General features: G+C 60.1%; 5 protein-coding genes and 1 long non-coding RNA gene across 19 annotated transcripts; 5 read left to right on the forward strand and 1 right to left on the reverse strand.

The window, feature by feature from the left end:
• The first annotated feature begins 14,113 nt into the window (after window positions 1-14,113).
• Window positions 14,114-18,079, forward strand: LOC113595645 (left-right determination factor 1-like). Its single transcript, XM_027046306.2, has 4 exons — window positions 14,114-14,693; window positions 15,670-15,916; window positions 16,397-16,639; window positions 16,915-18,079. The coding sequence occupies exons 1-4, from the start codon at window positions 14,444-14,446 to the stop codon at window positions 17,276-17,278; spliced, it is 1,104 nt and encodes a 367-aa protein (XP_026902107.1). The 5' UTR covers window positions 14,114-14,443; the 3' UTR covers window positions 17,279-18,079.
• A 5,337-nt stretch (window positions 18,080-23,416) lies between these two features.
• PYCR2 (pyrroline-5-carboxylate reductase 2) lies at window positions 23,417-26,781 on the forward strand. Its single transcript, XM_027046240.2, has 7 exons — window positions 23,417-23,629; window positions 23,710-23,780; window positions 24,529-24,708; window positions 24,806-25,027; window positions 25,203-25,295; window positions 25,487-25,650; window positions 26,151-26,781. Exons 1-7 carry the CDS (start codon window positions 23,563-23,565, stop codon window positions 26,314-26,316), a joined length of 963 nt encoding a protein of 320 aa, XP_026902041.1. The 5' UTR covers window positions 23,417-23,562; the 3' UTR covers window positions 26,317-26,781.
• A 13,822-nt stretch (window positions 26,782-40,603) lies between these two features.
• EPHX1 (epoxide hydrolase 1) lies at window positions 40,604-109,406 on the reverse strand. 5 transcript variants are annotated; one of them, XM_053209743.1, is made up of 9 exons: window positions 96,855-97,042; window positions 94,653-94,833; window positions 88,677-88,904; window positions 88,076-88,205; window positions 87,454-87,659; window positions 86,107-86,215; window positions 82,972-83,088; window positions 82,284-82,527; window positions 40,604-40,615 (listed from the first exon to the last, which is right to left on the reverse strand). In XM_053209743.1, the coding sequence occupies exons 1-8, from the start codon at window positions 97,035-97,037 to the stop codon at window positions 82,326-82,328; spliced, it is 1,356 nt and encodes a 451-aa protein (XP_053065718.1). In that variant the 5' UTR covers window positions 97,038-97,042; the 3' UTR covers window positions 40,604-40,615; window positions 82,284-82,325. The 5 variants fall into 5 exon arrangements, with proteins under 5 accessions (XP_053065718.1, XP_053065720.1, XP_026902154.2 ...); XM_053209745.1 differs by lacking the exon at window positions 40,604-40,615 and adding an exon at window positions 109,297-109,406 and having other exon boundaries at window positions 82,234-82,527; XM_027046353.2 differs by lacking the exon at window positions 40,604-40,615 and adding an exon at window positions 108,630-108,788 and having other exon boundaries at window positions 82,234-82,527.
• Window positions 40,805-47,636, forward strand: LOC106968620 (left-right determination factor 1-like). 4 transcript variants are annotated; one of them, XM_053209747.1, is made up of 6 exons: window positions 40,805-41,033; window positions 42,738-42,934; window positions 43,055-44,279; window positions 45,282-45,528; window positions 46,014-46,256; window positions 46,532-47,636. In XM_053209747.1, the coding sequence occupies exons 3-6, from the start codon at window positions 44,030-44,032 to the stop codon at window positions 46,893-46,895; spliced, it is 1,104 nt and encodes a 367-aa protein (XP_053065722.1). In that variant the 5' UTR covers window positions 40,805-41,033; window positions 42,738-42,934; window positions 43,055-44,029; the 3' UTR covers window positions 46,896-47,636. The 4 variants fall into 4 exon arrangements, with proteins under 4 accessions (XP_053065722.1, XP_053065723.1, XP_053065724.1 ...); XM_053209749.1 differs by lacking the exon at window positions 40,805-41,033 and having other exon boundaries at window positions 41,536-42,934; window positions 43,055-43,274; window positions 43,433-44,279; XM_053209748.1 differs by lacking the exon at window positions 42,738-42,934.
• On the forward strand, window positions 49,376-81,470 carry TMEM63A (transmembrane protein 63A). Of its 7 annotated transcripts, none has more exons than XM_053209736.1 (24): window positions 49,399-49,510; window positions 52,205-52,378; window positions 53,693-53,892; window positions 56,390-56,469; window positions 58,123-58,189; window positions 59,044-59,081; window positions 65,343-65,485; window positions 66,504-66,555; window positions 66,723-66,831; window positions 67,692-67,762; window positions 69,103-69,183; window positions 69,636-69,759; window positions 69,846-69,979; window positions 70,975-71,112; window positions 72,250-72,403; window positions 74,493-74,599; window positions 74,692-74,778; window positions 75,197-75,259; window positions 76,910-77,072; window positions 77,430-77,535; window positions 78,888-79,055; window positions 79,722-79,837; window positions 80,072-80,134; window positions 80,628-81,470. In XM_053209736.1, the coding sequence occupies exons 3-24, from the start codon at window positions 53,707-53,709 to the stop codon at window positions 80,805-80,807; spliced, it is 2,430 nt and encodes an 809-aa protein (XP_053065711.1). In that variant the 5' UTR covers window positions 49,399-49,510; window positions 52,205-52,378; window positions 53,693-53,706; the 3' UTR covers window positions 80,808-81,470. The 7 variants fall into 7 exon arrangements, with proteins under 7 accessions (XP_053065709.1, XP_053065710.1, XP_053065711.1 ...); XM_053209737.1 differs by lacking the exon at window positions 49,399-49,510 and adding an exon at window positions 51,026-51,823; XM_053209739.1 differs by lacking the exon at window positions 49,399-49,510 and adding an exon at window positions 51,026-51,496.
• Window positions 109,407-110,499: 1,093 nt separating the features above from the next.
• On the forward strand, window positions 110,500-117,694 carry LOC113595655 (uncharacterized). The gene is made up of 3 exons (XR_003416205.2): window positions 110,500-110,680; window positions 116,204-116,424; window positions 116,537-117,694. It is a non-coding gene; the product is annotated as an uncharacterized LOC113595655 (long non-coding RNA).
• The last annotated feature ends 4,202 nt before the right edge of the window (window positions 117,695-121,896 follow it).

The following is a 121,896-nucleotide window of genomic DNA, read 5'->3' on the forward strand; positions in this document are numbered from 1 at the left end:
GCCCTTTCCCATCTGCCAATGCTCCTACTAGTTATTTTACTTATCAAATATCCCTCTCCCCCCACGGAGAATCAGCTCCATTCATGGCAGAGATTTTTGCCTGCTTCGTTCATGCCGGGTAATATTTATTGAATGAGGGCACGTACTGTTGGACTAATGTGATGTATCCTATAAGGCGATAATAGAATTCCAAATATTCTTCCCGTTCATCAGTGTATCACCCGGCCCATCACGGGGTGTGTTTGAAACCTGCGCCTGCCGACATGGGATGCCTTGGATGGCTGTTGAGGCAAATGACCGGAACTGAATGGTTTACTGAAAGCAAATCCGAGAGCAGCCCAAGCGCCGGTGTGAGAGGCCGTCCTACATGCAAGGGTTCTCCACCCGGCGAACACGCCGCCCAGCTCTGCGAGGAAGGCAGGCCCTTGTTGCCAGCAGGGGGAGCTGGGCGCCTACAAACGGGATCGGCAAGCGAGGAGGGGCTGGCGGCGGGGAGGGTCCCTCAGACCCTCAGACCCACCGTCCCCCACACAGAATAAGGGACAGCTTACGGTTAGGGGCGGCCGGCCTGGACTGGACCAGACTCAGTCCTTCCTGGCTCTTGGATTCTCCCAGTTCCCCTCTGCCTCCGCGCCGCAGCCGTGAACCCATCATTTCCAGGCGTGCCGAGGGTCCCCGCAAACCTCTGCTTCTCCATAAACGCCTCCTTCCTACTCACTTACTCTTGTTTTCTGCTGGAGGAATTTGCATATTCGACAACTGCTTCCTTTTTGTGTTATAAAACATATTGGGGGGCGGGGCGCCTGGGGGGGGGGCTCAGTGGGTGAAGCTTCCGACTGCGGCTCAGGTCATGATCTCCCGGTTTGTGGGTTGGCACCCTGCGTCGGGGGCTGTGCCGACCGCTCGGAGCCTGGGGCCTGCCTCGGATTCCGTGTCTCCCTCTCTCTCTGCCCCTCCCCACTGGTGCTCCCGCATGCGCAGGCTTGCTCTCAAAAACAAAAGTAAAATATAAAGAAATAGGGTTTGTTGATAAAAACAATTTTGAAAGCATTTGGGCATTCATTCTTTATGGAAACGTGGTTTTTGGAAAAACGGAGAGTCCCAAACTGGGTAAAGGGGAAAGAATGGGTGAAAATGATGGCAAGATGTACGAACGGAATATCACACCTGGGGTACAGGTAAGAGCGGCCAGATATAAAAATCGTGCGCAGAGAATGCAAGATTATTATGCGAAAACAAAGATTATACCTCGGGAAGACGTCCCAGGACATTACAGGGGAAGGTTTGCCGGAATTATCACTGGGGGTGTGAAACGGATTATCTCCCCTCCCCGCCCCGATCTCCCATGTTCCCTACTTAATCTGTGACTTGGGGGTCAAAAGCTACTGTTCCGCCCCCGACACAACATGGCTATCAAGCGGGGGGGGGGAGGTCCACATGCCACCCCGAGGTCTCCTGTACGCAGCTAGTGCCCGGGGCTGAGCGGGGAGGCTTGGCAGCCGCCCTTGACCCTGAAGCCCCCAGCAGACCGCCCCCCACCCCGGGCCTCCCCAGATAAACACAGCATCTGAGCGCCAGCGCTGTGCAAACACCTTCTATCTTGCTTCTCACAACCACCCTTCAAAGCAGGCCCTGTTTCCACCCCGTTTTACAGACAGAACACCGAGGCTGACCAGTACTGACCCAGGCACATGGCGCAGAGAGGCCGAGGACTTGGGGCTCTGAGGCCCTGCTGTTTCCATCACCTTCCGGCCTCCTCGCCCACCCAGCCTCCCCGAGCTTGGCCTGGTCGGCCGGCCTCTCCCTCCGCAGAGCCAGAGCACCCCTCGGGGAGGCCGGGCTCAGCCTCCAGCCCGCGGGGCCCAGCCCACGGCCCAGAGGGGAAGGTGCCAGAGAGGCCTCTGAGGACCTCTGCGTTGCCCTCTGCCCCTGTGGGGCCCCGAGGGTTTCTGGGTGAGGGTCTGAGTGTCTCCCGAGGAGAATCTACCTCATCCCCACCCCGGCCCGGCCGGATGACCATTCGACCTCCGTGAGCCTTACGTCCTCACTTGTGAAATAGGGGCCACAGTCCCTGCCTCCTAGGTGGCCTCAGGATTCAACGAGGCACTTCCCTAAAGCACCCCTCTTGGGCCCGGTGCCTTCTAGTGCTGGGGGGCTGGAGTTACGACCCTGTGCCGTCAGACAAAGCCCAAGAGTCGCGAGTGAGTGGGGCTCTTGGACCAGACCCCGCTGGAATGAGAGCCCTTACGGATGCGAGTTCCAGGCCGGCGTCCTGTGCCCTGACACGTGCCGGGCTTGGAGACTTGCAGTGGCCCGACATGTGGGCTTTTATTGGTTGATTTAAAAAAAATTTTTTTTAATGTTTATTTTTTTTAATGTTTATTTTTTTTTATTTTTTATTTAAAAAAAGTTTTTTTAATGTTTATTTATTTTTGAGACAGAGACAGAGCATGAATGGGGGAGGGTCAGAGAGAGAGGGAGACACAGAATCCGAAACAGGCTCCAGGCTCTGAGCTGTCAGCACAGAGCCTGACGCGGGGCTCGAACTCACGGACTGCGAGATCATGACCTGAGCCGAAGTCGGACGCTTAACCGACTGAGCCACCCAGGCGCCCCTTAATGTTTATTTTTGAGAGAGAGACAGAGCATGAGCAGGGCAGGGGCAGAGAGAGGGAGGCCCAGATTCCGAAGCCGGCCCCAGGCTCCGAGCCGTCAGCACAGAGCCTGACGCGGGGCTCGAACCCACGGGCTGTGAGATCGTGACCGGAGCCGAAGTCGGGCACCCAACCGACTAAGCCACCCAGGCGGCCCACGTGTGACTCTTGATCTCAGGGTCAAAAGTTTGACCCCACGGTGGGGGTAGAGATTACTTAATAGATAAAAGTTTAAAACATAAAATGCAAATCAGATCGTGTCACTTTTCTTGGCCTAGAACTCCTAGCGGCTTCCCAGGGCTCTGAGTCAGAGCCCTCCCATGGCCGGGGACCCCCGCCTCCTCCAGCCCCTGCCCCTTGCCTCTGTCTGCAGCCGCATGGGCCACTTCCTGGAACACACACCTCGCCTTTCCTGGGCCCCACACCCCTGCTGCCTCCCTGGATCGGCCCTCTCCGCCCCCCTTCATGCTGGCCCTTTCCATCCCAGACGACCCCCCCGCCCCTCGGGGAGGCCACCCCTGTCACTCTCTCTTTCATGACCCTGTTTACTTCCTCTCCCTTATCTGGTTTCTCTGGCGTCTTCTTTATTGTCTGTCTCCCCTCCTGGAAGGGGGGGCCGTCCAGGCCCAGGCTGCGTCTGGGTCACAGCTGCCGGGCTCGGGGAGGATGTGCTGATGGGCGCCTGGCTGAACCCGTGGCTTATGACTGTCTTACAAGCTCATCTACAACAACAGCAGTACTGGAGGCGGCGGTTGGCCTGGGAAGGGGCCAACCTAGACCGATCGGGGTCCCGGCTCCCACCCGTCCCCGCGCCCGTACCCCCGGATCACTCAGTGGGACAGGGTCAGGTCCCCCCACCTCACACCGAGGGAGGGGACCCCACCCTAGGCTCTTCCCCTTTCTTTCACAGGATGTAGGAGACAGAGACTCTGACAATATTGGGGAAAAATAAAAAGCTTGAGAAAAGAGCCTGTCGAATCGTTTAACCACAGGGAAGCAAGAAACCCAGGGCAACATAAGAAACTTCTTCGAAAATTTTCCCTAGAGAAGGAGCGCAAGTTCCACTCATCTGCATTCAGAAGTTCGTACTGGGGGGAAATCGATCCAATATACGCAAAAAGGAACTTAGTTTCCAAGCACGCGTGTCTGCAGAAACACGTAAACTTACGTGGTGAGAGAAAGACGACCAGGCCCTGGTTTCGAGGGCAGGCAAGCCTCGGTGATGTTCTAGGGAAGTATTTCTTCCTGCTCTCAACTTGTCCTTCCATTAAGGGGCCTTGCTTTTCTTTTCTTTTCTTTTTTAACGTTTGTTTAGTTTTGAGACAGAGAGGATGAACGGGGGAGGGGTGGAGAGAGAGAGGGAGACACAGAATCCAAAGCAGGCTCCAGGCTCCGAGCTGTCAACACAGAGTCCAACGCGGGGCTCGAACCCACGAACTGTGAGATCGTGACCTGAGCTGAAGTCGGACGCTCAACCGACTGAGCCACCCTGGTGCCCCGAAAACAAATGGAAATGAACAAACCAACTGAGCCACCCAGGCGCCCTAATGGGGCCTTTCAACAAACGTACTGCTGAATGTCACTTACAGAGAACCCGTGACTAAGCCGTAGTGCACAGGGTGGCTTGTTTACAATGCAACTGTGTGACCAGCACGCGCAGCGAGAATCTGATTGTCACCAGCACCGGCAAAGCCCCTTGAGGCCTGCTCCTGGGCCGCGCCTCCCAAGGGCACATGCCATCCTGGCTTCCGGAAACCGAACGCGAAGTCAGTTCTGTTGTGCGCACGTCCGTGTGGGATTCCGCATACCGCTCGGGCTAGTTGTCCATTCACATTTGTTGCCCTGCCGCATCTGTTCTACGACCGACGGACTTTTGCATGGTTTCCGGTGTGGGAGCATCACCGACGGCCGGCTATGAATGTCCTAGCACATGCTTTTGACGAACGCGTGACCCTTTTCTGTCGGGTACACGCCTACGCCCGTCATAGGAACGGATGCGCTCGGCTTTGGGAGACACAGAGGAATGTCAACCCTTTCTGTCCTTCCTGACAGCGGATTGTGGCCCGATGACCAGCGAGGCTGGGGTTTGTCGGCCACGTGGACGTCCCCCTCTAGTCTGGAAGACCATTTCGCAAATGCTCTACATCTGAGGGCTTGGAAGGAAGTTCCTTTGACTTTGTGGGTTAAGGAGTGTAGCTCAGCTTGTGCGGCCAAGAAGCACTTGAACGTTTTCCCAAAGTGTAAGGGCAGCAAACAGCCAATCCGTAAACAGCCTGGTTGAGTCCGATGTCCCTGGGGTGGGCACGACTCTTCCCCCGCGGCATCCCCTCTGGCACAAAGCGTGGCGAAGGGACGAGTCAGGGAATGGGCGCTTTCTGCCAGGCCGCCGGATCTGGCATTCTTTTCGCCCCTCGTTGTGCCTAACCAGACCCAGTGTCAGTGGTTACGTCACTCACCCAAGGTTCTGAGCGGGCAGGTTATTGTAACGCCGTCTGTTGTGACGAGTTATCTGTTGTAACACCAGCATCGGTGCATTCAAAACAGCCACGCCAAAAAACAAAAAACAAAAAACAAACAAACAAACAAAAAAAAACCAAACCAAAAAAACCCCTCATTTTTCTGATTCTGGAACAAAAGCTTGCAAGAATTCTGGAAAACACAGAGAGTATAAAGATGACATTAAGGGGCGCCTGGGTGGCTCCGTCGGTAAAGCGCCCGACCTTGGCTCAGGTCATGGTCTCAAGGTTTGTGGGTTCGAGCCCCGCGTCGGGCTCTGCGCTGACCGTGTGGAGCCTGCTTGGGATTCTCTCTCTGCCCCTCCCCCACTTACACTTTCTCTCTCAAAATAAATAAACTTGGAAAAAAAAAAGGCGGCTCCTGTAAACACACCTGCTGACCGCCAGCTCTTCACAAGGGGTCCTCACTGACCACCTGCCTCTGTGATGCTCCCTTCCCGCCTCCCAGGGCTGCTCCATGGATGGGTCCTGCCCGAGGGCCCTGGGGTCAGTTAAACAGCCTCTGGGATCCTTTCTTTTCCTTTTTTTATCTTATAAAGCACTTACCTGGGGTTTTCCGTGTTTTGGCAACCGTTTTAAGTGCTTCGTAAGTACTGATTTAACAACCCTGCAAAGGCTGGGCCTTCTCCTTGTTCTGAGGATGGGGACGATGGCTCAGGGGCCAGCTAGGTCTGACCAGAGGGTGACACTGCCTGGCAGGAGGCGCTGGGGCCACTCAGAAGCAGGGAGGGGGGGCCTCTGCTGGGGGAAGAGGCCAGCCGGTCTGGCCTGGGTCTCAGGAACACATTTCCTGATTCATCGCTCTTCCTTTCCTTTCCTTCCCTTCCCTTCCCTTCCCTTCCCTTCCCTTCCCTTTTTCCTTTCCTTTTTCCTTTTCTTTAATGTTTAGTTTTGAGAGAGAGAGAGAGACAGAGAGAGAGGGAGCCACAGAACCCAAGCAGGCTCCAGGCTCCGAGCTGTCAGCACAGAGCCCGACGCGGGGCTTGAACTCACGAACCGAGAGATCATGACCTGAGCCGAAGTCGGACACTCAACCGACTGAGCCCCCTACCCAGAAGTGGCCCATCCACTGGGATCAGGGGCTTGTTCCCCACGAGATGAAGGAGCGGTGGGGCAGTCTGGCTGCTCAGGGTCCCCGGGTTCAAATCCCAGTGGGGCCTCTGACAGGCTGCGTGGCCTTGACATGGAATTAGTTTGGGCACTTTGGCCTCGGTTTCCCTTCCCAGCCTCCACTGTTTTGAGGGTAGAGACACGTGAGGGCCCGGAGCCCCGGACAGACACACACCGTGGGCGCCATGCCGTGGGGGTAGGGGCAGGCAGCCACGGGGCCCCGGCCTGCCCCTGCTCTTGGTCTTGCTGAGGAAAGGGGACACGGGACACCATTTGGGGGTCCCTGGCTGGACTTACCTCCTCTCCTCACAAGGGGCTCCCCACAAGGGGCGGCTTCAGCCGCCTCCCCGGGAAGAAACTGACATGAGGGCAAAGGCCACTGGGGGGTCTGCCCAGAGACGTCCCACAGAGGCTGAGGCTGGGGTCTAGAAAGTTCTAAGCTTTCCTCCCACCTTTCCCACATTCGGGAGCAAGCCTGGTGATGTGGCCACAGCGGAGGGGGGCACAGGGAGCCGGAGGGGCGAGGGCCTGTCTCCGCCGAGCCTCCTCCCCTCCTGCCCCCTCCTCATCCCCTCTCCCACGAGGGCTGGGACCAGAGTGGGGTCAGTGACGCACTCACCTTGTACGCGACATTCAGGAGGCTCCGGAAACTCAGGAGTCAAGATAAATACTGTCTTAGTTGAGAATTTCAAAAAATCAAAATGAATGCCAAAGTGTCACATTTGAAACTAAAACCAGAATGGGTCTGAGACATTGGCTTCTGCGACATCCTGTTCTACTTCCATCTAGACAATTCCCAGGTTTCTACTTCCAGCCCCGACCTCCTCCCTCCAGCTGTGTCCTGGAGCTTCTGGAGAGTTCCACCTGGGGTCACTGCCTTGGGTCCACGAGGGGTGAGCGAGCCCAGCTGGAGGCCGCCCCGCGGCCCTGACTGTGGTCCTGACCGCAACCCCCAGGGACCCTGGGCCAGAACCATCTAGCAAAGCCGCTCCTGGCCCTGTGGCCCGGCCTCTGTGAGATGGTACGTGTTTGGTGTTTCGGCCACGAGCCTCGACACCAGGCACCTGCCCCTGGAGAGACTTGGGCAGACCCCTTGTCTTCCCACGTGTCTTCCCGGGTGGCAGCTGTCCCCAGGGCTGATCCCTGCATTTATCTGGCGACACAACAGACCGTCTGCGGCCCCGGGGCCGAGATGCCAGGCTTGCGTGTGCTGTTTACACGTTTGCAAAGTGACAGAGGGACCAAGTCACCCACGGGATTGTTGAAACTCTGAGGGGAGGACGTCCTGCAGAGAGGGGGAGAGGCTGCACCTGGGGTTTCTGAGCAGGGCGTCCACCGGGTCGTGTAAGTTAACACACACACAAACACACACACACACACACACACACCATACACACGCACCCCCCCTTCCCCCCCCCGCACTCATCTCTTTAGAAACCCCACCAGCTCCCACCAGGAACCTCTTGGAGCCAAATGCTCAAGGGGCAGCGAGAGCCGCGCAGGAAGCAACAGGTGTTCCCAGGAGGTGCGGGGGCTGCGCGGTGGCCCCGGGTGTCACACTCCCTAATGAAGAGCCGGGAGTGGGGGAAGCAGGCCGGAGGGGACAAAAGGGCCAAAGCTCGTTTCCTTCCCCAGACAGCTCCTGACAAAAGGCTGCGGCCTCCCGGGGGCCCCCTGTGCCCTTAGCCCACCTGCCCCGTCCCCCTCCCCCCCGGAGAGCGCGCACATCCTTCCTCCCCGCTATCAGCCGCCCTGCAGGGCTCTGGCTCCACGTGACCGCCTGGAATATGTGACTGCCCGTCTAGGGGCGCCTGGGGGGCTCAGTCCGTTAAGCGTCCGACTTCGGCTCAGGTCACGGTCTCGCGGTCTGTGGGTTCAAGCCCCCCATCGGGCTCTGCGCTGACAGCACAGAAACTTCCTGGGATTCTCTCTCCCTCTCTCTGCCCCTCCCCTGCTCATGCTCTCCCTCTCTCTCCCAAAATAAATAAAGATTAAAAAAAAGAACTCGCCCACTCATGTATTCGCTCGTCCCTTCCTCCCTCCCCCCGCCCCCCATCCCCACCCCGCCAACCCTGAGTGCCAACTGTTTGCCGGGCACTGGGCTGGGCAGGATTACTGGTTCCAACCAGAGGCTGTCCGTCCCCGGCCAAGCTGATAACTCTGTCCGGCACCAGATTGCCAAGAGGGAGTGTCACCCGGTGTTCCCATGAAGGGTCAAGGGCATCCAGGGAACAGAGGGAGGACCGGGCAGGGAGAGAGGCGGTGGTCAGAGCACCAGCGAGGGGTTTTCATGAAGGAAGTGAACTTTATGTTACACCTGCCAGTGGAGACTGTCTCCAAGGCAAAGAAGAAACGGAGAGCCAGCCAGTAGCTGACCTTCCCCGGGCTGTTCTGTGAGAGGCCAGGGTGCTGCTGGTGGCAGGGGTGGGGGGGTGCGGGGAGCCGGGCTGGGCCTCGGGAGAGCCTCCAGGGGTGCTCAGGAGGAGGAACCTGGGTCTGTGCCACAGAAGTGACAGGCTGGGGGTCCCCCAGGCAGAGGGGCCGCGGTTCAGACTTAGCACTGGCCTCCTGCTCCTGGGCCAGGGCTCTGGAAAGTGAAGGTATCCAGAAAGACAGAAAAGAGTTTTTTCGCAGGAGAGGGTGGTGGTGGAGAATACTTTTTTATTTATGTTCTAAATGTGTATTCGTTTTTGAGACGGGGGCGGGGGTAGGGGGGACAGAGAGAGGGAGACACAGAATCCGAAGCAGGCTCCAGGCTCCAAGCTGTCAGCCCAGAGCCCGACGTGGGGCTCGAACTCACGAACCGTGAGATCATGACCTGAGCTGAAGTCAGTCACTTAACCGACTGAGCCCCCCCCCCGGCGCCCCGAAAATTAACAGAGATTTAGAGGGAAATGTTGACCCACAGGGTGTGAACTCCAGAGTGTTGAATAGGAACCTCCGTTTGCATAGATCGTGATTGTGTTTGGAGTGTTTAGAGAGAGAAACCCCTTTCTGTCCCTCTCTTCTTACTCTCGAACGCTCAGGGAAAGCCCAGAAAAGACCTCACGACAAAAATTCTTTTCCTTTTTTTTTTTTTTTTTCTGAGCCCTTTCTTTCCTCTCTCAGGCAATCAGAAAGCCAAGGAATTGTCTGGAACGGGCCAGGTTACCATGCCCTTAATGGCAGAACAGATGTCGTCTCCCTCACAGGCCTGCTCTCGCAGTCCCAGCCAGCCTCCCCCCTGCATCTGTCGGATTCCTGGACCGTGTAGCCCAGTGAGGCCCACTCAGGAGGCCTGGGGTCCAGCTGTCCGTGATTTTGCAGCTTCCTGGGTGATTTTGGGCAGAAATCACCGCACCCCGGGGCTCGCCCACGGAATAAACCTGACCTGGGAGGGAAGGTGCCAGAACTGGGCAGGTGCGGGGCGGGGAGCCCTCCTGCAAAGCTCAGGGTGGCCCACGCTGTGGCTCCACCACGGCCAAGCTGTGCAGAAAGACTGAGCCGGGCAGCACCGGGTCAGGAAGAGCCACTGGGAACCGAGGAGTCCCCGACGCAGAGGCCGGAGCCAGCCGGAAGGCTGGGCTGTGCATGGGCCACGCGAGGAGGAGGGAGGGGACTTGGGTCGTGTGCTGAGCCCAAGTGCGCATGCGTAGGGGTGCGGAGTACCGCCTACCCTTGAACGATGTGGGGGTCGGGGCACCAACCCCTGTGCAGTCAAAATCTGCGTGGAACTTTCAACTCCCCCCCAATGTAACCACCAGTAAACAGCCTGCTGTGGACCAGAGCTTACGGACAGCTTAGCTGGTGAACGTGTGGGTTGCATGTTCTGTGTGTTATATGCGGTATTCTTTCAAGGAAGTAAGGTGGAGAAAAGAAAACGTCACCCAGAAAGTCACGAGGAAGGGGCACCGGGATCCTCAGTTGGTTAAGCATCTGTCGTCGGCTCAGGTCATGATCTCATGGTTCGTGGGTTCGAGCCCCGCATCGGGCTCTGTGCTCATAGCTCGGAGCCCGGAGCCTGCTTCCGATTCTGTGCCTCCCTCTCTCTCTGCCCCTCCCCCGCTCAAGCTGGCGCACTCTCTCTCTCACTCTTTCGTAAACAAACACACAAACCTGAAAAAAAAGGTCTTTGCAGAACTGGAAACCTACAGAACAGGGTGGTAAGTGGCTTGGCCTTCTGCCTTACAAAGCCCCGGGGAGCGAGGGCTGATTTCGACAGCTTTGTTAAGTCTTCCTCTCGCGAGGTCAGAAGAGGTGATTTCGTACTTCTCCCCCTTTTCGAGCCCACTCTGACCCAACAGGCTGCCAGACCAGACTGTCCACAGGTCACAGTGTTTGCAGGGTGGGCCTGCTTCCCGGCTCCGCATGACAAAGGCCACCACCCTCCCTCCTGCTGGCTGATGAGTCCCTTGGAAAAAGCATCCCAATCCACATTCGTGTTTTTTCTTTTTGGCCACTGGCTAATTGCCCAATTACTTTATTTCCCCAGCAGAACTTCAGTCGGCCTGGAATCCACATTCAGGACCAAAAGCCTGTGCCCAGGAAACCTCAGGAGTCAGGGGGGCTGCCTGTCTGTCTGCTTCTCCGTGGCCCCCGTCCAGTCCAAGCCCTACCCGGGCTGACCGAGTCCCCAGCTCACTGGGGCTGCCGGGTGCGCCCTGCCGGCCTCAGCGTGAGGCAGGAGCTGAGCCTGGGAACTGGACGGCCTGGCTTCAACTGTCAGCCATCCGTGACTGTGCGAGTTTGGCCAAGCGGTCGCCTCTCTGAGCCTCCGTTTTCTTGGCTTTGAAAACGGGAGGTGGGGGTAGGGGAGAGGGGCGCCTGGGGGGCTGCGTCGGGTAAGCTTGATCTGGGCTCAGGTCAGGATCTCCGGTTCATGAGATCGAACCCTGCGTCGGGCTCTGTGCTGACAGTGCGGAGCCTGCTTGGGATTCTCTCTCTCCGCCTCTCTCTGCCTCTCCCTCTCTCTCTTTCAAAATAATAAACAAGTAAACATAAAAAATAAATAAAGTAAAACTGGGGGGCGGGCAGAATGGCCTGGACGGTGCATTTCAGCTCTCAGATCCCTGAGGCTACAGAGTAGGGGGTGCGGGGGGAGAATTAGGGGCACCTTGCGGGGCAGTCCCTCTGGGGTGGGAGGTGAGGGCCCCCAGGCTCTCCCCCAGGCTACCCCTGAGGTCCCCACAATCCCGGAGAGCCACCTGCCCAGGTGCCCACGGCCCCTGAGCACCCGGGCCCAGAAGCCTGTTCCTCAGTCAGAGGTGCTGGGTGTTGACTTGCGGTCCAGTTCGCACTCAGGACTCGGCTCTAGAGTCTTCTCCATGCTGGGAGGCCAGGCCAGGAGCACGGTGACAGGCCTGGGGGAGGCAGAGATTCCAGCAGAGGAAGGTCTGAGGGTCTTTGTGCTTGACTTTCTTCTTGGGAAAGTGAAGTTTCAGGGTAACCGGTCGGTTGCTCCTGGTGCAAAAGGGGCTTGGGGCACGGGGGGCTCCCAGAGGTGTCGGGGGGGGGGAGCGTCCTGTCCACTAGCAGCAACCTGTGACACCTCTTCCTTGCTGGAACCAGCACAGGCGCCCACCGACCTCACCGCGAGGCTCCAGCCCCAGGGAGCTCCCGGGGCCGGGATGTTGGGGGCCCGGGGAGGGGTCCCTGGCGTGCAAGAGGCAGCCCAGGTGTTACTTCCTTGGCACCTACTGGCCAGTGATAAGCCACCGGGCTTCCGCTCACCCCGCGGCAAGGGTGATGGACCGTTGCATATTTATGGGACACCAGCTCAGAAAAGCTGCCAGGACTAAGGGACACGGTCCCGCTTGCCTGGGAATGTGACACTTCTGCACCTTTTGGCCCAAATGTTTGCATCAAGTAAGTCCCTGCTAATCACTCGCCAAGAAAAGCGACAGCTTCCCTTCTGTGGGAGAACGCACTTGGCCCAGAGCGAGCGGGAGGCCTGTGGGGCCGCTGGAGGGGGCGGGGAGCGAGGGGCGGCGCCTCGCCGTGCAGGGGGGTTCAGACTATGGGAGACGTGAGCTCTGACATGGGCTCCTGCCTGTGAATTGCACTAATTCTGCAGATGCGAGGCGGGTGGGGACGGGCGGGGGCGGTGGGGAAGGAGCTGAGGCCCCGATTCTCCTCTGGTCCAGCTGCTGCCTGGTTTCTGTCTTCCCCTTCCACGTACCGGGAACATATGTGCCAAAACCCGTTTCCTTCCCTTCGGACGACCTCGGGCAAGCCAGGGAGCAGTGTCGTGGCTCAGTTTCTTTCCAAAACGGGGACAATAGGGCACCTGGGTGGCTCAGTCCTTTAAGGGTCCGACTTCAGCTCAGGTCACGATCTCGCAGTTCATGAGTCCAAGCCCTCTGTCGGGCTCTGTGCTGACAGCTCGGAGCCTGGAGCCTGCTTCGGATTCTGGGTCTCCTTCTCTCTCTGTCCCCTCCGTTCACGCTCTGTCTCTCTCTCTCTCTCAAAAGTGAATAATAACCATTAAAATTTTTTTTCGGTACCGTCTTAAAGCTCTCGGCATAAGGAGAACAATTCTGTAACTACGTGTGGTGACCCATGTGAACCGGACTTACTGTGGGGAGCAGGTGGCCCAGTAAACAAATCATTACTTTGTATACGTGAAACTAACATAATGTGACATGTCGATTACACTGGAGTGTAAACAAAAGAGTTAATGTGTGTAAAGCACTCAGAACCGTGTGTAACCCGCAGGCACTATTACCATGAGGTTCACGATCAGTGTTATTATTATTCCTCCAGTTCTAAGCGCTGCCCCCCCCACCGTTATTACAGGTTATTACATATTTCATATGCATACGCCCATGGTGGCAATTTGTGCATGATGTCCCTGGGTTCTGATCCAGAGTATATTCCGCCCTTGAGCACGAGAAGTTTCTCTCCTCCTCTGCCTGGGATGTGTGGGAGCACAGAGGCAGGGGGGTGGCGTGGGAGACCTGTCAGTGATGCAGCGAACTGTGGAGGAGGCGGGGGGCTTCCTGGCTGCGGGGCCCCTTGGCGCTCAGGCACAGGCCGTGTCAGAACACCAGGCTATGAGGCCCACATGTTTCCTGCACCCCCCCCCCCCAAATCTCCTGCGCCACGCGGGGGCTTCTGGGGACAGATTCGGGCACTGGCCTCCTGGCCTCCAACGGCTGAGTGAGCCGGGACACCTTCCTTCCCTGGGCAGAGCTCTGGCTGCGTGTCGGGAGGGTACGCCTGCCGCCTCGGGCTGCTGTGAATCGTGTTCAGAGCTTAGAAGGCTTCCTGGCACACAGGGGGCACTCGAAAAACGATTGTTCTCGTTACTGGCATTTTTAGGAAAGCCGTGCCCTGAAGGTGCACTGGGTGGACAGGTGATCAGGTGTACAGTTTCAACTGTGTGTTTTGTGGCACTGGGGGCTCCCACCCCCGTGGGCGCCATACCTGAGGCTGTGGGCAGGACGGGACTCTGGGCAGCTGTGGCCTCTGTTTTAGGGCATGGAGGGCCCCCAGAATGAAGTTCCTGCCTAAAGAGCTTCGAGTCTGTTGTGTGACAGCAAACACTTGCAAAACTGCTCTTCCTGGGACCCCTGGAGAGCCGGTCCTGACCACAGGGGCCTCCTCTGTCATGGATGGGACACGGTCTTCCCAGGGCCTGTGGAGAGGAGCCGGGACGGGGGGTTGGGGGGCTGGCAAGAGAAAGGGGCAACATGAGTCCAGGGGCTTCTGGGGAAGCTCGCTGCAGGAACCCAGAGTCTTTCCTGCCTGATGACCAAACGGAGACCCACACTAGCCTCCAGGAGAGACTTAAACGGTCTCCTAATAGGACTCTCGTTCTCCCAGAATAGGCCCCCTTTTTCACAGACTAGGACTGGGGCAGGGCCAGGGAAGTTCAACAGACACTAAAGTTGTCACTGAGCTGCCCAGACAGCAATAGCCAGAGGCCCTGGGCTGGTGCGGCATCCAGACGGGCCTCTGTGCCCTTTCCAGACGGCCCCCTCCTCGAGGCCCAGGGACCGTCTGGCTGCTGAGCTCCCAGGAGGTCCGAGGGGTGTGACCTCCCCCCTCCGCCCAGGCCCAGCTCAGGGCTGCCTATAAAGCTGGCCCGGCCCGGCCCTCCGCACACCGGGCTGGGACCCTCGCCGAGCCTCCTCGGGGGACGCGTGCGCTCTGACCCCCGCCCCCCCATCCCCGGGCGGCACCATGAGGCCCCTGTGGCTGTGCTGGGCGCTCTGGGCGCTGTCCCTGACGGGCCCCGGGGCCGCCCTGACCGGGGAGCAGGTGCGGGTCAGCCTGCTGCGGCAGCTGGGCCTGCGCGAGGCGCCCGTCCTGGACCAGCGCGACGTGGAGGGGCTGGTCACCCCGGCCCACGTGAGGGCCCAGTACGTGGCCCTGCTGCGGCGCAGCCACGGCGCCCACTCCCGCGGGAAGAGGTTCAGCCAGAGAGTCCGAGGTGAGGTCCCCCTCCCGCCGCAGCCCGGTGCTCTTGGGAGCGGGGAGGCCGAGGCCGGCGGGCCTGTCCCAGGGCAGCCGTCGTGGGGCGGGGGGCCCGGGCTCCACGGAACCGTGAGCGTGGCTGCGTCCGGGGCCCTGGTCTCCGTCTGCACCAGGGGCCCCACTGGCAGAGGCGAGGCAGGAACGACACCCTCGTGGGTGCAGAAGCCCCGTGGGAGGAGGGGAGACAGAGAAAGGGGACTTGGGGCTAGTGACAGGGAGGATGGCCTTGGCCGGTCAGGCGCCTGGAGGCCTGGGGACGAGGAGGCTGGTCCTGAACGCTCTGCAGAGCTGACCGCTGGCGGCCACGTGGCCCATGGTCAGGTGGTCCCACCGTCGGCCCGGAGCCTCAGGCGTTGGGGACACGGGGCCTGGTGCCTCTGGGGAACAGGAGCTGGTGACAGGCCCCAGGCGCCTCTTCCTCCGGTTGGGGACATTTCACTGGGCAGGAGCCCCTCAGGCAGGGAGAGGAGAGGAAGTCGGGGCTCTTGCCCTCCCTCCTGGAAAGGCCACTCTCAGCTGGTGACCACAGATTTCCACGGTGGCTCTCTGCCTCCCTCTCTCCGCTGGCCCTCCCACTTTAGCTGAGCCCCTTCGCCTAAAGAAGGCTGCGTGTCGGGGCGCCTGGGGGGCTCAGTCGGTGAAGCGTCTGACTCTCGGTTTTGGCTCAGGTCGTGATCTCGGGGTTCGTGGGATCGAGTCCCACGTCAGGCTCTGCGCTGTCAGCACGGAGACTGCTTGGGATTCCCTGTCTCCCTCGCTCTCTGCCCCTCTCCCTCTTGCACTTGCTCAACTTTAAAAAAAAAAAAAGGCTGTGCAGGTGAGGCCCCGCCCCCACCTCTCCCTGCCTTCCTGGGGGATTCTGCTCACTGGCTCTGGGCCCCGCGCCCTCCCAGCTGGCCTGACCTGCCTCCTGACCCTGCTCCCGTCCCCAGAGGTGGCGGGCAGGTTGCTGGCGGCCGAGGCCTCCACGCACGTGCTGGTGTTCGGCATGGAGGGGCGCCTGCCCCCGAACAGCGAGCTGGTGCAGGCCGTGCTGCGCCTCTTCCAGGAGCCGGTCCCCAAGGCCGCGCTGCGCAGGCTCGAGCGGCTGTCCCCGCACGGCGCCCGCGCCCGCGTCACCGTCGAGTGGCTGCGCATCCACGAGGACAGCTCCAACCGCACCTACTTGGTGGACTCCAGGTGGGGAGGCCGTGGCCGGGCTGCCAGTGGGGAGGGGAGGGGATGGGGGTGCAGGTGGGCCCAGCAAGGCAGGGTGGGTGGGGGTTGGCGGGGAGTGGGGGGGGAGGGGGGCTGTTGGAGGGGGGACGGGGTGGGTGGGCCCCGAGGGGGGGAAGGGGGAGGTGGAGGGAGCTGGAGGGGCAGAAGGGGAGGGTGGCAAGTGGGCTAGTGGGGGGGGGAGAAGAGGGGGAGGGGAGGGGAGCAGAGCCCAGGTGGGCCCAGGACGGTGGGGGGGGAGGCGAGGGCTGTTGGGGGGGGAGGGTGGGCCCCAAGGGGGGGAAGGGGGAGGTGGAGGGGGCTGGAGGGGGAGAAGGGGAGGGTGGCATGTGGGCCTAGTGTGGGGGGGGAGAGAAGAAAGGGAGGGGAGGGGGAGGGGGGCAGGCTCCCCCCAGGGGGTGTCCCCAGCCCCAGCTCAGGCCCCCGTCTCCACGGGTGTCGCAGGCTGGTGTCCCTCCAGGGGAGTGGCTGGAAGGCCTTCGACGTGACCGAGGCCGTGAACTTCTGGCGCCAGCTGGGCCGGTCTGGGCAGCCGCTGCTGCTGCAGGTGTCCGTGCAGAGGGCGCACCTGGGCCCGCGGGCCTCGGGCGCCCACACGCTGCTCCGCTTCGCGTCCCAGGGCCAGGAGGGCACGGGGCAGGGCGAGCCCCAGCTGGAGCTGCACACCCTGGACCTCGGGGCCTACGGGTAGGCGCCTGGGCCCTCGGGGGCCCCCACGAACGGGCGGGTTGGCGTGGGGTCTCCCAGGGCCGCCGTGGGAATCAACGGACGCGGGGTTTCCCCCCCACCTCCCGGGACTAAGGTCACGTACTGCGCAGGGTCTGGTTATTGGTGGTTCCCCGTCCCCGGCGCAAACCCCAGCCTGTGCAACGTGACGAGAGCTGGCGGTAAATCTCCCTCCAGGGTGCCCCCACCCCCACCCCCGTGACCTCAGCTGACCTGCGCCCCTCCCGTCCCCGCAGAGCTCAGGGCGACTGTGACCCCGAGGCGCCGGCGGCGGAGGGCGCCCGCTGCTGCCGCCAGGAGACCTACGTTGACCTGCGGGGCATGCGGTGGGCCGAGAACTGGGTCCTGGAGCCCCCGGGCTTCCTGGCCTACGAGTGTGTGGGCGCGTGCCAGCAGCCCCCGGAGCCCCCGACCTTCAGGCGGCCGTTCCCGGGGCCGCGACAGTGCGTCGCCTCGGAGACGACCTCGCTGCCCCTGATCGTGGGCGTCAAGGAGGGCGGCAGGCCCAGGCCCCAGGTGGTCAGCCTGCCCAACATGAGGGTGGAGGAGTGCAGCTGCGCGTGGGACGGGGCGCCCGTGCCCAGGAGGCTGGGGCCTTAGGGCTGGCCGTGGCCTCCGAGGTCTCCGATGGACGGGTGCACCGCCCGGGGCCTTGGTGCAGATCTTCCAACTTAGCACCATAGCCCTGGCCCCTGCGGTAACTTTCCTGCCTACGTGCCCCTCCCCCTGTCCTCCTGTCCCTCCGTCACCCCAAGCACTTACAGGAGTAACTAATGCAGCGGGATTGCCGAGTTCCAGAAGGAATCCCAGACTGCTCCGTAGAGGATGTAGCCAAGCACGGACAGATGGTCAGCCGGGACCTTCTCTGGCAAATTCGCAATGAAGCTTGGGGACAACACACCCCAATGATGAGAATGGGAGAAACAGACTGATTTACTCTATGGCAGGAGGGATTAAAACACAACCAAAAACTTCCTGTTTCCCCAACAACCGTTTCCCCAACACGTTGACCCATTCTCGACTTTTGTAAACGCCCTTCGGTCCCCCACTCCCTGGGAGATGGCTGGGAGGGAGGACGAGGGGTGTCCGGCTGGGGGCAGTGGGCAGGGACCCAGGACACCTGGTTTCTGGAGCCAGCAGGGCCACACCTGTGACCTCAGGCAGATGGGGCAGCCTTTGGGCCACCGGGTTCCTCTGAAAAAGGAGGAGGTGGGAATCAGCTGTAAGAGTCATTACCCTCGGGGGCAGAGAGCCCTGCCCTCACCCCCACCTCCCCGGGCCGGCTTTGCCTGTGCGAAGTTAGCTTCTTCCCCACCCCCCCCACCCCCGTTTTGGAGAATTTACCACCAGAACCCACACGTGTTTCCTTTTTTAAAACAAATGTAGCAAAAACAATGGATTGCCAATCATCCGCCCAAAGAAAATAAAGTGATGTTTCACTGGGTCTCTGCAGTTGTTTCTAGCACTCTTTTTTTTTTTTTCAACGTTTATTTATTTTTGGGACAGAGAGAGACACAGCATGAACGGGGGAGGGGCAGAGAGAGAGAGGGAGACACAGAATCAGAAACAGGCTCCGAGCCATCAGCCCAGAGCCTGACGCGGGGCTCGAACTCACGGACCGTGAGATGGTGACCTGGCTGAAGTCGGATGCTTAACCGACTGCGCCACCCAGGCACCCCTCCGTTTCTAGCACTCTTTACACAAGACGAAGGGGGGCAGTAACAGGGAACCGGGTCACGTGATGACGTGAAGAGAGGGGGTGACAGACCCCCAACCTCTGGGGTGCCGAAGACCGAAATCGCCAAGTTTGGACTACATTTCGTTTGTGTGTCCTCCCCGGAGTCTCATTCCAATACTAGTAAACTAGATCCCTCACATGTGCCGCCGCTTTAGAAAGCACGTCTGGGGGGCTCAGTCGGTTAAGCGTCCGACTTCAGCTCAGGTCACGATCTCGTGGTTCGTGGGTTCGAGCCCCGTGTCGGGCTCGCTGCTGTCAGAGCAGAGCCCGCTTGGGATCCTCTGTTCCCCTCGGTCTCTGCCCCTCCCCACTTGTGCGCTCTCTCTCTCTCTCTCTCTCAAAAACAAATAAACATAAAAAAAAGAAAGAATTTAACTCTTATGGGGACAGGGCACGGGGTGACAGTGGTGGGGCAGGCAAGCTAACATGTCCTGAGCGCTCTCCATAAACCAGGCCACCTTGTATACGTGACAGCACTTAATTCCTGCAACGGATTCCTTGAGGTAGGTATTATTAGTCCCATTTTTCAGGTGAAGAGATCAAGATCGAGGCGATGCAGATCTGTGGAGAATGCGTTATAAAGCTCCTTCCCGCTGCAAGCCCCAGGAAGCGTGCTGGGCTGACAACACGGGCATTAGTCACCGGGTCATTTGGAAGCCGCCACATCGGGGCAGTCCCCCTGCATTCACCTTTCCCAGTCAGCTGGAGTCCCTTCTGCATGGCTGTTGAAGATCTGGGACTCAGTTTACCCGCAGAGCTAACAGAGAACAACTGGACGGTGGAGGGGAAGGTGGCGTTAGTCTCTGGACAGCCAGGGTCTGAGGACGTGTTCATCAGCGCAGGGAGACAGTGCGGGAGACAGAATATTCTCCCCGAGTACATCCAACCCCCCAGTCCTTGGAGCCCGTTAGGTTACATGTCAAATGGGATTTTGAAGATGGGATTAAGGTTACAGACCTCACAATGAGGAGGTGATCTTGGATGACCCAAGTATATCCGATCTTATCACATGAGTCCTTCAAAGCAGAGAACTTTCTCTGGCTGGAGGCACAGAGATGAGGCTACTTGGGAAGGTCAATGAGAGGACGTGACTGCCAGTTGACCTGTGAGCTGGACCCGGGCAATGGAGGCGCCTCACCTCCTCTCCTGTCCTTGGAATGTGGCCCCGGGAGCCCTCTCCGGGAAGCTGCCCCAAGGACGGCCTTGAGACAGAGATGGGGCGCCGGGACCATCTGGAGGGTATGGGTGACCGAACCCCGTTGCGGCCGCTCTGTGAACTGTTAGGACGTGGCGGGCAGGTGCGGGGGTCCAGCATCCTGCAGCCTCGTAGGTCAGTTCCTTGTGTTCACTGCACCTGCCCCCTGCCCACCTGGAGCGGCCTCTTTCCTCTGTCCCTCCCTGTCCTCCGTGTTGGGGGGCCGGACTCAGATCGCAGCCGGGAGCTGCCAGCAGGGTGGGAACCAACAGAGGCAGAAGACGAAGTCCCAAAGACTTGAAGCGGGGAGCCTGGGTGGCACCCGATTCCTAATTTCGGCTCGGGTCACGATCCCACGTCTCACGGGATCAAGCCCTGCATCGGGGTCTGCGCAGACAGCATGGAGCCTGCCTGGGACTCTCTCTCTCTCTCTCTCTCTCTCTCTCTCTTTCTGTGCCCCTCTCCCGCTCACACCCCCACGCTCTCTCAAAATAAATAAACACTAAAACAATAAAGAAATCAGACGCAGATGTAACACGTGCCCGATTTGGAAGCCAAAGAGGCGTCGAGCTATATTCCGAAGAGTCACGTTGGATCTCTTTAGGTGGTGGGATTAAAAGCAATGATCGCTTTTCCCTTTGATCACACCACATTTTTCTTTCTACAGCCAACACAAATTGCTGCAAGAAGTGCACGCAAAGTGTGCTTTCCTGGAGAGCCTCCTCAGTCGGGAAGGGTTGGGGGCAAGGGCTCTGCCACAGGGTTAGCGGGAAGCAGTTCAGAATCCTCCCTGGGTCATGTGTGGGTCACGTCCGTTCCTAGAACATGTGAGCCTGCTCACGAGGCCAGGAAGGAGGGCCCCTGGGAGAAGCACCTGGACAAGTGGGGGCACTTTGTCGGGGAAGGGGGGGCGGGCACTGTGGGGAGGGAGGAGGGGGGAGGGGCCTCAGCAGCTGAACCCCCCGGAGTGGAGGAGGAGGTAGGGGTGAGGGAGGGAGGGAGGAGGGGGAGGGTGGCCGTCATGGGGAGCCTTTAAAGCCACTACCATGTTAGGGTGCCTGGGTGGCTCAGTCGGTTAAGCGTCCGACTTGGGCTCAGGTCATGATCTTACGGTTCGTGGGTTCGAGCCCCGTGTCAGGTTCTGTGCTGACAGCTCGGAGGCTGGAGCCTGCTTGGGATTCTGTGTCTCCCTCTCTCTGCCCCTCCCCTGCCCATGCTCTGTCTCTCTCTCAAAAATAAATATTAAAAAAACATGGGGCGCCGGGGTGGCTCAGTCGGTGGAGCGTCCGACTTGGGCTCAGGTCATGATCTTGCAGCTTGTGAGTTTGAGCCCCGCGTCGGGCTCTGTGCTGACCGCTCAGAGCCTGGAGCCTGTTTCAGATTCTGTATCTCCCTCTCTCTCTGCCCCTACCCTGTTCATGCTCTGTCTCTCTCGGTCTCAAAAATAAATAAATGTTAAAATAAAAAAAAATTTTTAAAATATTAAAAAACAAAAGCCACTAACCACATGTAACTAAGGAAATAACCAAAGAGTTAGGCAAAGGTTTCCTCACAGTAGTGTGAATAATTTTAAAAACTGATGTAAGTTTGTGAGGACAGGGACTTTGCTTTGCCAATGGCTGTTCCCCAGAACCTGGCTTGGTAGGCATCTGTGCAATGAATGGACCTCACTCTGACCTTTGGGACAGCAGTTACATCTGTGTGGCGCGTCTACATAATGGAATGCCAAGTAGTCACCAAGATCTTGTTTCAAATAACTTTTCAGTGGCCTTGGGAAATGCTTACTACGTATCTAGTATAGAAATTTCAAGACTGTTACGTTTATCATTTATTTCCAAAGATGGAAAAGTCTATACGCCTGTAAAATAAAATGTTAAGGAAATACACCAACAATGTTTCCAAACAACTATCCCTAGGAGGTGTGATTGTAGGTGATTTTGACCCTTTTTAACTTTTACTGTTTTTGTATTTCCCGTATTTTCCTCAATATGCATTTATTCCTGTCTTTCTTTTTTGAGAGAGAGAGACAGAGAGAGAGAGAGAGAGAGAGAGCAAGCCGGAGCAGGAGAGGCACAGAAGGAGAGAGAGAAAATCTTGAGGTTTCAGGCCCAGCGAGGAGCTCCGTCTCAAGAGGTGGTGAGATCATGACCAGAGTGGAAATCAAGAGTCTGATTGACCTGAACCCCCCAGGCGCCCCTGCCTGTATTCCTTTTCTAATCAGAAAAACTTATGGGGCACCTGGGGGCACTCAGTCTGGTTAAGCATCCGACATCACTCAGGTCATGATCTCACCGTTCTGGGTTCAAGCCCCAACTTGGGCTCTGTGCTGACAGCTCAGAGCCTGAAGCCTGCTTCAGATTCTGTGTCTCCCTCTCCCTCTGCCCCTCCCCTGCCCAGGCTCTGTCCCTCTCAACCTCAAAAATAAGTAAACATTAAAAAAAATAAAAACAAATAAAAACTTTTAATATAAAAAGTGAACATTTGGCCTGCACCTTGAAGGGTGCAAGAACTGAGAGGGTGGGGCCTGCTCAGGGGGAGCAGGTAGAGGAAGCTCGCAGCCCAGGGAGGGGTGCAGGGAGGGGGCAGGGGCGGGGCTGCAAAACCGCAGGCAGACAGGGGCTGGGGAGGCCACAGTCTCTCCCGCTCCTGCCAATCCTTCAGGGATGCTGCGTTCTTCCTCCGTATTTTTTGTCACCCGGTCCCCGAGGCCCCTTACTTACACCTTTACTGCGGATGGAAGTGGAAACCGCCCGTGTGTGGGGCGTATACACCGAGTGGTGGGGTGGCGAAGGCATAGACCTCCCGGTACTTGGCGGGGCCCTACCTGTGCCCGGGGCGCAGGGGGCGAGAGCACCCGGCCCTGGGGGTCCCCGACAGACCAGATTCGGCTGCTGGCCACGCACAAAATCAAAGGCAGAGAGACGGATGGTGGGGAAACAGGAAAGGAATTTATTTCGGTGAGACCACCACCCGGAGACCGCAGACTAGGGTCTCAAAGACCGTCTCCAAAGTGCTCAAAGCACGTCCAGGTTCATATAAAGAAAGTGTGGGACACAGGTCGTGGGTCCGAGCAGGTGGGCAGCGAAGGTCAGGTCACCACGGTCTTGGGGTCGGGCACCAGGCTCAGGGCGGTCCCTGCGCTCCAGGGGGAAGTCTCGGTTCCCACGGGGGACGCTCTGCCCGCAGGTGTGTGTCTGGGTGGAGAGATCAGCCGGGAAGGGCGAATTAGGAAGCACAGACGGCGGTCGACCGTCAAGGGGGCTGGCCGCCTCCCTACTTCAGGAGTCCATCCTCCCAAGCACCGGAAAGGAGCCTATCCGACACGCCTCGGGACCAGTTCCCGGGAGCCCTGCAGGTTCCAGCCGAGGACCGGCTGCTCGGCCACCACGCCCGCGGGCCGGGAGCGAGTGGGCAGCTGGGGCTTCCAGCGGCAGCCCCGCTCAGCCGGGGGCGCGCCGCCGCTAGCCGGCCCGATCCCCGCCCCGTTCATCCCTGCAACCCGGTGACGCCTCCTGCCCGCCGTCGGCGGCGGCCGGTCCGCCCCAGGCACAACTCTGGCCACACTTCCGCCTGACCCGCGCCCGGAACCCCCGGACGTCTGGAGGAGCCCCCAGACGAACACGCCAGCTGAGGACACGACTTCCGGCCTCCGCTCCGGAGGCTCCGACCGCCCAATCCCGGACGCAAGGGGCGGGCACACGGCCCGAGCTCCCGGTCGCGGACTGGTCCGCCCGAGCTTCTGGCCGCGGATTGGTCCGTCGAGCTTCTGGCCGCGGATTGGCCGCCCTCGCGTGGCGCGCGGCGCCGTCTGCCGCGGAGGCAGTGGGGAGGGGTCCCGAAGCCGCCGGAAGCTCCGCGGGTCCGGCTTCCGGGGCGCGCGCGGGTCTCTGGGGGCTCTGTCGGCCCGGCCTCGTGCAGCTCCCGGGCGGCGCCGAGCCCCTTCCCGCGGTCATGAGCGTGGGCTTCATCGGCGCGGGCCAGCTCGCCTGTGCGCTGGCGCGGGGCTTCACGGCCGCAGGTGAGCGCGCGGGGGCGGACGGGCCGCAGCCGCGTCCGGGACTCCCGGGGGCGCCGGCTGACGGGTCCCGTCCTCCGCAGGCATCCTGTCGGCCCACAGGATCATAGCCAGCTCCCCGGAAATGGACCTGCCCACCGTGTCCTCGCTCCGGGTAGGCGGGGCCGGGGAGGCCGGGGCCGAGGGGCGGGCGAGGGGGCGGACGGCGCGGGGTGGGCCCGACACTGATGGAGGCCGAGGTGTGCTAAGCGCCCGGCACACTGATGCGCGGCGAACAACTGCCTAATTCACCTGCTGGCAGTGCGACCCTAAGGTGCTCAACCACGGTGAGCCTCAGTTTCCTCTTTTGCAAAGCGGAGCCCACGGTAGCCCCTTTTCGGAGTTATTGTGAGGCACGAGTGATCGCTGGGAAAGCTGGCTGAGTTAGTTCTTCACCCTAAATCTGGGCAGCTCCCAGAACTGGAGGGCCCCGCTTTTCAGTTTGGAGTCCAAAGCGGAGGGGTGACCTCCGGGTCGCCCCTGGACCACGCGGAGACCGCGCGGCCCGGCGAACAGGTGTCCAGCCATGGTCCAAGGCTGGACCCAACTCCTCTGCCTCCCACTGGGCGCTCCCGGTTCACCTTTCCCTTTGCCTGCGCCTTTTTCTATGCGAACCCCTGGATGGGAGACAGCTGTTTCCTGGCTGCCTCGGAGAAGCTGGTCCGTGTCCGGCATTTAGCTCACCCGCCTAGTAGTGGGACCAGGGACTTTGGGCCCCTGGGGGGAGGGGCAGGCTCCCCAAGGGACAGGAATTCCAGGCTACAGGGGCAGAGTGGGTTTGGCAGGGGCTCGCTTGCTCCCCGAGAGGACCTGGGCCCAGCGAGGCCTCCCCGCGCCCTGAGCTGGACCATCTCCTCCTGCAGAAGATGGGCGTGAACCTGACCCGGAGCAACAAGGAGACGGTGAGGCACAGTGACGTCCTGTTCCTGGCCGTGAAGCCGCACATCATCCCCTTCATCCTGGACGAGATCGGGGCGGACGTGCAGGCCAGGCACATCGTGGTCTCCTGTGCTGCCGGTGTCACCATCAGCTCTGTGGAGAAGGTGCCCCTTTTCTTCCCCGGGTGCTCCTGTGGGAGGGGGCGGGGTGCCGGTGAAGGCTGCACCGCAGGGACTCACTTGGGCCTCTTCCGTGTCCCAGAAGCTGGTGGCGTTCCAGCCGGCCCCCAAGGTGATCCGCTGCATGACCAACACGCCCGTGGTGGTGCGGGAGGGTGCCACGGTATATGCCATGGGCACCCATGCCCTGGTGGAGGACGGGCAGCTTCTGGAACAGCTCATGAGCAGCGTGGGCTTCTGCACTGAGGTGGAGGAGGACCTGATCGACGCCGTCACCGGGCTCAGCGGCAGCGGGCCTGCCTACGTGAGGCCCTCTGGGGACGAGGGCGGCAGGGGGGCTGTAGGCAGACTGGGGCTGGGGGCGTGGCTAGCTAGCGGAGGAGGTCAGCCTCTGCGGCCAGTTCCGATCACCGGGAGAGCGGGCCCTAGGGAATGCCGCGAGTGCCTGCTGCCCTGGGGCTCAGAGAGTGTCCCCGCAGGCATTCATGGCCCTGGACGCGCTGGCTGATGGCGGGGTGAAGATGGGCCTGCCCCGGCGCCTGGCCGTCCGACTGGGGGCCCAGGCCCTGCTGGTTGGTATCTACACGCTGCACCTTCTGGACCGGGGTGTGGGATGGGGGTTCCGTGGGTCCCTGAACTGGGAGTGGGGCATGGTGGGGAAGCCGGGGTAAGGCTGGGGAAGGGCGCCGGGCGTGGGGAGGCTGGTCAAAGTTAGGAAGGCCCACCGGCCGCTCCCGCATCCCCTCCTTCCCTCCCGCCCCAGGGCGCTGCCAAGATGCTGCTGGCGTCAGAGCAGCACCCTGGCCAGCTCAAGGACGACGTGTGCTCGCCCGGGGGTGCCACCATCCACGCCCTGCACTTCCTAGAGAGCGGGGGCTTCCGCTCCCTGCTCATCAACGCCGTGGAGGCCTCCTGTATCCGAACACAGTGGGTCACTCTCCCCGTGGCCCGTGGGCCAGCCCCGTCAGGCAGATCCTGCCGTCCCTGGTCCGTTAGCGGTGTCAGAGTCTGTGCTCTGCTCAGAGCCACGGTTCATTTGACTTTATTCAGCTGAGAGTTTGCAGGCCTTACTTCGCTAATGCCCACCGTGGCCGGGGTGGCGGGGTGGCTGTGATCTATCGGGGTGAGGAAGGTGGGGCTCAGAGACAACGTCCCCAAGCTGAGGCGGCCAGTACGCGGTGGAGGCAGGGCCGGGGAAGCATTGACTCCAAACCTGGGGCTTTTCCATGCCGACTCCTGCGACCGCAGGCACCGTGGGGAGCTGCACACCCGGTGGTGACTCACACGTAGCTAAAGAGTGCTTCTGAGAAGCTTCCGGGGGCTTGTGGTTTGGGGCGGGCTCGGGTTCTCGGGGGCCCGGGGTCGTGCGCACCGGGCCGCCTCGTGAAGCTCAGGCTCCCGTAACCCCCGCGGGGCTCTGTCCGCAGGGAGCTGCAGTCCATGGCCGACCAAGAGAAGATCTCCCCGGCCGCACTCAAGAAGACCCTCCTGGACAGAGTGAAGCTGGAGTCCCCCACGGTGTCCACGCTGACCCATTCCAACTCCGGGAAGCTCCTGACGAGAAACCTGGCCCCCGGAGGCAAGAAGGAGTGAGGCCACCAGGCCTCCGATCCCCGAGGGGCTGTGCAGGGCCGGGTTCGGCTCCCTAGTGTGTAGGGCCTTGTGACGAATCCTCAGATGTGTTCAGGCCGGGCCACGCTGGTTTCCCATCCCGTCTGTGGGACGCTGCTCTGGGGGTTGATGCCGGCGGTGGGTGGGGGCGGTCCCGAGTCCCGCTCGGCAAGAAGGTCTGCAGACCTGCAGCCGGCGGCTCCTTCGGTCACGTCCTCCAGCCGGAGCCCGAGGCAGGGTCGGCCTGCTGCTGGGTTGAGGATAGAGAAGTACAAACGTGAGCGGGGCTGTTCGCTTTGAGTTACAGACGGGAAAGGTACGAGCAACTTAAAATTGTTCCAATTAGAAAGGTGCGCAGATAATTTAACTCGCCTGTCCTAGGTGTCCCATGGAACAAAGTGTTCTCTGGTTTGCTGTTTAGTTGCTTCAATAAAGTTTCATTTTGTATTTTCCCGCCTTTTTTTTTTTTTTTTTTTTAACACGAGCTCTACCCTCCACGTGGGGCTTGAACTCTCGACCCCAAAGTCAGTAGTTGTGCACGTCCTAGCAGCTGGGCCAGCCAGGCGCCCCTATTCCCTCGCTTTTTTATGCTTAATCTTAATATCTTCTAGAGAACTCCAGGACCTTACCGGGGGCCCCCCCCTTCTGTGGGGAGCACTGTCTAAAGACAAGAAATTGTGGGCTAGACCCTGAGAGCTGGAAAGATACTCTGCTCCGTCCCGGCCCCCGGGAGCAGGTCAGGAGATTGTTCTAGAATGGACCAGAGCTCATGGCAGAGAAGAGCCTAGTGGCTGGGGTGCAGGAAGGGAGGGCAGCAGCCCGGACACAAAGGTGGAAGCTGCCAGCTCTGTCGGGCCTCTTACCTGCTGAACGCTGGGTCCAGACCAGCGCTCTCTGGGGGGGGGGATGATTTTCCTCTCACTTTACACAAGATGCTGAGGCCCAGGGGCAGCTCTCCTCATGGAGCCGCTGGTCGCTGGTGGGGCCGACCGAGGCTGGGTGTGCCGTCCACACGGCCGGACTGAGCTGCGGTTTCCCCGTGCAGGCCAGTGTCCCTCGCGCGTGTCCCCAGGGGCTGGCCGCCTGTGGCATTGGCATCAGCGTCGCTGGGTTCAAGTCTTGGTTTTTGCCAATCCCCCCCCCCCCCCCGCCCCACCAATTTGCTGGCAGTTTATTTTTACTTTAATTCCATCTAGTTGACCTACAGTCGTATTCGTTTCAAGTGTACGACATAGGGATTTGGCACGTCCATCCGTCGCCGGGTGCCCATCGCGACAAGGGCTTCGACTCCAGACCCGAGAGCCTGTGGGCCAGGTTCGTCCCTGTGGGGCCAGAGTGACAGGCTCAACCCTGCTAAAAACCTGGGGTACCTGGGGGGCTCAGTCGATAAAGTGTCCAACTTGGGCTCAGGTCACGATCTCACAGTTCGTAGGTTCGAGCCCCGCGTCGGGCTCTGTGCCGACCGCTCAGAGCCTGGAGCCTGTTTCACATCCTGTGTCTCCCTCTCTCTTTGCCCCTTCCCCCACTCACACTCTGTCTCTCTCTTTCTCTCTCTCTCAGAAATAAATGTTAGAAAAATTCTTTTTAAATTAAAAAAATGTGAAGTGAGTCGCCCGAGTGTAATTGGCTGGAGAGTAGGCCCAGGACTCACACCCACGTCTGACACTCGATCCCGTCCTCTGGGCGCTGTGCCCGCTGGCGAACTGGCCTAGGTGACGGGTGACCCTCATCTTTCCTTCACCCCCCCCCGCCCCCACGGCCACCCCCTCCCGGGCCTAAATCCACCAACAGGCACTTACCCAGCACCTGCAACTGCCGGGCCCTGGCTCGTCCCTGGTGCACGGGGCCCACCCGGCACAGGGGGACCTCACCTGCTAAGGGCGCCTGCCCTTCGCTTCGGCCCTTCGACCTGGTCAGGGCAGGGCTGGATTCGACCTCCAGGGAGAGGGAGGAGGGCGTCACCCCCCGGAGGACACTTGCGTCCAGCTTCCCACAGAGCTGAGTGGCCCTGGGCTGGGGGGGGGCCGGAGCTGCAGGCAGACAGGGCCAGAGGCTGGGAGCTCCCGGGGGGGGGTCACAGGGCCCCCCGAGAGTCAGGCCTGTGCAGGTGTCGAGCTCGGGCCCGAGTGCAAGGCTTTCAGGAGTAAGAGTTGGTGCTGGAGGCTCGCGCAGCCTCGCCAGGAAGTGCGTGCTGAGGACTCCCCTTCCCGGCGCCTGTGCGGCCTGGCCGCACCCGGTCCCTGGTCAGTAAGACTGTCCTTGTTCGGAGTGGCCCGGGGGCCAGGGACGCGTGTGGACACGGGACGTGGAGAACGTGGCACGCAGAGGAAAAGGCGGTGCGGAGAGGGCTGGGGGTGTAAGGAAGGCGTGTGTGTAACTGCCTGCCCTGCCCCCCTCCCCCCCTCCCCACTGCCCCCTGACCTCTGTCACCTGCCCCCTGCTCTCTGCCCTCTGCCCCCTGCCTCCAGCACCCCACCCCCACCCCAGCCCCTGCCCCCTGCCCTTCCCCACCCCCGTCCCCTGCCCCCGCCTCCATCAGGACCAGAGCAGGCCTCAATCCCCATTCCACAGCTGGCTTCTCTCCGGACCCCCGAAACTTCCTTCTCTGCTGCCCCAGTTTTGCTCTCCTGGGAAACGGTACAAATCTCGGCCCCATTGTTACCAGTAGTTACTTCCGGAAAGTGGCATCGAGGCTGTCTTCTCACCTGATTTTCTTTCTCTCTTTCCCTTGAGGTCGTGGCGGCCAGCGTGCAGACCCAGCATCCCCAGTTAGAAGGGGGGAGAGGGGGGGAGTGTCTGCGCCGCTCTCCGCCGGCCGCCTGGGGACACGTCCCTGTGCCCAGGTAGCCCTTACCAGGCGGCACACCCTGTCGCTGTTCCTGGTCAACAGCACCTCCCGTGTGACCTAAAACACACGAAGTGCCTGAACCGACCGAGCGCCAGGCGCGATGTTACATGTGCGAGATGCACGACCTCATTTCATCTTTAAGTTGAGAATTATTATTATTATTTTGAGAGAGAGAGAGACAGAGAGAGAGAGAGAGAGAGAGAATGAGTGGGGGAGGGGCAGAGAGAGAGGGAGGCAGACCGAATCCCCAAGCAGGCTCCCCGCTGTCAGCGCAGAGCCCGACGTGGGACTCGAGTCCACAAACCGTGAGATCATGACCTGAGCCGAAACCCAGAGTCGGACACTTACCCGACTGAGCCCCCAGGCGCCCCTAATTTGAGAATTATGGTGGAATTAGTATTTCCCTATTTTACTGGAGCTGGGAGAAGTTAGGAACGCAGCCAGTGAGGAGGAAAGCCCGTGGCCTAAACCTAAGACCCATTTTCTGAAGCCCTGAGCTGTCCTCGCCCCTCCGATGGGCCCTCCGTGGGAGGAAGGGCGGGAAGGCCCAGCTGGTGAGGAGCTGGGGTGGAGGCAGGGGTCCCTGAGAGGGGCCTGGGAAGGAGACCCAGAAAGCCGAGGGGGTCAGGACTGGCCTCCTCACAGCCTACTCTGGAGGGTGGGAACCTTGTTCTGACGGTATTAAGCCTCTGGGAAACGTGCTTCAGGAAGTAGACGTTTTAGTTTTTTCTGTTTCATAGAAGCAAATATTCCTACTTCCCCTTTTTTTTTTTAATGGGAAAAACTTCAAATTCCTAGTTGCTGACATTCTGAGTCAGTACAGTCTTTTATTGATTTTTGAGAGAGAGAAAGACACAGCAGAAGCAGGGGAGGGGCAGAGGGAGGGAGACACAGAATCCGAAGCAGGCTCCAGGTTCCGAGCTGTCGGCACAGAGCCCGACGCGGGCTCGAACCCACGAACTGCGAGATCATGAGCTGAAGTCGGATACGCAACCGACTGAGCCATCCCGGCGCCCTAAATTATACTTAAAAAAAAAAAAAAATATACAAGTTATTCAATTCATTTATCTTTTTTTTTTAAATTTTTTTTTTAACGTTTATTTGTTTTTGAGACAGAGAGAGACAGAGCATGAACAGGGGAGGGGCAGAGAGAGAGGGAGACACAGAATCTGAAACAGGCTCCAGGCTCCGAGCTGTCAGCACAGAGCCCGACGCGGGGCTCGAACTCACGGACCGTGAGATCGTGACCTGAGCTGAAGTCGGCCGCTTAACCGACTGCGCCACCCAGGTGCCCCTATTCAATTCATTTAAACTAAACAAGAAAAACACTTCACCCATCTCATCTACCCCACAGCCACTGCCTCTGGCAACTACCAATCAATCTATCCTCTGTATCTAGGATCCTGGTTTTGGTTTTTGGTTTTTGGTTTTTTAAGATTCCACAGGTAAGAGAGATCGTATCATATAGTATTTGTCTTTCTCTATCTGACGAATTTCACTTAGGATAATGCCCTTGAGATGCGTCCTTGTTGCAAATGGCGAAGTTTCACTCTTTTTTATGGCCTAGTAATATTCCCTTATATTTACGCCGCATTTTCTTCGTCCGTTCACCTGTCGATGGCTGGCTGTTCCCGTGTCTTGGCGATTGTAAATAACGCTGCAGCGAACGTGGGAGGACAGACACCCTTCCGAGTTAGCGTTTTCGTTTCCTTCAGATGAAAACCCAGAAGTGGCGTAATATTTGTTTTTCATTTTTGGGGGAACCCCCGCGCCGTTTTCCGCGGTGGCTGCACCAGTCTGCATTCCCACCAACAGTGCCCAAGGGTTCCCCTTTCTCCGCATCCTCGCTCTCGTTTTCTTGTCTTTACGATTTTAGCCATTCTGACAGGCGTAAGGTGGTATCTCATTGTTTCGATTTGCCTTTTCCTGATGGTGAGTGATGTTCAGCATCTTTCCACGTGTCTGTTGGCTGTTGTCTGTCTTCTTTGGAGAAACGCCTCTTCCGATCTTCTGCCCATTTTCTGATGAAATGATTGTTACTGTTGTTGAGCTGTGTGGGTTCTTTATCTATTTCTGCTATAACCCCCTAATCGGATATGCTGTCTTCCCCTAGTCAGTAGGCCACCTTCTCATTTTGTTGATTGCTTCCTGAGCTGTGCAGAAGCTTTTTCGTACGATGTGGTCCTACTTGTCGATTTTCACTTCTGTGCCTTCTCCTTTTGGTGTCAAATTAAAAAAATCATCAGGGGGCGCCTGGGTAGCTCAGTCATTTAAGCGTCCGACTTCGGCTCAGGTCACGATCTCAAGGTCTGTGAGTTCAAGCCCCGCGTCGGGCTCTGTGGTGACAGCTCAGAGCCTGGAGCCTGCTTCGGATTCTGTGTCTCCCCCTCTCTCTGCCCCTCCACTACGCTCTCTGTCTCTTAAAAATAAATAAACATTTAAAAAATTAAAAAAAAAATCATCACCAAGACCAATGTCTAGTAGTTTACCACGTATGTTTTCTTCTGGGAGTTTTATGGTTTCAGGCCTTAACCTTCAGATCTTTAATCCATTTTGAGTTAGTTCCTGTGTGTGGTGTGAGAAAACGGTCCAGTTTTATTCTGTTGCATGCAGCTGTCCAGTTTTCCTGCGATTTATTGAAGAGACTGTCTTTCCCCGGTTGTATACTCTTGCCTCCTTTGTCGTAATTACCTGCCCGTATGCGTGTGGGTTTATCTAGGGGCTCTCTGTTCTGTTCCCTCGATCAACGTGTCTGTCTTCCCGTGGACACGATACTGTTTGTGTTACCGTAACTTTGTAACATAGTTTGGTGCCTCCAGCTTTGCTTCGGCCGTGCAGGATCTTTTGGGCGTCCACACGAATTTCAGGATGGTTTGTTCTATTTCGGTGAAAAAATGCCCCTGGAATTTTGATAGGCAGAGCATCGAGTCTGTAGATCGGGTTGGGCAGTACGGACCTACCTGCCTTTTGGATTAAGAGAAAGGGTCGGGAAGTGAGCATTTCCAACCCCATGGCCTGGCTCTCCCCGGGAGGCTCACTTCGCCCTGCACGGACGTGTCTGTCTCTGCTGACGCCCTTCCCTGCCGCCCTCCCTGGCCGCACTTACACCGTCGCCTCTGCGGGGGACGCCTTCTCCTCCTTGGCTCCCCTGCCCCAGCCCCTTCCCCCACACCAGCCCTCCATCCGTCCTTGGCATCCGGGACCTGCGCTGTCACTTGTTTTCTCATGAGCGCAATAGTTTGCTCTTCAGCAATGCTTTTGACCTGGCGAGGAGCTGTCACCTGTCTCTCCAGGGTCCCCGAGGCAGGCAGGGGGGCGGGGGGCGGGGGGCGGTGGGCATCCCTTCGCTCACATGAAGAACCCAAGGCACTTATTTAAGGCAGCTGGGGCCGGAATCCCAGCCTTCAGACCCCACTTCCTCTTTCCAGTGTCCCCCATTGTCCCCCAGAGAGCGCTCAGGGACAGCAGGTGGCTCCCATAGGTGCCCCTGACAAAGGGACAGGCCCGGGAGGACGTTGTGCTCTGGCTGCCGGTGCCCCACTGCCCAGCTGTGCCACTAGAGGGCACCAGGCGCTAACCGCTGAGGCCCCAGGTCGCCGGACACTTGAGGAGACCCTGCAGGGACACCGGAGCCATCTCATTGCCTTTGCCAGCTGTGACAGGTGATTTCACGTATTCCCCGCGACACAGTGACAAAGTGGCTTAGTATCCCTTAGAAGGAAGCTCTTGAATCTTCCTCCTCCGAGCCTCTGCCCCTGCCCCCAGCATCACCGTCCCCGGTGTGCAGGCAGGTGACCTCTCGGCCACCCGCACCCCTCGCTGCCTCCTGGGTGGCCCGGCTGAGGGAAGGCCTTGTGGAGCGGCCCCCCCCCCCCCCCCCCCCCCGTGTCCAGGCTTCTCCTTGGTCTCAGCAAGAGGTCTGGAGAGTCACATCCCTTGGTAGCCATGTGACCTGAGGCAAGTTGCTTTGTCCTCCGGGGACTCACCTGCTGGGCTCGGTCCGACAGGACGCTGCTCCAATGATCAGGAGTTGCTCTTGTTCTCATGGGGATCGGAAAGGAATCTGGGGCTCAGGGAACATAACAGCTAGGAAGGCAGGTCCCAGATCCAGAGCTCTGGTCGGGGGCGGGGTGGGGGGGAGGGGGTGGCCACGGCCCCTGTTCCCGGCACCACTGGCTCCAGACTGGTTCTCAAACCCAGTGATCGCCTGCCCTTATTTTTAAAGTCATCTCTACGCTCAGCGTGGAGCTCACCCTCACGACCTGGAGATCAAGAGTCACGCTACACCGAGTAAGCCAGCCGGTGCCCCTGGTCGCCTGCCTTTCTTTTTTCTTAAGTTTGTTTACTTATTTCGAGAGGAGAGAGAGCAAGCGAGCAGGGGAGGGGCAGAGAGAGGGAGAGAGAATCCCAAGCAGGCTCCGTGCTGTCAGCACAAAGCCTGATGCAGGGGCTCGAACCCATGAACCGTGAGATCGTGACCTGAGCCGACACCGAGAGTCGGACGCTGAACCGGCCGAGCCCCCCGGGCGCCCCAATCACCTGCCTTTTTTAATGGAGGTCAGTGGAGAGGAAAACAGCCTTGAGTCCCGTTTCCACTCTTACTGCCCTCTGCTCTCCAAGATGCTCCCTGAGCCCAGACCCCAGACCCAGCCTCGCCCGCAGGCGCCCGGCCTCGTCTTGGTCGCCTGTCTGAATTGGCGGGTCCTCGTCTCCCATCCCAAACCTCAGAGTCCTCGGGTGGTCGGGGGGGCCGCCTCCTGGCACGTCCTGTGAGTCTGAGAGATGCTGTTGGACGGAGTCGAGCTGTGGCCACAGCCAACACGCCTGGGCCCCGGAGGAGACACGCCAGAAAGGAGCCGAAGACGGAGAAAAGACGTGGCCATTACCGTCAGGAGGCGTTTATTTACGGCTTATCTGGAATGAGCTACAAAGTATTCGCGAACCGAGACCCTCGCCGAGCTGCTGTCAGTATCCTGAGATGTCCAGGGCAGCCCTGGGGGTCCGACACCCCGGGGACCGCGGGGTCAGGGGACAGGAAAGGCAGAGACGGAAGGTGGCCTTGAAGCCACCTTGTCCTTCCCCGGCCGTGGGAGGTGACGCGGGCGGAGGCGGAGGCAGGGCCCGGTTCGGTGGGAGACTCGCGTGAGGTCACCGGTCAGTGATTTACTCGATCTGCACGCCCGGAGCCCCACAGTGTGCGGGACACCAGAGCGGCGGATGTGACCCAGTCTCTTCCTCCCTGAAGGGCCTTCCGATCTGGTGGGGGAAGGAGACGTGGAAGGACGGCCGTAAGGCCGTCCCTCCGGGCGGTTAACGCTCGACAGGCGGTAAGAGTGCCGGGAGCTGATGGCAGGTGCTCGCGAGGAGCCCGCAGAGGCGGTGACGCTGCGGATTGGGCCTGAAAGATAAGGGGACCTTCCAGAGGGAAGAGGTGCCTGTGCCAGGCGGGGGCTGCCCGCCGGCACTCGGCGTCGGTAGCGTCTTCCACGTGGCAGGCGTCCAGAGCCGGCGTGGCACAGCTGTGGGACCCCACGATCGAAGGTGGGAGCACCCACGGGGATTTTAAGCAGGGGGTGGAGGGCGGGCCTATTTCCACTTAAGAAAGGAGACTGCAGGGGCACCTGGGGGACTCCGTCGGTTGGATGTCCGACTTCGGCTCAGGTCACGATCTCACGGTTCGTGGGTTCGGGCCCCGCGTCGCGCTCTGTGCTGACAGCTCGGAGCCCGGAGCCTGCTCTGGATTCTGTTGTCTCCCTCTCTCTCTGCCCCTCCCCCACGCTCGCTCGCTCTCTCTCCCTCTCAAAAAATAAATAAGCATAAAAAAACTGTAAAAACTGAATTTAAGAGGCGCCTGGGTGGCTCAGTCGGTTATGCATCTGACTCTTGATTGCAGCCCGGGTCTTGATCTCGAGGTCATGAGTTCAAGCCCTGTGTTGGGCTCCGCACTGGACGTGAAACCTACTTTAAAAAAAAGAGTTTGTGTGATCACTGTGCACATAAGCTGCCCCCACCCCCCCACAGGCTTCACCCTGTGTGCTCAATAAACACCCTGGCACTCGCTGAGAAGGGGCTCGGTGGGGACCGGGAGCAGGTGAGGGAAAGCAGGGGCTGAGGCCTCCCGCTCGGCGACTCCCTTCACTGACCTGCCAGATCCTGCAAGGAGGTCAGGCTTGTGAGAAACGACCGAACAGCGGCCGCCGTCCTTGAGTGCCGAGTACAGGTCGCAGCCCGGCCCGGGCCCTTCACGCCGGCCGCCCCGAGCCCCACAAGCCTGGCCTCGTCTTGGTCGCCCGTCTGCATTGGTCGCCCCGTCAAGTGGGCGTCTCGATCCCCACTTATACAAGCCAGGAGAACGAGGCTCCGGGTCGCCCAGGGCTGTGGTGAGCCGCAGTAACTTAGAGCCGTGAGCACCCCACTCTGCTGGGGGACCCCACCTCCGAACACCACGTGGGGGCAGAGGCCGAGGCCCCAGGTGTGGACGCACTAGCCTCAGTGTAACTTAGAGCCGGGTAGTTAGGACTCTGTGCATCCGAGTGAGAACACCAGAATATCCGTTTCCTCGGACTGTATAGAGAAGTCCCCCAGCCCGGGGGGTTTCAGCAACGAAAATCTCCTGTGGGCACCTACGCGACCTCGTTTTGCCTCAGTCACCTCCTTAGAGGCCGTACCTCTGAGTACAGTCACGTTCTGAGATCTGAGGCTTAGAGCTTCCGCCCATGAGTTCTGGGGACACCATTCAGCCCATAACACGCAGAGTCTGGGTGACAGGGACGTCACAGGGAGAAGGGGAAGAGAAGGACCAGAGAGCAAAGGGCAGGCAGTCTGGGGAGGGGCGTGGGGGTGCGGGGAGCTCGCAGGACGAGGCGGAGGAGAGGCCTGGCCAGCGACAGAGGCCACAAGTGATCCGGGTGGAGGGGACTGGGCTCCGGAACCAGAACCCAGGGGAGTGGGGAGGCGTGCGGCAGGTGAAGGTCGTGGCTGGAGCGGCTGCCTCCACCTTGCAGAGTCAGTCATCTGTCCCACCAGTGCGGTCATGGGGGTCACCTCCGGCCGCCGCCGGTCGGGGCTGTGGTGTCTCCCGTTCTGTTTCTTTGCTGTCCCCAGGCTCCCCGTGTCTGGAGTCTCCCTATAGCTGTCCCCGCTCTGGCGACACCAGAACATCTCCTGGGACCACCGCTAGCCTGCTCATGTCCTCTCGGTCCCCAGTGCTGCAGGGAAGGGATTGCACCATCACGCACACGCGCACACACACGCACATGCACGCACCCCAGCGGATGCTTCTGTTTCACTCAACTGCTGCTCACACAGAGCGGATGCTTCTCGCTGTAAAAATGGACTCAAAATGAAACAGAGACACGTCTTGGATGATTCCCGACCAGGGAAGACGGCCGTGGTCTCGAACCGGCGTCGCTGGAGGGACGTGAGCACACGCAGGTCGAATCCCTCTTGTCCCGAGAGGGCCCTGGGCTGCCCAAGGTCACACAGTTCACTGGTCCTGCCCGTGCCCCCGCGCAGGCTCCCTCAGCCACCCCGGGGGGCTGTGGTCACACCGGCCCGCAGGTGCCCGAGACTGCTCCCCCAGCCTCCCACCTCCCTCGCAGCCTCCTTCCCTTCCAGCGCTCAGGGCAGGACACTGGAGCCCCGCACGGGGAACACGGAGCCCTGGGGACCGGCCCTCCCTCACTTTCCGTGTTACTCCAGTTTTAACTGCAGGGCTGAGGCTTTCTAACTGGAGTTTTGTTCTCCCGCAGGAAAGCCCCGTGGGCCCACTGCACAGAGCGTGGGGGGCGCGTGGGGCTCCGGGGGCCTGGGGTTGGAGACGTGGGGGGGGGTGTGTCGCATGACCGAGACATTTGACTCCAGCCTTGCCGCTCCATTAGCAAGGACCTCAGCAGGCCTCAGTTTCCCCGTCTGTAGAACAAGGAAGCTTGCCCTCAGAGCCTTTCTGGCGGCTCTGAGCCTTTCCATACCTGCCTGCCCGTGACCGTGACCACAGCCCCGGCCTGTGGCGCTCTGCACTGTGCCGGGCTGGGGTGTGGGTGTCTCCGCTGTTCTGATTCTGCCCTGTCCTGTGGGGCTTCCCTCTCCCCACCCCGTCCCCGCCAGTGAGGCCCCCACTCGATGCACAAGGTGCCCTCCTGTTAGGAGATGCCCTGGGATGGGGCAGGGGAGGGCCCCTGTGGGCTCCCGGGAGGTGGGGGCAGAGCCTCTCTTGGGCCTGGGGAGACTGCACACCTCAGAGCTATTTTCCGGAGAAGGAAATGAAGTCGGGCTCACTTCCTCAGTAAGGCTCAGGGTCAGCCCCGCAGCACAGAACCAACTGGGGCCCCTGTGCGGACCTGGGGCTCCGCTCCTTGCTGGCACCGGGGTCCCAGGCGGGTGCAGAGACTTCCCGGTCCACAGCAGGGCTCGCTGCACGAGGAACGGCCCTGCCCACATGAGCCTGGTGCTCCCGGGGCTCTGGGGCAGGTGGGCCACAGCTGGGGAGCTGACGACCCTTCCCGGTCCCCGGGAGGCCATCCTTGGCGGGAACCTGCAGCCTCTCAGGCAGACGAGGGTTTGTCCAGGGAGAAGCCCCCCACCCTTCGCTCTCTCCTAGTGCTTTGGAGCTGGGTGGAAAATCGAGTTTACGAAGAGACGGAGATCCTGAGACGTTCACCAAGTTCGCACAGAGCTAAGACTCCATCTTGCCATTCGTTACTTCATTTATGCAATCAACAAATATTGATCGACTCTCCAGCACAAGGGGCTGGCGGCCACTCTCCCGCAGGGACACAGCCGTGAATGGGCCGGACAAAGTCACCGAGCCGTGGTGTCTACATTCTAATGGGGAGTCGGTCCACAAGCAGTTAAACAAACAGACAAAGAAGGTGATTTCAGATAGCACCAAGCAGCAGGAAGAAAATAAAGCTGGATGATAAGAGAGACCCTGATGGGTGGGGGCAGGAAGGGACGCACAGATTTTATGCATGGGCAAGAGAGGGCTTTCTGAGGACGTGACGTCTGATCTGAGTTCTGGATGATAGGAATTAGCTAACCCTGCCAAGGTCAGGGCGCAGCACCTTGCAGGCAGAGGGGACGGCTAGTGCGAAGGCCCTGGGGTAGGACCAGCGTGGCAGGTGTGCGGACGGTAAGAAGGCCCACGTGACCGGCTGTTGGGGAGCAAGTGAGGAACCGCGGGCTTGGAGGCAGGGAGTGAGCCTGGCCCAGGTCAGCCTGGGCTTTAAGATATTTGAGTTCCATCCAAAAGTACAGCAGGAAGTCATTGGAGGGTTTTTGCTTGGTGGTTGTTGTGTTTTAATCGACTTGATTTTTTTTTTTATTTTTTTTTTTTAACGTTTATTTATTTTTGAGACAGAGAGAGACAGAGCATGAATGGGGGAGGGTCAGAGAGAGAGAAGGAAACACAGAATCCGAAACGGGCTCCAGGCTCTGAGCTGTCAGCACACAGCCCGATGGGGGGCTCGAACTCATGAACTGTGAGATCATGACCCGAGTCGAAATCAAGAGTCGGATGCTTGGACCTCCCAGGCGCCCGCATATATTTTTAAAAGTAAACTCTACCCCCGACGTGGGGCTCTTACGACTCCCCAGATCAAGAATCACTTGCTCTACTGATGGAGCCAGCCAGGCACCTCTGCGGCTTTGCATTTTGGACTTAGATCTGTGATCCGTTTTGAGTTAATTCGGGAGGGTTTTAATTAATAGAGTACCTCTGATTAAAGTTTGTCTGGGATTCCTGTGGACTGTGGGGGCGGGGAAGGCAGAGGGAGGCGGCAGTCACAGCCTCCAGGACGAGGGATGGATGGTTGGTCCCAGATGGTCACCCCTCAGTGTGGGGGGTCGGGCCAGACGCCCCCGCAGCCAGGAGGAAAGAGAAGCCGGTTCATTCCCCGGCCTCCTGCCGTGTGCAGCTGAAGGGGGCCCTTCTGGCCTGGGGTCAGAGACACGGTGAGTTGCCTTCAATACAGCAGGCTGAGTGTGGACCCAGCGCGGGGACCAGTGGAGACAGACAGAGGGCCACTCTCCCAGACCTGTTAGCCCTCTGCAAACACAGCCCTTCTCCCAGATGTGGATTCCACTTGGGTTCAAGAGTTTTGCTGGGGACGTAAAACAACGGGGCAATCAAACAGAAGAAAGCCACTGTGGACAGGGACATTGGTCACGGGGGGGTCGGCCCCCATGTTTGTCATACACGGAGAGGGGCTCTGCCCCCCAGGCTGTGGGTCTGGGCAGAGCCGGGCCTTCTGTGGGGTCTGCTGGGCGGGGAAGTCATCTCAAAGCCAGACCTGCTGTCCCCGAGGGGAGGAGGGGGCATTGGGGTGGGGAGAACGAGGAGACCCTCGACAGCTCTGACCGAGGGCCTGCAGTTGAGGACATTTGGGGACTCGGGGCGGTGAAGGCTGGAGCCCAGGAGCGGCTTCACGTCGGCATCACCCTGTCCCCTCCTGTTCAGGGCCGGCACCGCTGTGGGTGCCCCAGAGATGGCCCGAGGCCCGGCCCCAGGTGCCCTGGGCTGTCCCAACCCTGCCGCCCTCAGCCTCCCAGACCCCGGGCCTGGGGCCCACGTGGCCCCTTGGGGTCCTTCCAGGATGGCCGGGGTCCACGGGGCCGCCCTTGCCTGGGGCTCCCTCCGCAGGAATGGGGACCCACGTTTCAGTTCGTCCAGCTCCTTCCCGGCAGGAGTGAGTCCTGGGCTCTCCTCGCTGTGCCGCCCACGAGCTGCGTGTCGTCCAGCGAGTTTTCTACCCTCTTCAATATGTCTTCACCTGTAAACTAGGAATTATGTACTTTTTTTGGCAAGGAACGTCTTGGGGTTAATCGACATGTCACCAGAGTGCCCGCCATATACGTACAGTAGGTGCTTAATAAACAGGAGGAGTCTTTCACAGTGCTAATGTTTACAATGTTTTTCTTTAAGAAAGTTAAGTTCGGGGCGCTTGGGTGGCTCAGCCAGATGAGATGAGAGAGGCAGAGCCCCACAACTATGGGGTGGGGTGGCCCCCCGAGTCTGGAGGCTTCCTCGGGCCAGAAGCTGTCTCGGAGGGGGCACCGCGATCTGGGGGGCACGTCTGGGGACAGGGGTGGGGTGGCCCGGGTCGTGCCCGAGAGCGGTGGCTGGAGGAAGGAGGCCTCCCGCAGCTGCGGAGCCCCCTTTGGCCCTTTTCTCTCCCTGGGGACAGTTTGGGACAGTGTCACTTAGTTGTCTGAGGCTGGAAGTACCTGAGGGGATGGGGGGGAGGAGGGACCGGACTGGAGGTGGGGGCCATCAGGTCAATGTGGGGGCCCCCATGTCCCCATATTCAGAGCCCACCAGAGTCCCAGGGAGGCTGGCTTTCCTGTCCCTGAGCTGTCCCACCCACACTGTCCTCCTGCCCGTGTGACCCAGGCAGGCTCGGGGCTCCCACGCCACCAATGCGGCCGGCGGCTGACCTCTGGCGGGTGACACGGGGCCTGCAGGGCTCCCGGCGCCCTGGACTGGGACTGCTGGTGTGTGGGGAGGACCCCCCCCCCCCCCCGGGGTGCTTGTCCTCTGTGCCTCCCAGGAGGGCCGCATGGGGACCCGCACCAGCCTCTGCGCAGCGATGCATGGTGGGCGCGTGCGTGGTTGCACGGGGACCTCCCTCCCCACCCCTGCATATTCCTCTGGCGCTGGGGCAGGGGGAGCCGCTGGAGGGGGCAGGGCGGCTGGGCCCCAGAGGGCTTGGAGCTGGATCCCCGCCTGGTCTGTGGGGCCCTCTTCCCCGCAACTTCCACGATGTATCTGTCTTTTGCTCTCTGTGTCGCTGGTCTCACTCCGCCCAGAACAAAAGCACGGAAGCTCTGGTAGGACCTGGGATCGGTGACACAGGTAGGACAGTACGGTCACCAGCGAAGGAGCCCCGGGACAGGCAGCGATCCCAGCGGGTGGATGGGCTCCCTCCCCGTCGGTGAACCACGGCCCGGGTGGAGAAAACACCCAGATGTTCGTCTGGAGGACGAGCATCGGTTCCGGCCCATCTCCAGGCTGTGCTCCCCATGGCGGCTGTCGCCTGCCGCCTGTTGGTCTCTGTCCACAGCGCTCTGGCCCGCCCTCCTCCCCATCCACCCCTCCTCAGTCCAGATGCCGCCCTCCCTCTCCCTTCTAATGACCCAGAGGCCCAGCGCTCAGAAACTCCAAACAGAACAATCACTGTTAGGTGGTAAGCCAGCGCAGATGGCTCCCTTCCTTCCCTCCCTCCCTCCCTCCTTCCTTCCTTCCTTCCTTCCTTTCCTTGTTTCCTTCCTTCCTTCCTTCCTTTCCTTGTTTCCTTCCTTCCTTCCTTCCTTTCCTTGTTTCCTTCCTTCCTTCCTTCCTTCCTTCCTTCCCTTGTTTCCTTCCTTCCTTCCTTCCTTCCTTCCTTCCTTCCTTCTCTCTTTCTTTCTCTCTTGGGGAGAGTTGTCAGCAATAATACTCTCTTTTTTGACTACCCAGTAAAAAACGTTCAAAAACAAAAATGCCCACAGAAGCCAGTCTCTTTCCCCAAATCTTGCCCTGAAGAAGGATCTTCTGGAAGCCATGCATCTCCATAACCCCCTCTTCCTCCCTCCCTTTCTCTTCAGTTAATTAAGCAAATATTTATTGAGGACTTGGCTCCTTCTCCGTGTCCTGGGGACACCTGTGGGGACAGAGAGGCAGCTGACAGGAAAGGAAGCCCAAGTACAGCGTGGGGGCCCAGGGGACGGGAGGCACTCCCTGCAAAGCTGTGCTTAGGAGCCAAAGGGTGCCCCACTGCCCATTTTGGGGGATGCACAGTGGGCACTCTCACCCCCGCACAGCCTGGTGCCTCCCTTCCCTTTGGGGACCTCATGGTTCTCCTTCGCCCTCCCCACACCCTGGGTGGAAAACAATGTGGACATTTCACAGAGACTCAGAGCAGTTGAGGCCCTTGGCCAAGGTCGAAGACTGTTAATGAGAGCACTGAGGGGTGCCCGGCCTGGCCCCTGACCTTGGACAAGTTCATCACCTGCCTGTGTGTGCTCTCCTTATCTGTCAGATGGGGGCATTAACAATGTGTATCCTGTGAGCTCATGGGGAGGGGCTTAGGAGCCCAGATCCACATCAGCTCTCCTTGTCTGAATGCAAAGGCGTCCTTCCAGAAAGGCTCTCCTGGCCTCACCCAGCTGACTAGCAGATAGCTGTCAGGAGGGAGGTTCAGTGACTCAAGAGGCCACACAGCTCGTGGGTGGCACAGTGAGGAGAGCCCAGGACTCACTCCTGCTGGGAAGGGGCTGGACGAACTGAAACGTGGGTCCCCATTCCTGTGGAGGGAGCCCCGGGCAAGGGCAGCCCCATGGACCCCGGCCGTCCTGGGAGGGCCCCACGGGGCCACGTGGGCCCCAGGCCCGGGGTCTGGGAGGCTGAGGGTGGCAGGGTTGGGACAGCCCAGGGCACCTGGGGCCGGGCCTCGGGCCATCTCTGGGACACCCACAGCAGAGTCGGCCCTGAACAGGAGGGGACAGGGTGATGCTGACATGAAGCTGATCCTGGGCTCCAGCCTTCACTGCCCCGAGTCCCCTCTGCTTCTGAGCCCAGGTCCGGTCGGGCTCGTCCCCCAGCATGGAGGCCGAAGGTGACCTCCGAGCCCACGTTTTCCCGTGGCCCTCACGTGGCAGCCTGGACTCTGGCTGGGGTCAAATCCTGGCCCGAAGGGGCAGAGGGAGGTGGTGGCTCCCACTGCCTGCCCAGCCCGGCCCCCACCACCCATCTCTCCGGGACGAGCTGGGTGCCAGGTTCGCTGCCCACACCTCAGGCCGGTCCGGTGTTCCCCACGGTGCCCTTGGCTGGGTCCAAACAGGCCCTCAGGCAGTGGCACTGATCCCTCATTCCCTCACCCCCCTCTCCTCCCTCAGGACACAGGATCTGGCCCCAGGGCTGTTGAGCATCTCTGGCCCAAGGGACCCTGTGCAGGTGGAAGCCAGACTCCCGCCTCCGCATCACCATGGATGGGGCTGCCACGGCCCATTGTAACAAATGTCCCAATCCACACTGGCTTTCTGACTGCCAGATTTAGCAAATCAAAGTATAGGACTCCCACTGAAATCCGGATTTCAGATAAACGGCAACTAATTAGTGAGTCTGAGTATGTCCCCCCTCGGTTTCTGGCTCAGAAGTCGGAAGGGGCCATGGATTGGTTTCCCCCCTCTAATGTCTGAATCCATGAACAGCCAAGAAGAGGGGGAGGGAGGGTCCTTATTGGACACCCACCCATCGGTGCTAAATTATCATAGGTTCCCTGGCCTGGGAAGGGTCCCCGGAGCAGGGGTTTCCCACCGGGGACAGCCCAGGATCTCAGCAGCCCCCACCGCCCTGCGAGCACCAGGCCGGAGGCTCATCCCTGCACCAGAACTGGTCCTTAATCCAAGAGCCCTGGTGGCGGGCAGGCACTCTACCTGCAGCCAGCAACTGGACGCCAGGGCCACACTCCGGTCGGTTCTGTGACCGGGGAGACTGGGAACGTGGCACAGAGGAGACGCCTGCTTCTTCTCCAGGAGACACATCTGTGAGGTTAACAAGGCAGGCGGCGCGAAGCAAGGCAGGGGCTCCCGGCCACTGTGTAGATAGCAACAGCCAGCTGTCCACAGTCCACACAGGCCTCTGTGCCCTTTCCAGACGGCCCCCTCCTCGAGGCCCAAGGACCGTCTGGCTGCTGAGCTCCCAGGAGGTCCGAGGGGTGTGACCTCCCCCCTCCGCCCAGGCCCAGCTCAGGGCTGCCTATAAAGCTGGCCCGGCCCGGCCCTCCTCGCACACCGGGCTGGGACCCTCGCCGAGCCTCCTCGGGGGACGCGTGCGCTCTGACCCCCGCCCCCCCATCCCCGGGCGGCACCATGAGGCCCCTGTGGCTGTGCTGGGCGCTCTGGGCGCTGTCCCTGACGGGCCCCGGGGCCGCCCTGACCGGGGAGCAGGTGCGGGTCAGCCTGCTGCGGCAGCTGGGCCTGCGCGAGGCGCCCGTCCTGGACCAGCGCGACGTGGAGGGGCTGGTCACCCCGGCCCACGTGAGGGCCCAGTACGTGGCCCTGCTGCGGCGCAGCCACGGCGCCCACTCCCGCGGGAAGAGGTTCAGCCAGAGAGTCCGAGGTGAGGTCCCCTTCCCGCCGCAGCCCGGTGCTCTTGGGAGCGGGGAGGCCGAGGCCGGCGGGCCTGTCCCAGGGCCCCAGCCGTCGTGGCGTGGGGCCCAGCCGTCGTGGGGCGGGGGGCCCGGGCTCCACGGAACCGTGAGCGTGGCTGCGTCCGGGGCCCTGGTCTCCGTCTGCACCAGGGGCCCCACTGGCAGAGGCGAGGCAGGAACGACACCCTCGTGGGTGCAGAAGCCCCGTGGGAGGAGGGGAGACAGAGAAAGGGGACTTGGGGCTAGTGACAGGGAGGATGGCCTTGGCCGGTCAGGCGCCTGGAGGCCTGGGGACGAGGAGGCTGGTCCTGAACGCTCTGCAGAGCTGACCGCTGGCGGCCACGTGGCCCATGGTCAGGTGGTCCCACCGTCGGCCCGGAGCCTCAGGCGTTGGGGACACGGGGCCTGGTGCCTCTGGGGAACAGGAGCTGGTGACAGGCCCCAGGCGCCTCTTCCTCCGGTTGGGGACATTTCACTGGGCAGGAGCCCCTCAGGCAGGGAGAGGAGAGGAAGTCGGGGCTCTTGCCCTCCCTCCTGGAAAGGCCACTCTCAGCTGGTGACCACAGATTTCCACGGTGGCTCTCTGCCTCCCTCTCTCCGCTGGCCCTCCCACTTTAGCTGAGCCCCTTCGCCTAAAGAAGGCTGCGTGTCGGGGCGCCTGGGGGGCTCAGTCGGTGAAGCGTCTGACTCTCGGTTTTGGCTCAGGTCGTGATCTCGGGGTTCGTGGGATCGAGTCCCACGTCAGGCTCTGCGCTGTCAGCACGGAGACTGCTTGGGATTCCCTGTCTCCCTCGCTCTCTGCCCCTCTCCCTCTTGCACTTGCTCAACTTTAAAAAAAAAAAAAAAGGCTGTGCAGGTGAGGCCCCGCCCCCACCTCTCCCTGCCTTCCTGGGGGATTCTGCTCACTGGCTCTGGGCCCCGCGCCCTCCCAGCTGGCCTGACCTGCCTCCTGACCCTGCTCCCGTCCCCAGAGGTGGCGGGCAGGTTGCTGGCGGCCGAGGCCTCCACGCACGTGCTGGTGTTCGGCATGGAGGGGCGCCTGCCCCCGAACAGCGAGCTGGTGCAGGCCGTGCTGCGCCTCTTCCAGGAGCCGGTCCCCAAGGCCGCGCTGCGCAGGCTCGAGCGGCTGTCCCCGCACGGCGCCCGCGCCCGCGTCACCGTCGAGTGGCTGCGCATCCACGAGGACAGCTCCAACCGCACCTACTTGGTGGACTCCAGGTGGGGAGGCCGTGGCCGGGCTGCCAGTGGGGAGGGGAGGGGATGGGGGTGCAGGTGGGCCCAGCAAGGCAGGGTGGGTGGGGGTTGGCGGGGAGTGGGGGGGGAGGGGGGCTGTTGGAGGGGGGACGGGGTGGTGGGCCCCGAGGGGGGGAAGGGGGAGGTGGAGGGGGCTGGAGGGGCAGAAGGGGAGGGTGGCAAGTGGGCTAGTGGGGGGGGGGAGAAGAGGGGGAGGGGAGGGGAGCAGAGCCCAGGTGGGCCCAGGACGGTGGGGGGGGAGGCGAGGGCTGTTGGGGGGGAGGGTGGGCCCCAAGGGGGGGAAGGGGGAGGTGGAGGGCGCTGGAGGGGGAGAAGGGGAGGGTGGCATGTGGGCCTAGTGTGGGGGGGGAGAGAAGAAAGGGAGGGGAGGGGGAGGGGGAGGGGGGCAGGCTCCCCCCAGGGGGTGTCCCCAGCCCCAGCTCAGGCCCCCGTCTCCACGGTTGTCGCAGGCTGGTGTCCCTCCAGGGGAGTGGCTGGAAGGCCTTCGACGTGACCGAGGCCGTGAACTTCTGGCGCCAGCTGGGCCGGTCTGGGCAGCCGCTGCTGCTGCAGGTGTCCGTGCAGAGGGCGCACCTGGGCCCGCGGGCCTCGGGCGCCCACACGCTGCTCCGCTTCGCGTCCCAGGGCCAGGAGGGCACGGGGCAGGGCGAGCCCCAGCTGGAGCTGCACACCCTGGACCTCGGGGCCTACGGGTAGGCGCCTGGGCCCTCGGGGGCCCCCACGAACGGGCGGGTTGGCGTGGGGTCTCCCAGGGCCGCCGTGGGAATCAACGGACGCGGGGTTTCCCCCCCACCTCCCGGGACTAAGGTCACGTACTGCGCAGGGTCTGGTTATTGGTGGTTCCCCGTCCCCGGCGCAAACCCCAGCCTGTGCAACGTGACGAGAGCTGGCGGTAAATCTCCCTCCCGGGTGCCCCCACCCCCACCCCCGTGACCTCAGCTGACCTGCGCCCCTCCCGTCCCCGCAGAGCTCAGGGCGACTGTGACCCCGAGGCGCCGGCGGCGGAGGGCGCCCGCTGCTGCCGCCAGGAGACCTACGTTGACCTGCGGGGCATGCGGTGGGCCGAGAACTGGGTCCTGGAGCCCCCGGGCTTCCTGGCCTACGAGTGTGTGGGCGCGTGCCAGCAGCCCCCGGAGCCCCCGACCTTCAGGCGGCCGTTCCCGGGGCCGCGACAGTGCGTCGCCTCGGAGACGACCTCGCTGCCCCTGATCGTGGGCGTCAAGGAGGGCGGCAGGCCCAGGCCCCAGGTGGTCAGCCTGCCCAACATGAGGGTGGAGGAGTGCAGCTGCGCGTGGGACGGGGCGCCCGTGCCCAGGAGGCTGGGGCCTTAGGGCTGGCCGTGGCCTCCGATGGACTTGCCTCTGTGTGCATCCGGGCATCGGGACAGCTGGGGACTAAGGACTGCTGATGGCCAACGCCGGGCCATCTACTGAGCTCAGAATTCGCTTCCTGTGTCCATCCAGCTCATCTCCTAATTTTTCTGCCCAGGGTCACAACTCCCGTGCTTTGCTCTGGTCATTCACTGCACATCCCAAGCACTTACCTCTGTCAGTTCCCAAACTGTCACTGTCTCCTCGTCCCCTCGCTGGGTCTGGGCTCAGCTCTGGGGAAAGGGCCTACGTGGTCCGGTCAAGTACGGGTTATGCATTTCCAACCCGGATTGTAAGGGCATTATCTAATAAACAAATGAAACACGTTTTATTCTGTATTTCTCTATTTTCCCCGGAACCCCAAGGGAACAGAAAGTTCTATAGAGATTAGGTCAACCTGCTTAGAAAATCAAGGAAGGAGCGGAGCAACACAGGAAGCTAGGATTGAAACACATTGAGCCCTGTGTGTCTGTCCTCTTACAATCGAAACAGACATCTTTTTGTCGTGGTGGACGCCCTACAGTTCTGGGCACAGCAAGCCGGCTTTGTTTCAATTCTACTTGGTACAAAATAAAAAAGTCTGATGAAAATCATCAGTGGCACAAGCCTGTAGGTCACTCCTTTAGATTTAGGGGCACATGAGGGGAGCAACTGTGGAAAACGTTGGCTATGACAATTTATTTTTTATTATTTTTTAATGTTTATTTTTCACAAAGAGAGACAGAGACAGAGCGTGAGCAGGGGAGGGGCAGAGAGAGAGGGAGACCCAGAATCCGAAGCAGGCTCCGGGCTCTGAGCTGTCCGCACAGAGCCCTAAGCAGGGCTGGAACTCAAGGACTGTGAGATCGTGACCTGAGCCAAAGTCGGATGCTTCACGGACTGAGCCACCTGGGGGACCCAGACAATTTAGAATGCCCAGATTATAGGGGCTGTTAAGCTGTGACTTTGTCGCAGGATCCCAGCCAGGACACCTTAATTCCTAGCCGGTCTGCACAGCACTAATTAGCTCTGAATTCCACACTCTGCAAACCCCTATTTCTTTCCCCATCAAACAGAACGATTCCTGACTCCCATATACTTACTGGAGATTTAAGCACCCCCTACACTGATCCATAACAGGGGCTGTGGTTAGTTACCTCAACACACCATCTCACCCATTTGGCCTTCTCTTGATTTTGAAATAAACTTAACCTACTGAAAATAAAATTTAGAAATCCCTTCGCTGTGAAGTCAAAGACCCTGACGTTTCTTCTTCTCTTTTTTTGGTCAGTGGGTGGCTTCACCATTCTAATTACAGAGATTAGTTAGAACCAGGCACTTGCTGGGGCGCCTGGGGGGCTCAGTGGGTTAAGCATCGGGTTCTTGATCTCAGCTCAGCTCATGACCTCACAGTTCTTGAGTTTGAGCCCGGCCTGGGGCTCTGCGCTGACAGTGCAGGGCCTGCTTGGGATTCTCTCTTGGTCTTTCTCTGCCCCTCCCTGTCTTGTGCACATGTGCCCTCTCTCTCTCTCTCTCTCTCAAAATAGATAAACTTAGAACCAGGCATTTCCCTGGACCCTTCAGCACAGACCAGGCAGGTGCTGGTGGCATTAACTGAGGCAGGGAGGCAGTGGGGACATGCAGGAGAGGGGTGTGAGAGGAGGTCTGATAAGTCTGGGGAGGTGGGGGGGGCAGACATCCAGCCAACACCCCCCACCCCCATCACCTTGGGGGGGGGGATCAAGTGTGAGGCTCTGGGCAGCGGAGGTAAGAGCAGGGAAGGATAGATGTTTACGCACTTGCAGGGCGGAGCACAGGGGCTGAACGGACCGGGGCTGAGCGCAGAGGCTGAGCGGGCCAGGGTTGAGCGCAGGAGCGAGTGGACGGGCGGAGGGGACCAGGGCCCAGCGGACCGGGGCCAAGCGCAGGGGTGAGTGGACTGGGCCGAGCAGACTAGGGCCGAGAGGGCCAGGGCCGAGAGCAGGGGCCGAGCGCAGGGGCTAAGTCGACCGGGGTTGAGTGGACCGGGGCCGAGCTCAGGGGCCCTCTGCAAACTCCAGGAAATAACTAGTGGGGGCGGGAGCGGAGTGGGGAGAAGGAGGAGGCCAGATAGGGCGGAAAAGACCCCTCAGGAAAGCAGCAGGAGACACCCGGACCCCAGCCCAGCGCAGGGAGTCACAGGCCGGGGCTCAGGTCAGGGTCACAGTGATGGGTAGGGAGATAAGATACAGCCTTTATCGCTGCAACCACAGAGGCCCGGAGGCGGAGGAGGCCGGGGCTGCAAGGGCACACACCATCCAGGTCTCCCTCCCCAGCGGGACCCCTAGAAGGGCCCCAGGAGCAGCCACCCCCGCTCCCCGGGACCCCTGGACCTGCACCCCCTCCCCCCGCGGGGTGGCCCCGAGGGCGCAGGGGCGGGGTCAGGTTCCGGGCGTAAGTCCCCGGGCGGCGCGCGGTCGGGCGGGGGCGGGGGCGGGGGCGGGATCCGAAAACTGGGCCCGCTGTGCGCATGTGCGGGAGGCGCCCGGAGTTTCACTTTGAAACTTTTCGGGGGCGGGACCCGCCGGTCAGGTGCAGCCGCCGCGCGGGCGCCGCAGGTACGGTGGGCAGGGGCGCCGGGTCGGGGTCGCCCGCAGCCCTCCCGGGGCCGAGTCCAGGGTCCCGGCCCGCGCGGACCCCCTCTCCGGGCAGGGCGGGGACGTGCTTCTCTAGCTTCCCCGCAGCGGTCTTGGACCGCCCCGCCCCCCGGGCCTTCGCTGGGGGGCTGACCCGGCCGGACGGGGAGCAGGAGCGCAGCCGGGGAGGGGGTGGCTCTTCCTTCTCGGACGCCCCCCCCCCGGGGGGTCAGGTGGGAGCCACTGGGCGCGTCCCTCGGTGACCCCTGCCCGCAGCCCTGCTGGAGTCCAGGGAGGCCGGGGTGTGGGGGGAGGGGGCCTTGCAGGGAGGGGAGGAGGAGGAGATCTCCACCTGGAAACCCAAACCGCCGGGTTCGGGGACCTGATAAGACGACGGGCTACCTGAGACTCCGGGGCGGCCTGCACGTCCCAGCCCCGGGTGGGGCGGCCGCTGGCGCAAGACTTGCCCGGGGTGATTGACCAGACGACCTCGAGCTTCCTTCCAGGCCCAGGAGTGCCTGCGCGCCACCCCCGCGGTGTCCAGGCTTCTCGGTTAAGCCAGGGGGCTGTGCCCACCAGTGCAGCCCGGGGCACAAGGGGGCAGGGGAGGGAGACCCGCCTTTCTGAGGCCCTGGCTCCTGCTCCGACAGGGCTGAGGCCGTGGGGGATGGGGACAGACTCCAGATCATCCCGAACTCGAGAAACAACCCGTATTGTTTCTCCTTTCCCTTCCGGCCCCGCATCACTGTCTTCCTCCCTCCTCCCCTCCCGGGACACCTGTCACAGCCCTGAGTCGCTTCTGCCTCCACGTGGACGTGAGTAGAAGCAGAAACCTCTCTTCACACCACCTCTTTGTTCAGTGTTGGGGCAAAGGTCTCCCTGGCTGTTCCCTGGGCCATAACAGGGGAAAAACCTGGACCTGGTGCTGACCTTGTGTTTCCCATTGGCTGGAGGAGTGACTTAAAATAAAAGCCAGGAGCCTTTGGGTGCTCACGGACCAGGCGCTGGGCTGAGTGCTTCATGCACACGGTCTCAGGCGTGTGCCTCCCAACAGCCCGGGTTAAGAGAAATACCACTGCCCTGTTTCACAGGGATGGAAGGCACTGAGCTTGTAAACCGCTGTCTGAGCCCAAACTCCAGGGCTGCTCAGGTATCTGCTGGGCGCGCTGCCTCCCACTGTAGCCAAGGCTGGGCCGTTTTCTTGACGCTCCAGGGCTGACATCTCTGGAGGTGGACAGCTGTCCAGGTTCCTGGGTACCCCCCCCCCGCCCCCCATTGTGTTTCCTTCACAACTTTCTTCTGCGTCTGGGAGCTCCAAGTCCGCCCCTCCCGTGGTGGAGGGACCCGGGCTGTTTGTGGTCTTGTTATTGTAACAAAACCGGAAGATCTGCGATGATAAAAATACCCTGAATTTGTGTGGGGCCTTTTTGTAAGAACTGATGATGCTCACGCACCTGGTGCTACGTTCTGGCGTATCCGGAAGGAAGGAGGAGGTGTGCTGTGTGGGCCGGTCCTTGCTGGACACACGTGGGCCGTGGGTTAGCACTGTGGCAAGTGGGAGACCAGCTGCTGGACCCAGCCCTCCCTCCCAACGGCCACGGCCAGGCTCTGGGGTGCACCTGGGCTGAACTTCGAGCTGGGGACCCGAGTCACCTGCTGCTCCAGGGGCTGCGGGGCCTCCACAGTGACTGTGGCTTTCCTGCCCTCACGTTGGTGGTGGGAACCCTCTGGAAGGCATAGATACGTGCTAGGCACTCACATAGGTCTGTCTATGCACACAGGGAGGACTGCACATCCATGAAGGAGGGCCTCCTCCCCAGCCCGCGAGGCTGCCCTGTGCTGGCTGTGTCCCCAGCGTCCTGTTGGGGAAAGTGCAGGGGAGCTGGCCCTGGAGGGAGCGCGACCTTTCAGCAGAGTTTGGACGCCATGTGTGTCCAATGCAGGGACAATCCACGATCGAGCTGAAAGGTCTGAGAGAGACCACCACCCTCCAAAGCTGTGCCCTCCCCCAGAAGGGGGCTGGCTCTGGGGAGCCCGGAGGCCCCCCCGACCAGGCTGGCAGTCCTTGCTGGCCGACCTGGCCAGTTCTTATCGGACTGTGTAAAACCAGCCAGGGAGCCAGTTTGGCAGGAGGGAAGGGACCCAGAGGTGTGCCCAGGGTGGAAGGGGGTACAAGGAAGACGAGCCTCGGGGGGCTTCCTCCCAGGGGACCTCTGCTCTGCTCAGCCTCAAGCAGCATCGGCCAGGGCCGCCCACCCCCAGTAGCCACTCCTTTCCAGGGACAGTGCTCCCTCTGTGAGCATTTTATGGGCGTGATTTTTCCTTTCCACTTTACCTTTCAAGCCTTCCCTGTTCTGCTGTGTCCCTTTTCCTGATTCTGGCCCTCGGGGAGGCCCTTACCGGGGGCCCACAGCCACCCATGCTTCTGTGGAGTGGACCTTCCCTGGGCCCAGCGGGGCCTCGAGCCAGAGGACAGGCTGCTGATGCTGGAGGAGGAGAGAGGGGCAGGCAGCACAGAGGAGCGCCCAGAACCAGTTTGGGTGGTGGTGGGGGACTGGGCGGGGGAAGCAGTGTGGAAACACCAAAGGCGGCATGTGAGGCCCTGAGTTCAGAGGCTTGGGGCGGGCGTGAGCCAAAGCGGAAAAGGCAGCTCCTGGTGACTCTGCGTTCCTTCAGGGAGGCCTGGAAAGGCCGTGCAGCCCGGTCCTGGGGTCGGGAGAGCCCAGCAGGAAGTGAGTGGCAGGCCTGAGGCAGCTTGGGAGGCGGCCGGGACTGTTCCTGTCTCTGCCGGCACTGGCTGAGGACCTCGCCCAGGGACTTGCCCGCAGTCCTTCCTTCCCTGGGCGTCTGGTATGTGTGAGGCAGGACAGGGGTTTTGGGGGGGGGGCAGGCGCTGGCCTCACAGTGTCAGGCCGGGCGCTCTGTCGGGGGTGGTGCCGCTGGGCGACCCTTAAAGCAGGGAAACCAAGATCTGCCTCCCAGAGGTAGTCTTTGTGAGTCTGTCGAGGGCCACCAGCCCCGTGGCTCTGGCGTCACATCGTCCGGCCATTGCCAAACCTCTCATAAGGGGTGAGAGAGTGACTCAGGCTCCTGGGTCATCCTCCCATGCCCTTGGAGCTGCCTCTACCCGCTTCCTGCAGTCCATCCTGTGGGTGTGTGTGTGTGCGTGTGTGTGTGTGTGCGTGTGAGTGTGTGTGCGTGTGAGTGTGTGACATTGTCCCCAGCCAGCCCGTCCCGGGGGTCGAAGTGGCAGTCACCACCCCAGCCGCATCGCCAGGTAGTCCAAATATCTCCGTCCCTTTTCTTCTGGTCCCCAAGATTTTTGTCCCCGTGGCAGGTTAGAGACAGCAGACCTCGCAGAAGTCCCCTGACAGACGAGTCGGAGCTTGAGGAAGGGTTGCTGAGTTATCGCTCCCGGCTCTCCAGCCACAGACGGTGTGAGGGGGTGCTAATTCGGGGGCCTTCGGGGGGGCCTTCGATGGCAGGGACAGACACTGGTGGTTTCCTAGCTTCCCCGGGCTCCCAGAAGCCTCAGAAAGGAAAGGTCTACGAGCAGCCTGGAGTAACCTGGAGTCGTATTTGCTTTGAAAAGGCCGGGCCTTCCTGTTAGACTGGGGAGGTGGGGGGGGGGGGTTCCCCGGGAGGGCGGGGGTGTGCCCCTCCTTCCCACCTGCTTCCACCACCCCCCTTGCCCTTTCTGGCTGCCCCTTCAGGGCCTTCCTGGAGCTGACATGTGTATGCGTATTTGGATGGACGTCCCTTCCTCCTGTTTTGTTTCTTCCTACGTTTTCGTCTTTCCCACCTTTATCTCCCTCGTTTCTGTCCCCTGACTGTCCCCCGAGCCCCCAGGGGCTCCCCGGGGAGGACTTTCCTGGCAGGAGCTCAGGCACCTCTTAGGAGGCAGGCCCCTGTCCCCCCCCCCTTCCCTGCTGTGTCCTGATGAGCTGTCCACCGGGCCATCTGACCCTTGGGACTGTTCCCACAATGGGGCTATTCTCCTGGGCTCTGCCAGGCACGCGGGGCCCGGTGCCCGCCTCTCCCTGATTGCTTGCTGCTGGCTCCCAGCGCCCAGCGGCCCCTGTGCCCACCTCGGGCCCTGCCAGCGCGGGTGGGGGACCCTCCGGGGACCCCTGGCCCTGACCATCTGCCCGGTTTGCTCTCCAGGGAGGGGGGGCACGATGAACAACTCCCTGATCCTGGAGCTGTGGCGGTCCAAGGCGGTGTCCGTGCGTGAGCGGCTGGGCATCGGGGACCAGCCCAATGACTCGTACTGCTACAACACGGCCAAAAACAGCACCGTGCTCCAGGGGGTCACCTTCGGGGGCGTCCCCACCGTCCTGCTCATAGACGTCAGTTGCTTCCTGGTAAGTCCCCTCCTGAATCGTGTCCCCCCCCTCTCTTTCCGGGCCTTCTGGAAAACTCTATGGGATCAGGCATGCCCGAGTTCACACATCACCTCTGCCCCTCGCCTGCTGTACCCCGGGGAGCCTCGCTCTGTGGGTGGAGAACACGCAGCTGTCCCTCTGGTCACAGAGTCAGCCTGTTGTGTGGTGAGGCCCGTGGAAGGGGTCAGTCCACAGGGACCAGAGGCATGGGCTGGAATAGAGTGGCCGCACCTCCCAGCTTAGAAATGTCACCTCCTGTCCCCCGCTGGGTCCTGGGCCTTTTAGGGGATCAGTCGCGGAGCAGAGGACACAGCTGGGGAAAGGCCCACCTTCGCGACCTTCAGTGGCCCAGACCTGCCTGTTCCCAGGGGGTCCCCCGGTTTGCAGTATGCTGTTCTTCTCCCCCGCGGGTGGTTGGGTGGGATTCCCGGGGACCACGGGGCCCCTTCTTGTGTTCCTGCCTGTGGGGTGGCCATACCTCCCGCTGAGGGTATAAATGTGAGTAGCTCGTGCCGGGGAGGGGGTGTCCCCAGGACTCAGATCCGCCCTGTTGCCCCAGGGTTTGCCTCACAGTGGCACCTTAGAGGCTGGCATGGGAACCCACCTGCCACTCACGTCGCTTTCACGAGAAAGGGCTCTGTGGGGCACCCAGGGGGTTCAGTCGGTCAACCGTCCGACGCCTGATCTCGGCTCAGGTCCTGATCTCACGGTTCGTGGGTTCGAGCCCCACAGTGGGTTCTGTGCTGATGGGGAGGAGCCTGCCTGGGATTCTGTCTCCCTTTCTCTCTGTTCCTCCCTGGCTCGTGCGCTGTCTCTCTCTCTCTCTCTCACTCTCAAATAAATAAACTTTAAAAACATTTATGAGAAGGGCTTTTAGGTGCCAGACAACCTGTTTCTTGGAGTCCACGTGTAGCTTGAGAACACCAGCCTCGGGTGACAGGGGTGGGGGGCCCGGGGGTGCGCCAGTGACGTTGAGGGCTGGTGGGAGTAACGAGAAGGGACGCTGGAGAGTGAGGGTGGACACGGCTGCAGGGGCGCCGGCGAGGGGAGCTGGGTGTTTATCAGGGGACGTGATGGGTGCACACGTGAGCCAGAGCGGCCAGGAGAACATGGGCGCATGAGACACACACCCCAAGAAGGCAGCAGAGGGGGCGGCGGGGTGGGGGGGGGCGCTTGCCGGACCGCCTTCAGCTTTGTCCTGAGACGTGACTCACCTGCCTCTGGGAATAGTCACCAGCTTCCCCGCCCACCTGGAGACGGTCCCGAAAGGGACGCGGCCCCTGTGGGGTTCTGGCCTCTGGATTCCCTTTAGGGAGACAAAACCACATTTAAAAGGTCAGTTCTGGGCACCTGAGTGGCCCAGTCGGTTAAGCATCTGACTCCTGATTTCGGCTCAGGTCATGATCTCTGAGTTCGTGGGTTTGGGCCCCACACTGGGGAGCCTGTTTGGGATTCTCTCTCTCTCTCTCTCTCTCTCTCTCTCTCTCTCTGCCCCCTCCCCTGGTTGCTCTCTCTGTCTCTCTTTCAAAATAAATAAATAAACCTTAAAAAAAAAAAAGCTTAGTTCCTAACAAAATAAGTCAATAAAATAAAATGAAAATAAAAAATAAAATGAAATAAAATAGAATGAAATGAAATAAAATAGAATAAAATGAAATAAAATAAAATAAAATAAAATAAAATAAAATAAAATAAAATAAAATAAAAATAAAAATAAAAATAAAAGCCTGGTTTGTGACCGAGGCCGGCAGGGGTAGGCAAATTGAAAACGGCTCTGTGTCACCCTCCCTGACCCTTGAAGGGCGGGGGTCTGTCCAGGCAAGACCGGGTCTGAGGACGGCCAAGGTGAACGCAGAGGAGGTGGTGTGGAGCTTACAGACTTTACAGCTGGACGGGGTTTAGAGCGATCTGCTGAGGGCCCCAGGCTGTGGAGACCGAGCTGCCAGAGTCCAGGCTCCTCGGTGGGCACTGTCCCCCCTCCAGGCTCCATGCTGGCGTCCTCGGGGCTTGCCTGGGGGAGCACCCGGCTCAGCCTGGGGGAGCTCTGCTTCCTCGCTCTGTAATGAAGTGCAGTTCTGTGTAAGAGGAAGGAAGCGGGTCCTGGGCGGCTGTGAGGCCTGGTCTCGCCTTCCTGCTCGGGAGCACTGAGTGCTGATCAGCGCAGGGTCGGGGGGGGGGGGGTGGGGGTCCTGGCTGTTGCTGCCCTGAGAGCGAAGAGCGGGGCCGATGCTCGTGGTGAGGAGGGTGCCGGGGCCAGCTCAGGGCCGGGCTCGTGGCCTCTGTGCCCTGGCATCGGCGACAGGCACTCGTGAAGACGGTGGGCAAAGCGTCGGATGGTTGGGCTGTGTGGCCTCGGGCGGCTCGGTGCCCTCTCTGGGCCCTTGTAGCCCCGCTGGGTTCAGGCTGGTGGGCTTTGCCCCTAAGGCGGGCGTCTCTAATGAGAAGTCACTTTACTTAGTTTCTTTTCTCCTGTCAGTGTTTGATCTTGGTGTTTTCCATCATAAGAAGGAGATTCTGGGATTATGGCCGTATCGCCCTGGTGTCAGAAGCAGACAGGTAACCAGGACGTGTCACCTCGAGAGCGTGAGTGTGCGTGTGAGAGTCACTGGGACGGAGCTGGGGGCCCACGCGTGATGCTGGCACTACGTTGTCTTCACTGAGCACATCCGTCCGCCGGGCCTGGGTCAGAAGCCGTCTCTCCTCACCACAGGGTCCTCTCCCACGGCCGTGGCCGTGAACCTTGTTGGAGGAAGTCTAGTTGCTTTACACACTCGGGGCTTTCGTTATCAGCTGCGAGGGATGCCACTCTTCTTGCTCACCCTGAATGTTGAAAGAGTGTCCCTTCTCTGATATGAGTTAGCTGGGGGCTGGGGGCGAGGCGAGCCCCCGGGGAGCTGCTCCTGTCCCCGCTCAGGGTCAGCGTGGGCTGGTGGCCCTCACTCAGCCAGCGTCGGGTGAGTCTGGTGCAGCAGGGACCCCCTTGGCTGGACGTCACCTGGGCTCCGCTGGCTGCTCACGACTCCTCAAGGGGGGACCGTACTCTAGGTCCACACCCTGGCGTCTCCAGCCCCGGCTGGCTGTCACACGGCCTGGGACCTGGTGTCAGATGCAGGACAGGAAGCAGTGGGGGGGAGACACCCCTGTGGCCAGGCTCCCCCCACCGGGCCGCTCGGCTTCCCCAGGCCGACCTCCACCCTCGCTGCACAGGCGTTGGACTGTGGTCTCTGTGCGAGGCACGGGCCACGTTGCCGCGAAAGCTCCCTGCCGCCTCCTGCCTCCTGGGTCCTGGCGTTTGCAAAAGCCCGAGGGTGTTCACCTTGCCCCGAGGGCTTCTTGGGAGCCTTAGACAGTTTTGGGGGGACTCTGGGGACATGATGTGTTTGTGGCACCCCGAGTCCCAGGAGGGGCCGTGCACTGGAAAGGTACTGAGCCTGTGAACCCCAGGAGGCCCCGCTTCCTCCCTGGCTGCAAGGCCGGGGTCAAGTCCCCACCTTCTGGGGTTTTTCTCCTCCTGTGCCCTGTCCCCCACAGGGCACCCGGAAGGTCAAATGAGAGAGCTGCCTGTGAAGGCTTTGAAAGTCAAGGTTCTTCCTGTCTTCTGCCCCTGCGAGTGAGGTTTGGGAATCGGTTCTAGAAAACCGGAAGTGAAAATGAACATAATTCACACACCGCAACCAACCCCCCGCACACAGGGCAGGAGAGGGGAGCCCCCCCCCCAGCATTCAGATGCCCGCGCTCCCATTTTCTTGTCCCTGAAAGTGGGGTGCAGCTTACCATCAATGGCGGTCACACTTCAGTCTTTCTCATCGGTTCATAAGATTATTATGTCCCTTGCAGCCAGTGGTGGTGTCGATTTGATAAAACGAGGTTAATCTGACGTGCCGGGAGACGTGTCGCAAACGTCAACAGTCTGAAGTCCCCTTGGGTGGGCCCGGCGCCGAGGCCCCAGGGTCCGGGGCGCGGGGACGGCCTGCCAGTGCCCTGACCCCTTGTCACCCGGCCCACGTAATGCGGGGTTTTGCGTCTTGCACGCCCAGGTGCGGTCGCCGCCCTGGTGGGTGTGTTTCACGGGCTGAGTTAGATCTTGTCCCAGACTTGGAGGAAGGCCGCAGCTTTGGTCCCGGGCCCTAAGGGATGGCGGAATACCGGACGGAGGTTTTCAGACTTCGAAAAAGGATTTCCTGGCATTTTTCCCTTTTGTGTTCCCAGCGACTCCAGGTTCCAGAGACTGTCATCGTCGTCCTCTTTTGGGCAACAAGATTTTGAAAGCGAGCTGGTTGGTATCGACCGGACAGGCGTGGCTGTGGCCGTGGTGGGGGCGGGGCAGGGCAGCCGGGTACCGGTTCGGGGGCCGACTTGGCCCCCCGCGTCCTGAGTGGCAGGTGCTGGTGGTGAGCCCCCTGGAGTTGGGACGGACCGCAGGGAGGATGCAGCGGGGAGGCCCAGGGGGTGACACGGGGTTAACTCTGAGGCAGGGGCTCCCGAGTCCCCTGCGGTCCCAGTGCTCGGCTCTGATCACACGCAGGGATCTGTGTGACGGTTCATTGCTGACGTGCCTGCTGGCGGCGAGTCAGAGGTGGGCGCCCCAGCTGGGTTCCCCGGCACCTGACCCTGAGGAGGTGCCCAGCGGGCCGGGGTCCAGCCCAGCTTTGGGGGCGGAGGGGTTACGATCAAGAGACGCGATGGACAGTCAGCCGACAGACCCTCTTCCCTCCAGAGTCCCACCTGGGGGGGGGGGGGGGCTGTCCCATCCGTGAGGCTTGTTTCCTTGTGTCCGTCCTGCGTCTCGGTCAGCACTGCGGGCGATCCAGCAGAACAGAACAGTTCCAGAACCGCTCTGAGCTCTCACCGGCTCTCGGTTCAAGTTCAGGCCTCGGCCCTGGAGCAAACTGTCAAAACTTGAGAGGTTTTTACGAGCATTCCAGGCACAGGGTGCGTGTCCCAGAGGACTGGGGGCCGGTGGACTCTGTCGCCTTGGGGACAAGCTGTAGCCTTTGCTGGATTTGGGACAAAAGCGCTGCTTTTATATAACGGGGGGTTAGATGGTTAGTGACCGTCAGAGGAGGTGATTCTGTCCGCCTCCCGGGGACAGAGATGCTCAAAGCTAATCCCTGATCTCTCCGTTCCCAGGGATGCTGTCCCTGGCTGACTGCCATCTTCCGCCTGCAGTGAGTACAGCGGGTGTGTGCGTGAGTGTGGGTGGGTGTGTTAGCGGGTGGGCGCGCGTGTCTGCCTGTCTTTCCTCGGGTGGCTTTGCCTCTGCGCTTGGCCAGTGAGGAGGAAAGGAGCCGGAATGCCTGACGCCGAGATGGGTCCCTAGATGCTTCTGGGTTCGAGGCGGAGCCTCATGTCGGGGCCGGGCACGCAGGTGGCCCACACGGCCTGCACAAGCCACTTTCCCCTCGCTTTGGGCAGGGACGACCGCTCTTAGTGTCCAACACTAGCACAGCTGGAAGGAGGCTCTTCCGGGTCTTTGAGCGCAAAGCAGAGGAATGACGGTGGCTTTGCGCCTTCAACTCCTCCGGTTCCAAGTTTCCTTGTTGCTAACGTTTGGGGCCCGTGGGGAGAAATCCTGTGAAGCTGGGAGCGGCTGGGAGCAGAGGAGGCGCGGTTTCGGAGGTGGTGAAAGAGGAGGGCCTCTTAGAATTGATGAGATGCGGTGGTTGCAGGACGTCGGGTACGTCCCCCTCCCCGGGCCTCAGTTTCCACGACTGTAAGAGGGGCCCAGGCGACACAGCGGGAGAGGTGGGTCGGCCGGCCCCTGCCTGCCCGCCACCGCGAAATCACGTCACTGGGACGCGTTTCCTCCTGACGCGGCAGGTCACTCCGAGCGCGGGTCCGTCGCACACAGAGAGGATTTTAGGTCTCCTAGACCCTCCCCTGACACGTGCCCACGGCGGGTGCCCCTTGGGGGGCTGCGGCCTGTGGCCACTGCTGGGTGGGGCTCAGGAGGCTCCCCTGTCCCGGCGGTGGGGACCCCACTCAGCCTGGGTTGGGTGGGGCGGCGTGAGGCACGCTGCGTCGTCATTTCATGGTAACCCGCAAAGGCTGTTGGCAGATCTGCTCTGTACCCCTCCTCCCCCACAACCCCCCTCCTCCCATAGACCCTCCTCCCCATACCCCTCTTCCCCTCCCCCAACCCCCTTCTCCCCATACCCCCTTCCCCTCCCCATACCCCCTCTCCTCCCCATACCCCCTTCCCCTCCCCATACCACCCTCCCCTCACCCCTTCCCCTCCCCCAACCTCCCTTCCCCTCCCCATGCCCCCCTTCCCCTCCCCATACCCCCTCTCCTCCCCATACACCCCTCCCCTCCCCATACCCCCTTCCCCTCCTCCCAACCCCCCCTTACCCCTTCCCTGCCCCTACCCCCTCCCTCTCCCCACAACCCCCCTCCTCCCCATAGACCCTCCTCCCCATACCCCTCTTCCCCTCCCCCAACCCCCCTTCTCCCCCCCATACCCCCCCCCTCCCCCATACACCCCTCCCCTCCCCATACCCCCTTCCCCTCCCCATACCACCCTCCCCTCACCCCTTCCCCTCCCCCAACCTCCCTTCCCCTCCCCATGCCCCCCTTCCCCTCCCCATACCCCCTCTCCTCCCCCCCCCCTCCCCCTCCCCCTCCCCCTCCCCTCCCCCCCCCCCTCCCCCTCCCCTCCTCCCCCCTCCCCTCCCCCCCCTCTCCTCCTCCCCCCTCCCTCCCCCCCTCCCCCCTCCTCCCCCCCCCTCCCCCTCCCCTCCCTCCCCTCCCCCCCTCCCCCTCCCCCCCCCTCCCCCCCCTCCCCTCCCCCCCCCTCCCCCTCCCCTCCCTCCCCCCCCCCTCCTCCCCTCCCCCCCCCCTCCCCCCCCTCCCCCCCCCCCTCCCCCTCTCCCCCCCCCCCCTCCCTCCCCCCCCCCTCCCCTCCCCCTCCCCCCCCCCTCCCCTCCCTCCCCTCCCCCCCTCCCCCCTCCCCCCCCTCCCCCCTCCCCCCCCCCCCCCCTCCTCCCCTCCCTCCCTCCCCCCTCCCCCCTCCCCCCCCTCCCCCTCCCCCCCCCTCCCCCCTCCCCCCTCCCCTCCCCTCCCCCTCCCCTCCCCCCCTCCCCCCCCCCCTCCCCCTCCCCCTCCCCTCCCCCCCTCCCCCCCTCCCCCCCTCCTCCCCCCTCCCCCCTCCCCCTCTCCCCCCCTCCCTCCCCCCCCTCCCTCCCCCCCCCCCTCCTCCTCCCCCTCCCCCCTCCCCCTCCCCTCCCTCCCCCCCCCCCCTCCCCCCCCCCTCTCCCCCCCCCTCCTCCCCCCCCTCCCTCCCCCTCCCCCCCCTCTCCCCCCTCCCCCTCCCCCCCTCCCCCCTCCTCCCCCTCCCCCCCCCCTCCCCCCCCCCCCCTCCCCCTCCCCTCTCCCCCCCCCCCCTCCCTCCCCCTCCCCCTCCCCCCCTCCCCCTCTCCTCCCCCCCCTCCTCCCCCTCCCTCCCCCCCCTCCCCTCCCCCTCCCCCCCCCTCCCCCCTCCCTCCCCCCTCCCCCTCTCCCCCCTCCCCCCCTCCCCTCCCCCACCCCCCTCCCTCCCCCTCCCCTCTCCCCCTCCCCCCCCCCCCCTCTCCCCCCCTCCCCCTCCCCCCCCCTCCCCTCCCCCTCCCCCCTCCTCCCCTCCCCCTCCCCCTCCCCCCCCCCTCCCCCTCCCTCCCCCCCTCCCCCTCCCCTCCCCCCCCCCCTCCCCCCCTCCCCTCCCCCCTCCCCCCCTCTCCCTCCCCCCCCCCCTCCCCTCCCCTCCCCCCTCCCCCCCCTCCCCCCCCCCTCCCCCTCCCCCCCCTCCCCCTCCCCCCCCCTCCCCCTCCCCCCCTCCCCCCCTCCTCCTCCCCCACCCCCCCCCCTCCCCCCCCCCCTCCCCCCCCCCCCCTCCCCCCCTCCCCTCCCCCCCCTCCCCCCCCCCTCCCCTCCCCCCCTCCTCCCCCCTCCCCCCCTCCTCCCTCTCCCCCCCCCTCCCCTCCCCTCCCCCCTCCCCTCCCCCACCCCCCTCCTCCCTCCCTCCCCCCCTCCCCCTCCCCTCCCCCCTCCCCCTCCCCCCCCCTCCCTCCCCCCCTCCCTCTCCCCCTCCCCCCTTCTCCCCCCCTCCCCCCCTCCTCCCCCTCCCCCCTCCCTCCCCTCCCCCCCTCCTCCCCCTCCCCCCCCCTCCCCTCCCCCCCTCCCCTCCCCCTCCCCCTCCCCCCCCCTCCCCCCTCCCCCCTTCCCCCCCCCCTCCCCCCCTCCTCCCCCTCCCCCTCCCTCCCTCATCCCCCCCTCCCCTCCCTCCCCCCTCCCCCCTCCCCCCTCCCTCCCCCTCCCCCCTCTCCCCCTCCCCCCTCCCCTCCCCTCCCCCCCCTCCCCCCCCCCTCCCCCTCCCCCTCCTCCCCCCCCCCTTCCCCCTCCCCTCCCCCTCCCCCCTCCTCCCCCCCTCACCCCCCTCCCCCCCCTCCCCCCCCTCTCCCCTCCCCCACCCCCCCTTCTCCCCCCTCCCCCCCTCCCCCTCCCCCTCCCCCCCCTCCCCTCCCCCCCCCCCCTTCCCCTCCTCCCACCCCCCCTTCCCCCTCCCTCTCCCCCACCCCTCTCTCCCCCCTACCCCCCTCCCCCTCCCCCTTCCCCTCCCCTCCCCCCCCTCCTCCCCATCCCCCCTCCCCTCCCCTCCACCCTCCCCCTCCCCCTTCCCCTCCCCCCCCCTCCCTCCCCTCCCCATCCCCCCTCCCCTCCCCTCCCCCTCTCCTCCCCCACCCCCCTCTCCCCTCATCCCCCTTCCCCTCCCCTCCCCCCCTCCCTCCCCCACCCCCCTTCCTCCCTCCCCTCCCCCCCCTCCCCTCCCCCTCCCCCCCTCCCCTCCCCCCCCCCCTTCCCCCCTCCCTCTCCCCTCCCCCTCTCCCCCCCATCCCCCCTCTCCCCCATCCCCCTTCTCCTCCCCATCCCCCTTCCCCTCCCCTCCACCCTCCCCTCACCCCTTCCCCTCCCCCCCCCTCCCTCCCCTCCCCTCCCCCCCCTCCTCCCTCCCCCCCCCTCCCTCCCCCATCCCCCTCTCTCCCTCATACCCCCTCCCCTCCCTTCCCCCCCTCCCTCCCCCACCCCCCTTCCCTCCCCCACCCCCCTCTCCTCCCTCCCCCCCTTCCCCTCCCCATACCCCCCTCCCCTCCCCATCCCCCCTTCCCCTCCTCCCACCCCCCCTTACCCCTCCCTCTCCCCTACCCCCCTTCTCCCCCCATCCCCCTCCCCCTCCCCCTCCCCCCTCCCCTCCTCCCACCCCCCTCTCCCCCCCTCCCCCCTCCCCTCCCTACCTCCTTCCCCTCCCCCCACCCCCTTCTCCCCCCATGCCCCCCTTCCCCCTCCCTCTCCTCCTCCCCTCCCCCCAACCCCCCTTCCCCTCCCCATACCCCTCCTCCCCCCCACCCCCCCTCCTCCCCTTAGACCCTCCTCCCCATCCCCTCCTCCCCTCCCCCACCCCCCTTCTCCCTCCCTCCCCCCTTCCCCTCCCCCTACCCCCCTCCCCTCCCCTACCCCCTTCCCCTCCTCCCCACCCCCCCTTACCCCTTCCCTCTCCCCATACCCCCTCCCTCTCCCCATACCCCCCTTCTCCCCCCTACCCCCTCCCTCTCCCCCTACCCCCCCTCTCCCCCTACCCCCCTTCCCCCCCCCATACCCCCTTCCCCTCCTCCCACCCTCCCTTCCCCTCCCCATCCCCCCCTCCCCTCCCCATCCCCCCCTCTCCTCCCCCCTACCCCTTCTCTCACCCCATCCCCCCTTCCCCTCCCTCTACCCCCCTTCCCTCCCCCCACCCCCCCTTCTCCTCCCATACCCCCCTTCCCCTCCCCATACCCCCTTCCCCCCTCCCCCCCCCCCTTCCCCCCTCCCTCTCCCCCTACGCCCTTCTCCCCCCATACCCCCCTTCTCCCCCATACCCCCTTCTCCTCCCCATACCCCCTCTCCTCCCCATACCCCCTTCCCCTCCCCATACCACCCTCCCCTCACCCCTTCCCCTCCCCCCAACCTCCCTTCCCCTCCCCATGCCCCCCCTTCTCCTCCCATACCCCCTCTCCTCCCCCATACCCCCTCTCTTCCCTCATACCCCCTTCCCCTCCCTATACCCCCCTTCCCTCCCCCCAACCCCCCTTCCCTCCCCCAACCCCCCTTCTCCTCCCATACCCCCCTTCCCCTCCCCATACCCCCCTTCCCCTCCCCATACCCCCTTCCCCTCCTCCCAACCCCCTTCTCCCCCCATGCCCCCCTTCCCCTCCCTGTACCTCCTTCCCCCTCCCCCCAACCCCCCTTCCCCTCCCCATACCCCCTTCTCCCCTCCATACCCCACCCTGTTCCGTGCCCCAACCCCCCAGTTCCCTCTGCTGGCACAGGCATTTCTCTGGAGGGGGGCTGTCACTGGTACTCAGAGTGTCCCCACTTTGTCCCTGTAACACTGTATCAGACACTGGGACTCCGCGTGTCTCTGTAACACTGTATTAGATATGTTTTCAGTGTCCACTCCTTCCTGTTGCAGAAAGGATACTTTGACTGTTTTAAGGCCACAGTTGCGTTCTAACAGCTGCTCGCGGCCAGTGTCGCAGGTGACATTCAAAGCATCCCCTCAGTTTCCTTGGCTTTGCCTTCCTGGCAAGACAGGGAGTCTGTCAGAGGTGTGTGTTCAGAAAACCTGTTGACGAAAGAAAGTCGGAAGTCGCTGGGTTAGGTTTGGGCCCCCATCCTGTTTGTTTAGTGCGCACGGTTGGGGGCAGGGCAGGTACTTTCTGGCAGGTGATTGGGAAGAGCAGCCGGTGTGGTCAGGTGCAAAGCTCTGTCTTCCAGGTAAACAGCACGCAGGGTAACGTCCGTCAGCAGGCTGGCTTCTGAGCATCCGCCCGGTGCCCGGCCGGCCTGGCGTGCCCCCCTCACTGCCTCCCGTGTGGCCCGTGGCTCCCGCCGGTCTCCCACCTCTCGGATCTGCTTTGGTGCCGTGACACCCGCTTCTCTTACCACTGCCCGCGCAGAATTTTCCTGCTTTTCTGGAAGCCGGACCCTCAGGGAGACCCCCCCCTTTTCCCTCTGTGGCATTCTGGCTGTCAGCGCCTGGAATTTTCCAGGTCCCCAAGGGGGCCGGAGCGTCCAAATAGGGCAAGGAGGAAAGGGTGGAGCCCCCGTGAGGCCAGCAGGACACAGGGAGGGGGCCGGGCGGCAGGGTGGGGAGCCCGGAACGATTGACGTGTTGACAGAAGCAGGAGGGGCTGTGGGACCTCCCCCTGCACACGTGTCTGCAGGGATGCGGGCAGCAGGTGCCCGGGGGTGTGGTGTGGGGGGTGTGGTGCAGGGCGCCGGGAAGGAGGCTCCGGGCTTGCCCTGCCTCTGCCCTCCTGAGCTGCGAACCCGAGCTCCGCGTCCTGGGATGTGAGGAGACGGGACGGCCCGGCCCGGCCCTGCCGCTCACCTGGGTCCCCTGTGCGTGTCTTGGGCAGCGATGACCAGATTCTGGAGCGGTGTGGGGAGGACGCCATCCACTACCTGTCCTTCCAGAGACACGTCATCTTCCTGCTGGTGGTCGTCAGCTGCTTGTCCCTGTGCGTCATCCTGCCCGTCAACCTCTCGGGTGATTTGCTGGGTAATGTCCCCTCGTCTTGTGTGACTCACGGCCCGGGGTGGGGTTGGGGGGGGCTCGTGGGGCTGGGGTGGGCCCAGGTGTCAGTAGGCCTCGGGGTGACTCCGGGAACGTTCCCCTCTGCCTGGCCGTGCCTCTCAAGAGGCCCCCCCACCCCCGGACCTGAGCCTGGGCCAGGAGCTGGGCCCCCGGTGTGAGCTTCGGTTCTAAGTAAGGGGAATAAAACCCCAAGACTTGTAGGATCGGGGGCCTTCGGAGAGCGTTTCATACTTTCCTGCCCCCACGCGATCACAATCGGGAGGCCTCGGTGAGTGGGTGTGGGAGATGTTCGTGACACTCAGAGTCACAGCCTGGAACCGTGTGTCCTGCCAGTGCGGGAGGCCGGCTTCCAAAATGCCAAAGAATCCGCTTCCTCCTCCCTCCCTCCCTTCCTTCTTCTCTCCCTCCTCCCTTCCCTCCTCCCTCCCTCTCCACCTTCCTCCCTCCCTCTCTTCTCTTCCTCCCTCTCCTCCCTTTCCTCCCTCCTCCCTCCCTCCCTCTCCTCCCTCCTTCCTTCCTTCCTTCCTTCCTTCCTTCCTTCCTTCCTTCCCCTCTCTTTCTCCTTTCTCTCTTTCTCTCCACCCAACACGGGGCTGGAGCTCACGACCCCGAGATCCAGAGTCACACACTCTGCTGACTGAGCCAGCCAGGGGCCCCACGAATTCACTTCTCATGCCCAGGGATTCCCAGCTCGGTTTTGGGACCCGTTCAGGAGGATTTCAGATTCTCAAGGAATGTCACAAGAATCTCAAAGCAAGAGAAATTCCGATTGTGACTTACCCACGCGGCGGGTCGGGAAGAGGTTGTCGGGTAAAGCGGGGCCTTGGGTTGGTGCAGCTCTGAAAACACTGGACAGCCGGTCCCTGCCCTCTGACGGGCCTGGCCGTCTCGTGCTTCCTCAGAGACCCATGGACCGAGGTGGGCTGCCCCCGTCCCCCTTCCCTAGTGTGACCCTAGGACTAAGTGTCTTGCTTGTCTGCAGACAAAGACCCTTACAGCTTTGGGAGGACGACCATTGCAAACCTGCAGACGGAGTGAGTACGGGGCGGGGGCCAGGGCTTCGCGGGCACTGCCCGCCCCGGGCAGTACTGCTGTGCGGGGTGGGGGTGGGGGGTGGTTAGGAGACGTGGAGGGCCCGGCCCCCCCCCCAAACCCCACCCTGTGTGGGAGCCGGGCCCTGATGGCAGGTGTCCCCGCTCAGCGATGACCTCCTTTGGCTGCACACCGTCTTTGCCGTCATTTATCTCCTCCTCACCGTGGGCTTCATGAGACACCACACCCGGTCCATCCAGTACCAGGAGGAGAACTCGGTGAGCAAGGCGGGAAGGGTCACGGGTGGGGCCAGAGCGGAGCCTTGACCCGGCCTGTTGCCAGGACACGGGAGCCGTGCACTTAAAGAGGCCTCTGTGGGACCTGGCTGGCCTGTTTGTGCTCACGGTTGACTTCAGCTTTTCGTTCATTCGTTTAATTTTTTTTTTATTTCATAAATTTCTTTTTGTTTAATGTTTACTTGTTTTTGAGAGAGACAGAGACAGAATGCGAGTGGGTTAGGGGCAGAGAGAGGGGGAGACACGGAATCCGAGGCAGGCTCCAGGCTCTGAGCTGTCGGCACAGAGCCCGACATGGGGCTCGAACCCACGAACGGTGAGATCGTGACCCGAGCTGAAGTCGGACGCTCAACCGGCTGAGCCACCCAGGCGCCCCAATTCATTTGTTATTTTTAAGGTTTTTATGTGTTTATCTTTTGAGAGAGAGAGAGGGAGAGATAGCACGAGCAGGGGAGGAGCAAAGAGAGAGGGAGAGAGGACCCCAAGCAGGCCTTGCCCTGTCAGCACAGAGCCCGATACGGGGCTCGATCCCACGAACCGTGAGATCGTGACCTGAGCCGAAATCAGTGGTCGGACGCTTAACTGACTGAGCCACCCAGGTGCCTGACATTAGCTTCTAAAATTTTTCTGATTAGGGGCATCTGGGGGGGGTCAGTTGGTTAAGCATGTGAAGGACCCCCTCCGGGCTCTGCCAGGGGAGCACCCGCCCCTCCGAGCTCTCACTGTGTTCCGCGGGGAGGGGCGGGGCTGGGTGGGCTTGAACAGGGCAGAAACCCTGGGCCCACCTGGGGACTGGCGTGCCCTGGGGTGACATCCCCCTCCCCCATGTGTGTCTCTGGCAGGTGAGGCGGACCTTGTTCATCACGGGACTCCCCCGAGACAGCAAGAAGGAGACGGTGGAGACCCACTTCCGGTGAGCAGGGCTGTGGCCCCTCCAGGCGGGGCAGGTGCCTCAGGCGGGCGCTCTGTCTTCTCTTTGGGCGCCCAGAGACTTGGCGAAGGGCCCGGCCCTGCCATGCGAGCATCCCATGGCCGCCGTGTGCCAGCTCTGCTGTGGAAGGCTTCTAGAAGGCTGGGGTCTAGAAGGCCTGTCCGCTGCAGGCTGCCCCGGGGGACCACAGCAGCTGGAGCACAGGCCAGGGTGTAGGTGCAGAGAAACAGCTCGAGGGCACGAGTGGGTCTCCGAGGGGGGGGGGCCTGCGCTGGCACAGGCGTCTGCCCACGGGTGTCTCTGGAGGGAGCACCTGCACCAAGGAGTCCTGCGGTGGAGGCGGAGGCAGGGCTCCCCTGGGGGAGGCCGTGTGTGTGTGTGGCGGGGGGGGGTACCAGGGATGCAGGGGAGGGGGTGTGGAGCAGGAGAGGGGAGGGCAGGTGCAGAGGCCCCGGGACCCCGGCTGGAGGGCTTGCCCCGGGTGGCGAGCCGAGGCTTCAGTCCGAACGCGCCCCTCCCAGTCCCGCAGCCACTAACTTGCAGCGGGGACTCGGGGTGACCACGGTGTAACTCAGCACTATTTGCGGACGACGGCGATTCGTAGAAACAGAGCGAGTGCCTGATTTTGCGTGTCTGGTGGGCAGGGAGCATCGTTTAGCGGCCACTGGTGCCCGGCTGCCTGGATTCACATCTGGGCTCCGACAGCCACTCGCGGTGTGACCTTGGGCACAAGTCGCTTAACATCTCCGGCCCTTATTTTCCTCATCTGTAAAATGGGGACAGGACCTCCCAGGCTATGGTGAGGACGGCATAGTGAATACCGTGGGAGCACCCAGCCGGTGTGAGTCCACACACAGCACACTTGTGAGGAGGGTCTTACTACGGTTGTTAACGCGGGTGTAGACGTTTGCTGGGCTGCGAGCCCCCTGCGTTCATTGAACCTGAAAGGTCTGTGATCTTCAAAAAGGGGCCTACGCTGGGTAGGATTTTCGCACGGCCCAAGGTAGGCGTGAGCCAGAGCAGATAGTGCTCTTCCTCCGGGTGGGTGAAGGAGGTCACGAACCGGATTCATCTGGCCCCACACGTGCCCGCTGACGTACAGCCGAGCGGGCACGAGCCTGTCAGTTTAAGGCGATTGCTTTCCTGCTGTTAAAAAAAAAAAAAAGCCTCTTTGTGTTGAATTTCAAAATTTCTCCCTTTGTAAAAAGATGAAAGGAAAGAGGTTTCTGTGGGCACCGAAAAATACTCTCGGGGACTTGGGGGGGATCTCTCCTTCCGGGGGCGGGGGGGTTCTCTTCTCCAGTGGCCTGCCTTGTGCACAGGGACGCGTATCCCACGTGTGAAGTGGTGGACGTACAGTTGTGCTACGACGTGGCCAGGCTGATTCACCTGTGCAGGGAGAGGTGAGCGGGGCTGGTCAGCGGCCGGAAGCCTGGCCCTCCCTCCTGGGCCGCCCACCCTGCTGCCTCGCTGCTGGCGGGGGGCCTGGGCGGAGCCCCCAGGGGGAAGGCAGGAGGGGGGCTCTGCCCCTTTCTTGTTTGGAAAGCTGACCCCCTGGGGCGCCGGGGGGGGCTCAGTCGGTTAAGCGTCCGACCCTTGGTTTCGGATTGGTTCGTGAGTTCGAGACCCGCGTCGGGCTCCGCTTGGGCAGCGCGGATCCTGCTTGGGATTCTCTCTCCCCTGCTCTCCGCCCCTCCCTGGCTTGCACTCTCTCTCTCTCTCTCTCTCTCTCTCAAAATAAACTTAAAAAAAGAAAGCTGAGCTCCTGGGCCTGGCGGTTGGACAGTGGGCGTGGGGTCTGTGCCGCAGGGTTATGGTGACTCTGACGTGTGCCCCCCTACCCCCACCCCTGCAGGAAGAAGACAGAAAAGAGCCTGACCTATTACACGAACCTGCGGGCGAAGACAGGCCAGTGGACCCTCATCAACCCCAGGCCCTGCGGCCAGTTCTGCTGTTGCAAAGTGCCGGGGTGCGAGTGGGTGAGGGCCTGGCCCCCCGCGGGAGTGCCACGGGGTCCCCGCCGCCCGTGCAGGGCCCGTGGTCATGAGGGGGTGCGTGTCCTCAGGAGGATGCCGTCTCCTACTACGCGCGCATGAGGGACAGGCTGCTGGAGAGGATCGCGGACGAGGAGCACCGGGTGCAGGAGCAGCCCCTGGGCATGGCCTTCGTCACCTTCCAGGAGAAGTCCATGGCCACCTAGTGAGTGGGGCGCGTCCGGGGCCCTTTGTCCCCTCCAGGTGACTTGGGACCCGCCCCTGGGACGGGCTGGGGCTGGGGCAGGCCACACTCCCCCCATCATCCCAGCCCGGGTGCGTGTGACACACGCGGGGTGATGCTCGCGCGAGGTGAGTCCCTCGTGGGTTGACGTGGCCTCACCCCCGGTCCGAGCTCCCACCAGCCGTGCCAGGGAAGGCATCCAGCATTCTGCCGCCCCCCTTCAGATGTCCACTCTGGACCGCAGATGATTTTCTGTGCTGGGCTTTCCGTCGCACAGATGCACAGACCCCAGGCACTGGGGGTCTCCCTGCTGCAGAGCTGGGGGCCCCGGGGCCAGGCTGCGGAGTGCACGTGGGCCCCAGCACGGGGCTCTGGCTCCTGGAGTGGCGTCACGCCTGGGGTGGGGGACGCAGGCGGCCTCACAAGTGCCCCTTCCCTGCCCTCTCTGTGGGCACCGCACACCTGGGAAAAGTCCCCTGCAGCCAGGCCAGAGCCAGGAGGGGCTCGTGGAAAGGGGGGCGTGCTGAGGCAGGAGTGAGGGGCGTGGAGACGGCGGGGGTCCAGGTGGCAGTCCGGGGGGGGCCCTGGGCGTCAGGGTGGGAAGAAGTGAGGACAGCGAGGCCCTGGCCCGGCCACGCGGTGCGTCCGTGGCCCCGGCTTCCTGGGCGGCCGGGGGTGATGATGGCGCAGGGAGCAGCCGTGGTCCAGGGGTGCAGCGGCCAGACGGGGTGCGCACCTGAGCCGGAGAGCCTCGGGATCCTGACGTGGAGGCAGGAGTGACCCCCGGCTTGCCGCGTGGTCCTGAGGATGAGACCAAGTCCTCCCCGTGAGCCGTAGCAACGGCTAACCTAGCAACCCGCTGATAGAGCAACAGCCTGGGGCCCCGCGGCGCCCGCCGTCACTGGGTCCTCTCTGCGCGTGTGCGCGGTGCCCCTGGTGCCTGGGCCACGGCCACGTCTGCTCTTCCTTCCTGGCAGCATCCTCAAAGACTTCAACGCCTGCAAGTGTCAGAGCCTCCGGTGCAAAGGCGAGCCCCAGCCGTCCTCCTGCAGCGCGGAGCTCCGTATCTCCAAGTGGACGGTCTCCTTTGCCTCGTACCCCGAGGACATCTGCTGGTGAGGCCCCGGCCCTGGACCGGGGAGCGGGGAGGGGCCCCAGGCCGGGCATCACAGGTGCGAGCTGGCCTTCAGGGCCCCCCACCATAGCTCCTGGCTCCCCTCTGGGCCTGGGGCGGGCGTGGGGGGGATGCGTCAGGTGGGGGGGGGGGGCGTCCACACCTGGCACTGCCATCCAGTGATGCCCCCCGGCATCCAGGGTGTCCGGGAGCCACGTCTATAATTTCCAGATTGCTTTCGGCCGCGTTGAAAAAGTAAAAGGAAACTGTTCAACTTAATTTTCATAATCTCTCTCTCCCTATATATCCGAAATATTATCGCTCTAACGTGATCAGTTACCTTCTAGTGGAGACGCGTCTCTTTTTCATACTTAGTAGCTCTGAAGTCCGGCGTGTATGTTCTCTTGAGTCGGACCAGCCCCGGTTCAGGGCTCGGTAGCCCCTGGCTGCTGTATCGTGTGGTGTTAGGTCTAGCCCGGGGACACGCTGCTGAGCTCGGCCGCGTCCACGGGGGCCGTTGGTGAGCCTTGAGCACAGTGCCAGGGGTGAGGGCAGCCCCAGCAGAGCCCCCAGCGTGGCTGGCCTCAGCTCCCCACCCAGAGCAAGCTTTGGGAGCATCTCCATGGCTCCGAGCTGGCCTCTGATGGTTCACAGGGCTTCCCAAACGTGGGGGCAGCGTGCTGCTGTGTTCTCGGTGGGGTGAGAGGCCAGCATGGCCGCCGTGGGGCCTGGGCACTGCTGTCCCCTCCCTCCCTCCCCCTGCGTGCACCCAGCCCCCGGCCCCGTGTCGCTGGTCACCAGTCCTTGCGGACATGGCCGTGTCGTAGCCTCGTTCTGTCTGTCTGGGTGACCGTGGAGTCCCTTTGGTGGGTTCTGGCCCCCGGGCTGTGGCCGGGGAGCCGTGTGAGCGGTGGATAACCTGTTTTCCCTCTGAACTCAAGGGGACCCCGCATTTGACCTTGCTGGAGCTGAAGGTCGGTGCAGAGGGCTCACCTGTACTCCTGGGGTCCAAGTGCCTCAGTCTGGTCTCTTGCCGGGCCTTGATGTGACCCGCTGACCCACCTGGGGGCACCGGGGGCGTGGTCGGCAGCCCCGCCTGGGGCGGTCTCAGCCTCCAAGCCTGTGTCCCTTCCTGCAGGAAGAACCTCTCCGTCCAGGGCTTCCGCTGGTGGCTCCAGTGGCTGGGCATCAACTTCACTCTGTTCGTGGGGCTCTTCTTCCTGACCACCCCCGCCATCATCCTGTCCACCATTGACAAGTTCAATGTCACCAAACCCATCCGTGAGCTCAACGTGAGTGACCACGCTACAAGCCCGTCCTGCAGGGCTGGGGACGAGAAGGCGTGGGGGGGGGGGCGGTGGCTGGAGCCCAGGGACGTGGGGGCTGAACCAGGAGCCGTGCCTCTCAGCTCACGTCCGTGCCTTTAGGCCTTGAGCAGGTGTGGCCACATTTATGACACTGGTTTACGACACGCATGCGCCCGTGTGTGTTTGCGAAATCAATCTGAACGTTCAACGGTAGGGTCATGTGAGCTGAACGGCACATACTGATGGAAAGTTAAGTATCTGTTACATAATCGTCGACTCGTTGATTCTAGATAGGCAACAAATGATTATTTAAAATCTTAGACGAATCGAGACAACGAAACGCTTCCTGAACTGGGCTCTGCTTGAAAACAATATTGGTTTCCCCAGGGCACCTGGGGACTCAGGCGGTTAAGCGTCCGACTCTTGGTTTTGGCTCAGGTCGTGATCTCACATTTCGTGAGATCGAGCCCCTGTGTCGGGCTCTGAGCTGATAGCGTGCAGCCTGCTTAGGATTCTCTCTCTCCTGCTCTCTCTCTCTGTCCCTCCCCTGCTCGCTCTTTCAAAATAAATAAATAAACGTAAAAAAATTAAAAAGATACTGATTTCCCATAATTGGCTCTGTTGAAATATCCCCCTAAATCTTTCTCTTTTTTCTCCAGTTCCACTTGGCATTCATTCAGTCACGCTCAGGGCAAGCACGCGGGGCTAGAAGGCGTGAGGGCCTCGCTGTGCCGTTCCCCAGCTGACGAATTCCGAACCCTTGGTTTTCATCCCAAAGCTGGGGCAGAGGCACCTGCCGGATGATCCTTGTGGGGTTCTGGTGATGGTGACCACATAAGCTGCTGTGTGGCCCAGGCCTTCCTACCCGACTACGTGTATAACAATAATAACCCCTTGTGCACATTAAGAATTTTGTTTATCTTTAAAAGCGTGTCAGTGTTCACGCCTTTGCGCATCTTTGGATGTATGGCCAAGTCTGTTCTTTTGAGGGTGGAATCGGCCGAGTGGAACCCTCTTTGCTGATTCTCTCTAAATCAGTTTCGGTTTCTTATGGTAAAGCAAGAATCTACAGATATTTGCAACACTGTTCTAAGAACAGGACCCTCCTGGATCTCATTCCGTCCGTTTTCTACAGTTCATTTACTCTAGTCTCATTCAATAGCATTAAAAAAATTTTTTTATGTTTATTTTGTTTTTGAGAGAGAGAGAGAGAGAGAGAGACAGAGTGCGAGCAGGGGAGGGGCAGAGAGAGAGGGAGACACAGAGTCTGAAGCAGGCCCCAGGCCCTGAGCTGTCCGCACAGAGCCTGACGCAGGGCTCAAACCCACAAACCGCGAGATCGTGACAAAGTCGGATGTTTAACCAACTGAACAACCCAGGCGCCCCTCAATAGCACTTTTTAAATTTTTTCTTCGAGAGCGTGCACGGGTGGGGGTGGGGGAGGGGCAGAGGGCAAGAGAGAGAGAGAGAGAGAGAGAGACAGAGAATCTCAGGGAGACTCCAGGCTTAGTGCAGAGCCTGACATGGGGCTCGATCCCACGACCCTGGGATCATGACCTGAGCCGAAGTCGGACGCCCAACCGACTGAGCCGCCCAGGCGCCCCAGTACGCAGCTTTTTAAAAATGCCCGTTTTATCAGGGAAAGTAGGCACCTCGTGTGATTGCAATAGTGAGCATATCAGGCACAGGCGGAGTTAGGTCACTGCTGGGCGGGAGGGAGCTGAGCGGGCAGGCCTCCTGGGTTCCGTGTTCCCACTTGCCCTTGGTTGCGCAGAGGGCAGCCGGCGGTGGGGGTGGGGGGGCACGGTCGCTCTGGGCAGTCAGACAGGTGGAGATCGGTTGTATGTGAAGTTACTTTCTCGGCTCAACCAGCCCTACTAACACCGAGCGCCGTTCTGGTCTGTTCGGCCAACGGCACGGGACACCTGCTCTGTATGGGGCACAGTGTTGGCTCCGGGGGGCAAGGCAAGGGCCATCGGGAGTTCCCGGAGTCGCTGTGACAGCAGGTCGTGGCCTCCAAGCCCCCATGGCCACAGCCCCTCCACCTGTGTCTTCTGTGGGCCGTGTTTTGCAGGACCCGGTCATCAGTCAGTTTTTCCCGACCCTCCTCCTGTGGTCCTTCTCGGCCCTGCTCCCCACCATCGTCTACTACTCCACGCTGCTGGAGTCTCACTGGACCAAGTGAGTGAGGACGCTTGCCCGACGGCGTCCGTGGGCGCCCAGCGGGGGTCTTGGGGGGGCACCGGGCAGGGCTCACCTCTGACTTCCTGCAGGTCAGGAGAAAATGAGATCATGATGTCCAAGGTCTATATATTCTTGATCTTCATGGTGTTGATCCTGCCGTCCCTCGGCCTCACCAGGTACGCGTCGTCACCTCCTGCCCTGAGTTCACAGTCAGGGTCTGGACGGCTCCGTCCCCAAGTGGTTTTAGAGGATGCAGATCCCTGACGACACTTAAGCTGGTCCCTCCCACTTGGGGTGCCGTTGGGCGGCAGGCTCACGGATTGTTCTGGAGATCCAATCTCTCTTCTTTAAAAAGAAGCTTGAAGACAACATTTCCGCCCAGGGGGAGGGTCGAGTCACGGCTGTGTTGATTTTAAGGGAGGGGGCCGCCGTTGGAGCAGCCCCTCATTGGCTGCTCTGGAGTGGGGGGCACCTTAAGACGACAGATGGGGTCCTGATGTCCCGCCTGCTGGTGAGAGCAGGGAAGAATGAAAACGGGTTGCGATCACCTGGAGGGCTGGACATAAATTCTTACGGGATTCATTTTTCTTCTAGTCTGGATTTTTTCTTCCGGTGGCTCTTTGACAAAACTTCCTCCGAAGCCTCTATCAGGTTGGAGTAAGTATGGGCCACGTTGCGTTTTGGAGCCGCGGTCCCGGGGAGAGGTCCCCCGGGGGCTCGGCCGTGGCTGCGCTGGGGCTGGGGGCGCGGCGGCCTGTGCCCGGCACAGACGTCTCCTCCTGAGGCCATCGGGGCCGGGGAAGCCCCGGGCGCCTGGCAGGGCTGAGGCCGCCCTGTGGGAGCTGACCCGCTTTGTGCCATGTGTGCAGAAGTGTGGTTAATCTTTTAGGCTGAAACTCAATCAGGGGCAGTCTTGTTCATTCTTGGAAACTCACTTACTTACTGACAACGGAGCCGCTTGGGGAGAGGGAACCCGTGGGTCCCAGTGGTGCCGGGGAGGCGGGGGTGGGGACGGCCGCGCAGCTGTGTGGTTGGGCCTGGGCCCTGTTTACCCCGGAGAACAGAATTAAACCTGTCTCTGGGATGTGTCCCCCTGAGAGGGCGTTGCGGGCTAAATGCTTTATTCTTTTTCTCGTTGAACCTTTACGACAAGCTGTGGGGGTAGGTGCCATTGTTTCTCCATTTTATGGATGGGGAGACTGAGGCTCAGAGATGTGGGAATAGCTTGCCCTGGGCTACCCAGCCCGTTAACTTGGCCTGAGCCCCGACTGCCCTACCCTTTGGGCCCTAATACCGGCCCCCAGCCTTGGCATTGACTCGTCCAACCCAGGGTTGGTAGGAAGGTTGGCCGAGTTTCCTGGGAAGATTAGGCCGAATTATTCCACGTGGGTTCTTGCTGGTCAGGCTGAGGGCTCGGGGGCTGGCGGCCACAGGCGGGCACCCACACACCCGGCCAGCTCCCGTCTGGGTGGACCGTGGCTTCCGGATGGCCAGATCCGGCACTCAGGGCTCGGCCCTCACTTTCATGAACCGTCAGCCACGTCTGACACATCGTCACGCCTTCGTCCGCGAAGGCTCCAGGATGGCCCTGTCCCGGTTCTCTCCCCCTCGCGGGTTCTCCTGCATCTCCCCGACGCCAGTGGCCCTGCTCTCAGTGACCTCAGCTGGACCCCAGCCTTCGTGCCCCCGTGCCCCCGAGTTGGAGCCTGCAGGCCCCGTGCACCCGCGGCCCCGCGCCCAGGGCTGCCCACGAGTGTCTGGCTGCTCCAGCCGAGGGGCCCTGGGGCCCTCCGTGCCCTCCCCCGCTGCACCTGGTCCACCAGCCTCTCCGGTCGCCCCGCCTCACCGATGCCAGCGGCCACTCCTGTGCAGCCCCAGCCCTCCCTGCACGCGTGCCCTGCCTCTCCCTGGCCCGCGGCCCCCCTGCCCTGTCGGTGCGCGCGAGAGCCACTCTCTGCCCGGTTCCTGGACTCTTGTCCCTGCCCTCCTGCTCCATGAGCACGGGTCTCACCTCCTTAGGCCTCTCTGGCGGCCCGTGTAACAGGGGGAACGTCGTCCCTCCTCTGCTCCGGTTCCTCCGAGCACACGTCACATCTGGCACGCTGTGTGTCCCCTTCGCTGGGATGCAGGCTCCCACAGAGCAGGGCAGCGGCGGGGGTAGGGCAGAGGCAGGGGCAGGGCCCCCCTTCCATCTCTGAGCCCGGAACACGGAGCGAGCGTCTGCACCAAATGCAGGGGCTCCGCTCCCGCCCCGCCAAGCTCCCCTCCCGGGGCGGGAAAGAGGCTCACAGCCCGGCCGCCCCCCAGGTGCGTCTTCCTGCCCGACCAGGGCGCCTTCTTTGTGAACTACGTCATCGCCTCGGCCTTCATTGGCAACGGCATGGAGCTGCTGCGGCTGCCGGGCCTGGTCCTCTACACCTGCCGCATGGTCGTGGCCAAGACGGCCGCCGACCGCAGGAACATCAAGCAGGTACACCCTGCCCCCCTCCACGGGGCCGGTGATCACCCAGGAGGCGCGTCCTGGCGGGGGGGAACGCACTCTGCACCTGTCCTCTGCGTAGACGCGGGACTCTCGGGCCTGCTGCGTAGACCCGATTGGAGCAAGGGAAACACTGAGAGAACGAGACTCCTTTACCCCCGGCGGCCTGGGTGTGAGGCGAGCAGGGCCGGAGAGGTCCGTGCAGACGGCACCCGGGGCGGGCCGGAGAGGTCCATGGGGCAGGGGGCAGCCATGAGCCTCCCATCTCCAAAGTCCTCCCCTTAAGGCCCCTGTGGCGTGGGCGGGTGGCGTCTGGAGCAAACCCTGCGCTCTGCCCTCTCGGCACAGAACCAGGCCTTCCAGTACGAGTTCGGAGCCATGTACGCGTGGATGCTGTGCGTCTTCACCGTCATCATGGCCTACAGCATCACTTGCCCCATCATCGCGCCGTTCGGTGAGTGTGGCCCCCGGGGGCGGTGGCTGACCCCTCGGGGCACCCTAGGGGTGCCCCCCGCACACTGAGGACTTCTGCAGCGCCCGGGAGCCACAGGGACATCCCTGGTCCTGCTGGCCATCCCTGGTGGCGCCCTGATCCCAGGGTCCGGGAGCTACTGCCTGGCTCGCGGGTGACTGCGCCGCGGGGCAGACACGCTCTGAATGTGTGTGCTCCGCGGGTTGTCACTTGTACCGCTTGACGCATCTCGTTTGTGGCCCCTTTCACACTCAGCGTGACACGAGTGAGGAGTAGACCCAGGATCTGAGCTGAGGACTGTTTGACTTTAAAGACCGAGGTCTTGCAGCTAAAATAAACGTGAGGAACTGCAGACGGGTGGAAGATTCTAGAAGGAAGTAGAACACCCAGCACACTGTTGGCACTGCAGCTGAGGTTTAGGGGCGGGAGGAGGTTTTAGTTTTCCGTTTACTCTTGAACTATTTAAAAAATCAACAGGTTTACTTTTTTTTTTTTTTTTAGTGTCTGTTTTTTAGAGAGACAGAGTGCAGGTGGGGCCGGGGGGGAGAGAGAGGGAGACACAGAATCTGAAGCAGCTCCAGGTTCTGAGCTGTCAGCACAGAGCCTGACGCGGGTCTCGAACTCACGAACCGTGAGATCATGACGTGAGCTGAAATCGGACGCTCAACCGACTGAACCCCCAGGTGCCCCAAAAGTATTACTCTTTGAAAACAAAACAGGGACACCCGGCTGGCTCTGTTGGTGGAATGTGTGACTCTTGGATCTCAGGTTGTGAGTTCAAGCCCTGCGTTGGGTATAAAGATTACTTAACAATAAAACCTTTAAAAAAAATAAAAAACAAAACAAATTTTTAAAGATCCTGACATAACAGAAGCACATCCACCTTGTGTGCCGCCCCTGGGGCAGGACCCTCCGGCATCTGCTGACTGAGGAGTGCGGAGGGTCAGCTGGAGCCGGGAAGGGAGGGAGAGAGGGAGCCTGGCGGGACGGTGGGGGGCTCGCGGGGGAGGGCCCGGGCAGAGGTCGGGCCAGGCATCCGGTACAAAGTAACTTCTTTCTGCCAAATGATCCTAGAATTTCTGTTTTCCCTAGGGCCAGAATGACAGCTGCCTTTTACTCCTTGGGGTCAGGGAGAAGCTGGGAGAGGGCGGGGGAGAGAGCGAGCGAGCGAGCGCGAGAGCACGCCCGAGCTGCCGGGATCTGCTTTGAGCCCCACTTTGCCTTCGTGTAGTCAGATGGCGGACCAGCCCGGCCCCGTGGACAGATCGATGCCCCGGGAGGGAGGGGGCACGGGGGCCCCGCCAGGCTTGCTGCTCACGGCCCCGTGTCCGCAGGCCTCACCTACATCCTGCTCAAGCACCTGGTGGACCGTCACAACCTGTACTTTGCCTACCTCCCGGCCAAGCTGGAGAAAAGGATCCACTTAGCGGCCGTCAACCAGGCCTTGGCCGCCCCCATCTTGTGCCTCTTCTGGCTCTATTTCTTCTCCTTTCTGCGCCTGGGTGAGGGGCCCTCTGATCAGGGCGGGGTGGGGGCGGGTGGTGGCCCTCGGCCTTCTCTTTCCGCATCCACGCCAGCCCAACAGCATCCAACCCGGTGTCCTGCCGGAACGCGGTACCCGGGCTGAGGGCTGGCTGGGGACGGTGCCGACGCCCGGGTTCCTGAGCTGGCCTGAGCCCGGGGAACCCTGGAGGAGGCCGCGTCGCTCGAGAAGCCTTAGAAGGCAGTCCCTCTGGGAGCTCCGCAGGGGCTGAACCAGAGGGGACGGGCAAGTGGGCCCAGATTGCTCTTTGGGGGGTGGGTGTGGAGGAGGGAAAATGGACACTCTTCGGGAAAAGAAAAAGGCAGACAGGATGTGACCTAGCCCCGGCCAGTTGGGGGAGCCTCCGTCCCGCCTGGCCCAGGACGCTGGAGCCTGGAGGGGGCTGACCGTTGGCACAGGCCATTGACTCGGTGTCCCAGTTCCTGCAATCCAACCGGGGGCGATGCCAGCGGGTCCCTCTGTCTGTCCCAGCTATGAAGACACCACCCCAGCTGCTGGAGGGCGGGGGGCAGGGGGGGAGGCTCTTTTCTTTCCCTTCTGCCCGAGGGAGAGGTCACGCACGGCTCCTGCCCCAGACGTGGCCCCTCTCCCCCCCCCACCGAGGCTGGCGTCCCTGTGCCCCCAGGTCTGAAGGCCCCCCTCACCCTGTTCACCTTCCTGGCCGTCCTGCTCACCATCCTGGTCTGCCTGGCCTACACCTGCTTCGGATGCTTCAAGCACCTCAGCCCTCTGAACTACAGGGTAAGGGGCACCTTGTCCCAGTGCGTGCTTCTCCGTGGGGCAGGCCTGGGGCTGGGGTGCGCCCTGCGCTCCCCGCCCCTGCCCTGCCCTGCGCCGCCTGCCCCGGCCCCTGCTGCCGGGAGCCTGGTACCAGCTGGTGCTCTTATCCCGAGCGGTGCCGGTCTGTGTGCTGGGAGGGTGATCGTCCGGGAAGGGCCTTTGGTCTCTCATCGCGAGTTTCTGCTGTGTCTGCAGACGGAAGAATCGGCCAGCGACAAAGGGAGCGAGGCCGAGGCCCACAGGCCACCGCCGTTCACGGTGAGTGTCCCCGGGCGACGTGCCGAGCATCTCCTGTCCAGACAGAAGGGCCCTGACCGCGTGGCAGCCACGTTCCTACGTTGAGGTCACGGGAGAGGGCATCCCGGTCCCACGGGCTGAATGTTTCACTGGGTGCCCTCCTCCCTTCCCGGCGTGGCTAATGCCCGCTGCGGCCTGCTGCGTGAAGCCCCCGGGGTCCTGCTCCGGGTCCCTGACAAGAGCCAGGGCTGGGACAGAGACCCTGTCAGCAGCGGCCTTCTCTCCAGCCGCTTCAGGCACTCTGATGGGTGTCAGTCCTTGGACCAGCCCCAGGGAGACGGTTCTCAGATTCACTACCCAGGGGTGCACCTGCCTCCGTGGACGAGGAGACGGGAGGCGGGTGGCGGAAATGCCTTTCTCAGCCAGGCTCTCGGGGAGGGGCCGGCGGGGGGAGTGGGGAGGACTCTCGTGCCCAGCCCCCACTCCAGGTGCTCATGCCCCCGTATGTCGGCAGCCCTACGTGCCCCGGATTCTGAGCGGCTTGTCCTCGGAGAGAACGGCCCTGTCCCCACAGCATCAGCAGACTTATGGCGCCGTCTGTGACATCAGTGGAACCGTCCTGGGGCAGTGTCCCGCCCAGGGCCCTGCAGACAGCGACAGTGACAGCAGGCCGGCTGCCTACCAGGAGGCCTGAGGGCGGCCGGGCCAGGCTCCGAGGACGTAGAGGAGGAGACCCAGGTGGAAAAGCGGCTTGACTCGGGCCCCAACCAGGCCCAGGACTACTTTGACCTGTGTGAAGCACACCTGCTCTGGGAAGACGGACCCAGAGAGGTTCCCCGGGCCCTTGGCCGAGGAAGACAGGGTGGGGCCGCCACGCAGGGAACGGCGGCCTTTCTGGTCACAGCAGCGGGGAGGGGGGCCGGTGCGTGCGGGGGACTCTGTGCGTCTCCGGGTCCCCCTTCTGCATAAATGTCCCGGCTCTGTAGCTGGGACACATCCCTGGTGACTCCGCAGGACCACATGTGGGAACGGTGCCCCAGCAGCCCCTGCAGCTGTCCCAGGTACCCGGGAGGACACAGCGAAGGACTGCTCCTCTGTGAGGACGGACTGCCCACCACTTCTGGGCACACACCCAGCTGATAACCAAAGAGCCTGCGCGCAGCTCCGGGCGGGTTCCTTCCGGACCCCCCCATCACCGCATCCAGCCGTCTCCCACCCATCGGGGCTGCACCGCGGGAGCAGGAAGGGACCAGGCTCCATGTTTCTGTATCACACTGCCAGTGACAGTGGCTGGGTCAGGTCACCCTGCAGCAGGCAAGGGCAGGAGGACCACGAATAAAGCGCTCATTCGGCCAGACTGGTGAGGTCAGGGCCCCATCTACCTGCTCCCTCGCAGGCTGGGGCTAGTGCTCCCAGTGCCCTGGAGCCAGGGGGAAACCTGAGCAGGGCAGGGGGGAGGAGGAGAGGGTGTCTGCCCCTAGCTGGGCCAGGCACCACCCTTAAGCTGTGAGGACAGGTGGCCCCTTGCCTTTTTTCTCCCCGTGGGACAGGGACTCCGCTCTGGGCACCTGCCAGAGAAGCAGCCTCTGACTGCTATCAGGGGGCGCCAGAGGCCCAGGGGGCCCTTGTGCACAGGGTGGGTGGGTGGGGGCGGGGGGTGGCTCCATCCTGCAGGGGCGAGGCTGGGGCTCCATCCGGCAGGGGTGGGGTGGGGCTGGGGGGGGGTGGGCTCCATCCTTCAGGGAAGGGGGGAGGGGTGGGGCTCCATCCTGCAGGGGCAGGGCGTGGCCCAGGCCTCCTGAGACCCCACCCCTGCACCGCCCAGCCTCAGGCCCTGCTGGGTGTTCTAGGTGCCCAGGACACCCGGTGGGGGGGTCGAGTGGGGGCTCCTTCCCCAGCCCAGACCGTACGCCTGCCAGCTCTCCTGGGAGGGGACCCCATGTGGGGCCGGGACAAGCAGAGGTCACCTGGTTCCAGCCGCTCTGAGGACTAAAATCATTTATCGGCATCCACCTGCATGTGGGAGGGTGCGTGCAGCGCGCGCGGGGCTCAGGACGGGCAGGGGAGGGGGCGGGGGGGGATACACCTTCGCCAAGAGAAGACGGGGGAGGGGGGAGGGAGGGGGGGGAGGGAGGGGGCGGGGGGGGGGGCTGCACTGGGAGGCGGCGGCTGACGGGAGGGAGACTCAGCCCCGGGGGCCACCCCCGCGGCATCAGGGCAGCTCGAGCAGCCCCACGAACTTGCGGATGTCCCGGGCCAGCAGCTCTGGCTCCTCGAGGGCAGCAAAGTGGCCCCCGCGGGGCATGTAGGAGTAGGACACGAGCCTCGGGTACTTGCCCTTCACCCACCTCTCCGGTACGTGCATCAGCTCACACGGGAAGGCGGCCAGGCCGGTGGGCACCGACACCTTGACCCTGGAAGGGACAGAGATCCTCTGAGAGGTGACGTCGCATCCTGGTCCCCTTCTGTCCCCACAGCGGGGGCTCAGGGACGGGGCGGAGGGGACAGGAGGTCAGAGCCAGGGTTGTGACCGCGCCCTCAACTCCAACCCACCCAGGGCCTTTCTGGAAGGGCTGGCCAGGCTGGGGAACAGGGCCAGGTGGGACAGGTGTCCCCTGTCCCTCCGCTGCCACCTGAGGGTCTCCGTGTGAGGTTCCAAGGGGCCCCAGAAGCAGGGGTGGCACAGTGGGCTGGCCCCGCGTTCCCTTCCTGAGCTAACTCTAGACGCGCGAGATTTCTCCCAGCACCTCCAGCCTGCCCACAAATTCGTTCTCATGCTGGGCGTCTGCCCTTGGGTTCAAGGCCGGCTTGTCTTGCGGCTCCCTGCCCTGGAGGCCTCTGGGCTGGGCCAGGCTTACCGATCCTGCTTGAAGAGCTGCCCCCTGTTCTCCTTGTAGAAGCGCTGGGAGGAGGTGATGGCACCAGTTGTCCAGTAGAGCATGACGTTGGTCAGCAGGTCGTCCAGGGAGAACTTTCTGCAGAAGCAGAACCAGACGGCCGCTGAGCCCCGGGTGCACCAGAGGGCAGCCTCCGGGCCCGCCTGGTTTCTCCCCTCAGACCTCACTGCGACCGGGGCACAGACAGGCTCCGCCCAGGGTCACCAGCCACCGTGACCGCAGGTGACGTGGCATGCAGACCGTGCATGAGGCAGGTTCTGCTGGCCCTCACGGCCACCCGCACCCCCGACCACCCCCAGAGTGGTCCCACCTGGGCAGGAAACAGCAGGTGAGGACAACCGAACCCAGGAGCTTTGGGCTGGTCACCACCGGGTGCCCGGAGGTGGGTGCCCACCTCTGGCCCTCGTGGACCATCCCCAGGTGGGCTCGCCCTGCCGGGGCCTGGGCAGGACGGGGTTTCCAGGCAGCGTTTGGAGCCCCTGGACGCGCCTGGCATTACCCACAAGCTTCCCACCAAGTGAGTCACCCTAGGAGTTGTGGGGCCCTGTGCAGACCCCCCCCCCAACACACACTCAGGCTGGGACTGCTGAGCAGGGGGACCCCACACAGGCTGCAGGGCTCCACCCTTGGGGAGGAAAGAGCCATTTGGTCCTCTTGACCCTAGAAACCCCACATCCACTGCGCACAGACCCGCCAGCTTCCCACCCTGTCCCCTCTCATTCCCACAACGCCCTGCCAGTGCCCTCGGCCACCCAGACCCACCTGCTGGTCTGCAGACCCCAGGGGACTCCAGCTCTGGGGACGGGTCCCAACCCTCGGTGCGTCCCGATGGCCACGTGCCACCCACAGCCCCCACCCCGCCAGCCTCCCTGAGGGAACCCAAGTCCGCACAGAGCTCCCCTCGGGCCTTCCCTGCTCCATTCCAGTCCTGGGGGCTTAGGAGATCTAAGCCTCCTTGTCGGGGGGCCCGATCCCTCCATCCGCCTCCAAGTCTCCCTCCCCTGCCCACGGTCTGCCATCCGATGCCACCCGGGCCTGCCTTCTGCCTCCCCTCCCCTCCCCGCCCCCGCCCTCCCCCATGCCTCGGCACCCCCCCCCCCCCCACGCTGCAACTCTTCATCCACACTCGCCCTTCTCACTACGTTCTGTCTTCCCAGACCTCCCTCCGTCCCCCTCCCGCAGCCAGTAAGCCAGGGGTCCCCGCAGCACCCCCCGATGCTGTCCCACTTGCACTGATGCCAACCGCTAATCTCCCCAAGCACAGAGAGGGTCATTTCCTCCCATTGGACCCCTCCCCAGGCTCAGATGTCAGTCCCGTTCCCCAGTGGGCACCCGGCACCCAGCACGTCCGGGACAGAAGTGTGCTCTGTGCCCAGCCCCTCTCGGACACACGCGCACGTGCACACTTTGAGGCACCCCTCCTCTGCCTCCCCTGCCACCTCCCTCACACCGACCCCATGACGCCCTGGCTGTCCCCCTCTGGGGGGGAGGCCCCGCAGTGTCACTGCGCCTGCCCAGCTCTCCGCCTCCAGGGAAGTGACTTCAGTTGAACCGAAGCCGATCTGCCGAATTTACTTGTTTGTGTCGGCTCTTTGGAGGCGGTCGGCCAAGTATGTTTTTATCCTCGGCACCACGTTTTAAGGAATGTTCGATTCACCCCCTGCCCTGCTCCCCACCGGTGCAGCTTGAGACAGTGACGGGGGAAGGGAGAGCATTAACGTTAATATGAAAATACGAAGGATTTGGGAGAAAAGAGGCTTCTCCGGAATGATGAACACGTTCATCAGGCACCTTCGTTTCCACATTCTTAGTCTCCAGCAACAGCGGCCCAGAGCGGGAACAGAGATGAGGGAACCTCCAAATGGAGAGCGGTCGATGGGAACAGAATGGTTAGAATCAACTCTCAAACCCTGTGAACTGGGCTTTTAGCGAGGTGGCTAAGGGCTCCCGTACTCCCTCGGCTCCGGTCCCGGCTTGGAAACTACCACCACACCCGTCTCTGGCCTACCGCAGTCAGTGATCTTTCTAGAACACAGAGCTGATGGCACCTGCCCCCTGCTCCAGGCTCTGGTGCCCCCGGGGGCCAGGCGGCAGCTACAGTGGGTGGTCAGCCTGGGGCGGGGGGCGGTCTGGTGGGGCCCCTCACCTGGCTGCAGGTACTGTTGGGCAAGGAACAGGGCCAGCCCTGCCTAAGAGCTCCTGGTGGAGGCCCATCCCCCTGGGGTCCTCTCCAATGTGGGGTAGGGAACAGACCCCAGGGTGAGGGCTGTGCATGGGTTCATGGCCCGGCCCCTGCATCCTTGCCCGAGGCCTCCGCCGAGCCAGCCTTTCCAGGAGCACCTGGTGTTTCCTCTTCGCCTAAATTCCCTTCTTCCACCCTGTCTGCCGGCAAACTCCTACTCGTCCCTCAAAGCCTAAATCCAGTAGATTCTCCCAGTCATTTCCGCCCCGCCCCTCAGATAAGGCAAAGCCTCCTTTCTCTGGACCGTCTCTCAGAGCTCATCCGTCCACTACAGATTTGTCGATTGCGTGCCCGGCATGGCCTAGACACGGTCCCCGCGCCCGAGGAGGGAGCCAGCCCCCTCTCCCTCTGCTCCCACACCGGCACAGAGTCTGGCGCTCTGTGTGCCCCCGAAGTAACGAAGATAGGGACGGATGCTGCAGAAGCCGGGTCAGGGCTGGCCGGGTAGCAGAGGCTGCAGCCTCTGAAGCTTCCCCAGTCTTTCTGAGGCAGCGTCCAGGGTTGCCTTCCCCGGGGCACACGGTCAGGTGGCCATGATGCCAGGCTCTCCTGGGTTCAGAGCAGGGGGACCCTGGGTGATCGCTGCCCTCTGGACCCCCTGATCCTGGGGGACGGGGGTGCTATTTAGCAAATGGAGCATAGACATTCTCAAGGGCTCGACCCTGGTCTTGACCCCTCCGCGGCGAGGCCCGGAGCCAGTCGCCAGACCTCTGTCCGCTTCCCCATCCGGAGGACCTGAGGTGAGGGTCTGAGGAGCATCTGGCAGTGAGTGGAAGGTGCTGGCCGTCGGCCGGAGGGACGCTGGCTGCCGGGACGCGGGCCCATGGCTGGCGGGGCGGGGGTGGGGGGCTCACCTCTCCAGGCCCCCGTCCTCCAGCTCTTGGAACTCAGAATCGGTCCAGGTCGAAAACTTCTCCAGGATGTAGGCAGCCAGGCCCGCGGGAGAGTCGTTCAGAGCGCAGCCTGGCAAGGGGAGAGGCGGGGAGTGACACAGGCCTGGGACCCGCGAGCTGGCCGTCAGGACACGGGGTGCTGCGGGCCCCACAGGGCAGCGCCCAGGTCGGAGCACGGCTCTGCCCTAACTCTTGGGGTGCTCTGCACCCCGTCTACTTAACCCTCGGCCTTGGAATCCTGATCTGAGTAAAAGGGGGACACCCTCACGGCTTCCTGGGAGCCCACCCACTACGCGGGCAGCGTCCTGTGTTTGGGGAGGTCCACAAGCGAGATCTGTATGAATGCTGTTTTTTAAAAGGTGGGGTCTCGGGGGCACCCGGTCGGCTCATTTGGTGGAGCGTGCGACTCCGGATTTCAGGGTCACGAGCTGGAGCCCCTTTTGGGTGTAGAGATTACTTGCATACATAAATAGACCCGGGGCGCCTGGGTGACTCAGCTGGTCAAGCGTCAGACTCTTGATCTTAGCCCGGGTCATGATCTCAGGGTTTGTGGTTTGAGCTCCGCCTCAGGCTCTGTGCGAACACCGTGGAGCCGGCTTGGAATTCGCTCTCTCTCCCTCTTTCGCTCTCTGCCCCTCCCCTCTCAAAAATAAACATTAAAATAAATGAATAAACTAACTAAAAAAAAAAAAAAAAAAAGGTGGGGTTGGGGCTCCTGGGTGGCTCAGTCGGTTAAGCGTCCGACTTGACTTCTCAGGTCCTGATCTTGTGGTTTGCGAGTTTGAGCCCCACATCAGGCTGTGTGCTGATGGTGCAGAGCCTGCTTAGGAATCTGTCTCCCCCTCTCTCTGCCCTTCCCCTGCTCACTCTCTCTCACGATAAATAAACATTTAAAAAGAAAAGGTGGGGCTTTTGGTTTCTACACTCTGATCAGTGAAAAGTAAGAAGCAGCCTAAATGTCCAAAACAGGGGATCCGTTACAAATGGACACGACCCCCTCCACCCCCCATGGTCCTGGGGCTGCCGGGCCCCCAGGCTTCCTGCTCCATTCAGGCTCATAGAGTCTGGGGGTCAGGGGTCAAAGCCAGTGCACACGGCATCAGCTCAAGCTGTCATCTGGGACAACTGACCTCAAATGACCTCAGTGGAGACACGCAGCCTAAGAAAGAGCTCAGGTCCCTCCCAGGAGGTGTGCGTCCCTGGAGTGCGGCTTCTGGGGCGGGTGAGCCCCTCCCCCCCCACAGCGCCCGGCTGGATAGAAGGGGCGTGACCCCCGCCCTGGCCGCCGTGTCCCGAGCGCGGGCTCACCCACGGTGTCGGGCTTGGTGCTCTGGATGTGCATGTAGCCGCTCTCCCGCAGCGGTCTGTAGAAAATCTTCTCCTCGAAGGGCAACATCAGCTCCATATCCCTCTGGGTGAAACCGAAGAGCCTCGGGCAATGCCGAACCAGGAAGAGGGTCAGGACGCGGCCATTTAAAATGAAAGCCATGTTCAAGTGCAGGCCTTTCACGTGGCTGTGAGGGCAGAGAGCGGGCCCCGGTGAGGCTGGTGTCAGGGCCAGGGCCAGGGCAAGGGTGGGGGGAGGCCGGCAGGAGGAGGGAGGCGTTGGGGCGGGGGGGGGGGAATACAGAGTTTCCAGAAAGTTCTGGCTTCTTCCAGGGCTCAGGCCACCAGAAGGGTCCACTCTGACGTTCCCCTCCTCTATCTGTCCCTCTCTGCCTGGGCACCTGGCCCAGCGTCACCAACCCCGTGTGATACCGAACGGAGAGGATCCACACCAAAGAGCTCCGGGCGCGGCTGGGTGACAGGGGACCCTCCGTGCTGTCCGCCTGGGCCCACAGACACCCCGCCCGGTGGCCCCCCCGCAGGCAGATCCCGCCGCGCCCGCGCACACGGCAACCTCACGGGGGCTGTGCACATGCACACTCACCTGGGCACCATCTGGGCCATGTGGGTGCAGATCAGGGCCCCCCAGTCCCCGCCCTGAATGTAGAACTCCCGGAAGCCCAGCCGCAGCATCAGTTTGTAAAAGATCCTGGCGGTGGCCACTGAATTCAAGCCTGGTTGGGAGGGAAGGAGAACAGAGTCACAGGAAGTCACTCGTGGGGTCCTCTTGGGCTCCTGTGAAATTCCTCACACCCCTCTCGCCCCCTGCTGGGGTGACAGCAGCTCACAGGAGGGGAGGAGGCGTCCCGGGCCCCAACGGTGGTGGCGAGGCCGCGGCCAGTGCCCCGCAGGGAGCGAGCCTGGCGTCCGCGTGGCAGGGAGGGACAGCGAGGGGACAGCCAAGCAGCGAGGGCGCGATGGGCTCAGGCCAGCCACCAGTGTGCTCCTGTGGGGCTTGGTCAGCCTCGCTGGCCCGGGACAGCCCGGGGCCCAGATGCGGGGAGCTCCCGAGGGCACGGGAGTCGGGGCCCCGGGGCCAGCGTCGGTCACCACCGCCCGTCGCCCACCTCAGAGCCCGAGAGGGTGTGCTGGCTCCCCGCCTGGCGGGCAGGCCTGGTCCACGCCACCCCCCGCAGCCCCCGTACCCTTTTTGGAGGCTGCCTCCGAGAAGGCGTAGCCAGGAATGGAAGGGCAGATGACTTCGAACACGTGCTCCTCGCTCAGGCCGTGGTTCGCAGGGTCAGTCAGGAGGGGGATGATCTTATAAAACTCGTAGAAGGAGCCGGGCCAGCCGTGTACCATGAGCAGGGGCTTGGGGGTGCGGCCGGGCGGCAGGTGGGGCGGCTTCACATGGACGAAGTGGATGTCCAGCCCTGGGGAGACGAGCACAGTCAGGCCGGCGGGCATCAGAGATATTGTCTGTCTTTATTTTTTAAAGTTTATTTATTTTCGAGAGGCAGAGACAGCGTGCGAGCCTGGGAGGGGCAGGGAGGGAGGGAGACACAGAATCCGAACCCGGTTCCAGGCTCCTAGCTGTCAGCACAGAGCCTGACGCGGGGCTTGAACTCACGGACTGCGAGGTCATGACTTGAGCTGAAGTCGGATGCTTAACCGACTGAGCCACCCAGACGCCCCAAGATTTTATTTTTGTAAGTCATCTCTATGTGTCTCCCTCTCTCTGCCTCTCTCCTGCTCACACTCTTTCTCAAAATGAATAAATGAACTTAAAAAAAAGGTGAAGGGGTGCCTGGATGTTCAAAAACCCAGAGGCGAGAGCTATTAAAGGGCTGTTCCCTTCCCGGAAACCGCCTGACCCCGGGACCACCTCGGGGTTCCCCAGGACGTCACAGCACAGAAACACCGTAAGCGCCACAAGGTGGGGTGACTCCCGGCACTGAGTCGTCCGGACAGCGGCCTGCGGTGGCTGCACCCAGGTGCCGTCAGCCTCGTCCCCACGCTGGTGGCCTGGCCCGGGCCCAGAGAGCCTTCGAGAGTCTTCCCCTGGCTCCCCGGCCCGGGTGGTCTCAGAGGGCCTCCCTCCTCTCCATTGCCTGCCGTCCTCAACCCTCACGCCCCGAACTTTCCGGGGTCCTCTCTGCCCCTACCCCTGGGCTCCAGCCTCTGTGGTGGCTTCCCTGTTCGGCAAGGAGGCCTGGGCCTCCCTCGGGGGGTGAGGCAGGGCCTCCAGAGACAACAGCATTGCTGATCACAGGGAGGCTGAGGTTCAGGGCCCTTGTCCCTTCACTTCCAGCCTCTGTCCCGGCGGCCGCTGGACCAGGACACCCCCCTCCAGGCCCCTCGCCACCCGCCAGGCCCGGGCCCAGCTCTGCTCCCGGGTTCTGAGCCCGCAGCCTGGGTCTGGGGTGCCTGGGGCTCCACAGACCTGCCGGGAAACAAGGAGGGCTTCCTCTTTGATTTTTTTTTTTTTAATTTTTTTTTTTCAACGTTTATTTATTTTTGGGACAGAGAGAGACAGAGCATGAACAGGGGAGGGGCAGAGAGAGAGGGAGACACAGAATCGGAAACAGGCTCCAGGCTCTGAGCCGTCAGCCCAGAGCCCGACGCGGGGCTCGAACTCCCGGACCGCGAGATCGTGACCTGGCTGAAGTCGGACGCTTAACCGACTGCGCCACCCAGGCGCCCCTCCTCTTTGATTTTTAACGTCTGTCTTCATTTTTTTTTTTTAAAGTTCATTTATTTATTTTTGAGAGATAGCACGTGTGAGCAGGGGAGAGACAGGGAGAGGGAGAGAGAGAATCCCAAGCAGGCTCTGCGTCGTCAGCACAGAGCCCGACTCGGGGCTCAAACCCACAAACCGTGAGATCGTGACCTAGAGTTGAACACTCAACCCACTGAGCCGCCCAGGCACCCCTTCGCTTTTAAAATTCAAACATTTAGGGGCGCTGGGGCGGCTCATTCAGTTAAGCGTCCAACTTCGGCTCAGGTCATGATCTTGCGGTCTGTGGGCTCGAGCCCCACGTCCGGCTCTGTGCTGACAGCTCGGAGCCTGGAGCCTGCTTCGGATTCTGGGTCTCCCTCTCTCTTTGTCCCTCCCCTGCTCGTGCTCTGTCTCTCTCAAAACTAAAATAAACATAAAAAGCAATACAATAAAACTCAAATATTTAAAATTCAAAAAGGATACGAGGGAACAGTGAACAGTCAGCCTTGGCCTCGGCCCTTCCCCCAGCCACCAGTCCCCTCCCGGAGGACAGCTTCCAAGGACCGCCGTGCGCACGCCAGCACGGGCGCGAATGAGTGGGTGTTCCCTAACTTTACACTCAGATGAAAAGGTGACAATCTGAATTCGAAATAACTGCACGCCGTGCAGTGTGTTCCAAAGGAGGTAAGGTCTCCTATGAATAGGAGTGCATTCATTTTTTTTTCTTTAAAAAAAAAAAATTTTTTTTTTTAACGTTTATTTATTTTTGAGACAGAGAGAGACAGAGCATGAACGGGGGAGGGTCAGAGAGAGAGGGAGACACAGAATCTGAAACAGGCTCCAGGCTCTGAGCTGTCAGCACAGAGCCCGACGCGACGCGGGGCTTGAACTCACGGGCCGTGAGATCATGACCTGAGCCGAAGTCGGCCGCTTAACCGACTGAGCCACCCAGGCGCCCCCGAATAGGAGTGCATTCAGCAACGCGGAAGGACCCCGGGATATGTTGTCAAGTGGAAAACCACGTTCCAAAATAGAATGTACGTAGGGTTCTATTTTTGCTCAAGGCAAGTTAGGATCTGTGAGCCTTTTGTAAAAAGTCTGCACTGTCACAGCCCAGAGGTGCCTAGGAAGACATGGAAACAAAGCGTAATGGGGTGTCTGGGACGGGGTCCCGGGACAGAAATACAACATTAGGTGAAGACTGAGGAAATCTGAGCCATATCCCATTGTCTGTGGGCACTGTATTGTTCAGTCTTTATTTTATTATTATTATTTTTTAATGTTTATTTATTTTTGAGAGACAGAGGGACAGAGCATGAGCAGGGAGGGGCAGAGAGACAGGGAGACACAGAATCCCAAGCGGGCTCCAGGCTCCGAGCTGTCAGCACAGAGCCCGGCGCGGGGCTCGAACCCACAGACCGTGAGATCATGACCTGAACCAAAGCTGGACGCCCAACCGACTGAGCCACCCAGGTGCCCACAACCATAGAATTTAAAAAATAAAGATGTTTTTGAGGCACCTGGGTGGCTCAGTCGGTTGAGCATCCGACTTCGGCTCAGGTTATGATCTCGCGGTCCGTGAGTTCGAGCCCTGTGCCGGGCTCTGTGCTGACAGCCCGGAGCCTGGAGCCTGCTTCGGATTCTGTGTCTCCCTCTCTCTCTGCACCCCCCCCCCCCAAATAAATTAACATAAAATTTTTTTTAAAAAGTAAAGATGTTTTTAACACTAAGGGAATCTGAATAAAGTATGGACTTTAGTGGAGGTATTAACATATCAGTACTGGTTCATTCCTTGTAACAAATGTACCAGACTAAGGTTAACGGTAAGGGGAAACTGGGAGTGGGTACAGGGGAACTTCCCGTACTGTCCTCACGATTTTTCTGTAAATTTGAAATTGTTCCAAGGAGCGCCTGGGGGGCTCAGTTAGCTGAGTGTCTGACTCTTGATTTTGGCTCAGGTCGTGATCTCACGGTTCATGGGTTAGAGCTCCATGTCAGGCTCCCCACTGAGTGTGGAGCCTGCTTGGGATTCTCTCTCTTCCTCTCTCTCTGCCCCTCCCCTGCTTGCTCTCTTCTTCTCTCAACGTAAGTAGATAAGCATTCTAAATCAATCAATCAATTAATCAATCAATCGTTCTGGGGTTAAAATAAGTGTTTCCAACAGATGAACGGAACAGAATCCCAATAAACCTGGGCATATGCAGTCAACTAAGCTTTGACAAGGGAGCCAAGAACACTCGATGGAGAGGAGATGGTCTCTTCAGTAAATGGCGCTGAGATAACTGGATGGTCACATGGAAAATAATGAGACTGGACCCCTACCTCACACCACTCACAAAGATGAAATTGAAAATGGATCAAAGACTTAAATGTAAGGCCTGAAACCATGAAACTTCCAGAAGGAAACAGACACAGAGCTCTCTGACGTGGGTCTTGATGACAGTTTCTTGGAGGCTACATCCAATTAAAAGTCTTCTGCACAGCAAAGAAAACCATCAACAAAGCGAAAAGACCATCTGGGGAACGGGAGAAACTAATTGCAGACCATACATTTGATAAGGGATTAGTATCTAATATACATAAAGAACTCCTAATGACTCAATAGTAGAAAAACAAATAACTCAATTAAAACAATGGGCAAAGGACCTGAATAGACATTTCTCCAAAGAAGACAGACAACAACTAACAGACACATGAAAAGATGCTCACCATCACTCATCATCAGGGAAATGCAAATTAAAACCACAATGAGATACCACTTCACACCTGTCTAACGGCCATGATCAAAAAAGGGGCACCCCTGCTCTCTCTCAAAATAAATAAATAAGCTTTTTTTTTAAAGTGCCCCTCTCCCTCACTCACAGGTTCCCTCTCTCTCTAAAAATAATGATGATGATGATGATAATGCACCCCCGTTCACTGTAGCGTTATTTACAGTAGTCGAGACAAGGAAGCCACCTAAGTATCCATCAGTAGATGAACAGATAACGAAGATGTGGTCTTTCTCTATAAATATAAATGGAATACTATTCAGCCTTTAAAAACGAAGAAGCCTTGGGGGCGCCTGGGTGGCTCAGCGAGTTAGTGTCTGACTCTTGATTTCAGGTTCAGGTCCTGACCTTGAGTTTCATGAGTTCGAGCCCTGAGTCAGGCTCTGTGCTGACAGCATGGAGCCTGCTTGGGATTTTCTCTCTCCCTCTCAAGCAAATAAAATAAATAAAGTTAAAAAAAAAAATGAGGAAGCCTTACCATTTATTTATTTTTATTTATTTTTAATTTTTTTTTAACATTTATTTATTTTTGAGACAGAGACAGAGCATGAACAGGGGAGGGTCAGAGAAAGAGGGAGACACAGAATCCGAAACAGGCTCCAGGCTCCAAGCTGTTGGCACAGAGCCCGACGCGGGGCTCAAACCCATGGACTGTGAGATCGTCACCTGAGCCGAAGTCGGACGCCCAACCGACTGAGCCACCCAGGCGCCCCAAGGAGGCCTTACCATTTATGACAACATGAGTGGACCTTGAAGGCACTGAGTTAAGTGAAATACGCCAGAGACAGAAAAAAGACAAATACCGCGTGATCTCATTTATATGTGGGATCTAAAACGAAACGAAAGCCGAAATCGTAGAAAAAAGAGACCAGAGGAGGGGTGGGGGCGGGGGAGCCGGAGGGAGGGGTCAGAAGGTGCACACCCCAGGTCGAGGTGAGCCCTGGGGGGGCGTCCGTCCAGCCTGGTGACAGGAGCTGGCGCTGCTGTGGGTACGTAGGGAGGTTCAGAGTAAGTCCTGAGAGCTCAGCACAGGGAGAGGAGTTTGTTCTCTCCTTGTATCGTCTCTACAGGAGAAGCTGGATGTGAGCTGAACCCCCCCCACACCTCCTCTCCCCCCACCCAGGCGATCACTTCACAGCAGATGTCAATCAAGCCATCACGCCCCACACCTCACGCTTACCCGCTGACGGGCGTCAGTTACTTCTCAGCACAGCAGAACTGGGGGAAAATGCTTTTCCACCCAGGAAACTATTCCCTCACCCCAAATGATCTTGAGGTCACCTTGCCAAGACAGTTTTGGGCGGGAAGGGACCTCCCAGGTGATGCCGAGGGACAGGGGCGTCCCACAGCGGCAGGACGCCAGGTCTCGAGCCGCAGACAGGGAGGGCAATCGTTCTCAGGACCTTGACCGCCGGGCTGTCACGGCGTCACGGACTCCAAACCCTCACGGAGCGGCGGACCAGATTCTGCATATCTCTGGCTTTCAAATTACTGACGTGTCTTCCTGTCTCGCTCTAAAGCCCGCTGGATTTGTGGGGACTCTGCATTCTTTTTGCCCCAGTGAGGTCAGCCTGTAAATACACCCCAAGGACCAGTAACTGGATCCTAAGTTGGGTCCGGGTCCCCTCCGGCAGCTACAAGGCCGCTGCTGAGACACACACCCCTCTCCCGCTGGCGTCTGGGGAACGTACCTTCGATCCTGGTCTTGAAGTGAGGGTACCTGTTGAGCATCTCCACCTGCTTCCTCCAGTCAAATTCATTCCGCCAGTAGGAGAGGATCTTCTTCAGGTAGTTGGAGTTGAAGCCATAATGGAAGCGGCTGTCCTCCAAAGGTGGGGTTAAACGGGTCCCGTCGATCCTGCGGTGTAAGTCCTGGAGCGAAATGCAGGACCCCAGGGAGAGAGGGGTGGGTGGGGCAGAGCACAGAAGGTTTGTTTCCAGAAGGCGAGCACACCCGCAGCGGCCAGATACTGTGACAGGGGAGGCGAAGCCAAGTCCCTCGGGGAGGGTGAGGTCCCCCGGGTCCGCACAGGTGCCCTCGGGGTCGTCCGCTTTCCCCAGAAGGCACCTCGTTTCCCATGACCGCAGCTGTTCCCAAAGCTGTGTCCTTCACCGTCGACGTCACCCGTATATCTCCTCTTTTATTTTATTTTATTTTTTTATAAAATGTTTTAACATCTATTCATTTTTGAGACAGAGAGAGAGAGAGAGCATGAACGGGGGAGGGTCAGAGAGAGGGAGACACAGAATCTGAAACAGGTTCCAGGCTCTGAGCTGTCAGCGCAGAGCCCGACGCGGGGCTCGAACTCACGGACCGCGAGCTCATGACCTGAGCTGAAGTCGGCCGCTCAACCGATTGAGCCACCCAGGTGCCCCAATCTCCTCTTTGTTTTTAAATGCATCACCGCTACATGCATCTTTAATGGACCTAGGCTGACCTCTGGCGGGGACCGGCACACTTTTTTGTGAGACCAGGCACTATGAACGTTCTAGGCCCTTTCCAGCTGCAGCTGGCCCACTCTGTCCTCGCGGTGCGTACGCAGCCACAGACACAGCGCGGACCAATGCACACGGCTGTGTTCCCGTAAAACTTTATTCGCAGACACTGACGTCTGAAGGCCAGGTGATTCTTACGGGTCACAAGACATTATTCTTGTCATGTCCTCAGCCATTTTAAAGATGTAAAGGCTATTCTTAACACGGGGGCTGTATAACCCGGGGGGCAGACAGATCTGTCCCAGGGCTGTGGTTTGCGGACGCGGGTACACAGCACTGAACGATACGCCGTAACTCGGCTGGGATAAAATGACAGACCGGGAGAGAAGGAAGGTGTGAGCCTAGCAGGCGAGGCCAGGGGACCAGCCCGGGCCCCCTCGGTGTCCTCCATAGCGCCCCGGGCTCCCAGATGCCGGACATTTTAGACTCCAAGTCTCGGAACCCACGAAAGGCCTTATCCTCAGCCTGGTTTCTCTTGGGCGCAGCCCAGTTTCTGCTCTGTACTCTTTTCCTCCTCGGAAATCTCACGACTTGGGCACTTGTGAAAGCACGTACCCCCTGTTCATCTCTCAGCTACCTTTTCTCTGTGCACCTTCCTTTCTCAGCCACGGGACTAGGAGCTATTGGAGGGAGGGCCCCTCTCTTCTCCGAGCACCCAGCCCGCGCCTGCACGCACACGTGCTCCGACGAGCTCAGAACGGGAGGGGACGTCCGGGTCACCCTCCTGGCCCAGCTCCCACGGCAGCACACCCCCCTGGTCACGTCCCAGCTGCCTCCAGCGTGCGGGGTGGGGGCTGGGCTCTGGAGCTGACGGACCTGGGTTCAAATCCTGCTCATCCCTCGGTCACCTCGGGTAAAAAGCTTCAATTCCTGCACCTGCAGAGGGAATGACAGTCCTGCCTCCTACGGGGACTGAATGGGGCCTCGAACAGCTGTCACAGAGCAGGCGCGTCACCAATGCCGGCCCTGCGGCGGCCTCTCTGGACCCCAGCACCTGACGTCACCACGGCCCTGCGTCTCACTCAGGACCCCCGCCTAGGCCCTGATGACAACCTGCTCGCTTTCTCTGGCTAAACTCACCCCCAAGGTGGCAGGAAGGTGCGGAGGAGGGGAGAGCAGCTGCTGTCTGTGACCCGCGATGCCCGCGCCCAGGGCCAGCTGGCACCCCCTGCCCATCACCTGGTGCTGCTGGGCTCTGGGCAGGGGAGGGAGGAACAGAGGGGCGGGTGGGCAGAGGGGGACAGGGTGGGCACGGGGCGGGCTGGGCACGTCTGTAGGATCTGCCCCTGGCCGGTGTGAGGACAGCAGAGGGCACCCCACTCCCAGCCTCCCAGGGAACACAGCCGGGCGTCCCCGCCCTCCCCTCGGCTCAGCCCCGCCTGGGGAAGGGGCCTCACCTTGATCTCCTCGTCTGCCGTCTCTACCTTGAAAGGGCGGATGCTCTCGTCCTCTGGGGCCGTGGGCCTCGCCCCGGGGCCCCACCACCCATCTTCAAGTGGCAGCGTTTCCTCCTTGTCCCGGGAAACAAACCAGTAGACGACAAAGGCCAGCACTGAGGCGAGGAGAATTTCCAGCCACATGATTCCTGCAGGAGCGAGGAGGGCCCGTCAGTGCAGAGACCCCCCCCCCCCCACCCCCGGCCGAGACCCCGACCCCCACCCTCCCTCCCACCCAGCCCCCGACTGCGGGAACTTGTGAAAGAAGAGTCTGAGCACGTGGAAAAAACAGAAATCAGCAGGAAAAAGACAAGAGCTGTGAAATTCATCCACCGAATTGGGAAAACACCAACACAGGATGGCCTCTCGCGGCCCTGGATGCGGGGGCTGCACTTCTGAGGCCTCTTGTTTTTCTAAGGGGCCTTCTGCTCCATGCTTCTGGAAGCTTCTCTCCACCCTCGTGTGTGTGTGTGTGTGTGTGTGTGTGTGTGTGTGTGTGTGTGCCCCCACCCCCAGGAATGCTGGGCTCCCGAGGCCCCGCCCCTGGCTGTCTCTGGGAGGGGCCTGTCCCCAGGGTGCCCATCAGGGGCCGGGCACACCCGGTTTGGGCCCGGCGAGTGTTGGGGGCCCGAACATGGCCACGCGGTTCAGCTGTATTTTTTTAAAGCAGGCTCCACGCCCCTGAGATCATGCCCTGAGCGGACCCTTAACCCACTGAGCCCCCCAGGAGCCCTCAGCTTTTTTTTTAAAACAGCTCTATCGAGGCATAATTCGCGGGCCATATAATTCGCCCACTTAGAGTGTTCGATCTGGTGATTTTTTGTGTATGACAGACAGTGCGGCCATCACCCCAGCTTGACGCGGGGAGGCGGGGAGGCTGGGGAGGCCTCAGCCCTGCCACCAGGGGACTCAAGTGAGACCTTTCCCTTTAAGGAGGCGAGGGCACGTGGAGGGCACCGTCGGAACCATAGTGGCGGTCACTCCTAGAAAGAAGCTAGGAGAAGTCAACATCTAGCAGCAGACTTTCCCACCACCTCTCCGGAGCACTGGCGGAATCTACTAGAACTGGACGTTCACAAACGCGAGGACTCCGCGATTCGCCCCGAGGCGCAGACCCAGCCCGAAGGTGCCCGTGGGTGCGCCACACCGAGCAGCTGTAGGTGGGGAGCCCCACACCTAGAAACGTCCCCGACGCCATCCGTCCACGCAGGGGGGGTCCCCAACGGTCCGCACCGAACGGGCCAGACACAAAACTGCATGTCCCGCAGACCGTTCCTAAAGGAAGACCACTGTCAGGGCCACGGGACGGCGGTGTGGAGTTTCCTCTGGTGGTGGGGCCCGGGCCCGGCACTCACCGCGATGACAGTGTGCAGGGGGCACAGGCCCGTGTGTCGCCTGGGCCAGAGACACCCGAGGAGCCAGGCTCGGGCAGGTGCGGGACACAACTCAGGGGTGCACGGGGTCACCGCCGCGGGGACACCCCGTGGGGAGCCTGGGGTGGCCATGGTCACGGGCCTCCCGAGCCTGCACGCCGGCCCTCGACTGCGGCCCCCCGCCCGGGTTCTGACTCTTTACTCGGCGAGATCTGAGGATTCGGAGCCTGACTCCTGCAAGGTTAACGGCTCTAAACGCAGGAGGTCAAGCCAGGCAGGTGCTTCCCGTAGCCGGTAAACGGAACGTCGGCCTCGGAGTTTCACCGAAGGCGGTGTTTCTGTTAGGCTCGGGGCAAAAATACAAGCTTCAAAACCGTACATACAACTCATCTGAGGCTTGGTCCTAAAAGCCGAAGTCAACTCTTGTAAGTTGAATGCGGTCTGGAAGGCACCAGAAGTCACTCGTTCTTTTCAGGTAAGAGATTCGGATCGGGGCCCCGGGAGGGGAAACGCAAGCTGGCTCGTGGGACCACAGGCGGGTTCGGCGGTCACCGCGTGGCTGTGACCGTGAGCCCGGCCCTTTGCAGGCACAGGAGGTGGGTCACAGCCCTGTGCCGCCGGAGCTCATGCTCTGGTAGGACAGGCAGACAGATGAACAAGTGATGACAGCCGTCTACACAGATGAGGAGAAGCATGCAAACGCAGCAGTGGTTAAGTCGGCCACAAAGGCTGCACGGACGAGGGGGGAGCGGAGCAGAGGTTTGAAGGATAAACAGGAATTTACGAGGCCGAGAGACAGTGCGCCGTGTAAGCAAGGAGCCTCTAGGATCTACATCCGGGTTCGGCGCAGGTGTGGACACTTGGGACCTCCGGGGCGCACTCTTTCCATTTCTACCTGCACCGGCCGAGACGGGTCTCTACCTCGCCTCCTGTGTACGCGGTTCATTTTCCATGATGAAGCCCGGAGTTTTAACGCAGAAATCGGGTTTGCCATTCGGATGGCCCTCCTGTAAATTACAAGCCAAGACTCCGGAGCGAGGCAAGGACGGGCACTTGGGGAGGGGAGCACGGCATGGTTGTGTGAGAAAACGGGGGCCTGGGCAAGTTCCTCAAAACTCGGCACCCTAACCCCGGCCGCTCCGCAAACGCGCCCGCGGGTTGAGACACGGGGTGGCTGAGCCTGGCGGCTAAATTCGCCCCTTCCTTCCTCGCGATGGAATCGAATTGAGGGAATCGTTGTTGTTGGCAAAGCCCAGCTAAACTGCATTTCCTGGTGCTCCCTGCAGCTTAGCAGCGAGCTGAGGATTTAAAGGAGCGATTAGGTGCTGACAAAGAGCTGTAGGTGCATTTGGGGCGGAGCCCCCCCTCCTCCCCGCTTGTGGCCCAGACAGTACCTCCGTGTGAATTAGGAAAAGACCCCATTCTTCAAAACGCTGCCAGAAAATTAACCTAATCTGCTGCTTTTGTCATAGGACGCCTCATTGCCATCTGCCAGAAAGCACTTGTACGTAAGATCTACATACATCTAGAGGATGACGTGCGTGGCACCCTCTAAGATTGTGCAGTGCACAACGTGCACAACGGTGCATGAGTCCTGCCCGTGTGTGGAAGACTGCAAAGAGCCTGGACTCGGCTGGGAAGCACGCACCTTTTGCCCTTCCCCCTTCACGCTTCCTGGGGCATAGATGTGATGCCTGGACTCTGGTAGCCATTTTGGGCCATGAGGTTTTGAGGAAAGAGGTCAGCACCAGGACAATGACAGAAAATGGGTTCCTGCTAACCGCGGGACTACTTACTCCTAAACTTCCTCTGTGTGACAGGGAAACACATTTCTACATTGTTTAAGCCACTGCTGCTTTGAGTTTTCTATTATATAAACCTTAACATCATCCTCACTAACTGAAAAAAGTCAGGGGGGGAATAATATATCCAGTTCCCCGTGGACAAACTCTCAACAACAAATGCTCAGCCTTCAAAGTTGTCCTTTCGGTTCTTACAGATTTTATTTTTAAGTAACCAACGTGGGGCTCGACCTCACAACCCTGGGATCCAGAGTTGCACGCTCCACCCACTGAGCCCCCCAGGCGCCCCTCAGGCTGCTTCTGGGGGCAGGGAGGGGGGCCTCTCTCTGCGGAACATTGACCTCTGTTTACATACAATGTGGCCTCCCTGTTCTCTCGGTAGAAGGGTAAGACTGGCCGCCACCCGAGGGTCCACCAGTTGGGGATGAAATGCGAAATGCACTGTGACTGAGTCACAGAACGAATCTGTGCCCCTTCGGCAGAGTGATTATTTTATGGTTTTTTTTTTTTTAATTTTATTTTTTAAAGGGGAAAGACCAGAAGGGTGACGGCCTTCCTGCGGCCCCACCTCCACAGTGCGTCAGACGCCCTCTCCACACAAGACCAATTGAGCAGCTGTGGCTGGGATCCTGCTGGGTGACTTTCTAGCGGCCAAGGACCCGTCGGGGGGGGGGGGGGGGGTAAAAAGGACGATCTGGAAACCCACAGGCCTCCGGAAACCAGTGGGTCAACAACGAAGCTGGCTGGGGCGCCAGAGAACCTGTGTCCGAATGGGGCCACCCTTTCCACGAACGTGGCTCCCGCCGTCACCCCTGCACAGACAGACAGGTGCGTGTTTCCCACCAAGATCCCAGCAGCCCCCTGCTCGTGAGCATCTGAACATCCCCTCCTCGCGCGTCTGCGGTCGCACCGTGACCTTGTGCCCCTGAATTTGTCTCCTTCGGGGTTCCCTCGCTGTCGCGGGCACTACCCACCCCCCGAATGGCAAGCCAAGAGCCCAGGCGACGTCTTTGAAACCCCCTCCTTCGTCCCACCCCCGTGGATCCAATCAATCGGCAAGTTCCAAGGTCGATCTCAATCCACCTGCACGGCCGCCTCCCCTGGAGCAGAGCAAAGGCCCTGTCCGGTCCCCTCACACGTGCTCTGCCTCCCTGTCCCCCCGCCCCCAGCATGCCCTGCGGCGGCCAGAGTGACTTTCTGCAGATACAAACCTGACCTTGCACATCCCTGGTGTAAATCCCGGGACAGCTTCCTGCTGTCCTTGCAACAGCGAGATGCTGGCTAACCCTTCAGGGCCTGTGCTCTCTGACCCGCCCGCCCCTCCCCTCCTCGCCCTCCTGCGGTGGGGGAGCACCCTCTCCCCTCAGCTCCTGAACCCCTGCTCATCCTTCAGATTTCAAATCCAGCATCCCTCCTCCCAGCCGCCTCCCGTGACCTAGTTCAGCTCTGTGCGCCTCCCACCCCTAGCTCGAGTCACGGTCACATCTGTTCAAGGTCCTGCGGCAATATCGCCCCCACCCTCCCACCGCACCCCGGAAGTAAGCTCCCCAAGGGTAGAGGCCATGTCTTCTCTGGCTCCCCGCTGGTCCCCAGCACCTGGCACGTATTGGATGCTCAGAAAATCCCTGCTGAATGAATGAATTTAAAAATTCTTCGAGGGGCGCCTGGGGTGGCTCAGTGGCTTGAGCGTCTCAACTCTTCATCTCAGCTCAGGTCACGATCTTGCGGTTCGTGAGTTCGATCCCCGCGTCCTCTGTGCTGACGGCGCGGGGGCTGCTTGGGATTCTCTGTCTCCCTCTCTCTCTGCCTCTCCCCTGGCCACACATCCGCACCTGCCCGCGCTCTCTCTCAAAATAAATAAACATCAAAAAATAAATCAAAATAAAAAATTTTTCACTGACAATGTCGAAAATTTCCAGAGCTCGTGCCCAGAAAGATGGCTGAATTCTCCTTGAGGAGTTATATATATCATCTGCTTCTTAGACTATTCTGAGACACGGGCTGTGGGATGCAGGGAGAAGGCTGAGTAGGTGGGAGGTGGTGTTCTGGCAAATTCCCCCTGAAGGAAGACTGGAGAGCCAGGGTGCCTGGTGGCCTGCAGATATCAGGATTTGGGATCCAGAAGACGAGGCTCAGACTCTGGACCTTGCTGAACACTAGTGGGGAGTCCTGCCAGCCTGTCCTCAGAGACCCCCCCCTCCCCCGGCCTCACACCCAGGCCGGTGCGAGAACCCTCAGAGCAGCTAAGCCCAGCTCTGAGCGCACCCGTACGGGCCGGGGTGGGGGCCGGGCATCCCGGGCTCTTCTTCGAGAAAAGAGGCCGGGAGGGCCCAGCTCTGTGCACAGGAGGCCTCCGCCCTCTGCCCTGTTTCCTGAGGGTTTTCTGCCAGTGACTCAGACTGACATGAGAGCGAGGGCCTCGGCTCCTTCTGGGGGAGGTCTGTCTGGACGGCACACCGCGGGGCAGAGCGAGAACGGAGCAGGTGAGCCAGACAGGAAGTGGGGCGCAGGGGTGTGCGTGCCTCCCCGGGCCCCGCGCCGCCCTCCCCACACCTCTCTGGAGGAAGGCAAAGGAACATCCGGCGGAAAGGGAAAAGCAGCTGGTTTCCCTTCGGAGCCAGGGCGGGCCTGCCAAGGCGGCGGAGCAGGGAGCCTCCCGCCCTCCTGCCGCCAACGCACGGCTCCCAGGGGCTCCCCGACGCCATCCCTGCTCGCTGTCGGGTCTGGTGGCAGCTGGCCCAGACAGAGCGGGAAAGCCTGGGGAGTGGGGGAGGGGGAGGGATGGGGGGAAGAGGAGAGAGAGGAGGGGGAGAGGACGTCCGGACTGCGCCCCCTGTGCCCCCACAGCCTTTTCCCCGGAACCCCAGTGGCCAGACGAGGATGGGGACTCAAGATGGGCGAGGCGGGATGGGCCCTGCACCCCTGCCCGTGACAAGGGCCTTCTTTACCTCCTCTAGGCCGGGAGCCAAGCCCTGGGAGAAAGAACAGCCCAGAGCCAAGCCCCTAGGGAAGGGAAAATGCAGTTTGCAGGCAACCACAAAGCAGAATAATAGAGAAGTAAAAACGGGTGGGGGGGGTGGGGGGGGGGTGGGGGGTGCAGGCTTCCTGGTGGGGGGGGCCCTGCTCTGGGCAGCAGTGAAGGGACATCCAGCTGCCTTGGAGGGGACGCTCCGGGGTGGACCCCTCGCCCCCCAACCCGACTCTCCGATTGCGCCTGCGTGGACAGATAGACAGACAGGACTTGTGTTGCTGGTGTTACAGGGGCGTCCAGGGAGTCAGGGGTCAGCCGGCCGGTGTTTAGGCACCAACCTCTGGCCTCCAGTCGTGCTCCTGCCACTCGCCAGCCACGTGACTTCAGGCTGGTGGCCCCACTTGTCCAGGCCTTGCTGAGCTGGGGATTCAAGGAGTTACCTCGGTCAAGGGGTGGTGTCCCCACACGGGCACTCGCTAAAAATGGTTTTTTTTTTAATATTTATTTTTGAGAGAGAGAGTGCCAGCAGGGGAGGGACAGAGGGAGAAGGAGACAGCATCCGAAGCAGGCTCCGGGCTCCCAGCTGTCAGCACGGAGCCTGACGCGGGGCTTCAACCCACGAGCCATGAGATCATGACCTGAGCCGAAGTCGGACGCCCAACTGACTGAGCACCCCCGCCCCGGGCGCCCTGGGCATTCACTTTTGCACTTCAATCCCGAGAACGCGACAGGTGGGCGAGAGGGGGCGGAGGAGGCCGAGGGAACCTTCCCTGGAGACATGTGCTGCTGGGACCGCGACAGGAAGCTTGGTGGTCTCTGTAGAGGAAAGAGCAGGCGGGACCCGGGGAACATGAGCCCCAAAGCCCAGGGTGGCGGAAGGCAGAAAGCGAGGGGCGCCCAGCACCTGCCCCAGGGGCCTCGGTGGGAGGAGGGAGGCCACCCGGCTGGGCTAGAGGCCCCCGGCACCTCTGGGGGGACTCGGCCGGCCCGAGTCGAGCCCTCCCCAGGCTCGTCTACACAGCCTTCCACGCAGGCCCGAAGCTGAACGATGCGAGGAGGGGCTTGGGGGCTCGCGCCCAGGGAGAGTCACTTGAGACCCTGTTCTGTCTCCTGGCTCAGTTTTCCATCGGTTTTAAGTGACAAGAGAAGGAGCCCGAGCGGACCACAGCTCGCCGCCTCGAGGAAAGCGCTGTGCTCCGTGGGGTTTCGGCACTTGGCATCTCTGAGCAGAGAAAAGACTCCGATTCCCGAGGATAAAGGTAGCGGGCCAGGTGGCGCCCGGCCGAGCACCCCGGATCTCCTTCCCAGCGCTGACCTAGCTCTGCCGCCCTCGCCCCCCAGCTCAGCCAGCCCTCGACCAATGTGCTCCGGGCTCAGGACGCCTCCTCAGGGCTGTGTAACCGGAGAGCGCCGCTGGCTGGGCCCTGGCTGAGGAACCTAAGCCGCCTTCCCGTCTGGACGGCAGCGAAAGGGACTCTGTGCTTCCCGTAGGGCGGCCCCTCGGGCCCGGGGTCCGGTGTCCGGGAATGTTCTGGGCCTGGGGTTCGTTTGCTTGCGGCAAAGTCTGGGCAGCAAAAAGGAATAAAAGTCCCAGAAGCCAAAAACGACTTCTGGAACTCCATCGAAGGTCCTGGTGGACAGAACAGCCCTGCCTCCGTGGGAGGGCGGGGACCGGAGCCGGGTGAGGGGGACCCGGGTGAGGGTCACCCTCCCTCACCTGGTGGCGGGGCCCATCAGCTCCTGCGGGGACAATGCGGCCCAGCAAGCAGGTCCTCCCACGGGCAAAAAAACCCTGGAAAGCCGGAAAGTACATCTGTTTGCCCCCCCAACCCCCCAAAAACCTGGTAAGAGACTCAGACTTCCCCGAGCTGTGCTGGACACTGGCCGGACTGATCCTGGCCCCGGAACCAAAGCACTTCTCTTACTTTCCAGAAGGCCCCGTCTGTCCAGTCCCAAGAAGAAGGGGAACACACGGGAGGATCACCACTCAGTGAGGCCAAGGGCGCCCGTCCCCTAGGGAAAAGCCAAGTCCCCTGGTTTCCTGCGCCCTCCTGGGCTCCGGGGGCAGGACACAGCCGGCTGAAGGCCGCCCGTGGGCCCCTGGTGGGGACGGTCCATCTGGGCACCACGGCCTTCTGTGAGGAGGCGGGGAGAAGCCCTGGGAGGGAAGGCTCTTCAAACACCCACTAACCCCGACAAGTGAGGGCTGGTTCCTTCTGTTTTAAAGAGACTTACAAAAACGAAGCTCGGGCGAAGCTGTTCTCTTGAGCCCACCGGCTCAGAAGCCCCAAGAAGACCCCTGAACACAGTTTACCCGGCCTCCCCAAAGGCAGCAGAAACCCCTGTGCCTGACCTGACCTCCTGTTCCTCCTATGGAATCTTCTGGAACATCTCTGAGCTCCTCAGACAGAAGAGCCCTTTTGTTCCCGAAACGCAAGCACCTCCAGTGAGGCCTCAGAGGGGGAGGCTTAGCTGCAGCGGGACACGGACGATGTCCCCAGCCGCCGGACACGGACGATGGGGGGGCCACTTCAGGTCTGTGAGCCCCGCTGGGGGGAGGGGCCTCGGCCAGGCCTTCAGGAGTCAAGGAACGATGAACCAGGACCTCCCTTGGCAAGGTAAACACACCTCAGCGAAAGCAAAAACACCAGTTTGAACTTGGCTGGCTCAGCTGTGTTACGTTATGTAAGCAGGGATGGGATTGCGAGGTCCTCTCCCGGGCGCCAGGGAGGATTTCCTGGAGCACCAACCACTCCTCCCTCCTCAGGGCAGCGGGTGGCTGGGTGCTCTGGGGGATCTGTGCGGGGGGAGGCCTTCTCCCTGCTGCACCCCTTCTTGTCCCCATGGCACCCGGGAGCGTCTGCTCCTAAAGGGCCAGGCCCAGGCCAAGAACACCCACCGGCAGTCCCCCGCTGTCCCCAGGAGGCCCGCCGGGCTGGGCAGTGACACTTCTGCGTCGATCTGAAGTCCCTGCCCTCTGTCCCAGGGTTTGCCCCGCACCCTGGGGCCGGAGCCCTCACTGTCCTTGAAGCTGCCCTCAGCGGGCCTGGCACGGGCTTCAAGCCCACCCTGGCCCCTTCTGAAGCGACCGCACCCTGCCTACGAATTTCCTTCCCTGAAGATCAGTTTGGACTTAACCACACAGTCACCACCCGCTGGAGCCACGAGGAGCCTTGCAGATAGACTGGCCCGGCCTCCTGTGTCCCCGGACCAGGCCTGGGCAGGGGACGTCTTGGCCCGGCCAGTGCATGACCCCGCTCTTCTCTCCACACCAGTTCTCTGTCCACATCGCTGCGTTCCCTCCAATCACTAGTGATGGGCTCTAGGGCCCTTGCAGAGGTGGGCTTTGAGCATGAGATCCAGGGGGGGCCCCCCCGAACCAACACGCACCTTCTCTTTCTGCACACCCAGCCCCGGGTGGGTATCTTCTGGGCTCCTCCCTCAGCGGTGGCAACCCGCTCACGCTTAGATCTCCCTTGTTCATTTATTTTTAAGATTTTATTTGTAAGTAACCTCCACACCCAACTTGGGGCTCAAACTCACAGCTCCGAGATCAACACTCACACGCTCTACGGACTGAGCCGGCTGGGTGCCCCCGGCCCTCGCTTCTCCCCTAAGCCCAGCTCTGTGTCATCCGCTCAAGGGTGGAGAAGTGGGGCCTGGGCCTGGGCCTGGGCCAGGGGCCCGGGAGGGAAGTCAAAGCTGTCGGGTGAGCGATTACCAAGCCTGTGCAAGCTGGGCTCTCGGATCAACGGCAGGGGCTCCCTGCGAACTCCAGCTGATGCCCGGACGTGAGCGGGAGGCTCCTGGGGGAGGTGCTCTGCTTCCTGCAATGGCCAGTGCTCCCTCTCGAAAGGCCCCCCTGCCCAAGGGCATCCGGTCACTTCCGGCAGGCACCCCGCTCCCCAAAGCCGGTCTGGCCAGAGTGCCTAAGGCACAGGGGACCACGCGGGTCGGAGCAGACGGTGTCGAGGTTCACCTCGGCCGCCCTGCTGAGCAGTTACTGGCCGTGGAGCTCCTCCCGTTCCTGGAACTGGGGGGTCGGGGAGAGGCAGCATAGGTTCAGAAGTTCTGAGTCCTCTCGCTGTCAAGCTGGTTCAGTTTATGCAAGAGGTCATTCACACCAAAGGACACTGCTGGCAGCCAGGCCCGCCCGCACGCAGCAAACAGATCTAAAGCTCATCCATGCCAGGGCTGCTCCTGCCACGGGGCCTTTGCTCCTGCTCTTCCCTCAGCCTGGTGCACTGTCACCCCCGAGGGCAACCGGCCACTCCCAACTCCTCGGGGTCATTCAACCACCATCTCTCAGACGAGGCATCCCTTTCATTGGACACCCCCCTTCCCTCTTCCAGGGCTCTACACCCGAGGGCACACATACTCTACATTTTACAAGTTTATTTTATTGTCCACCTCTCCCCAGCAAACCTGGGAGCCCAGTGAGTCCACGTTCCCTGCTGAGCCCGAGCCCCCCCCCCCCCCCCCCCCCCCCCCGCCCAGGGCAGAAGGCGCCCCTGAGCACAGTCCACACTTCCTCAGGGAAACAAGAGTGTCCTCACATGGCCCTCCAAGTGCGGACTTTTGGGAAAAATGCTGAACAATCCCAGAACTTCTTACTAAGCCAGGCCCAGTGGGGCTCTGCCCTCCAGCCCCTACTCGCTCAGGCAACAACCTCCAGCCATCGGGGCAGAGGCCAGTGTTACTTTCTGGAGCCCCCAAGGCCTCCTGAGAACGGTTGCTCTTGGCGATGCCGCGGAGGGGCACAGAAACAGCGTTTGCCAGTGTCCTCAGCAATTTCCCACCAGAGCTCACAAATCCGAGCAAAGGCGCTGAACAGACAGCAGGGACCCCGAATGCACAGGGCTCCCCGCCCCCCAGCCGGGGTGCTGCCCGGGCAGGGAGAGGGAAGTCTAGAAAGGGGGAGGGGTGTCTGCCCACGCGGGCGCAGGGCACATCCAGGCTTTGCGGACCCCGAGGCTTATGGGGTGGGGGGTGGGGGGCGGGAGGGAGCAGGTGGAGAAAAAAGTCAAACTGGGCCTGACCACTGCTAGAGCCGCTGCCCCCACGATCCCGCCTCGCCTAGGCTTCAGAAAGGGGCGGGTGCAACTCAGGGCCACACGGCGAACTGGGACCCAGGCCCGGGTCCCCTCAGGTGGCTGTAGGCACCCCTTTCCCCCCGGGGGCGGGGGCGGCGGACAGCGAAGGCAAGAAAGCGCCTTCCAAACTCAAGATCCGAGCAGGGTTTAGGGGTCCAGAGACAAACACGTGCTTTTCACCGCGGGGCGCGACGCACCCTGTTAGCAGAACTCTCGGGGAGAGAGTGCGGGGCGGGGGGGGGGGGCGCCGCCGCGCCCCTTCAGCCCCGGGGGCACCGAGGGGGCAGGCATGGGCGCGCCAGGCCCTCCGTCGGGTGCAGACGCGGGTCCCCGAAGCGAGAGTAAGTCACACTGCCCCCCCCACCCCGAGCCCGCCCCCCGCGGAACCGCGCCCCCACACCCACTCTTCCCCCCGGGACCACGCCCCGACACCCGTCCCCCCAGCGCGCGCCCCCAGTCGCCCCCCGACGCGTCCGCCCCCAGCCCGCGCCCCTTACGGTCGTCGGCTCCAGGCCCCAGGCTCCGGCGCGCGCTCGCTGGGACTGTGGCTCCGCCGCCCCGGGCGCCCCCGCGCTGATCCCGCCCAGGCTCGGCCCCGAGGGGCGGTCGGGGGCGGGGCCCAGGGCCTAGGGACGACCCGGCCGGGTTACCCGGGCGACCCGGGAAGGGCGCGTCACCTGCGCGCCGCCGCGCACCTGCTCGCGCACAGGCGCGTCCGAGCGCGGCCCCTCGGCGGACTGTCACGGGGCGGGAGGGGGGGGGGTGTGGCTCGCACGCCGCGTGTCCTTCCCGCTTCTTCCCCGCAGACCTCGCAGCCCCTGCACCTCGCCCACGCGCGCGGCCACGCGCTGGCACACTTCCACGCGGTGTGCACGAAAGCGGGGCCCGTTCGCGGCCCTCCCGGTGAGGACCCGGGTCTGCGGCGCCGACTCGGGAGCGGCGGGTGCTGGGCTGAGTGCTCCCGCGGGCACCGATCCCCGGACCTTGGCCCTGGGACGGCCCAGGGTCGGTAACCTGCTCACGCCCCCGCGGCGCCTCGCTCCCGCGCTCCACAGGCCACTGTCCCCACGCCGGGCACCCTCAAGCCTCAGCCGGCGGATGGCCTGTCGCGGGGGGGGGGTGCCGCGGACTGACTTACCCTCGGCCTCCTGCCTGGCCGCTCACCTCCGCCCCGGACTCTCCCCTGCAGCCAGAGAGGCTGCTTCTGGCCAGCGGACACACGGGACCGTCGCTGCCTCCAGGCCTTTGCTCGCGCCGCACCCGGAAGTGGTGCCCTCCTGCAGGAGCCTTCTGTCACCCTGCGGGCCCTGGCATCTCTGTACTCTTCCAAGACTTGTTACACACACACACACACACACACACACACACACACACACACACGCCAACCTTCCCCCAAATCTTTCACATAGAAGTTCTGGCCGCTTCACCAAGGGACTCAAATTTGCTGTAACAAATCACGTACAAGTGGGGTGAGGATGGCAATGGCCTTCTAACCCTTCTAACCCTTCTAACCCTGGTGATGGCTGCACGCCCCATTGAACGGTACACTTTAGGAGGGTGGATTTCATAGTGTGTGAATTACATTTCAGTAACTTTTTATACGAACTACAGTGGGGGCGCCTGGGGGGGCTCAGTGGGTTAAGCATCTGACTCTTGATCTCAGCTCAGGTCAGGATCTCAAGGTTCTTCAGTTCCAACCCCCGCATCAGGCTCTGGGCTGATGGTGCTGGAGCCCACTTGGGCTTCTCTCCCTCCCTCTCTCTGCCCTTCCCCTGCTTGTGCTCTCTCTCTCTCTAAATAAATAAATAAACTAAAAATAAAAGATTAAAGAAATAAAACCAAGTAACTGCGGTGAGACTGTCACCTCAGGGCTCACTGCTGTGTCCTAACACCCTCCTCCTTCGTTACATCATCCGCTCAGCACTGGAATATGAAATCTACGATAGTGCAAGGCATTTCCAATCGCAGTCTGTGTGTATGCAGTCCATAAATAAATAAGGCAGAGTCCCAGTCAACAGGGCAAAGTTTAGACAGTCATGTATTCACTGTCATGTGTCAAAAGCCACCGAAAAGGTTTATGAAGCAAAAGAGTGGATATAATGGGACCTCTAGAATACATTAGATTAAAAAAAAAAATCAGAACAAAGACTGTTCTGTGCTTGTAACATCTGGAAAGTTTCCAGGAACCTCAAGTAGAATGAAAAATGATTTCCGGGGGGTGGGGGTGGGGGGCAATCTTAAATAAAAATTGTAGATCAGTTCCGGATTCACCACAAAGGAAACAGCATTCTTTATGTCAAAAATGAACACATGAGAAAAATCACCCAAAACCCAAATTAAGTAACGTTCCACAAACTGCCGGCCTGTATCTCCAAAAATGGCAATGTCAAAACAACGTCAGTGTCACGAAACACAAAACAAGGCTGACAGGCTTTTCCTCATTAAAGGAGCCTATAGAGTCCTGAAAACCAACCACAGTGTTGTACCTGGACCCGGCCCTGGGCTGAGAACAGTTCTAGAAAGGACTTACAGGGGACATCTGAGAAAGGTCTGTAGATTCAACAACGGCATTATAAATCTTGGAAAATTGAGTTCTTTTCTGAGTGAATATCTGTGCTCTTAGAAAATATACACTGAAGGGGCACCTGGGTGGCTCAGTTGGTTGAGCATCTGACTTCAGCTCAGGTCACGATCTCAAGGTCTGTGGGTTCGAGCCCTGTGTTGGGTTCTGTGCTGATAGCTCAGAGCCTGGAGCCTGCTTCGGATTCTGTGTCTCCCTCTCTCTCGGCCCCTCCCCTGCTCACACTCTGTCTGTCTGTCTCTCTCTCTCTCAAAAATAAACATTAAAAAAAATTTTTTTAAACTACACTTAAGTATTTAAGGAGTAGTGAATAGAACACCAGGTCTGAAATGGTTGTTTGTATCTATCTATCTATCTATCTATCTATCTATCTATCTATCTATCTATAGAAGGAGGGAGGGGGAAATTATAAAGGAAATGCTGTAAAGTATTAACAATTTGTAACTGGGTAAAGGGCGTATGGTAGCTCTTTGTACCATTCTTGCAACAACTTTTAAGTTTGGAATTATTTTGAAAGAAAAAGCTTAAAAACTTGTGGACCTAACAAACATATGCATTTGTCTCCGCTACTGAAAACAACGTGGAAATAACTACAGAGGGGGAAAACAGCTGTAAATTCCACAGGGATAAAGTGAGTGGGAGAAAAGATAGCAGCAGAGGAGAAATGTCAACGAGTTTTTGTAAGGTGGAAAGCAGGGTGACTGAGTTAGCAAGACAAAGCTGAAAACCTTTCTTCAACCAGAAGCAAGCAGATTCTTGCTCTAGACCCGTGGGGCATCAGCAAACTACAGCCCACGGGCCAAATCTGACCCACCACTTTTTTTTAAAAACAGGAACCCTGTTTTGTGGTAGAGTCCCCTCCCTAAGGAAAGAAAAAAACAAAACAAAAAAAACCTCAAGGCAACCTGGCCAAACACCTATGTGACAGCATCCCTCACGACCTTGTAACAGGAGACCACTGAATCAGACTGCATGTTTGCATGTTACCATATACGGGAGACAAGGAAGTAGAAAATATATTTAAAAAACTACGCCACGTGGTGTTCGGGACTCAGTTCTTTGGGTAGGAACCCAACTGAGCGGTGCTGGCAGGAATAAAGTTGCTTCCAGGAAAGAAAAGCCTTGACGTCACGACTCCGTGTGAAAATCCTGCTGCATGACTTGGGGGCTAGTCCGGGATTCAGAGACGGTGCGTTTCCACCTCTTTTGTCACCAGGGATGAGAACCCTGGGGCGCCGGGAGAGGCAGCTCACCTGGCACCAGGGGATCGCTTGATCTTCGCGAGACTAGCCCTCTGGCCGGGGCGAGGACCCCATGTGTGCCAGCGGAACCCGTGAGGCCCAGGAACCAGCACAGGGAGTGCCGCCCGTCAGACTGGTAAGAACCCAGGTTCGTTTTGGCAGACCTGCCCCTGAGAGGCAGAAGGGGAGCCTGATCACCTCCCGGAGCTGCCCTAGCTGTTCCAAAAGGGACAAGGAGGGGCGCCTGGGTGGCGCAGTCGGTTAAGCGTCCGACTTCAGCCAGGTCACGATCTCGCGGTCCGTGAGTTCGAGCCCCGCGTCAGGCTCTGGGCTGATGGCTCAGAGCCTGGAGCCTGTTTCCAATTCTGTGTCTCCCTCTCTCTCTGCCCCTCCCCCGTTCATGCTCTGTCTCTCTCTGACCCAAAAATAAATAAACGTTGAAAAAAAAATTAAAAAAAAAAAACAAAAGGGACAAGGAACAAAGCCACAACTCTAAGGCGCTGGGCCCTCGGCGGTGGGTTGGAGTCGCCATGTGACTGTGCAGGGACTTGTCTCTCCCTCATTTGCTGGGTCAATGACTGTGATGATTAGAGCCAACTGTCTCTGGTTACTCTACCTCAGAATGGGGACCTCAAGGAATATTCCCAAGCAGCTGCTTAAACTCCCTTTGTTTCAGGGAAATTCCCTGGCTTCTCCGGACTGACACTGACTGCCTAATTCCACCTGTGCAAAACAAAACAAAACAAAACAAAACACAAAACAAACCTGGAGTTTGACCTCCCCAGAGGTCGAGGAGCAAAGACCCCCGAAGTCAGATTTCCCCACCAACGTCCCAGGGAAAAATCAACCACGGGGAACAAACTGTCTTATGTAGACCCAAGTAAAACGTATTCAGTGTTTAAGCCAATTTAAGTTTGTTGGTTTGAGATAAAGAATGCTTATCAACATTAAATAAGAAAGAACTTTTACTCTCCCTAGATTTGCTGAAGGTCAAATGAGCTCATGTTATCTCTGTTCCAGTTTGTTAACAAAAGGATGGCTTAAAGTGATGGTTAATTTCGTCTGTCTCATAGTTTTCATGAGTAATTGTTAAGATAGCTTTCAAAGGGGCTCCTAGGTGGCTCAGTCGGTTGACTTCGGCTCAGGTCATGATCTCACGGTTCGTGAGTTTGAGCCCTGCATTGGGCTCTGTGCTGACAGCTCAGAACCTGGAGATTGCTTCGGATTCTGTGTCTCCCTCTCTTTCTGCCTCTCAAAAATAAGGAAAACTAATTAAAAAATTAAAAAAAAAAAGATAGCTTTCAAAGTCTTTGGTAACCTAAAACGTTAGTTTTTGCTTGCATGATAAATTGGGATTGAATTCATTGGATAAGAGGCTAAAGCACTAATTACTAGATATGTAGGTCTGTGCTTCTGACTTGTTGCCAAAAACTAAGGATATTTGGATCTGTGGGAAAACATGTTTTGTGCTTAATTGATTCAAAAACTTGCCATCTAAGAAATTCTGATGTAACAGGTCACAATTGGTTATACTTAGTTTTCACTGGAGACTAAAGTTTCTATGAGTTAAAATTCTGCTAAATGCAGTTAAGACTGATGGAAATAAGGAAAGCAATCTGCGTGTGGAAAAGTAGATATATAAAAAATATATAAGGAATGAAAATACATTTTTTGTTAAAGGTAAAAAAAAAAAAAAAGGTAATTTTGTCCTAAATGAGACTGGCTGTTTAGGGAAAAAAAAAAAAAAAGGCTTAGGTCAAATCTAAAAGCAAAGTAAAGTTGTAAAAGGTTTATAAAGGAAAATCTTTAAAAAGAAATTTTATATGTGGTCAGGAGGTCTGAAGCTAAGCCTTTCAATTATGCTAAAGTAGCCACTGTCTTACAGACACATAATAAAACCCTGGTGGCCTGCCTGGAAAGGTTAAGGGGGCTCTCATGAAATATACGGCTATCCCCCCGACACCCCTGAGGCTGAGACGATTCTAAAGGACAAATTTGTCACTCGATGGGCCCCAGATATTCAGAAAAAATGGCAAAAACTTGCTGTTGGTCCAGAAGGAGGAGATCTTACGAGCTGCCAGTTGGGTATATTACAACCAGGATCAAGAGGAGAATTAAAAAAAAAAAGAAAAATCTGAGGCCTTAGTGGTGGCCTTCCGTACTATGTCAGACCAGGCTTCCCGAGGCCCTGGCCCCAAGTACCATTTATATGGCCGTGAATTCAGAGCACTAAAATGAGAACGTCCTCAGAGGGGACAACCGAAATGAAAACCCCATAGGCTATGCCCCTTCTGTGGAGACGATCACTGGACATCTGAATGCCCTCGGGGCCCTGTATCTGTGAGGGCTCAGATAACCAGTGTCCCTGGAAGGGACTGACCGGGGCTTGGGGCTCTTCACGGTGGCTCCCCTAAACCAACTGTCCACCAGAAACCCAGAGCCTCGGGTAACTCTAAAAAAAATTGACCAGAGTGAACTTTTCTGTCCTCCTTTCCAACCATCCAAACACAGCGTGACGATTAGAGGCGTCTCCGGAAAACTTGTAACTAAATGTTTCGCTCAGCCCCTGGGATGTCTTTGGGAAACCTAATTTTTTTCTCTTTCTTTCCTGATAATGCCAGAGAGCCTTACTCCCTTGCTGGGAAGGGACATTATAACTGAATTAGAGACTGTGGTGCTACTAACTCCGAATAAACAATTGTGTGAGTTTTGGAGAATTCCTGGATGTCGTAGGCTGTAGATACCAGGGTTCAGGAAAATAGTTTGCCGCTATATCAATTATTAAGGAAGACTCAATTCCACCTACCCTCCCAAGAAACTAAACTGGGGTCTGACTCCTAGGCTCTGGGGTCTGTTTCCAGCCCTTGGAATGGTTACAAACAGAGCTGGGCAATTATGATTACCGAGCTCACAGAGCTAAAAAGATTAATAAAACACAGCATTAGGCCTTTCATTGAGGGAGGGACGAAACTTATCAAAGGGCCCAAAGGATGTTTACTGAAGAAAAAAAAAAATCGTCAAGGACAGTTGTGCCAGGAATATCAGCTTCTTAGAAACGCTCCTTTCAACCACAAACTTGCTCTCCCAGATAATTGAGGGACCGGAGGCTGTCCAGGGAAGACTGACAGTTAGGTTCACTCAGATGCCAAGGTCAAAGGAATCCCAACACCTGCTGGTATGGACCAATACTTGTACGAACTGAGTAAAGGCCTTCTCCTACAAGACAGAAAAGGCACGGAAAGTAATAAAAGTTCTGCCTTATAAAGTAATACCCAGGTATGGCTTCCCTAAACACCTGCAAATGAATAAGGGTGAACGACTGCTTTGACTCTTTCTCTAGTCGGACTCCTGGCTCTCGGAAAAGTGTTACACCTCAAAGTAAAGCACATTGTCTGCTTATACTCAGCAAAACTCCAAATAACACCTCACCAGCATCAGGGGCTTTAAAAAAGTTTTTTTTAACTAAGTTAGGGCCAAACTCCTGGAAACAGAGCCACCACTGATTACTTAATGCTCCTGCTTCTCCATCACCTGGGTTATGAGAGATTCCCTGATGTGTGTTGTTTACAAAGTCAGGGTCTCTCCGAGATTGTCCGGCGGGTTTGGAAACCGTAGACGCCATCTTAAGATGCCGTCTTGCTGGTCGGCAGAATCTTTACTTTGTGTTTTTCTCTTCACGTCTGCTCATGTTTATGCCGCCTCATGCCTGCCAGCCTCCCTGTCAACCATACCGTGGCCACTGGGCTGACCCTTGGGTTGACTCTGACTGCTGTACCCCCGCACCGCCCCTTACCAGCTTGAAGAAGCCAGAGCGGTCATCGTCCCTGTTCTCTACCCAGTGACAGGCCCTGTTCCAGGGGAGGAATGAATAGGGAAGGGTTAACATCAGGCAGGGAGAGATCAGGGACCTTCCGGGAGGCAGACTGCAGCCGCAGGTGGGAGGCTGAAGAAGCCCACGGGGTTCTCCCCTTATGAAACCCTGTATGGGCGCCCTCCCCCCAATACCAAGGGCATGAGGGGGGATCTAAATGAGATAGACAATCTAACCCCGCGAGCACAGATGCGGGCCCTCGGCTCTACCCTAACCACCTTACACCACGGGGTCAGGGAGCGATTCCCTGCGAGTCTGACCACAGACGCTCGCCCCTTTAACCAGGAGATGCTGTGTGGGTGAAGGACTGGAGTGCCCAACCCCTAAGGCCCCTCTGGAGGGGCCCGTTCACTGTCATTTTGTCCACCCCTACCGCAGGAAAGGTGGCCGACGTGGGTCCCTGGATTCACGACGGCAGAGTGAAGCTGGCATCTCGAAGCTGGGAGTGCTTTCCTGATCCATCCACGCCGCGCAAGCTGACCACACGGAAGGTTCTGCCACTCCAGAGGCTCCGGGAGACCGCAGCCCTGCTTTAGTCACTCCGGAAGCTGACTGAGCTACGCACGCCAGGAGCTTGAGGAATCGAAGGGGAATCGAAGGTCTGGTGGGACAAAAGACTGTCCTTATTTTCTAGATGCTTCCATGCTGTGACGCACTGTCACGCCCTGTTTCTTGCTCTTGTTGTGATTCTTGCTCTACTCTTTGCCACAGGATTGGCCGAGGCCGCCCGGGCCGGCTGCCAACGTGGGGAGAGGTTTCTGTGAACACTCACTCACCTGCCTCTCGTGGACAGGATGCTTCGTTGGTGCCAACACAGGAAAACAATGGCCATGAGAGACTAGAAAATCTGATCCCCACAAACCTTACAGTAAAACAAAATACCCCAGTCCTGCTGGGGTTTGGCTTCTCTAAAGCTCAATTATTGGGAAAAACCTTCTTGCCTGGTGGGGCAAAGTTCATCGTCGTCTCTGTTAAAAACTTAACCTGCCTAGGCCAAAGACTTTATAACTTAACTGCCCGGAAAACCCAATGGCGGGGGACCCCAGATCACCTTGAACCAGATCTCCACCCCTGTCTAACTTCTCTCTTCCCTGAGAGGCCTGGGACAGTGTCAGCGCAGCCATCAAATGGCGGGTCCAGGTGGACTGTCCTAGATACGTGGCAGGACAGCCTACAGGGCCCTCCCCCCAGGCTGGTCAGGGTCACGTGTGCTGGGAGCTCTCTGTCCACCCCTCTCCCTGCTCCCGCTTGCCAGAGGGAGACGTTTGGGAGTCCAAGTGTGTGGGGACAGGGAGACTCAGAGGAAGTGGCGTGTCCCACAAATCAGCAATTAAAAGACGACGAATGGCCTCCCGATGTATAATCCAATATCGTGGCCCTGCCACCTGGGCAGAGGACGGTGCCGGGGCCACCGCACTCCCACCTACGTGCTAACCCGCATAATCAGGCTGCAAGCAGTTGTAGAAATGATCACCAATGAAACCGCCAGAGCTCTTGACTTACCGGCCAAGCAGCAAACCGAAATGCACAATGCCATCTATCAAAATCGCCGGGCCTTAGACTACCTGCTTGCTTCTGAGGGAGGAGTTCATAAAAAGTTTAAGCTGGGCACCTGCTGCCTACAGATAGATAATTTTTTAAAAAAAGGTCATAGAAGAGATCACAGAGGAAATGAAAAGGACTTCTCCTGCCCCCAGCCAGACCTGAAACAGTTAAAACCCCGGGTTGTTATTTAGAGGATGGTTTTCAACTTTCGAGGGATTCGAAACTCTCATAAAAATTATCCTCCTAATTCTGGAAGCATGCTTAATCCTACCCTGCTTAGTTCCCCTGGTTGTCTCAGTCTCACTGAGGACATGATTTAAAAAAAGATGGTGTTATAAAAATATAAACCTCTAAACCAAGATGATGCTCTTTGACCCAAAATAGAGGGGTCCGAGCATCAATGGGGGGAATGTGGTAGGGTCCCCTCCCTAAGGAAAGGAAAAAAAAAACCCTCAAGGCCACTGGCCAAATGGTAATGACACTTGGGGGCCTCATAACAAAACTGTGGCTCCCCATCTTCCCTCCACTGAGGCCAACCTGGGGTCCTGCCCACCACGCACACAGACCTTCCAACTGGTGTTTTTGGGCCTCACTCCTAAATATTAAATGATCAGACACTTGGGGAAAGCCTCTGACATAAAAGGCAAAGCACAGAAGGAAAGTGTTCACAGGCAAAAGAAGAAGCTAGAATATCCACAGAGATAAGAAATGAATTGTATCTATGAAGCAGGAACAGGAGGCGATAAACCAAAGAAGCGTTCAGACAATTAGATAACACTTTTTGAAATAAAAATTTCAACAGAGAAGTCAGAACATGGAGTTAAGGAATTCTCCCAGAAAAACAGAACACAAACCAAAGAGATAGACAGTGGGAGAAGGAAGGAAGGAAGGAAGGAAGGAAGGAAGGAAGGAAGGAAGGAAGGAAGAGATGGAGGGAGGAAGGAGGAAGGAGGGAGGGAGGACAGCAAAGAGAGAAAGAAAGAAAATCAGAAGATCAATCCAGAAATCTGCAGACTAATCTGAGTTCCACAAGAGAGAAAAGATAATATAGACAGAAGTAAATTACTAAAGAAATAATCCAAGAATATTTCCCAAACGAAAGGACAGAAGTCTCCAGATTGAAAAGACACAATAAAAAGCCAGAACCACACCAATGCAAGTGGTCGTGAACTTTCAAAATACTGAAGGAAAGATAAGCTCCTAAAAACTCCTAAAGAGAAAAACAAAAACATAAAGAGGTCAACGCAAACACTCATTGGTCAGAATGTCATCAGTCTTCTATATTTTGAGAGAGAGAGAGAGAGAGAGAGAAGGGAGCACAAGCGGGGGGGGGGGGGGGCGCAGAGGGAGTGAGGGAGGGAAGGAGGGAGGGAGGGAGAGAGAGAGAGAGACAGAATCTTAAGCAGGCTCCACTCAGTGCAGAGCCTGAAGTGGGGCTCGACCCCACAGCCCTGGGTTCATGAACTGAACTGAAATCAGGTGGATGTTCAACCAACTGAGCCACCCAGATGCCCTCCTTTTTTTAAGTAAGCTCCACGCCCAGTGTGGAGCCCAAGGCGGGGCTTGAACTTACAACCCCGAGATGAAGATCTGAGCTGAGATCAAGAGTCAGCTGCTTGACCGACTGAGCCACCCAGGTGCCCCAGAATGTCACCAGTCTTCTTGGCAGTAATACTGATGCCATAAGATGGTGAAGCAAGGCCTTCAAAAGTTGGAGGAAAATTATCTTCAACAAAGAATCCTATAATGAAGTATGGGGACAAATTAGAGACATGTTCACACATGCAAGGACTAAAAACATTTTTATTTCTTGTGTACCCTTTCTTGAGATGTAACCAGCGGATGTGCTCCAGCAAAACAAGGGAGTAAATTATGAAAGGGGACACGGTCACTGGGAACAGGGGATCTAATACAGAGGAGCACAGCAGGCTGGTAACTGTGTAGCAGGCACAGGGCACAGGGAGGCAGGTCCCCAGAGAGGGGATGAAATACATACATTAACTGATAGAGAGAAGCTTCTGGAAAATAAAATGAATAGACATTTGTTGGATATGATGGCATATTTGGGGGGGAAAAACTAGGGAAAGGAACACAGAAAAAGAAGCAAAAGAAAGAGTTGAAAAACAAAGAAAACGTAATCACGGCACCCTGCTTGGCTCTGCTGTGAGTAGTATTTACGTTGGTCACGATTGTGGAAACTGCTGATCTAACAAAAAGCCACTGTTACTATGTTGGGAAGGATGCATTCCAAGCAGTGGAGGTGGGGGTACATGACTTAAGTCTTTACCCACCATAACATCAATAGACAATGTCCCAAATCGACAAACCTGGAAATTTGCATTATGTGATTTCCGTTAACAGAAGGAAATGCTAAAAGACTTGGAAGGTAGAATAAGAAACGTGAGGGATGGGGATTGTTCTATTTTATTCTAAGCCTTGATTATTTTATTTTTTAAAAACCACGCACATGGATACAAATAAGAATTAACTTATAAATGTTATTTTCTGAGGTCACCGGACCCTCCCGGTTCATTGCTTTTTCCTTCATATTCTAGAGCATGCGTCGTGCCTGAGTTCAAACCCCAGGCTCGGATCGGTTCCTGTAAACCGCTGCCCCTTTCTCTCCTCACCTCAAGCGTTTCCTTCACCCTGGCTCACCCCCGGGACTCCTGCCCTGCGCGATCTGCTATCTGGACACTCCCCATATTCACCAATAAATTCCTTTACCAGACACCAACCGAGAGCTTGCTGATTGCATCAGAACCTGCCCGCATCTTATTACAGTTTAGGTTCTCAAGAGGGCAGAGTGCCCACGATTCATTACTTCAAGATGAACAGATTGCAGATCCACCAGGACATTAAAGAAGCAAGGGTGGGGATACCAAACAGGCATTTTACAAAATGTCCTGGTGAGAGAGAATTTTGTAAGAATGTTAATTATATAGAATGGTTTCGTATCGGGCACCTGGCTGGCTCAGTTGGTGGAACGTGTGGCTCTTGATCTCGGGGTCATGCGTTCAAGCCCCATGTTGGGTGTAGAGATTACTAAAAATTAAAAAATAAAAATAAAATAAAAAGAGTAATTTCATATCTGTGTCGACTCATCATTTTCATAGTCCAGTATATTTACCAGTCATCTGTCAGTATATGGGGCTACCAATACATATGATAACCACCCACATGGGAACCACCCAATAAATAAAACATGAGCAGAATCCCTAGTTTCTAGAAACTTGACCATGGACATGATGCAAGATAGTTTCCAAAGGTGTCTGTTGGGGAGATCAGGAATGACTAATACAGAATATATCCTACGTACTGAGTTACTACTAGGAAGTAGTCTTAGATTTTCTATGGATTTCACATTTATAAAACAGGCACTGGGGCGCCAGAGTGGCTCAGTCGGTTAAGCGTCCGACTTCGGCTCAGGTCATGATCTTGCGGTTCGTGAGTTCAAGCCCCGCGTCAGGCTCTGTGCTGACAGCTCAGAGCCTGGAGCCTGTTTCAGATTCTGTGTCTCCCTCTCTCTCTCTGACCCTCCCCCGTTCATGTTCTGTCTCTCTCTGTCTCAAAAATAAATAAACGTTAAAAAAAAATTAAAAAAAAAAAAACAGGCACCAATGAAAGATGTTTTGTTGGATTTGAAAACGTTTCCCCACGTCCCCAAAAAGGTAGGTTATTACTCACTGATCCCCAAAGTTCTTCCAAGTGACTTTGCACTGACTCCCCAGACTACTTCCTCCAGGTGTCCCGAGACCTTGGACGGTACCCTGTTCTCAGGGTTTCAAGGGCAATGATAAACGACATAATTGTGTGAGAATCAAGTCAACAGGAGGAAGTCAAGAAGCTCACAAGTAAACACAAAGTTCAAGGTCAGGAAGGGCCCTCTTCAGCCCTTTATGGGTCTGCCCCGGACACTGCATTGTTTCTACACCTCATTTGACTACGAAAATAATTTTGTTCCAGTTTGGCACTGATGGGGGGGGGGTGTTCTTTAAACTCCCCCCAACCCGTGTTTTAATCAGGTTTTTTTTTTTTTTTTATTGTTGAATTTACATCCAAGTTAGTTAGCATCTAGTGCAATAATGATTTCAGGAGTAGATTCCAATGATTCATCCTCTATGTTTAACACCCAGTGCTCATCCCAACAAGTGCCCTCCCGAATGCCCCTCACCCATTTAGCCCATCGCCCCACCCAGCACCCCACCAGCAACCCTCAGTTTGTTCTCTGGATTTAAGTCTCTTATGTTTTGCCCCCCTCCCTGTTTTTATATTATTTTTGCTTCCCTTCCCTTATGTTCATCTGTTTTGTTTCTTAAAGTCCTCATATGAGTGAAGTCATATGATATTTGTCTTTCTCTGACTAATTTCGCTTAGCATAATACCCTCTAGTTCCATCCACGTTGTTGCAAATGGCAAGATTTCATTCTTTTTGATTGCCGAGTAATACTCCAGTGTGTGTGTGTGTGTGTGTGTGTGTGTGTGTGTGTGTGTGTGTATTCGTGTGTGTGTGTGTGTGTAAACAC

The sequence above is a fragment of the Acinonyx jubatus genome, chromosome E4, assembly GCF_027475565.1.
Source record: "Acinonyx jubatus isolate Ajub_Pintada_27869175 chromosome E4, VMU_Ajub_asm_v1.0, whole genome shotgun sequence".
Taxonomy (NCBI): Eukaryota; Metazoa; Chordata; class Mammalia; order Carnivora; family Felidae; genus Acinonyx; species Acinonyx jubatus.

Bases quoted from the DNA above. Each gene is read 5' to 3' on its own strand.
- EPHX1 (XM_053209743.1), bottom strand. From the start codon at position 97,037: ATGTGGCTGGAAATTCTCCTCGCCTCAGTGCTGGCCTTTGTCGTCTAC. The intron at 87,660-88,075 runs GTGAGTGTGCAT...CTGCCCTCACAG, and splicing joins ATGGCCCAGATGGTGCCCAG to CCACGTGAAAGGCCTGCACT. The intron at 86,216-87,453 runs GTGAGCCCGCGC...TCCCCTTGCCAG, and splicing joins CACCAAGCCCGACACCGTGG to GCTGCGCTCTGAACGACTCT.
- LOC106968620 (XM_053209747.1), top strand. From the start codon at position 44,030: ATGAGGCCCCTGTGGCTGTGCTGGGCGCTCTGGGCGCTGTCCCTGACG. The intron at 45,529-46,013 runs GTGGGGAGGCCG...CGGTTGTCGCAG, and splicing joins ACCTACTTGGTGGACTCCAG to GCTGGTGTCCCTCCAGGGGA. The intron at 46,257-46,531 runs GTAGGCGCCTGG...CCGTCCCCGCAG, and splicing joins CTGGACCTCGGGGCCTACGG to AGCTCAGGGCGACTGTGACC.
- PYCR2 (XM_027046240.2), top strand. From the start codon at position 23,563: ATGAGCGTGGGCTTCATCGGCGCGGGCCAGCTCGCCTGTGCGCTGGCG. The intron at 23,630-23,709 runs GTGAGCGCGCGG...CGTCCTCCGCAG, and splicing joins GCGGGGCTTCACGGCCGCAG to GCATCCTGTCGGCCCACAGG. The intron at 23,781-24,528 runs GTAGGCGGGGCC...CTCCTCCTGCAG, and splicing joins CCACCGTGTCCTCGCTCCGG to AAGATGGGCGTGAACCTGAC.
- TMEM63A (XM_053209734.1), top strand. From the start codon at position 49,423: ATGTGCGGGAGGCGCCCGGAGTTTCACTTTGAAACTTTTCGGGGGCGG. The intron at 74,600-74,691 runs GTGAGTGAGGAC...GACTTCCTGCAG, and splicing joins CTGGAGTCTCACTGGACCAA to GTCAGGAGAAAATGAGATCA. The intron at 80,135-80,627 runs GTGAGTGTCCCC...GTATGTCGGCAG, and splicing joins ACAGGCCACCGCCGTTCACG to CCCTACGTGCCCCGGATTCT.
- LOC113595645 (XM_027046306.2), top strand. From the start codon at position 14,444: ATGAGGCCCCTGTGGCTGTGCTGGGCGCTCTGGGCGCTGTCCCTGACG. The intron at 14,694-15,669 runs GTGAGGTCCCCC...TCCCGTCCCCAG, and splicing joins GTTCAGCCAGAGAGTCCGAG to AGGTGGCGGGCAGGTTGCTG. The intron at 15,917-16,396 runs GTGGGGAGGCCG...CGGGTGTCGCAG, and splicing joins ACCTACTTGGTGGACTCCAG to GCTGGTGTCCCTCCAGGGGA.